The sequence below is a fragment of the Pongo abelii genome, chromosome 2 (assembly GCF_028885655.2).
Source record: "Pongo abelii isolate AG06213 chromosome 2, NHGRI_mPonAbe1-v2.0_pri, whole genome shotgun sequence".
Lineage (NCBI taxonomy): Eukaryota > Metazoa > Chordata > Mammalia > Primates > Hominidae > Pongo > Pongo abelii.
In genome coordinates this window covers 81,773,927-81,918,105 of record NC_085928.1, presented here as the reverse complement: position 1 = coordinate 81,918,105, position 144,179 = coordinate 81,773,927, and the positions used below count along the sequence as shown (strand labels likewise).

At 42.0% G+C, this 144,179-nt stretch overlaps 1 protein-coding gene and 1 long non-coding RNA gene across 2 annotated transcripts; one reads left to right on the top strand and one right to left on the bottom strand.

The window, feature by feature from the left end:
- Window positions 1-38,188: 38,188 nt before the first annotated feature.
- On the bottom strand, window positions 38,189-111,979 carry RYBP (RING1 and YY1 binding protein). Its single transcript, XM_024244843.3, has 5 exons — window positions 111,762-111,979; window positions 110,888-111,013; window positions 42,817-42,993; window positions 42,605-42,703; window positions 38,189-42,203 (listed from the first exon to the last, which is right to left on the bottom strand). The coding sequence occupies exons 1-5, from the start codon at window positions 111,791-111,793 to the stop codon at window positions 41,951-41,953; spliced, it is 687 nt and encodes a 228-aa protein (XP_024100611.1). The 5' UTR covers window positions 111,794-111,979; the 3' UTR covers window positions 38,189-41,950.
- Window positions 68,384-70,779, top strand: LOC134761003 (uncharacterized). The gene is made up of 2 exons (XR_010139183.1): window positions 68,384-70,204; window positions 70,576-70,779. It is a non-coding gene; the product is annotated as an uncharacterized LOC134761003 (long non-coding RNA).
- Window positions 111,980-144,179: the final 32,200 nt, after the last annotated feature.

Here is a 144,179-nt window from a genome sequence, read left to right as displayed (position 1 = left end):
TGTATGTGTGTGGTGTGTGTGTGGTGTGTGGGGGTGTGTATGTGTGTGGTGTATGATATGTGGGGGTATGTGTGGTGTGTGGGTGTGTATGTGTGGTGTGTGTGGGTGTATATGTATGTGGTGTGTGGTATGTGGGGGTGTGTACGTGTGGGGTATGTGGGTGTGTGGTGTGTGTGGGTGTGTATATGTGTATGTGTGGTGTGTGGGTGTGTGTGTGGTGTGTGTGGGTGTGTGTATGTGTGTATATGTGTATGTGTGTGGTGGGTGTGGGTCTGTATGTGTGTGATGTGTGTGGGTGTGTATGTGTGGTGTGCATGGTGTGGGTGTGGTGGGGGTGTTTGTGATTGGTGTGTGATGTGTGTGGGTGTGTATGTGTGTGGTATGTGTGGGTGTGTATGTGTGTGGTGTGTGGTAGGTGGGGGTGTGTATGTGTGGTGTATGTGGGTGTGTGGTGTGTGTGGGTGTGTATATGTGTATGTGTGGTGTGTGGGGGTGTGTGTGTGGGTGTGTGTATGTGTGTATATGTGTATGTGTGTGGTGGGTGTGGGTCTGTATGTGTGTGATGTGTGTGGGTGTGTATTTGTGGTGTGCGTGGTGTATGTGGGTGTGGTGGGGGTGTTTGTGATTGTGTGGTGTTGTGTGTGGGTGTGTATGTGTGTGGTATGTGTGGGTGTGTATGTGTGTGGTGTGTGGTATGTGGGGGTGTGTATGTGTGGTGTATGTAGGTGTGTGGTGTGTGTGGGTGTGTATATGTGTATGTATACGTGTATATGTGTATGTGGGGGTGTATATGTGTGGGTGTGGGTGTGGTGTATGTGGGTGTGTGTATGTGTGTGGTGGGTGTAGGTCTGTATGTGTGTGATGTGTGTGGGTGTGTATGTGTGGTGTGCGTGGTGTGTGTGTGGGTGTGGTGGGGGTGTTTGTGATTGTGTGGTGTTGTGTGTGGGTGTGTATGTGTGTGGTGTGTGTGATGTGTGTGGGTGTGTATGTGTGTGGTGTGTGGTATGTGGCTGTGTGTATGTGTGGTGTATGTGGGTGTGTGGTGTGTGTGGGTGTGTGGTATGTGTGGGTGTGTATATGTGTATTTGTGGTGTGTGGGTGTGTATATGTGTATGTGTGGTGTGTGGGTGTACATGTGTGTGGTGTGTGTGGGTGTATGTGTAGTAGGTGTGGGTCTGTATGTGTGTGATGTGTGTGGTGTGTATGTGTGTATATGTGGTGTGTGGGTGTACATGTGTGTGGTGTGTGGGTATGTGTGTGGTATGTGTGGTGGTGTTTGTGACTGGTGTATGTGTGTGGTGGGAGTGTTTGTGATTGTGTGGTGTGTGTGTGTGGGGGGGAGGGACTGACACTGTGGAACACCAGGACAGGATCTGAGTGTGGGTGGGCTAGGTTCACCTGTGTAGAGCAAGGCGGAGGTGACGAGGAAGTGGAGGAGCAAAAGGAGAGGGAGGAAGAGGAAGGGGGAAGGGAGGGAGGAGAAAGGAGGAGGCCAGCGATTGCAGGAGTATCTCATACTCTCACTCTCCCCTACCTGGGGACAGCAGGGGTGTTGGAAAGTGCACTGGGGGTCCCTGCTCTGAGAAAACCCTTATGGAGCATCCAGGTGGTGGGACTGGAAAACTGGCCCAAGGGTCTTCTGCCCTCTCTCCATGGCCGTCAGCCCCATGGCCTCTCTGGCTGACAAGTGGGTTCCCCTGAACTCATATGTCAACTTAATTGCCTCCCCCTGCCCCTATCCTTCCTGATAAATAGGAGTAGCTGGCTGACTGGGGACTACTTATTCTGGACATTGCTGAAGAGGGTCAAGGCATGCTTTCGGTTTGATCTAGGGTTTCTGTCAGTGATCGCTAGTGATTCATGTGATACTGTAAGAAGTCAGTCAGGGCCTTGGTGTTGACAAGGTTAGATGATTGACTGACTGACTGACTGACTGACTGATGGTCACTGTGGGTTTCACTGTGGCTGGCTGGCTGTGATCTAGACTGACCAGGCCATGGACTGTGGGAGCTTGTGACTAACTATGACTGGGCCAACTGCAACTGGGCTGATGGATTCAGTGGATTGAACCTGACTGGTGAGGTGACAGGTTGACAAGGAGATCAACTCATTGACCACATACATGACTGACTGGCCAGTTGATGACAATGGGTTTGGTGTATGGTTGACTGGTTGGTTGTTTAATTCAAACTGACTGGATAACTAGGCAGCTTACTATGACTGACTATTGTGACTGCCTGCCTGGCTGACTGAGGGAATAACTGAGTCAGTGTGACTGGCAGGCTGATTCAGACTGACTGAATGTCTGGATGACTGACTATGATCTCCTAACTGATAGCTGTCAGTGATGATCTTGACTGACTGACTAGCTGGCTCTGGGATTGGCTGTCTCTTCCAGACTGACTAGGTAACCGTGGGTCTGACTGTGACCCCTGAGTCTTGACTGACCGCCTTGATTGCACGCCTGACATTTTGAGATCAACTGACTGGCTGGTTGCCTGGTGTTTCATTGTGGCTGTGGCTGAACAAGCCACAGCCTATGGTTACCTGTGACTAACCATGAAACTGACTACACCCAACTCACAGGACAGACCGGGTGTACTGACCACCCGCCTTGTCATGGAAAACTGACTCTGGCTGACTCAACTGCCAGAGACTGACTGAGATGAACAGGCCAGCCAAGAAACAGCTGGGTGACTTGTGGTGTGAGTGGCTTTGTCTGACTGGATGGCAGTGACAATGTAACTGAGTCTGGCTGTGAGACAATAACCTATGGATTGACTGACTTGAATGTGTTGACTGGGTGGCTGATTCTGATTGGCTATGTGGGTGACTGATGACTCCTGCCTGACTGGCTAACCCTGCCTTGACTGACTGACTGATGGGCTGACAGATCAAGTTTGACCAGGCAGCAGGAGACCTGCTGACCACGGCTGTGACTCACTGTGTGAGCGGCCATGTCTGACTGTGTAACACAATCTGACCAAGAGACAATGACTAATTGACTGACCAACTGACTGAGATTGGCTGGGTGTCTGACTGACCAGCTGTGACTGCGACTCCTGATGTGAGTGGGTGTTGACTGGGTGGCCCTGACTCGTATAGGCAAGTCTGGCTGTGAGACAACGGCTAACTCCCTGACTGGCGGGGTGTGCCAACTGGCTGACTGCTTGAGGCTGGCCAACAGACCAGCTGACCGTGCCTGGGACTCACGGTGTGCGTGGCCATGCCTCACTGTGTGGCCCTGGCTGTGTCTCGGAGTCTGACTGTGAGACAAGGGAGGACTGACTGACTTTCCTGGCCAACTGCCTCCAGGTAGCCTGTCAACACAGTCCCTACCCTTCCCAAAACCATTAAAGTGCTGTAGTGGGAGCTGGCCCAGCCTGAGGGGACAGAGCAGCTTCTGTGGAGCAGCAGGGACAGGAAAAGGGAAGCAGGAGCCGCCGGAGGGAGAAGAGGAGTAGGCCCTGCCCAGGAATGGGCCACATGGAAAGTTCTCCACCTCACCCTGGCGGGGGCTGTGTCACAGACACACGTTCTTGGAGCTGTGTTTTGGCTCCAGTCTTATAGCTCCTTTGTTTGGGGGTGAGGGGGGAGGGGAGCTGGGGGAACCTATAAACATATTGAGCCAATAACTCACCTACAGGACTCCAATTATAGGGCTGGGGGAGGGAGGATAGCCGGGTGGGGGTGGGGCAGGCCTACCGGCAGCCATTTATGGGGCTTGGATTGGGGCCAAACGCTGCCCTAGAAAATCCAGGTCTTGGAATGCAGGGCTGGAGAAGCCTTAGGAAAGAGCAATGTGTCTGTCAGTCACACCTCTGTTACCACCACCGTTTTATAGCTGGGGAAACAGAGGCCCACAACCCTCGAGGGCCCAGGGCATTTCCCATACCCGGCCCCCCTGGGGCTGTCCCCCAGAGCCCGGGCAGGTGGTGAGCCTCAGCCCTCCCTTACTCTCCCGCAAGATGCTGGGCAGCAGACTTTGGGGGGCAGGGTCGATGACCTTGGGCAAGTTACTCCATCTCTCTGAGCCTCAGTTTCCTCATCAGTTAAACAGCTGTTTCTGATAGAAGCCATTTGGCAGAACTCGGATTGGGTGCCCAGATGCCTCTGCCACCACCTGTGTGGTCTCCAGCAGGGAGCTTTGCATTTCACGCCTTGGTGTCCCCACTCACAAATGGGAACAGGCTCAAGAAAGGCACTTACTTCATAAGCTTGTCATAAGGAGGAAAAACACAATCCACATGAAGACTTCAGCTTGGTGCCTGGCACCTAGTAAACAACCCAGAAATGTGAACCTGCACAATGATTAATCCTCATCTCTTGGGAGGCATTAGGATTAATCAAGATCTTTGACTCGCATGTACTTGGGAAGCCATGACATTCGGCCCCAAAGTGTTGGGAGGCAGCTGCACAGCCTGGTAACGGTGCCACCCATGAGCCCAGCTGGGCCCTCTGCAGCCACCCTGAAATGCCACCTGCTTCCCCAAAGGATCCTACAGACCCTCTGGGGGGCACCAGCTGCTCCTGACACCACAGCCACTGGGGCCTGGTCCCCAGGGAAAGGGAGGTAAAAACAGGAGGAAATTTTCTGGGGTTCCCCCAGGTAAGAGCCAAGGGCCCAGTTGTCACGAATAGGCCTTGGTGGGGACAGGAGCCTCTTCCAGGAACGCCCGGGGTCTCGGGCCCTCCAGGAGCTGAAGAAAAAGCCAGACTCTTCTCTGAAGCTGAGAAGAGTGAGGGCAGCCAGAGAGGCAGAATTTCCCCAGGAGGCTGAGAACCTGGGTGTGGGCCCAGGAAAATCCCTCCCACGCTAACACTGCCGTCCTGTTCTCAAAGGGCTGCTGGGGAGGTGAGCTCATTTGACCTTCACAGCCACTTATAACTGTAAATTACAACGCGCCAGGTAATAAAGCATCCCCAAGGTCATAGCCAAGGAACTTCAGGGCCACCTCCTGATGCATTCCTTCCTCATTCATTCCTTCATTCAGCAAGTTTTTATGAGCATTTCTTCTGTTGAACCAGGCAGAAACAACAGTGATGAGGGCCCGGTCTCTGACTCTAGAGGTGTGTAGTCGGGAGGACAGCACAGCAGAGGCTTAAGACCTCAGATTCAGGAGCAGGCAGACCCATTCTTGAATCCCAGCTCACATGTTTACTAGATCCGCAACCATGGGCCAGTGGCTTTGCCCCTCCGAGCCTCAATTTTCCTATCTGTAAAATGGGAATAGTTGTGGCACCAATCTTACTGGGTCATGGTGAGGATTTAACAAAATGTTCAATAAATGCTTAGAAAACATGTTCCAGGGAGCTGTGAGTGTGTCCCTTCTGCCCCACAATTCCTTCCTCATCTGCAAAACGGGCATAAGGCCCTACCCTACAGGGTCACCGTGAAGAATGAATGAGCACTTAGCACTGTTGCTACCACCTCGCACAGCTCTAGTGGGGGCTGTTCACACCAGGGTTGATCAGTCATGGCCTGTGCAGCTCTTCACAGTGCCCCTGTCTGGCAAACAGTAAGGGCCCCATAAACGGGGAGCTATTTGTCTTACTCTTAGAGGGGAAAGCAAAGTAGAAAACAAGTATTTAAATGCTAAGAGTGTGCAAGGGCTCAGTTACAGTATAAATCCAGAAGCAGGAGCTCCACTTAACTTGGTGGGGTGATGAGGAAGGGAAAGAAGGGGTCAGAGCCATCTGGGGCTTAGCCAAAGGATGGATGGGGCCAGATGGGGGAGCTCCTGGCAGAGGGGAGGGCCTGTGCAGAGGCCTGGAGGCAGGAGAGAGTGGAGCCTCCAGGGGCACCTTGGACCTGCCAGAGGGGCTGGAGCTGGAGTCCCAGGGGTAGCCTGGTTCTCAGGCCATTTCCAAGTCAGCTCTCCCTCCTCAGGCAGAGCTGCCAGGCTTCCTGTCCCCCAACTCTACAGGGTCTCAGTCAGGGACTCTCACGGTCCTGTTTTACAAAAGAAGAAAGGCATTCTTGGACTAGTTTCCTATTGCTGCTGGAACAAGTTGCCACAAACTCAATGGCTAATACAGATTGATTCTCTTAGAGTTCTGGAGGTCTGAAGTCTAGCATCAGCGTGACAGCAGGTCTGCATTCCGAAGGTCTGCCTTCTGAAGGCCTCAGGGGAGAAACCATCCCCTTTGTCTCTTCCAACTTCTGGAGGCTGCCTGCGTTCCCAGGCTCATGGTCCCTTCCTCGGATCCCTCCAACCTCTTGCTTCCCTTGCCACATTACCTTCTGTCCCTCCAGTCTCCTGCCTCCTTAGATGGACCTTCGTGATCACACTCATCCCCCTGGACAATCGTCTCATCTCAAGATCCTGAGCTTAATCACATCTGCAAAGTGCCCTCTGCCTCAGGGCCTTTGTGTGTGCTGTTGCCTCCACCCGAAATGCTTTTCCCCCAGACATCCACATGGCTCATTTCTTCGCCTCCTTCAGGGAGCTGCTCATATGAAACCCCTCGCCCCATGCTTGACTTTTCTCCATCCACTCATCACGAACTGGTGTATTAGAAATTGATGTATTTATTTATTTTCTGTCTCCCCACAGGTATATTATAAACTGCACAAAGACTGGGACTTTATCTATCTCGTTGACTACCGTCTCTTCAGCACCTAAATCAGTATCTAGTATCAAGAACTCAAAATAAATAATGAGTGAACAAATGGGGCTACTGAAACTCAGAGAGGTGAAATGACTTGTCCAAGGTCACAAATTATAAAGTGGCAAAACCAGGGATTTGAACCCAGGTAGGCCTGACTCCAAAGCCTTAATGGTTTGGCTCAATGATGCCTGTCAGCCTCTTAAAATGTACTTATGTGGGTACCAGGCCTTCAGGCCCTTCCCTCTGCCTTCTCCTGGTGGAGGATGTGGGCTCCTCTGTAACTCACACTAAGAAATATCACTGAGAGAAATCGTAATAGTTTCTCTTCAGAGCATTAGATTTTACAAGAGACTGAGGGCACTGCGAGAGCAGAGAGCCCACCTGTTTCACTTGACATTGTCTAATCAGTACTAGACACATAGTTGGCACATAGTTGGTGCTCATGAAATCTTTGTTAATAAATGATGAATGACTCTCACTTGATTGTACAGAGAAGATCTGCTCTATATGTATCTATTCACCTATTCATCGATCATATATCTAGCCATTCATCCATCCATCTTCTATCTCTCTGTCTATCCATTCTTCTGCCCATCCATCCATCCATCCATCCATCCATCCACCCATCCACCCATCCACCCACCCATCTATCTATCTGTCTGTTTCTATTTTGTAGCAGTTTCTAGACTCACAACGTTTACCCGACCGTGGGATATTCAACTGGAAGAACACAGAATTCTGAACAAGGTTCGCCTTCTTCCCAAACTGTACCATAGAGGTCTTTGCTCTGGGAGAGCAGGCTTAGGAGAAAGTGAACTTTAGGAACCCCCATTTTTCTGCTCTAAAGTCCTAGCCGCATTCCCTGCTTCTGTGCCCATCCCTCTTGCCTCTGTCCCTCTTGGTTTTGTGATCGGTCCCACTCAGAAATGCCTTAGGACTAGGCCCCTCCCACCTCCCCTGAAGCACCTGGTATCAGAGGTCAGGGACCATAACAGTGACCCTGAGGACATGGAGGTGAGGAAAAGGCCCCACATTACCCTTCCTGCCTCTCAGCCTGAGCTATGCCCTCTAAATCAGCCAGAACATGTAGACAAATGTGGTCTCTTAGACTCCCCCAAACACCTACCCACATTTTCCCCACCCATGTCTCTCTTCTGTACCTACTTCTTCCTTCCCCAGGTGAGATTTTTGAGAAAAACTGACCCTTATCCTTCTCTATAGTTTCCTTCCTACCAAGCTACTGAAAAGAGAAGTCTTGAAACCCCCCATGTTGGGAGAGGAAAAAAAGCAAGAAGAAGGTATAAACAAATATTAATTAAACCTCATATGCAGCCCAGAGGAACAACCTAGGGCAGCTGCTGCAGCTGGAAAGATATTCCCCAAAGGGGGACAGGATGACAGGAGGGCCACTTGGGCTGGCAGGCAGGAGGTGGCAGACGCTACATTGAAGAATAAAGTTTCAGGACAAATCTTGCCTTTGAGCAAGATTTGAGGACGATATGTTGGCACACCCAAGGAGGAAGCTCTAATTCATGTCACTGTAGGATTCATTCAACTCTGTACACAGACATTCCAACCCACCACTGACATACTACAATGACCAGCAATGGTGAACTATACTCACTCCAAGTCTTTGCTTTATAATTGTGATGATCATCCCAGCTGGATGTAATAATAATTAGTGTAGCCACTAGTGTTGTTATGGCCACTGAGAGTCGACCACCTACCACGTGCCAGGGCTCCGTGCTCAGAACTTTATTTCCATTAACGTTCAGAAATTTCACAACATCTCTATGAGGTAAGATGTGCCTGTTCTACAGATGAGAAAACTGAGGCACAGAGTTAAGTCACTTGCCCTGGACCACAAGACTTTTCTCATTTCCACTTTACAACAGCAGTCAGCAAAGCACAGCCCCCCAGGCCAGGCCAGCCACTGCCTGTTTTTATAAAGTTTTATTGGCACACAGCCATGCCTGGTTGCTCATGTATTACCTCTGGCTGCTTTGGGACTACAACAGCAGAGTAGTTACCGCAGAGACTATATGGCCCCCAAAGCCAAAAATATTTTCTTTCTTTCTTTTTTAATTGAGACAAGGTCTGACTCTATCACTCAGGCTGGAGTGCAGTGGCATGATCTCAGCTCACTGCAACCTTCGCTTCCGAGGTTCCAGCCATCCTCCCACCTCAGTCTCCTGAGTAGCTGGGACTACGGGCACTCACCACCACGTCTGGCTTATTTTTGTATTTTTTGTAGAGACAAAAAATGCAGGTTGCCCAGGCTGGTCTCAAACTCATGAGCTCAAGTGATCCACCCGCCTTGGCCTCCCAAAGTGCGGGTATTACAGGCATGATCCACCGTGCCCAGCCAAAAGCCAAAGATATTTTCCATCTGCACCTTTAGAGAGAAAGGTTTCTGACCACTATAATTTATTCTCTGCCGGTCCCCAAAGGGATCTTTAAAGATGCTGACTCAAGTCATGGCACAACGTGTTTAAAATCTTTTGAATAAAATCCAAATTCCTTCCCACAGCCCATGAGGCCAGTAGGATTCAGTACCTCTCCCACTCTCACTCCCACTGAGTACATTCCAACACTGGACATTTTTCCATTTATGAGCTGGGCTCTTTCTAACCTCAGGGCCTTTGCGCATGCTGCTCCCTCTGTCTGGAATGCTTTTCCTCCAGCTCTAGGTCTCAGCTCAAATACCACTTCCTCTGAGAGGCCTTCCCTGACACTCTCCATCCCCACACCCAGTCTATTTCCTTTCTAGCAGTGATCACAGTTTTTGTCATTGTTTTATCTGTCTAATCTCTCTGGGCTGCAAGCTCCTGGCGCTGTGTTACTGTTGCTCTATCACACAGTAGGTGATCTATGAATATCTGTGGAGTGAATGCAGCACTGGCATCCAGGCTATGGACTCCCAAGTCACATGCCTGACGCAGACCCTACTCTCCCCTCTTTCTTCCCCCCACTGCATTCAGAAAGCAATATTCATCAAAGTCTACAGAGGAACTAGATAACTCCAAAGAGTTGGATAAGCAGGCCTCCGCCCTCAACAAATTCCCTAAGGACCAAATCCTCCCAGCTCAGCCCCTTTCCTCCTTCTTCAGAAATGGATGACCAGAGCAAACAGGCCCCCACAATGGCTGCCTGAGAGCAAGCCGCTTCCCCAGGAAGACTCTTGCTGCTCCACACCCGGGCCCCGTCAAAGATGCCCCCAATCCTCATCCCCCAAGGGGCCTCAGGACATAGCGAGGCTTCCCTGGAGAGGGCAGCACTGCGGAACAGGGAACGGTGCCGTACAGGGACCAGATCCAGTTATAGTGGGTTGAATGGTGGCCACCAAAAAGACATGTCTAAGTCCTAACCCCTGGAGCCTGTGAATGTGACCTGACTATACTTGAAAAAAGGTATTTGCAGATGTAATTAAATTAAGGATCTCAAGATGAGATCATCTTGGATTACCTGTGTGGGTCTTAAGTCCAATGACAAGCATCCTTTTAAGAAAGGGAAGAGGAGAAGATACCGACGCAGAGGAGAAGGCCATGTGGAAACAGAGGCAGATATTGGAGTGATGGGGCCACAGCCATGGAAAGCCTGGAGCCAGAATCTGGAAGAGGCTGGGAAGCATTCTCCCCCAGCGCCTTCGAAGGGAGCGTGGCCCTGCTGACAACTTGGTCAGACTTCCGGCCTCCAGAACTGTAAAAGAATACTTTTCTGTTGTTGTAAGCCACCAGTTTGTAGTTAATTTGTTATGACAGCCACAGGAAACGAATACACAGGGGAAGAGCAAACTCACCTCTTGCTTCAGCCCATGAAGAGCATGCTTCTGGGAACCACAGAATTTTCTGCTGGAAGGAACAGCAGAGCTGAGTCACCCGACATTGCCTAAATCCCGGCATCCCGGCCCCACCTGACTGCTGTTTCTACTTCCACTCACCACCCTGCAGCTCCTCCCTTAGCATTTGCCTTCTAACTGACCTAACTTTTTCTTACTCAAATGTATTTACAGGCTGGGAGCCATGGTTCATGTCTGTAATCCCAGCACTTGAGGAGGCCAAGATGAGCGGATCACTTGAGGCCAGGAGTTCGAGACCAGCCTGGCCAACATGGTGAAACCCAGTCTCTACTAAAATTTTAAAAATTAGCCTGGTGTGGTAGCTATGAATATTTGTTGGGTGTAATCCCAGCTACTCAGGAGGCTGAGGCACGAGAGTCACTTGAACCCAGGAGGCTGAGGTTGCAGTGAGCCAAGGTCACGCCACTACACTCCAGCCTGAGCAACAGAGAGAGACTATATGTCAAAAAAAAAAAAGCCACATAAAATATTTACAAATAGAACTTTATGTCACTTATCAGAGGGAGAAGCAGCACTGCATACATTCATTCACTCCATCCTCTTATTCCGTCAACAAAACATTTATGAAGCACTGACTGTGAAAGGGGCACTATTTAAGGCTCTGGAAACACAGTAGGGATGAAGCAGACAAAAAACCCCGTCCTTGTGGAGCTTGCATTCTCGTGCAGAAGGGGCTGGGAATAGCTGCTGACTTGAGTCTATAGCTGTTAAGGTTAAAAATATTCCTTGGGGCCAGGCGTGATGGCTCATGCCTGTAATCCCAGCGCCTTGGGAGGTCGACGTGGGAGGGTCGCTTGAGCCTAGGAGGTCAAGGCTGCAGTGAGCCATGTTCATGCCACTGCACTCCAGCCTGGCAACAGAGCAAGACCCTGTCTCAAAAAAAATAATTTCCTTGGTTGGTATGTCCCCTGATTGTCTGTGACCCCCGCATGGGGCAGTGCTCCCAGGGAGGGAGTTGAGGGCAGAAGCAGCATGGAGGCAAAGGCCAGGGTTTGAATTCTGGGGGTGCCACTTGCTGCTCTGTGCCCTGGGAACCTGAGATTTCCCTCCAAGAAAGCTGAAGGAGTCTCTAGGGCCTGCAGTTCTGCGAAGGGGAAGAGCTCCTCCGCCAGGGGCAGGGAGGGGCTGGTCTGCAGGGCGAGCACAGCCGCATTCCAAGGTACAGAGCTGCTGGGCCCAGAGGTGGCCTGGAGAGCAGGCGAGAGCTGGCGAGAGGGACGTTCTGGGAGAGAAGGCGCAGCCTGCCAGAGCTCGGAGCCCGTGCCAACCCCGGCCTCCTGCGGGCAACAAGAAGGGGAGGTCGCGTGACTTGTGGGATCTGTGGGCAAACAAACTGTGAGGCTGGACTTTCGCCCAGGGAAGACAGGAAGCCTGCTTCTGAATTCTCGAGTTAGCATACGCATCAGCCATTCACCAGACCCAGACAACCCGTTTTATATGGTTTACCCTCACAACCACCTCAAAGGCAGCATGACTATTCCCATTTGACAGATGCGGAGATCAAGACTCCTCAAGGGCACACAGCTCTAAGTGGCAGGGCCAGGATTTGAACCCAAGTCTGATCTCAACTATCTTACTTACCTTTGCCTCTATTTCTGAATTAGTAAGGTGTTGTTTGGTTGCAAGGGACAAATATCCAATTCAAACTGGCTTATCCCCAACCCCTACCCCAAAAAGAAATTTGTTGTAGTTTAGGGCTTTCAGGCACAGCTAGATCCAGATGCTCAATGTTCTCTCAATGTTGCCTCATCCTTTGGCCCTGTTTGCCTCTGTGTGAGCTTCACTTTATGGTATGAGAGGTACCAAATATGGCTACCAGAGGCTCCCAGCTTACATACTAGAAGCTTCACAGACTCACCAGAAATGTGAACCCCTGTTCTAATAGCCCTAGTGTAAGTCACTGGCCCAGTTTGGGTGAGATGACCAGCCCAGAGACAGTCATTTGGACAAGGATTTGCAGCAGTATTTCCATTGGCCAGGAATGGATCAGGTGTCCACCTCCTGACATTGGCAGGCCAGGGCAGTAACCTCTCACCCTCAAATCACAGGGACCGAGAATGAGGAGAGGTGATTCTCTAAGAGGAGATTGGGAATTACCAGCTGAATGGAGGCTTCACAAGCAGAACTGGTGGACACCCCCTACAGCCTCTCTGTGTTTCTCCCTTTAGTCTTTAGTAAAGTTTTTTCTTTTTTTCTTTTTTTTTGTTTTGTCTTGGGAAAATTTCCAACCTCATTCTCATGGAAAGAAGAGGCAAAACTTTTGCCCACCATGGTAAGGCAAGGTGGTCTTGCTGTAAGCCTGCCATTGTGTGGAGATGGGACTGCAGAGGAAGTGGGTTGTGCATCTGCTTTGAACAGTGATGGAATGCTTGGCTTCCTTTGGCCAATAGAATGTAAGTGAATGTGAGGTGAGCAGAGGTTTTAAATGTGCTTGCTTGGTTTGGCTGGGTCTTCTGTACTTCTGCCATTCCCCATAAGACATCCTCTGTGAAACCTCTGATTCCAGAATGAAGCACATGGAACATTCCTGATCCTAACCCAAAGCCTAGAGCAGATCTACCCCCAGATGACCCACAGACCCAAGAGCAAGACAAAGAAAGAGTGGTGGTTGTGAGCTCCTGAGATTTTGTGGAGGTGCTTGTCATGCAGCATATCACAGTGCAAAATCTGACTAACGCACTTTGAAAGTCTAGGAGTTCTTCCACTGAGGGAGGCCACTACTCTTGGAGGTAAATAGTCTGTCAGGAAGTGGGTCCTCTGAGCCATGGCCACTCTATATTCTTCCCAAGATGCCCTAGGAACACAGAAGGGCTCAACCACCATATTTCAACCCCCACTCAGCAGAGTCTCCAGAAGGAATTTCAGCATCTTTTCTGGAGCAATCTGCCCTACCCTGCATCCTGAGTCTCCTGGGATCTTTACCAGCTGCGTGGCCATAAGCAAGTTAATTGCCCTCTTTCAGCCTTAGTTTCTTCACCTGTAAAAGGGAATAATACTAATCCTTAGCTTTGCGGGGAACTAATGGACAGAATGCCTGTAAAACACATATTTATAGCACCTGGCACATGATAAATAGATCAAAAAATGTTAGGTTTGTAATTATTTATTTTTGAAATTGCTGGAGGAGCGAAAATGCATTTGAATGTTCAGTCTGCTCCTCTAAGCCTTGGGAACACCATGCAATTGGTGTGTCTGTTCTCCAGAGCAGACAAACCCCCAGGTGCCTAAACTCAGAAGAGGCATCTGGGCCACTGAAGAAGCAAATTTTGATTGGTTTTGTTTTGGTTTGTTGGGTTTTTTTCTCCCTCAATTTTTGGTTTCTGTTTTAGTTACTTGAAATCACACAGCCGATTTATTTATTTTGATTGCTCTTCACACAAGTAAAAATAAAACAAAGAAGTGCGAACAGTGACAGCCTTTGCTACAACTTTACTCAGGACAAAGAACCATGGCTAGAAGAAAAGTCATAATTCCATTAAGTGGGAAAACACTGAACTCTCACGCTTCGTTTCCATTGGAAATTTACTGTGAGGTGGGATTTTCATGCCAATTGACAAACCAGCTCCCAGTTCAGACTCCTTCAGGCTCTGCCTTCCTCAGGCTCCTGTCCCCTACTGTGCAGTGTGGAACTTGGAACGAAAATAGTGATCACTCTTAAATTATTATAATAGAAGAACAGCCATGTATTGGGCGCTGACCAGGTACCAAGCACCATGCTCAGTGCTTGATGTGCTAAGTGCTTCATTTAGTTCTCACCACATTGCTGGGAGACTGCTATGCGTTCTCTCTCAGCCGAGGAAACTGCCACTCAGAGAATGTAAATAATGTGTCCACAGCTAGATGTGGGGAAGATCTGGGTCTTGAACCCAGCTCTACTTCCAAAGCTTGTGCCCCAAACCCTATTTTGGGCCACACTGCATGGTCCATGGTCCCGAGGACTCTGAGGTCCTGAGTCCTCAGAGGAGGCTGGGTAAGTGACAATCATCTCCATCATGTGTGGAACCCCAGAAGGCAGCTCAGCTCCAGGGCCTGCCTTCTATTTATGCATGATCTGTCCCAGTCTGTGAATTGGCCCCGTGGCTCCCCTCATGTCCTGGAAGAGGTGGATCACAAAGCTGCAGCTCCTTCAGGCCCCTCTCTGGCCACATCCAGGAAAGAAAGGAAGAACCTTCTGCCCTCACAGCAAACTGCCCAGTTCCAGCCTTGGAGGCTGGCAGCCTTCTCCACTGCCAAGGGCACTGAGTTAGGAGTGGCACAGCCACGTCTGACCTCTTCCCGGACGTGTGGCCTAATCTCCCTGAGCCCCAGTTTCCCCATGTATAAAGCAGTGGCACAAACTTGTCTCAGTGGTTTCCAGACATCGTCGGGCAAGGAAAGCACTGATGAAAGCGCTCGCAGATCTCTGTGTGTGCAAAACCAATGAAAGAGTAGCTGTTCCGGACAAAAGAGGCCTGGGTTTTGGCGCCCCTCAGTCTCCACGGGGAGCCGTCATGATACTCCTGACCTAGCCCATCCTGGAGGCCCCACCCAGCTCTGACTTTCTGTGAATCTTGGATCTCGACACATGTCCCACCAGAAAGGTTTTTCTTCCCAAATGTGCTCATCAAAACTCTTGGGGTGCAAGAGACAAAAACTCAATTCAAACCAAGTTAAGCAAAAAGAGAAAGGTATGGGCAAGGTCCCTAAAATTCCACTTTGTCTTTTCTCAAAATCGAGCAGATCTTTATAACGAGGAAAGCAGACGCTGTCACTCCCCGGCTTAAGGCCTTCTTACATGGCTTTCCTTCTTAAATGGACCTGGGGAAAGGTGTGAATGCCTTACTTTAGCCTGTAAGTACGCGCACATTCTGGTCCCTGATTCTCACACCAACCCCATTTTGAGCCTTTCCTGCCTCTGGGCCTTTGCACATGCTATGCCCCCTACCTGAGATGATCGTCCCCTATCTCTTCCGTATCCAGCTCTTTCTCACCATTCACGCTTCCGCTCAAATGGCAGCGCTTCACAGTAGCCTTTCTTGTCCACCCCAACTTAATTAGCCCACCCTTTTTACCCCCAATCACTCCTTAGCACCTCACCTGGTGTTATTTTCTTATCATACTCTGTAATAGTCTTATCTATTTGCTCACTTATTTACTGTCTGCCTCCTCATTAGAATGTCCATTGCATAAGGCAGTTTGCGTTGCTTCCTGCAGTATTCCTGACATCTAACACCACTCTTGCCCTTGTCCAAGTGCCCTATAAATGATTGTCGAATGAATGAGTAGGTGATTGACAGTGACGCCCCATGCTTTATCAAGTTCGGACTCCTCAGATTCAACATGTACCTATAAACCGGATCCTCTTGCTTCTCTCAGTGAGAAGCCACACCACCCAACCACGTCTGTAAGCCTGTCCATCCCTGGCACCTCCCTCCCATCCGCACGTCCTGCCAATCTACCCCTAATTTCTCAAAGCCATCCACCCCTCTCCATCTTCTCCACTCCCTTTGAGACCAAGCTCCCATCTCTCTCCTGGGTCACCTGCAGCAGCCTCCCTGAGATCTCCGGAATCCCTTCTTGCCCACTTCCAACCTGATTGCCCCAGTGCTACCCTGAGAGCGTCATCCTCTGCTGATAAGTTATCAGTTTGACCATCTGGTACATCCCAAAGAAGCTCAGATGCCTTCCCACGGGCTGCAGGCTCCACATGGCCTGGCCTCCCGCTGCCCCTTGCAGCTCAGAGCACTTATCACAGTTGGTTCATACATTTACACTGTGAACACTGGATCGAGTCTCTCCCTGCCTCACTATACACTCCATCGGGGGAGTGACCTTGTCTGGCTTTGCTGCATTCCTGGCATTTGGTAGATGTTTGCTTGATAAATATGGGTAAATGAATAAATAAATAAATGCTGCTGAATACCTATATATGCCAGATATTAAGCTAACATGGAAATAAATTATTTCATTTTTTTCAACAATCTTATGAGGATGAATGATTGAACAAATGAATGAATGAACTATAAACTAACAAGGGAGGAGTCACCATCCAAAAGCACACAGGAGGCCAGACATGGTGGCTCACACCTGTAATCCCAGCATTTTGGGAGGCCAAGGCGGGCAGATCACTTGAGCCCAGGAGTGTGAGGCAGGCGGATCACTTGAGGCCAGACTGGCCAACATAGGGAAACCCCATGTCTACTAAAAATACAAAAATTAGCCGGGCTTGGTGGTGCACACCTGTAGTTCCAGCTACTTGGGAGGCTGAGGAAGGAGAATTGCTTGAACCCAGGAGGCAGAGGTTGCAGTGAGCAGAAATTGCGCCACTGCACGCCAGCCTGGGCGACAGAGTGAGTGAGACTCCATCCCCCAAAAAAAGATATACAGGAGCCAGGAGGGCATGTAAACAAGTGAGAGGAGAAGCGCCGGTGTACGGTACTCACGAATGGATGGTACCATGGCAAAACATAGTGCCATGGCATCTGTTATGGGCTGAATTACACCCCCCAAAATTCACATGCTGAAGTCCTAACCCCTGGTATCTCAGAATGCAACCTTATTTGAAGACGGGGACTTTACAGGGATAATCAAGTTAACGTGAGGTCATTACAGTGGGCCCCGATCCAGTGTGACTAATGTCCTTATAAAAAAGGGAAATTCAAGCACAGACGTGTACAGAAGGAAGACAGTGTGAAGATGCAGGGAGAAGATGGCCATCTACAAGCCGAGGAGAGAGGCACAGAATAGATCCATCCCCTACAGCCCTCAGAAGAAACCAACTCTGCCCACGCCTTGATCTCAGACTTCCAGCCTCCAGAAGCACGAGACAATTTCAGTTGTTTACTCCACCCAGTTTGTGGTACTTTGTTACGGCAGCCCCAGGGAACAAATACAGCATCCAAAGGCATCCACGTTCAAAAGCGTTTTTCAACCCTGGCTAGGCCAAATAAGATTTGTCTGGAGGCCACGTTCTGCCCGAGAGGGCGCAGGTGGCAACCCCTGCAGCCCGGAGAGTTCTCAGAGCACACCCTGTCCACCAGGGAATTGGCGCTGTGGGAGGCTGAGGTCAAACAGATCAAATGGGAATTCAATTATGGTTTGGAGACGAGTCCGTGAGGTCACAGATTAAATGAGGGCAGGGACTGCAGCCTGGGCCTCGCTGTGGTGTTCATGCTCCGGGCTCCAGAAGCTGCACTGCTGCCTGTCACAGAGCCGGACGAGGCCCAGCCTGCTTGTCACATAGAGGAGAAACCGAAATTTAAAAAATAGATAGGTCAGATCAGTTTATATGTGGCTGTGGACTAATACCCCCAGCATATGGCAAACAATACTCTGCAAGGCACATTGGAACTCCTGTAATCAAGTATCTGTTAATTATTAAAATTGAATCTATTTTTCTACCCTTTATTTAGTTGAGAAATCTCACATTACACAGAAAGGTTAATTACAAACCGACTTCAAGAACCCTTTGTTGGAAGCTTCTGTTTCAGTTTCTCCAAGATGAGTCCTTGAACTCCATATTTGGGAATGCAGACACAGGCTGGCTTAGCAAAATCGTTTCCTCATTCTAGCAGACCCCAGATGTAGCAAACCTCTCAGATGGCTCCATGGAGCTAGGATTAACCAGAAACCACTTCAAAACACCCATAACCATCTAAAATGCGGTTTTGTTGCTTTTTCCATTTAGAACAAAGACCACCATCTTTTCAACATGTCCTGGTTGCAAAAGTAAGAGGGTCTCAAGTTCTGGGACCCCAGTGGGAGACATACAATATTCCAGTGGCTACACCAATTAGGTCTGCTTGCTCCCAGCTTTGGGGAAGGTAAATGGCCTATTACTTGGTGGATAATGCATACCACATGGCATTCCTTAGCCTCAAGGAAGCCTCAGAGGCCTCATATTTCTAGAGATAACTGGAATGGCAGGGTGCAGAGCAGGCCTCCAGTACCAAGGCTGAGCTTCTTCCCCGCCATAAGCTCTACCAAAGAGCCATGGCCCCATCACACCCTTCCCAGATTCAGTTCTCTCCAGCGATGCTTGGAAACTTCCCTGCAGTAGGTGGAGGTAGTACTGGTTTATGTCTACCTGACTACTTTCTGCTTCCTCTGCCCTCTTTAACTCCATGTGTCTCCACGTGGTCTCAACAGGTTGTTATTATGGTGCCCAGACCCTGGGCATCGTGGGTCCGTGCCCCAGACTGTGCCAATCATAGGGCAACTGTGTCCCTCTGTTTGGTTCAGGGATGGGCACATAACCCACATTCCCTGGGATTCAAAGCTAGTGTGTAAAAATAGTCCTTCTCTCTTTTTTTTTCTTACATTTTTGTGCTATAGGGATATATCACGCTTCTAAGAACCAACTGTCTGGCCTGATGGAATATTCCTGGCTGCAGCTGGATCACAAAATAAATAATAATAATGATAATAACAAAGGCTTATTTAGTATTTACTGTGCCTAACACTGTTTTAAGCACATTACACATATTACCTCACTGAATCCTAACAAGCCTCCTCCTCCTCCTCAACACTCTTATCACCACCCATTCTATGTAGATGAATAAACTGAGGCATAGAAAGGCTAAGCAACTTGCCCAAGGTCACATAAGAAGTAAGATTCAAACCTAGGTGTCTGGCTTGAGAGTCTTTACTCTTAACCATTACCAGAGAGTGAGCAAGGGAAAGAGGAAGGGATGACATCAATTAAGCCCCTGGATCCAGCCATGCCTGAAGCTACCCCTGGATTTCTCAGGTAATACAAGCCAATTCATTCCCTCTAAGCTGCTGTGTTTTACTGTATCTTACAACCAAAAGTGTCTTGCTTAATACATACTTCTAACATGTTCTTCCTGGGTGGAAGATAGGCTAAAAGCATCTTAGTGTTTCCTATAGTCCATTTAGCACAGAGCTCCTATAAACACAAAACCCCTTCCTGTGGTTCTATTAGTAATTTCATTCTGCAGACTATGAAACGATGAGGTCCAAAGAAGTTAAGCTACTTGTCCAAAACTACAGAGCAAACAAGTGGCAGATGTGCCAGAATCCATTCAGGTCTACCTGACTCACTGTCCCTAATCCTCCTTCTAAATCTATAGTGTCATTATACTAATTTTAATGCATAGCCCAAATACTTTAAAAATTAGCATAAAGGAGGCCGGGCGCGGTGGCTCACACCTGTAATCCCAGCACTTTGGGAGGCCAAGGCGGGTGGATCATGAGGTCAGGAGATCGAGACCATCCTGGCTAACACGGTGAAACCCCGTCTCTACTAAAAATACAAAAAAAAAAAATTAGCCGTGGGTGGTGGTGGGCACCTGTAGTCCCAGCTACTCAGGAGGCTGAGGCAGGAGAATGGCATGAACCTGGGAGGCAGAGCTTGCAGTGAGTGAGCCGAGATTGTGCCACTGCACTCCGGCCTGGGCAACAGAGCAAGACTCTGTCTCAAAAAAAAAAAAAAAAAAAAACTAACATAAAGGGCTGTAGTAGGAACACAGAAGCCAGGACAATTAAAATTAGGCTTAAAAAATAACATCAGCGCCATAGCAAAAGGGAAAAATTTTTAATTAAGAAAACAGACTAATTTATATATGATTCACATACCATGCAATTCAACCATTTAAAGTGGACAAGTCAATTATTTTTGTATATTCATGGCAGAATATACAACCATCACCAAAATCAATTTCAGAACATTTTCATCACCCTCCCCAAAGAAACTCTGTGCCCGTTAGCAGTAACTCTATGTTTCTATCCAAATCCCTCCCCAACCGTAATCTACCACTAATCTACTTTCTGTCTGTACAGATTTGCCTGTTCTGGACATTTCATGTCAATAGAATCATGCAATATGTGAGCTGTGTGTCTGGATTCTTTTACTTAGAATGTTTTCAAGGTTCATCACGTTGTGGCATGTATCAGTACTTTGTTTCTTTTTATTTCCAACATTGGAATTTATATGATACATTACATTGAATGTATCCATTGATCAGTTAAGGGATATCTGAGTTGTTTTCACTTTTTGGCTATGATGAATAATTCTGCCATGAATATTTGTGCACAAGTTTTCATGTTTTTATTCCTTGGTTATATACCCAGAAATGTCTGGGTTCCACAGTAAGTCTATGTTTAACATTTTGAGGAACTTCCAGACTATTTTCCAAAGTGGCTGCACCATTTTACATTCTCATCAGCAACGTATAATGGTTCCAGTTTCTCTACATCTTCAACAACACTTGTTATTATTATCTGTCTTTTGCATTTCCCTGATAGCTAACGAGGTTGAGCATCTTTTCATGTACTTATTGGCCATTCGTATGTAATTTTTTAGATAATTGTCTATTCAGATCTTTGGTTCAATTTTTAATTGGGTTGTCTTTTTGTTTTTTGTTTTTTTGAGACAGGGTCTCACTATGTTTCCTAGGCTAGAGTGCAGAAGCGATACAGCTTTGAACTCCTGGCCTAAAGTCATCCTCCCACCTCAGCCTCCCAAGTACCTGGGACAACAGGTGCACACCACTAATTAGGATGTCTGGCCCATCCAATTAGATTATCTTTTTATTATTGAATTGTAAGCGTTCTTTATATGTTCTATAAGCAAGTCCCTTATCATATGATTTGCAAATATTTTCTCCCATTTCATGAGTTATCTTTTCAGTTTCTTGATTGTATCCTTTAAAACACAAAAGTTTTACATTTTAATGGAGTCCAATTTATCAATGTTTATTTAGTTGCTTTTGTTTTGGTATAATGTAAAAAAAAAAAAACCATTGCCAATCTAAGGTCATGAAGATTTATCCTTGTTTTCTTCTAAGAGTTTTTTTTTTTTTTTTTCCTTTTTGACAGGGTCTCACTCTGTCACACAGGCTAGAGTTCAATGTGATCACAGCTCACTGCAGCCTCAACCCCCTGGGCTTAACTGATCCTCCCACCTCAGCCTCCCAAGTAGCTGGGACCACTGGTGTGCACCACCACACCTGGCTAATTTATTTATTTTTATTTTTTGTAGAGATGGGGCCTCCCTATGTTGCCCAGGCTGTTCTAAGAGTTTTATAGTTTTAGCTCTTACATTTAGGATCTTGATCCATTTTGAGTTCGTATTTTATACCATGTGAAATAGAGATCTGTCTTTATTCTTTTGCATGTGGATATTCAATTGTCCCAGCACCATTTGTGGAAAATATTATTCTTTCCCTATTGCACTGTTTTGGTAACCTCATGAAAAATCAATTGACCATAAATGTGAGAATTTATTTCTGGACTCTCAATTCTATTCCATTGATCTATATGTCTATGTCAGTACCAAGATTGCCTTGTTTACTGTTGCTTTGTACTAAGTTTTCAAATCAGAAAGTGTGAGCCCCTTAATTGTCTTTTTGTTTTTTTAAGATTGTTTTGGCTATTCTGAGTCCCTTGTATTTCCATACAACTATTGGGATCAGCTTGTCAATTTCTGCAAAGAAGTCAGTGAATAGGGACTGTGTTGAGTCTGTAGAGCAATTCAGAGAAGTCCTGCCATCTTACCAATATTTAATCTTTTGGTTGGTGAACATGGGGTGTCTTTCTATTTATTTAGGTCTTTTAAAAATTTCTTTCAACAATGTTTTATAGTTTTCAAAGCATAGGTTTTGCACTTTTAAATTTTATTTTATTTTTAAAGGGATACTCAACTTGAATTTATTTCATTTATAAAAATAATATGTATTATACATGTATTTATAAAAATGACAATATTTACATATAAGATCTGTATGCTGAAAACTACAAACACTGATGAAAGAAATCAAAGACCTAAAGCAATGGAGAGACATACTATGTTCATGGATCAGAAGATTCTACAGAGTAAAAATGTCAACATTCCCCAAATTGATAAATAGATTTAACACAATTCCAGCAGGATTTCTGTTGTTGCTGATGTAGACAAGTTAATTCTAAAATTTGTATGGAAAGACAAAGACACTAGAATAATCAGAACAATTTTTGCAAAGAAGAGTAAAATTGGAGGAAGATAATCAAAATGATGTGGCATTGGTAAAGGGAATGATTCGTATATCAGATAGAGAGTAAGGAGTCCAAAAACAGACCCACACAAAGGAGGTTTTGCACTTCCTTGTTAAACTTATTCTTAAGTATTCTTTCTGATGCTATTGTGAAATGGAATTATTTTCTTAATTTCATTTTCATATTTTTCACTGTAAGTGTATAGAAATACAAGTGATTTTTGTATATTGGTCTTTTATCTTGCAACCTTGCAGAACTTGTTCATCAGCTATAATAGGTATTTAGCAGACTGCTTAGGATATTTCATATACAAGATTTTGTCATCTGCAAATGGAGATAATTTTACTTCTTTCTTTCCATCTGCATGCCTTTAATGTCATTTTTTTGCCTAATACTTGGATTCCTGGATAGAAGTCCCAGTACAATGTTGCACAGAAGTGGCAAGAGCACTTCTTGTCTTGTCTCATTCCTGATCTCAGGGGAAAGCATTCAATCTTTCATCCCTAAGTGGGATGCCAATTGTAGGTTTTTCATAGGTGCCCTTTATCACGTTAAGAAAGTTTCCTTCTAGTCCTCATTTGTTGAGTGTTTTTTTTAATCATGAAAGTGAATGTTAGTTTTAAAAAGAGAACTTAGGATTTGCGGGCAAAGATGGACCCTTGAACACAGGTCATTTTGTTCCCTCTTGGAACCACTTAAACTAGAGTAAAGGATTTATTTTTTTCTTTACTGAAAAACAAACAAACAAACAAAAACCCCACAGGACTGGGAGAATGGCGAGGAGACAACAAGAAAATATTTTAAGCTGAAAATAGACGGGTAGGCAGGCACTGCCTTGAGAAAGCCAAATCCTAAGCCAAGTTGTAAAAAATGGAATCCTCCAGAGCTCAGGAATTTGTTGCTCTTGTAATTCCAGAAGTGGAGGTGAAGGGTGAGGAGAACTAAATAAGGAGTGGGTTAAAGCTGTTAAAGGAGTAGATGGTTTCCCAGATCTGCTCCTTAGGCCCAGCCCTCACTCCAGGCTGCAGGAAACTGTCCTCCCCAATCCACTCTAGGTGAGGCTTTGCCCTCTGGTGAGGGTGACACAGAGGTCCCCAGGGCAGGATGTGTGACTTCACATAATGAAGACTGAGACTCCAGACTGCTGTCCAGGCAGGAGACTGGAAGGGCTGACTAGGCCAAGGGGGAAGACCTAAAGACATTTATATTTGGGTTTCCCCAAAACACAGCTCACCACATCCCTCTAAGTTTAATGCCCTCTGCTCTTGGATTGTCCTTTATTGTCCTCCTTTATTGTCCTCCACACTTCTTTCTTTTCTTTTTCTTTTTTTGAGACAGTGTCTCGTTCTGTGGCCCAGGCTGGAGTGCAGTGGTGCCATCGTGGCTCACTGCAGCCTCAACCTCCCAGGCTAAAGCAATCCCGTCACCTCAAACTTTCTGAGTAGCTGGGACTACCAGCATGCACCACCACACCCAACTAATTTTTAAATTTTTTGTAGAGACAAGCTCTCACTATGTTGCCCAGACTAGTCTCGAACTCCTGGCCTCAAGGAATCCTCCCACTTTCACCTCCCAAAGTGCTGGGATTACAGGCATGAGCCACTGTACCTGGCCCTCCTCCACTGTTAAATAGGAGATTTAGGAGATTTAGACACACCTGAGAAAATCCTCTAACAGGACAGACATGAAACAAGGAACTTGACAACAGAGACTAGTCTGGGAAAAGAAAGCTTTGAATATTTGCATCATTAATTTTCTCAGAGAAATGAAAGAATATATTGCAGGTATGAAATAAGAAGAGGATGTAACAGGGCCGGGAGCGGTGGCTCACCCCTGTTATCCCAGCACTTTGGGAGGCCAAGGTGGGTGGATCACTTGAGGTCAGGAGATCAAGACCAGCCTGGCCAATATGGTAAAACCCTATCTCTAATTTAAAAAAAAAAAAAAAAAAAAAAAAAAGAGAGAGAAGAAGAGGTGACCAAAAGGATATGTAAAAATGAATGGCTCTTGGAAATTTGAAACATGATGGAAGAAAGGAAGAACTTAATAGGAAGAACTAGAGGCAAAAATGAAGTATATTAGTTTGCTAGGGCTGCCATAACACATATGAAAAGAAAAACTTTAGGCAAATTAAATTTCATGGAGTTTAATTGAGTAAAGAACAAGTTGAGAATTGGGCAGCTCCTTGAACCAGAATACGTTCAGAGAGACTCCGGGGCTGCCACATGATGGGGTAATATTTATGGAGAGAAAAAGGAAAGTGAGGTACCGGAAATGGAAGTGAGGCACAGAAACAGCTGAACTGGCTATAGCTGGGCGTTTGCCTTATTTGAACATGGTTTGAACAGCTGGCAGCCTGTGATTGGCCAAAACTCTGTGATTCGTACAAGAGTAGGTTACAGTCTGTTTCCACAACCAGTTGGGTTACAGTTCACTGTGTACAGAGAAACCTCTAGGTTGAATTTGAAATATGTAAGCAGGCAGCTTTGGGCTAAAGTAGAGGCTAAGCTTAATACAAGGTACCACAAACTGAGTGGTTTAAACAACAGAAATGTATCATCTCACTTTTCTGAAGCCTAGAGGGGGAAATCAGCAGTGTTGGTTCCTCCTGGGGCTGTGAGAGCCATCTGTGCCCTGCTCCTCTCTTAGTTCCTAGTGGGTTGCTGGCACTCTTGAGCATTCCTTGGCTTGTAGATTTATTGTCAGATCTGTGTTTATATGGTGTTCTCCCTGTGTGTGTGTTTGTCTCTGTATCCAGATTTTCCCTTTGTATAAGGATACAGTCATATTGGATTAGGGACCTGCCCTAATAATGATCTCATCTTAAACTGATCATCTGCAAAGACCCTATTTTCAAATAAGGCCACATTCATAGGCAATGGGGGTTAGGACTTCAACATCTTCTGGAAAGACACAATGCAACCATAACATGAAGAAATCTCCTTCCAAGAAGAACAAAAGCAAAAAGAGATACACAAGACAACACAACACAAGACAGAAATTGTAAGAAAATTAGAGGAGATACAATACCTGAATAGCTGGAGGTCTAGGAAGAAGACAGAAAAAAATGAAGAGAAGGAAGTCGTTAGTGAAATATTTCAAGGAAATTTCCCGACACTGAAGGGTTGAAAAAGGGCCCACTGGGTATTTGGCACAGTGGTGAAAACAGACCCACACTAAAGAGCATAGTCATGAAACCTCGGTATACCGAAGACACAGAGAAGATTCCTTAAGTTTCCAGAGAGAAAACAATCTCCATGCACAGAATCAGGAATCAGAGGGCTTTGATTTTCTCATTAGTGTCACCAACTGTGAGGAAGGAACACCACTTCCTCCTGGGAGATTATGCCAGTCAAGCTATCAGTCAAATGTAAAGGAAGAATAAAGACATCATTAGTCTTGAAAGGTCTCAAAGAAAGTACCTGCCACACACATATCCTTTCTCAGGAAGCTACTGCACGATGAGCTCCACCAAAATGAGGGAGTAAGCAAAGAAGGAGAAAGACAGAGCCTGCAGGAAGTAGGAGATACAACACTGAAGAGAAGGAAGGGAGTCCCAGGATGACGGTCAAGGAGATCCTGCTATGAAAGCAGGGCCCCCCAGCCTGGATGGAGCAGGTCAGGAGGCTCTGCTCCGGGAGACATGTCTCCAAAAAGCTGAAACTGCTATAATACCTGAAACCAGTGAATCTGCTGAGAAGAAATGAGACTACTGGATGAAAGTGCTGGGAGTCTCCACTATGGCCCACCTCATCCGTTTTCTGCCTCTCTTTGGCCGGCAGCCTCCAGGAGGCTGTCTCTGCGGATTGAAACTCCTGGCTCCCTTACCTGGGTTCTGATTGAGTTTGGCTAATCGGAGGCACTGGGAAGACATGGGAGCAGAAGAAAAGAGAGAGGCCAAGTGTATTCCATGCCTCTCCCTGACTGCTTTGATGCCACCTGGTAAGGTTTGGATTTATGTCCCCACCCAAATCTCATGTCAAATTGTAATCTCTAATGTTGGAGGAGGGGCCTGATGAGAGGTGACTGGATCATCGGGGTGGACATCCCCCTTGCTGTTCTTGTGATAGTGAGTGAGTTCTTATGAGAACTGGTTGTTTAAAGGTATGTAGCACCTCCTCCTTCATTCTCTTCCTCCTGCTGCACCATGGTAAGATGTGCCTCCTTCCTCTTCATCTTCTGCCGTGATTGTAAGTTTCCTGAGGTCTCCCCTGCAATGCTTCCTGTACAGCATGCAGAACTGAGAGCCAATTAAAACTCTTTTCCTTATACATTACCCGGTCTCAGGTAGGTCCTTACAACAATATGGGAACAAACTAATAAACCACCATTTCAGCAGTGGCTATGTCATCCCTCCCCAAACACAGCTCCTACAGGCATCTCCTCTGCAGCTCAATCTCCTAGGCTCCAGGAACACTATTTCCTTCCCTTGCCCTTCAGGCCTGGCACTGTCAACAGCTTCCTACTGTTGCTGAAGTCCTGGGGTGCCTCTCCATCCTCGTCCACACCTCTCTCAACAGCCCCTTCATTTACAAACCCTTGGATTAAAACCTCTGTGTGAAATGCTATGTCCAACCAGGACTCCAACTCACCCTGCCTGTGTTTGTGGTAGAACTGATGATAAAGAAGCAAACAAAAAAAAAACCATAAACTCTAGGAAAACAAAAATTGTGTAGGAAAGGAAAAACAATCATGGTTTTACCATAAAACACCACTGTGATGATGTGCACTAATAAAGTCAAAACAATAGAAATAGTGAATATTGATTTAGCCAAATACAGTATAATAATATTGAGAGTTGGGCAGGAGGTGAGAGAAAAGTCTGCTTACATAGGATGAGGGTGGGCAGAAGCAATAAGGGCTAAAATCTCATCTTCCATAGTGGAAAGTCAAGAGATAACACTTAAGATGGAAAACACAGCAAGGAGCTCTAGGCGTGATTCTTAAGAGATGTGGAAACAAGTACCAAAGAAATAATGATACAGAACAGAAAATATTCCTCTGAAGAAGGGCAGAAGGGAAGAGGGTAGGGCTGGGAATTGGGGCTGCTATTTTCCTTTTTCTTTCTTTCTTTCATTTTGAGACAGAGTCTCGCTGTTACCCAGGCTGGAGTGCAGTGGCTCAATCTCAGCTCACTGCAGCCTCTACCCCCTGGGCTCAAATGATCCTCCCACCTCAGCCTCCCGAGTAGCTGGGACTACATGTGCACTCCACCATGTGTGACTAATTTTTTAATTTTTTTTGCAGAGATGGGGGTCCCACTATGTTGCTCAGGCTGGGCTCAAGCAATGTTCCTGCCTCAGCCTCCCAAAGTGCTGAGATTACAGGTGTGAGCCACCACACCCGGCCAGTTTTTCTTAATGTATTGCAATGCTTGGGCTGTCATAACAAAACACCAAAGACTAGGCGGCTTAAACAACAGACATTTATTTCTCACTGTTCTGGAGGCTGACCGTCTAAGATCAAGGTGCCAGCAGGGCTGGTCCCTCCTGAGGCCTCTCTCCCTGGCTTTCAGATCATTGTCTTCATGCTGTGTCCTCACACGGCCATTCCTCTGTGTCTCTTCCTCTTCTTACAAGGACACCAGTCCTATTAGGTTAGGGACCTGCCCTTGTAACTTCATTTCACCTTGATCACTTCTTTAAAGGCTCTGTGTCCAAATACAGGTTTAGGGCTTCAACATATGAATTTGGTGGTGGTAGCTGGGGTGGCGAGGACATGATCCAATCAATTACACTTAGCATGCTGTGTAGATCTAGGAAATTCTTCAAACTATGAGTATGTTAAGCAAGGTACATCCAGGGAGCATGAACTATGTCTTAAAAGAATCCTGATATAAAGGCCAGTACTGGGGGCATAAAGAGGCAGGCCCCGAGTTCGGCTAATGGTAGACATTTGTTAAACACACCTGTTTTACTAGTCTTGCCTTTTGCCCATCACAAAGACTCCCAGAGTCCAAGTGCCTCTACCTGGTTTTGATTTTCTTCCGATTTTAACAACGTGGCAAGAATGGGAAACCAGATTTTTTTGTTCAGTATGTCTCCTTGGCTGCAGAGTGTTGAGTACAGTGAAACTGAGGGAGCTGGGTTAGGTTTAATTCCTGCTCGTTTTTGATCAATTTCTGTTTGCATTCTTGTATCCCAATAAAATGGTGTGGTCGATCGATTAATGCTCAGAATGTGTGTTTCCTCTCCCTCTGGCACCCTTCTCATGGGATCCCAGTCTTCTGTGGTCAAAAGTGATCATGTACTTCTTAGGCTAGTAAAATGTGAGCAAAAGTGATGCGTGTCACCTCTAAACAGAGGTTGAAGAGCCAGTGCACGGTTTGCTGTCCCTTCTATCCCAAGGTTGACAATAATATCCCAGAGAGAGGTTGCTCTATCAGCTTGGGTTCCAGAGTAAGGCACAGGGACACTGCTATGGGTGAGAAACAAGCCTTTGTTGTTAGCCTTGGAGATTTGAGGTCATTTGTTACAGTAGGAAAACACAGCCTCAGCTGATTGATTCTGGTGGGCATATCTTCCATTTGAAGCAGCCCAACAGTGCCCCATTAACTTATGTGGCCATCACATTCTCTACATTATACAGATTCTTTTTCAAGGAGGAAGCCATTTAGCGGAAGAGAAGTGAGAGCCATACCAAGATTATCTGGATCCTTTTTAGCTCGCAGTAGCACTTCCACTTAAGACCATGGAAGCATTCTAGACTCTAATAAAAATTACAAACCTGGCCAGGCACAGTGGCTCACATCTGTAATCCCAGCACTGGGATGCAGAGGCGGGCAGATCACTTGAAATCAGGAGTTCGAGACCAGCCTGGCCAACATGGTGAAACCCTGTCTCTACTAAAAATACAAAAATTAGCAAGGCATCGTGGCAGGCACCTGTAATCCCAGCTACTTGGGAGGCTGAGGCAGGAGAATTGCTTGAACCCAGGAGGCAGAGGTCACCCATTGCACTCCAGCCTAGGCAACGAAGAGAGACTCTGTTTAAAAAAAACATTACAAACATTGCCTCCAATAAAAATGCACGTTTGCTATCACACACACACACACACAATTTTTGTGAAAATTTTCAAGAAGGAACTTGTGTCACAGACCTTCTGAAGCCATTCATGAATCCTTCATTTAAGATCTAACTTCATCTCATCTTCAAAACCTCCCAGCAGCAGAGACTAAGTCGGCTAGCTGAAACCTAACATAGCACTTAAGACAATTTCTGCTAGAAGACAGGGACTGTATTATTCAGCTCTGGATCAATATGGCAATTGGTACAAACCAGGCAGTCAAGAAATATATATTGGATTAAACACAGCAGCTCTATGAAAAAAGGTATTAATATGACCTGGTTGTATAGGAAAAATCCTCAAGGTCATCTAGTTATTAAGTGATAGGTGGATTTGGACCCCAAATCCACTGACCTTAAACCCTTGCATTGTCCATAGTTCCAAGCTACTCAAACCCAGGGCTACAGGAGGCTTCAGGAGAAACATGTCCTATTTTTTTCTGGGGGGAGGGGAGCATCAGTTTTACTAGAAATTTTTAAAATCAGTTAATGTTAACTTCATCTGCATATAACAGAAAGAAAACTCAAAAGTAATAGTGGCTTAAATAAAAGAGAAGTTTATTTATGACATCTATGAGAGGTCAAATGCTAGCCAGGGCCGACCTGGAACAGCAACTCCATGGGTTCATCTGGGACCCGGGCTTCTGTCATTCAGCTCTTGCCATACTTAATATGTGGCTTCCATCCTTAATGTTTCCCTTATAGTCTAAGATCACTGGTAGAGTTCCAGGCATCACATTCAAGTTCCAAGCTAGAAAGCTAGAGGATGCTTGTCTCTCCACTTCCACCCCCATCATTCGAGAACACTTCCCGGAAGAGACACATGGCACTTCAGCTTGCTTCACATTGGCTAGAAAATGGTCACATGGCCATGCTTAGCTTTGTAAGGGAGGCTGGGAAATGTTGTCTTTACCCTAGAAGGCAATCTGCCCGGCTAATCACTGGGATTCCATTATGAAAAAGGAAGGGAAGAAAAGACCAGGCGTGATGGCTCATGCCTGTAATCCCAGCACTTTGGGAGGCCGAGGCAGGGCGATCGCCTGAGTTGAGGAGTTCGAGACTGGCCTGGCCAACATGGTGAAACCCCATCTCTACTGAAAATACAAAAATTAGCCGGGTGTGGTGGCAGGCACCTGTAATCCCAGCTACTCAGGAGGCTGAGGCAGGAGAATTGCTTGAACCTGGGAGGCAGAGGTTGCAGTGAGCCAAGATCATGTCATTGCACTCCAGCCTGGGCAACAAGAGCGAGACTTTGTCTCAAAAAAAAAAAAAAAAAGAAAGAAAGAAAGACACAGAAAGGGAAGGAAGGAGATTGAGAAGCAATTTAAATTCTCTACCATGTAGTAATTGAGAGATGTCATTGCTTTTATATTCAAATACAAGCTCTTCTCATCAGACAAATCTGGTTTTCAGCCTGGCTGTGCACTAAGAGAAAAGCAGCTAAGCGGAGGCATACAAAACTCAGGGAATAAAATGTTACACCTTTCAAAGCGACAGTGGAAGGCTGACTGCCATCTTGGCTCCCCTCCTCCCGAAGGGCCTGCTGCTGCTTGGGATACAAACTCCCAGCAGGATGGCTGGCCCTGGAATGGGAGCACCTGTTCCCCAAGAGGACAGTGAGGTAGGACAGGGAGGAGCTGGAGAAGGGGGTGAGGGTATTGACTAGGTCACTATCTTGCAACTATGTCCTTTGATCAAAACAGCAGCAGAGGCTAGGCACAGTGGCTCATGCCTATAATCGCAGCACTTTGGGAGGCCGAGGCGGGTAGATCACCTGAGGTCAGGAGTTCGAGACCAGCCTGGCCAACATGATGAAACCCCGTCTCTACTAAAAATACAAAAAATTAGTGGGGCGTGACGGCTCACACCTGTAATCTCAGCTACTTGGGAGGCTGAGGCAGGAGAATCATTTGAAGCCGGGAGGTAGAGGTTGCAGTAAGCCAAGATTGTGCCATCGCACTCCAGCCTAGGCAACAAGAGCAAAACTCTGTCTCACAAACAAAACAAAACAAAAACGGCAGCAGAGTCAACGCTGGTCTTCCATTGGCTTCTTGGGGTGCTGAGGTGATTGATTCTCACGCTTTTTAGAGGCCTTCAGGAGTGTGTGTGAAAGACAGCCGCTGGCTCGATCTGCCAACTGCCAGAAACTAGCAAATGTACATGGAATCTGAAACAAACGAACAAAAAACTCTGCTCATGGGAGGGCCTGGGAACTCATACTTTGTCAATATATACCTCCCCCTCCTTCCAACCCTCCCCAAACTAGGCACCCTGTGGAGTGCGAGGTAGGAAGGTAGCAGGCTTTTTCAAACTTTCCAGCCAAAGCACCATCAGGGCAGAAGAGTATACTAAGAAAAGGAAATTTCTGAGTTCTTCCCTTTTGTTCTTAGAATACATGTTGAATTTGCATTTCACCAAACTCCATAATTTGGGCAGTGAGATCATCTACTGAGCTCCTGCTGTGTGCCACGTGGTGTGCCACCTTCCCTCTCTTCCCCCTGGGGAGGGCCAGCCTTTTCCAGGAAGGCAAGGGTAGGCACTGATGAGGGAATTACCCTGGCTCAGGCAGAGCAAGTCCAAGGCTGGGCTCGCCAAGTCCTAACACACCTTCTAGCAGCAGAGTCTATTAAGCAAAATCTTCAGATGTCTGGGTCGCGGGGCAGCCGGGGATTTTCGAAAGCACTGAAGTGAATGGTCACGTCAAGAGGCTGCCAGCCTCTCACCTGCTGTCAGGAAGAAAGGCTTCTGGTGTCCAGGGAATCAAGAACGACTCACTTAATCAGGAGTGTGACTAAGATGAGAGCGGATTTAAGAGCGCTACTGACAGCCAGAGTACACTGTTAGATCTCTCCCAGAAAATGATGGACGAGAAACCCACAAGGCGTGGAGTGTGGCTCCCTGCCATGGTGCCGGGCCAGGCCATGCTGTTGGCATGCAGATGCTCCGGGAGCATTTTCCGGTCTGCGGTTAGGATGCCAGAACCTTCCCTCTTCTGCAGTTGGGATTGCATTTGACGGCTCTGAATGGTCCTATCTGTAACCACTAGGCACCTGAACATGAAATGAGCTGTCACTTTGCAAAGCTACAGTGGTTCCCAATGTGGTCCCTATGGTGGGAAATAGCAGGTTGCAGGACATCTGACTTAGTACCCAGGTGGAGCAGGGAACTGTCATTTTCTGGGCATCTACCAGAAGCCAGGACCTCATCAGCTCACTAAATCCTTACAACTGTCTTACGATTCTACAGATTAAAAAACGGAGGTTCAGAGAGGTTTAATGATGCGCTGAAGGTCACAGATGCAATTTGTACCTAGTATGTCTTACCTGCAAGTCCCTGGCTCTGTTCACTTAAGCTTTCACCCAAGCTATATAAGTTGGTGGAAGGTAGGTCAAATTTTTTTAAGTTTTTAAAACCCCATAGTAAAGAAAGTTAAATGGGTCTCTTTCCTGTAGCACTTCTGAGAGCTTTTGATATGCTAATGATCACTGTGGAACTTCAAGAAGGCGTCTATGTTAAACAGTCATTGCCAAACACATTTGGCCAAAGCTAGGCATCTGGCCTACTTAATGTTTCAAGGAACACACTTTGGGGCAAGCTGTGCATTCAGTCTCTTGAAAACTAAAAGCCAGGGCTCTACATTAGACAGCCTTGATTCAAACCTTGACCCCCCACTTACTAGCTGGGTAACCTTCCTGTGCCCAAGCATCCTCATTTCTAAAGCAGGGAGTTAGCATTCCTGCAATCCACAACTATTTATTGAGTTTTTACTAAGTCTCCAGACATGGAGGGCTGTATCAGTGCTTACCTCATAGAACGTGACTAAGATGGGAGTATATTGCAGGGGTTAGCACACTTTTTCTAGAAAGGGCCAGAGTGTAAATATTTTAGGCTCTGGGCCGCACAGTCTCTGTTGCAATGACTCCATTCTGCTATCGTAGTGGGGAAAACAGCCAGCCATAGACAAGAGATAAATGAATAAGTGTGCTGTGTTCCAATAAAACTTTATTGACAGACACTAAAATTTGAATTTCATATAATTTTCACATCACAATTATTCTTCAAAAATCATTTAATAATCATTAAGATTATTTATTTATTTTATTTATTTATTTTTTTGAGATAGAATCTCGTTCTGTTGCCAGGCTGGAGTGCAATGGCATGATCTCGGCTCACTGCAACGTCCGCCTCCTAGGTTCAAGTGATTCGCCTGCCTCAGCCTCCTGAGTAGTTGGGATTACAGGTGCACGCCACCACGCCCAGCTAATTTTCTGTATTTTTAGTAGAGATGGGGTTTCACCACGTTGGCCAGGCTGGTCTTGAACTCTCGACCTCAAGAGATCCACCTGCCTTGGCCTCCCAAAGTGTTGAGATTACAGGTGTGAGCCACTGCACCTGGCCTAAATTATTATTCTTTAAATATTTTTTCAACCATTAAAAAAATGTAAAAGTAATTCTTAGCTAGAGGGCTGTGCAAAGACAGGCATTGGGATGGATTAGGCCCATGGGCTGTAGTTGCTGACCCCTGCTATATTCAATAGAGTCACTGTGAAGATGAAATGTGTTTACATAAGGCATTAAAACAGTACCCATAAAATGTGCCATTCTTTCTACTTCGATAAGTTTTGCTATGATGATACCAATCCATGTTGCATAGAACTAATGAATAACTGGCCAGGCATGGTGGCTCATGCCTGTAATCCCAGCACTTTGGGAGGCTGAGGCGGGAAGATCACTTGAGGTCAGGAGTTTGAGACCAGCCTGCCCAACATGGTGAAACCCTGTCTCTGCTAAATCCAAAAAATTAGCTGGGCGTGGTGGCACATACCTTTAATCCCATCTACTTGGAGGGCTGAGGCAGGAGAATCCCTTGCACCCAGGAGGTGGAGGTTGCCGTGAGCCAAGATTGCCCCATTGCATTCCAGCCTGGGCAACAAGAGCAAAACTCCATCTCAGAAAACAAGAAAAACAAAAAGACAAAAAACAAACCACTAATGAATAACGGTCAGAGGGCTGGGAACATAAACAAAGGTTGCAGAGTGAACTGTTGGTCCCACCACTTCTATTCACACGTGTCTCCATTTCCAGTTCACTCAGTCTCATCTAGGCGTAAGCTCCTACTCGGGATTTATCAATCTCTGCAGAAGAGGGGCGAGCCCAGCCGGGGTGTTGGCATTCCTGCCTCTGCTCAGCAGCCCACCAAAGTGGTCCCCATCTTGCCGGCCAGCACAGGCCACACACCACACCACGACACGATTAATGGCATTAACAGCGCCGGAGGCCGCTGATTGTTCTAAGATGAATGGAAGCCACTTGCAATTCTCCCTCTTATTTCCCTATTTGTTTGCTGCCTTCGTGTGCATTGTCAGGATGATTTTTACAAGCAGGAGTTGCTTGGAACTTCACAGTATAATTTATTAGAGGTTTCTGCCTCTTGGGAATGCCTTGGATTCACACATTTTCTAGATTGCTATAATTCCAACCAATAAGATAACTCTATTGGAGACTTCTCCAAACGGGTACAAATTCCTTTTAATGTGAAGAGGCAATGAATACAATTTATAAATCTGCCTGGCTCCCAGACACTGAGCGCTCCTCATTCTGGGGCTGCTGTGATGGCTGAATTACTCAGGCTGAAAAAATGATTCTCATCTAGAATTCACACCATGAGTGTGTTTGTGGCAGATCTAGGGGTGTGTACCTCAAACTTCTCTGTGCAAGAAGCCTGTGGCATTTATGCACCAACGAAAAGAATCCCATTCTCAATTAAGAAGATATACATGTGTGTACGTATACGTGTATTTATGCACAACCCAGCAACTAATGCTTAGTAAGCTTCTGCAGTGTGATCACAGCAGGTGCCGTGCACATCTCTACTTCTCCCATCAACTTTCAACTTTTACCTTTTCAATAATAACAGGACAGTAAACATCATTTTGAAAAAATCGAATGTTTAATGATGAAAGGCCGTATTCATTACAACACTGTTTGTAGACATAGTAACATCAAGCAGGTGTCAAAAATCCCACGGGACTTTATTTACATGCAGGCTCTAACCAACTTTGCTCTTTGTTTTAGTACAGGAAAATTCATGAATTAAAACTTGAAAACACAATAAAACAATCACAAAACAAATTATCTTCATTTCCAGTGTCATCAGTGAAGCATCAGAATGAAAGTTCAAAAAAAAGTTTTTGCTCCCCCTTGTTAAAAACATGGTTAACACACAACCCACCTCTGGGAGCACTGCGCCATCATTCCTTGGAGCAGAGAACACAGCAGGAGCACATACACCTCTAATCCCTATTTGATAACTGAGGGAAATGGCCCGGTCGGCTGACTTGCCCAAGGACACCCAGGCAGTCAGAGGTAGGAGTCTCGCCTAGTTCTGTGGTTTCCAGGAATCATATCCGTGTGGTGTTCTATTCTGTTATTTGAGAGTCCCCAGTTGACAGAACCATTGGGACAGCTTGGGCAAGTAGGTCCTGGTCTGGCCTGTAGGGTAAGACACTGGCAGGCCTTCAGGTCTGGGGTTCGGGGCTGCATTTAAAGTTACAGTGCTCAGCACTGGCCTAAGAATCCCCTGGTCTGACCCTGTTTTGAACAGGAAGTTGAACTCTTTGAGAGTTGGGTGCTGGATATTCCTGACTCCTCCAAGCCTCTCAGCTGGCCTTCTTGGATTCATGCAGTTCCACAATTGAAGCGTTGATTAAAAACTGCCTTGAAGGGTTTCCCGGTTGTTTGGGGTGGGTTTCGTCCAGGGAAGGAATGGCAAATGGGTTGCACTTCAGGAAGACGTGCTAACAATGAGCTCTAATGAGGCTTCTGAGTCTGGATTCAGATGGAAAGAAGCGCTGTGACTGATTAGTGATGTCTGGCACAAGCTGGAGGTGGTTGGGGTCAGTGTCACTTACTCTAGGTCTAGGTCACGAGCACGTGTAGGAATGGGCCAGTTTCAGCCTGTGCCCTCCCCTTCACAAATTCTTCCGTTATAACCAGCACTGCACTGATGCACAATTGGGACTGTATAAACGCTTAGGGACTGGATGCCTTACAGTGACCCCCCCACCCAGCCTTGTAGTTAATGCCTGGAGAGAGGCACTATCAGGCAGAACATCACACCTGCATGTCTACCTTCACTCCCTGGGCTTCCAGACACATCCTATGATCCTGTCTCAGAACATCAGAGCCCTCCTGCAGTATCTAGTTGTCTATGTCCATTGTATTTTCCTGACAGAAGCCGTAAAGACAGGCTGTGGGCTTCCCTCAGTGGTTAGCAAACAGAACCTTCTCAAGAGTTTTGATCCTAACACAAAGATGGCTCTAACCTTCCTTGCTATGGTTTGAAGGGTTAGGAGTGGCCTTCCAGAACCGCTGGGAGGTCAGGGGTGTGCTAGACCCAGGGCCTCCTGGACGTCCCTTATGTTCTCTTCACTGCCCAAAGTGGAGTCTGGCTGGTTTCCATTTCCATGCCGCATGGCTATGAAATCAGAGAGCACAAGCCTGGGCCCTTGCTGGCTGAAGTTGTCATTCCACCCTTGATCAAGAATAATTGAGCAAGAGCTGCTTCCATGATCCTGTCACACTCTAGCCATGGGATTTCTCAATGGGGGTCTGGACACTTGGTGTTAACACTAGAGTTTGGCTGAGGACTAGAGAAAAGCTTTTTGCCTCCCTTTCCGTCCACACAACTGGAAAGAAACGACTCTTCCTTGTGCCTCGCCTATAAAGGCCAAGTGCTTGCTTTGGTCCACACCTGGTATGGGAGACAATTTCCATCCTCCTCCAAAGGATGGTACCAGTGCCAGCAGCAATGGGGGCCCTCACAGTGAACTCCTCAGGCACAAAAGCAAGCAGAGGGGCATGGGGTTAGCAGATTGCACGTCTGTATCCAAAATGGCCTGTGGGAAACATCAGAGACCCCATCCAATCCCTGTCCTTCAACCCTTCCAGATCCTTTCCAAGACTTCTGAGGGGCCAAACTTGGGTCACGTTCAGTACTAAAAAATGAGGACAAAGAATGGAACTTGCTGTTTTATCAGAACAGACCCATTTTCAACTCAACATCCTGCACTATTTACACTCTCTTCCTTCCAGTGCTAGTTCAGGTGCAGACCCAGGACAAAATAATTGGGGATGGATCTTGACGTGTTTTAAGTGGTTTCTTAATTCTTTGGAAGGTTATATAGACTGGTATGCCTCAGCACCTGCAGAAGCAGGCAGGAGTCTCCCTAGCATGGGGCAATAAGTGAGCTTGTGTGGCTTTTAGGTTAGTAACACACTTTATTCACATCTCTCAGACATAGTTCACCTAAATCCAGTTGGCCAGGAACAGGGGTTGTCTTTTGAGGATTTTCAATCCTCAATTAGCAAATCTTAGCATCATCTCCATTTTCTTTCCTTAAACCCCATTTCCTTCCTTTACATCATTGCAATCTATCTCAAAGGTTACCTTAGGAGACAGTTCATTTTCTTTCAAATTTTGGTGATTCTTTTGCTCAATTATGTCCTTTTGCATCTTTGAGGTATGTACTTAAGATACCCAGCTCTTTCAGCTTCTGATTAACGAGTTCTAAAATACAAAGTGAGCTTCCTATTCACATTGGAAATATTCCACAGATTAAAAATTAACTATTATTCTAAAGGCTAAAATCTATACACACAAAAATAAAGATTTCCAATGTAAATTTTACTATTTTATTTGTGAAAAAACTACAAGCAGAATTCATAAATAGACATTTCTATTTAAAGCAGGAAAATGATAAAGTGGCTTCTAATAACATAGTCGTGCACATGCCAGTAACAGGAATATATTAACATCTTTTATTTGCTAGACAAAGAGCAGTGTCCAATATAAATTTCCCCCAAAACATTTAAGACCTGTGAATTTTTGACCAGTTCACAAAACCACCAACTGACACTTTAGCATGAAGAAAAAAACAAACCTAACAGACTGTCAGCTCTAAAGACATTACAGAGCAGAAACTTCCAAAAGCGTTATACAAGCTGTCTTTCTGGGCAAATGAAAAATATAGCTCGTATAATACATTAACAAAAATTCACAAGATTGTTTTGACATACTTAACAAGCATTCTCTATTTGTCTCCAACAAACAAAGCTAAGGAAATAATGTAACCATCTTTACACAGTAAATTAAGGTTACAAGTCATACACAAGAACAGAACTGCTTGCGCATTAAAAACTGTTCAGCTCCATTGTCATACTCTAAATGTTGGCTCTTAAACCATTTTCGGTTACATACAAGCAAAGGTTATTATATATTCAGCAATTAATAAATTTTCAATAATTTAAGATACGGTAGCTTAAAAAAGTAGACTGAGAATGGTCTTGATAAGGCAGGTGAAACATCTTAGTGGAACTAAACTCACAGAAGCTTCTGCCAATGTTTTTAAATATCCAGATTGAAACTGAAAGGTTTTGATTAGAATATTGTGTGGGTGTCAAGATGTCTTTTTTTTTTTTAACTGCATGACTCAAGTAGAGCAAGTCAGGTAAGCTCTGTGTGCGCGCACACGCACGAGTGTGAAAGATTGCGTGGTATTAAAACAAATGGAAACTTGCAAGCATAACACTGTGCTTTTTGTTTGTTTAACCTGCTTTCTGTGCCACTGAATACCAAGTATTTCTGGTCCTCTTTTAATAAGTATCTTTGTAATCTACACTAGTGTTTTTACGCGCTGCCTACTAATTGTAGGGCATACTGCAGACACAGGAAGTTACAGGAATTCCATTTCCAGAATACATGCCTGAGGGATGTCATCAATTTCCAAAATTAAAAGTCTATAAAGTACCTACTACCTCATTACCCAACAGAATACATCACAGCAGCTAAAGGGCTGGCCCTGTAACATCTGATTGCTTAGGTAACTCTCACTGTTAGCTGCGGTTTCTATGAAGATGGTAATTTCATGCCACTTGTTCTAAAGCAATCTTCTTCCCCTTCCTTCACCCCTCCCCATTCTTTAATTTATCATGGAGGCAAAACTGAAAAACCAAAACATTGGCATGAATGAATTAGCAGCCTATGAGTAGCTGGTTAATCAGCTTTTTCCACTAATCTATGGGGTCCAATCACTTTACATGAAACTAGTTTTTGAAAAAGTACACAGTGTGTCTGAACAAAGTGCATACCAACAGTTATTGGTTCAAAAAGCAGTGCAACCTATGTTGAGTTTGGTGGCATTTTTTTTAAAAAGTTAAAAACAGCAATTTCTTAAACCTCTGGAAAATAAATATGGCTGACTAATTTACCCTCCCTGAGACCCTTAATAAAAGGAATATTAAAACTTTAGAAGGAATGTCTTTGCAATATCCCACTAATATTAAAATGTGGATTTAAAATTCATAGTCAAATCACTATGTATTATATATTCTGATGCTCATAGAAAGCATCTGATTTCCTTTGGTTCATTAATAAATACTTTAAAAATGTATTTAAAAAGATAAGCATAGCTTGCATCCCAGACACAAGCATTATTTTAAAAAGGGGGGAACATTGTCCATGCATTTGAGAATAGGACCACAGCAACAAATGGCACTGCTTTATCATCTATACCTTTGAGAAAAGAATTTAAATTATGATACATTAGCAACTACAGAATAGTTTTAATGTAAATGTGAAAGGAACCTTTCCTGTTGGCTACTCAATTCAAGCTGTTAATTTTTTTATTTGTTGCCTCCACAGACAGAAATTACTTCTATTATTAAGCAAACCAGGTTTTTAACACCAAAATGTGGTGCTTCATTACAATTGGGCTGCCCTCCCGTGAGTCCCTAAAGGTCAAATAAAGAGAGGTAACCTCAAATTCTCATGCTTGAAATGTCTCTGTAGTACTACAAACTCTGTATCTAAATGTAAAAGTCAAATAGAAGAGAGACCCCACATCCAAACAAAAGCAAAACAAAATTTTAAAAAATTATTTTAATAAGGAGAGGTGGAATCTTATTAGTGGTCTTTGATTATTATTATTTTTTTTTTGCAAGACAGTAAAAAGAGTGAAGAGAATGAAATAGAACAGTTTATTCAAGCTATCTTTATGTCCAGGAAGAAAAAAGATTACATGCTGCTCGCGGTAAGTACAAGCTTTCCCTGCAACTCTGGCTGCAGGCGCGCAAGCCGTTCACCACTGGAGTTCCTACCACAGCAGGGGACTGAGAAATGTCTCCAAACACTGAAAAGCTCCATGTCAGGACTGGATGTGTGGTTGATAACCTTTGTTCAGTAAAACAAATCATAGTAGGTTTTGAGAAGGAAAAAAATGCTCACAACTGAATCGGTAGAGTGAAGGTTTATGAGACAAAGGACATGAGGCAAACAAATTTTAATTACAGAAACCACCACTGCAATGTCATGTAGAAAGTAGAAACAAGGGACTAGCTTCCTGTATGGACTGAAAATACAGTTTATAGACTGTTTCAATCCTAAAACTAAGACAATTTCTAGATTTACCTCAGACATGAGTAGAGGTCTGGAAAATGGATGGAATTCGAGTTACAGAATACCATATTTTCATGAGTGCTTATGTAAGAACAGCAAATGATAACATGTAACCGTAATTTACATGAATACTTGGCATTCTGGAGCTACTTTAGTTACTTTTGAATGATCAAAGCCCTCCCCAACTAAACCACTTGTGATTTGTCAGTTATTCCATTGCAAATGCAGGCTATCTGGAGCAGTCTTTAAATTTGAGATCACATTGTTTAAAAAATATATATTTTTATATCGTCCAGTACTCTTTAGACAGATGAGAGAGTCAAGTTCCCACATGGATTGGAACATACTTCATGTAAGACTGATTTTAATTAAATTTCAGCACTTTCATAGAAGGGACTGTCCCAGATCTGTAACTGTTCAATGTTGTATTCACTTCACAGTGTATCAAGCACCAGCGTTGCCATGGATTGGTTTCAAATAACCCTTTATATATAATTTTATATTTATATATATATAGTTATATCAAAACTGATAGTACATAGTATAACTGGAAGAAAGAACTAAACTTAAAAGGATATACTGAAAGGATGGAGTTTGTGAACACAATAAATAAAAGTTCCCTCCCCCTCCCAACCCTCCCCCCGGCAACAAAACGAAAACAAAAAACCAGTTGTAATGTACATGGAAAATTGTGCACAGCAGATTTTTTTTTTTTTTATAAAAAGTAGATTCAGGAGCACATCCAATTATAAATGATTGTTAGGAAAATCATATAAAACAATGGAATACATAAAAGTGTCAAGAGTAATCGTCAGGGTGCGAAATTCCTTGGTGGCCAGATGCCCATGGCAAGCAGAAATTATCCTGGCAGCATCACTAAGAGGTCGATGTCCACAGAAGATTCTCCAGGGATGCAAGCAGCATGGGCAGGTGGAGGATTTGAATTTCATACCCTGATTCATAGTTTTCACAATTCCATGTGCAATTTCAGAAAGATTCATCATTGACTGCTGACATGTCGCCCTTTGGCGTGGAGGAACGGGAGGAGCCCTTGTCTGTGCTCTCTGACCCCGAGCTGCTCTGGTTCTGCTGTTCTGACCCTGCACTGGAGGTCACTGTGGATGAGGATGTCGATGAGGAGCGAGTCTTTTCCTTAAAGTCTGTGATAATGACGGTGACGTTGCCCACAGTTACTGCCAACTGCTGTGCAGTGCTCCTGTCCACGTTTTTCAGCCGGGGCCTAGAAGCAACACCACAGGGGAAGAGCCAATTAATAAGTTATGGATCAAAAACAGCTTCTGGCAGAATATCATCAATACACACAAGACTTCATGACACTGTGGCAATGAATCTGAACTGCCTACCACACATACCAAAGCCGACTACAGAGCATGCTGCTCAGTTTTAGCAATAATCCAACAAGCACAGATAGCAAGGCTTGGGACCAATGTAAAATTACTATTATCTGTTTCCTGTTCTGGCCACAGTATTTAAAAAAGGGAAAAAGTCACCAGCCCCACCCACACTTAGCTCTTCACCTTCTTAGCCTACAAACCCAAGGCACAAAACCACCCTGGATTCATGATTACAATTAAATAAATCAGAGCAGTAATTTAGTATGTCATTCTAGTTTCCAAGTACCTTGAGGTGTGATTTGTTTCGCTGGTCTTTGTTGTGGCATTTGCAGACTGTATGCTGTTTGCTTCACTAGGAGGATCTTTCAGAATGTCAGACTTTGGTCTAAATGAGGGAGATACAAAACAAACGAACAAACAAAAAAAACCAGGCATTTAGAAGATATCTTGAATTCACTTGCAAAGTAATATCCTGTACTTAGTTAACCAGAAACTTACTTGGTTTTCTTGTTGGTATTTTTCTTGGTAACACTAGGACTAATTTCCTTGTCTTTCTCAGGTTTCTCTTTGTCCTGCTTTTCAACTTTCTCTTTCTTCTCCTTTTTAGGGGGTGGTGGGGTGGCATACTGTTGTGCCACTTGTTGTGCCACCAGCTGAGAATTGATCCGAGGTTTTCTGAAATGTTCAAAAAACATATATCACTATTTCCTTTATAAATTTTTTAAACATTTTTATCTGGTCTCACATTCCTTGGGTATTTTATTACTGATAACTGCCAACTCAAAACTAAATTATAAGGTACATGTTCTTTCTGCATTATTTTGTATGGATTATTTAGTATGGATACTAAACCTTTCCTTTTTCAAAGGAAATGATACATTCACATGTGATAACACTAACATACACATCCCTGTGCAGTAAAATAGTTTTTGAGCCAATAAAACATGACAGTGTTTCTAAGAGCGCTGAGAACACTACTTTCAAGCCGTCAAGATTATACTGACTGACAGCTTTCAAGTACTTCTGCTGCAGAGGGTTAATCTCATTTTATTAAATGGACACTGGTAATCCCTTGAAAAGAGAATGAAATTAGAAGTGTGACATTCACTCCTCAATCTAATTATTCCAACTTGTTCTGCTCCCCTGCAGCTCTGTGATTGGCACAGACAACACATATAGAGCAATAAAGGTAACTATGGTTCATACTAGCTCCCAAGGGAGTGAAGACTGAAAGTCACTGTAAAAAAATCTTACACAAGTGACACATTCATTGTGCCATAAACCATTATGTCTGTGCCAATCTCCAACTGACACTGGCTCTTAGCACTATTGTTCACAAATTCTAAGAGATGCCAAACACTTTCATAATGCATGACCATTCACAGCCCTAAACGAGAAAGGGAGAGAGGAATGCCTATGCTTTATTTCTACATAATATTAACTCTCCAAGACATTCCCATCTAGATAAGACATTTACAATATAATAAACTCTCCAAGTTTAAGATGGAAAACAAATATACAAATGGTTCATTAACAAAGTAAAACAACTGGCTGCCACAATGTTATAGTCCCCTTCAGAACCGACAGCTCCCTCTCCAATTCCCCAGGATGGAGAAATGGACTGGAGAAAAATAACTGGACAGACCAAGTCTGACTCATCAATGGGAGAGTCAGTGGTGGAGGATTAGAAAACAAAAATCTAAAAACAAAACCCAAAACAAAGCTGCTGCATTCTTACCTAATGCTGCTATTCTTTTTTGTTTTGAGACAGTCTCACTCTGTTGCCCAGGCTGGAATGCAGTGGCACGATCTTGGCTCACTACAACCTCCACCTTCCAGGTTTGAGCGATTCTCCTGACTCAGCCTCCTGAGTAGCTTGGTTGGACTGCAGGCGCCTGCCACCATGCCTGGCTAATTTTTGTATTTTTAGTAAAGACAGGGTTTCACTATGTTGGCCAGGCTGATCTTGAACTCCCAATCCACCCACCTCGGCCTCCCAAAGTGCTGGGGTAATACGGTGTGAACCACTGCACCTGGCCAATGTTGCTATTCTTTACCAGGAAACAAAATGAGAGTCACTAGGCGCATGACATGCTGGCTCCCTAAGCTAAGTGTGGTTACTGGAGCACCTCTTGGGCAGTGGCTATGATACAGCTGACAGGTGACGCAGGAGAGGTAGCGACAGATGCTTATGCCATGACAGTATCAAAGTTAATCTGAGCATTGAACTGGGTATATTCTGAGTGTTTCAGTACTGGTCACGGCTTTGCAAGAAAACACTGCAAAAAAAGGGGCAAGCTCAGAGCAAGTTTGCCACTGGCCTCTAGCAATGCAAGTTTTGGTCATGGGATGGCATACCATGAAACCTTGTATTACCTGAGCCTGGATCACAAGTGACAAGGGATTGATTCAAACACATGTGAAAGCACCCTGGAGAAGGGGCATGTACTTACTCTAAGCCCCTCTCTTCCAAGAAACACAAAGGACTCCCTAGGTGAAAGGTGACTTTCCCTTTTTCACAGATTCTAACAGCAGCAGTAGCCATTCTAACACATTTTACTCCTTTTAAAGAGGAAGTATGATTGTGTTAATAGTTAAAAAAAAATGACCGTTACAAAACATTGCACATGCACTCACTGGGGCCACAGATTAGATGTCTACAGGGATTACCAAACAGTTTAAATTAGTGCTAAAATAAACTACCATACATTAACCAATATTCAGGTGTTAAAATGAAATAATGTAGCCAGAGTTAATAATGTGAATAAACCACTCAAACTTTATGAGAAACTACACCCTGATGAAGAGTTTCAATTAAGCCAATATGGGTACTTTATGCCAGAGAAATCTGATCCAAGAACAAGAGAGGACAGCTGAACACCAATTTAAGACTATCCTAAACAAAGAGAGAATCAAAGGTAAGCCAGGTGCTTGGCCCCAGAGAAATCTCAGCCTAATCACCAGGCCCATCCAATCTGAGATGGAGGAGCCTACCTTACTCCAGGACAACCTATAAAAGTTGTCACTTATCACATTACACTGTAACTGTCAATCAACTGTGTACTACTCCATAGTAAAGACCACATTTAATCATCTTTTGTCATCGTGGCATTAAGCAGTGCTAGGTACTCAATAAAATTATCTACTGTATGAATAAATGAACACTGCAGAGAAAGACCAAGTAGGATGCAAATTGAGAAGAGGGTCCAAGCTTTGGAAATCGAGGTCGCTGGTGACTTTTAGGAGAGCAGGCTATGTGGGATCAGGGCGGCAAGAATTAAGAGCCTGAAGGTTGTCAGAGGAAGAGCACAGGAGCTCTTCCTTACCTCAGAACTGTGGTGCTGAGTTAAGAGATTGCTCTGCTTATTACCCAAGCAAACTGAGAAGAATTTCTGTAGGAAATAGGGTCTTGGATGATGCTGTACAATCAAAAAGGGAGAACGTATAGAGGGCATGCAAGACAGAGAGGTTAAATCACTGGTCAAAGGGAGAGAAAGAACACAATCAAACAAACGGCCTGGGGAAAGGAATGGGGACACTTTCTGCTGAGACATGAGAGAGATGCTAGGTAAAGATAAAGTGACATTTTTACTAGAAAGATGACAATCTGAGGACGTTCTCTCAGTTGGCCTCTCCCTTTCCAGGGAGGCAGGCAATATGGCAGAGATAGTGTAGGGGTCGTGAGCAGAATTTGGAAATGAGAAATCAGAAAAGAGATTAAATGAACCACGGAGATCGAAAGCAGTGCCTGGTTTGGACAGTACAGAAGAAAAGAGAGCAAGTGATGAACAGAGAGAGAATAGGAAATTTACTTGCATCTCACAAATTACTCTTAATAGCATGAATATGGTATGCCTAAAAGAAGCAGGTCTCCACTACCCAGAGATCATGCTTATCCAAAATGACTTATTTCCTAAAACACGGCCCATCTGCCAGGACTATTTATTGGCACACTGTAGACAACATGTAAGGCGCCCTCTGGATGGTTCTGCCACTGATATCATTCAACAGTTCAGCAAATGCACGCTCAGAATTCCTCAGTGCATGCAACACAATCCAGTATCTACAGGATGAAGTCTGTACGTACAAAAGGTAAATTTCAGCCATAAGTCCTCCTAAAATGCAACATATAAGCACAACTGGGTGAATATCTCAGTTGCTCCTAAGAAAATGTTTGACTAGTATGGTGAAGTGTTCCCCCCTCTGTTGGTCAACAAACCAAAACTTCACAAATGAAAAGGTCGCAAGACTATTTGGGATCTGGTTATTACCAAGAAAAATGGGGCATCTGCTAAACTACCTGTGTTGTTTGAAAACTACTGCTGTGTTCTGAATGTCCTCTATGTGTCCTTAAATGACAACCTAACCCTTAAACCATCACTTGCCCCCTTCCCCACCCAAACCCCTCAACAACAGGTGAGCATTTATCATCTTAATTAGCGTAACTGCTTTTTCAAACTATTTCTCCCAATAAATGCCACAGTACTCCTAGAGTTGGGGGGCAGGGGATGAGGTAGGGAAATTCACCTTTTGGAAGGCAAAGGAAAAGAAAAATACAAGGGCCACCAGGCTGAGCCCTCCCATATAAAGATGCTGCGCCATCAGAGCTGTTCTGGCAGCTCTTGCCATCTGTCCCCTCCCCACTTCTGGGCTAATACTCTCTTCGCTGCATGGCAAGTGGAAGAATGAGAAAGTCCAATTTTCACTGAGAGCTATGCACACTCCCACATTCCACTCCTGGGACGCTGTGCCAGGCTCTCCAGGTTGGTTAAACTTTACAAATGTACCTCACATGGGACAGAGGTAGAATCTTTTCAAAGCTATCACAGGACAGGCACATCAAGAAGTCAGAGTCAGCATAACATCCCCTCAAGGAGGAATTGTCATCTCCATTTTACAACTTAGGAAGACTGAGGAGCAGAAAGAGTAAGAAATTCACCCAAGGTTCAGCTCCATCTGGACTCTTCATGGACTCCTCTTATCTTCAGGTATCCTTAAACACTCTACAGGTATGCCTTTAAAGAGTGCAGCCTGGCGTGTGTGTCAGGGGTGGCAATGTGAGATAAAAAGGGTGATGAGGGTACTACGGATTGAAAAACTCAGGTCCCCAAGTTACAGTTTAGCTAGACTCCTCCCTGAGAACACCACTGCCACCTTTGTTAGCCTCACCGTGCCTTACTCTGGCAAGAAGGGGACTACTTGGTTGTCCTTAAGAAAAGAGAAGGGGGCAGGGGGAACAGGCAAGAATGTTTTCCTTGCTTTCCACTGCCTTCAGAACATTCTCTGTAACGAATGAACTCATATTATGATATTTAACACTGCTGATCGGTGAGAAATAGTGACTTCCCACAAATTCACATTGCTTAATGAAGTCTTCTAAGTGTCATACAACACACCGTAAATAGCACTCATTTAATGGGCAAAACTTTCAACATGTTGTGGCAAGTCATTTCTTCAATACGAAGCTGACAGTCTGAGTCTCCGAGATCATTCAAGTTTCCCCAACTAACATTAAATAAGCAGTTAAACACCTTCACAATACAGTGGTAAATATTAGATCAGAGCCTATGGCCTACAACTTTTGGTGTCTAAGTCTCAAATTAAAACCAATCAATCATCACCACCATCACCACCGCCACCACCAATCTCCAAAAAAAAAAAAAAAAAAAAAAATGACCAGAGATTCAAGATAGTAAATAACAGTTTCCCTCATAAATTTAGCAAACAAGCTTTTTGTATCTTCTTCACGACTATATTTTCTTATGAAAAGGGTGTCTTCTTGAAATATTATTTTATAGGTTTATTGTTGCCATTTTAGTAGCATATAAATGAAAATGTGCTATGAAACTTCAATAAGAGACATCATCAGGAAAGTATTTATTTGCATTTAAGCAGCTAACATTTTAGAAAAGAGTCCATTCTATAAAAAGTGCAGCAGATCTTTATCTGGGGCATTCTTAGTGTCTGGAAAGGAAGAACTTCAGAGAGTTCAAATGTACACGAGCACAAATGAGAACAGAAAACAAGACACCTTTTCTGGATTGCTTTGGTATGTGTACTGATACCACTTTCAGGGAGCACAGGCAAAACAGTTATTTTTTAAAGAGGCGTTTCCCCCGTGTACTACTCTTCTTTTCCTTTTCCTCTTGTGCAACCTGAGATCTTACTGCTCATTTCTCATATACTTCTCTGGATCTCAGCTACCACAACGAGCAACGAGATGACAAAGCCATCTTCTTGTGATTCAGGCAATAAAGTGCAAGAAGAGTCTCTAATAAATTCTATCTTTTCCTTGATTATGTGTCCAGCTTTTCATAAACTATCAATCATGTGTTCATTGTGCTCACTTTTGGAATTCCACCTGGCATTTCACTTTTCAATTAAAATACCCACGGGTTGTGAAACTAAGGCAATAAACCTCCATCTCAAACAAAAGGTACTTTACAATTAAGACAGATTCTTACAACCTACAAAATGTCTTCATCAAATCAGCTTACATCGAGCCCTTGAGTTCTTCATATGCTGCTTTTATGTTCCCCCTAACCCTTCCTTGCCTTGGCAATCTATTAGTCTAAGAATTAGCAACTTCAAAGAATTTAGCAACTCTGGGCAAGTCTCTCCACTGAATGTACTCTTTATCAGGATTCTTTATGACAAGTCACATTATGATACTGTAATTAAAAGGAGCCTTCTCATATGACCTGTTTTCCTGTCCCTACATCCAGAAGGTCATATACATGTACACTGTACAGACATACACATGTGCACTGGGATGGCTAGGACAGATTTTACCCCATCCAATAATGACTGAATTTTTATATTACTGATGTCCCAAAATGCATATATCCCAGGTTGGAACCTACCAAAGTATACAACTCAGCTGTTATTCTTTAACACCTGCCGACTAAAACATTCTAAAAACAAAATAGGAATGGTAGTAAAATCCAACTGCAGGAAACTAGGTGGGCTACATGTGTGAAAATGCTTTATAAACTGAACACAACTTTTTTTTTCTTTGCAAAAGTACCTTGTTAAAGCCATACTGAGGCTAAATCTTTGTCTGGACTTGTTTAAGATAATGTATTCCAAGTTGTAAATAACCAAATTGCAAATATGTTTGTGGAATACAATCCATTTTTAAGTTGGGCAACATATATATTTACTTCTAAGGAAAGCAGTGTTAAAGTGTGAAAGCACCTGAATTGTTTTATCCCAACAGCACTGTCCAGTAAACACTATTGGTCTCTGGCTTTGATGATTAATAAAATTTGTTTTCTGTTCACTTAACCCATACAGTCTGTTCCATTGTATTTTTTATATACCAAAGAACCTATATGACCTCATGACTTGACTGAAGCCAACCATCATTATAATATGGACAATTAAAAACTCAATTGTCACTTTACCAGGGTCATACATTGCAGGACATTATTAATTTCCCTCTGCTTCCCAAACAGTACTGTTTTTTGTAGTTCCTTTTTTTTCTTAAATAGTACTTTCCTCTTTCATGTAAACACTTTTCTTTAATTTCTCAAATCCTTTGACCCATCTACAAGGAGCTACTAGGTGACCTGAAGGGGGTCTTAGTCCCATTCTAGGTTACTCTTTCCCACATACATCCTTGACTCAAGAGAATCACTCTGCTCTGTATTAGAAAAGCAAAACTTCCCTCAAATTTGATCCTATCAAAATTTCAAAACTCAAGTCATCCCCTTTCTCCCTGATCTTTCCTTCCGTCTTCTTCACAGGTAATAGGGAAACAGAGTAGTATAAAGGAAGAGTATAGACTTTGGAGTTAAGACAGCCTTTGGACTTTATCCAGACCTGCTACTGAGCTAAGGTAAATTACCTGAAATGAGAATGAGGCCACACCTATTTTCACAGGGCTGAGGTCAGGATGAAATGAGGACGAAATTAGGTACTATTCACTTAGCTCTTGCAACAGGACATGTAGAGAGATATTCCACAAGACAATTCCCTGTAAAAATAATACACACATTCCAAAGCACTACTTTTCCAGCCGTAGATGTGTCTGCCACCCTTCTTCAGATACTGGAAGGCAAGTGGAAAGATTTACAAGTGAAAGAAGCTGGTAAGTCTGCCCTGGGAAATGGTTCTAGAGACATAAATCCTTTGCATATGTTAGCATCCTAAAGTTAATTATGCTGTCTAACAGCAACAGCAGCATTAAGGAGCCTCACCAACATAGCTGCCAGTTTTTCTGCATATTTCAGAGAGAATTTTGGTTTTGCAGAAATCCCTTTTAAAAGAGGATGCCTTTAGGGAAGGCCACTGAACTTCAATTGTAAAATATCCACACATGGTGTTACACAAACTCTCACCAGATACACCAGATACTGCTTGGTTAGAAATAACTGGCTCCACACGATTAGTAAGTATCTTTACCTTAATAAACAGCAGATTCTGAAATGTTCTCCTTCACCTTAAATTCTCATTTTGGATATTAAAATGTCTCTTATGCCCTGAAAACAGACTTAACTACCTGAGCACCAATAGGGGAAAGCAGGGTAACTTTTCTGCAACTCAGGAACATATATTCAATAAATAAAACGGGCTAAAAGTGGTTCTGATTTTTGGAAACAAAAGATCTATTTTATAAACCAATCTGGCAGCAACAGACAGTTATCTCGGCCCAGTGGGTCTCAAAGTATTGATCCAGAGACTCTTGGGTGTCCCAGAGACTCTTGGGTGTACCCAAGACCCTTTCACGAGGATCTACGAGACAAAACTATTTCCATAATAATTTTAAAACATTACTTGCCTTTTCACTTTCCTTTCTTCAAAAGTTTACAATGGAGCTTTCCAAAGCAATGACGTCTGATGTCATTGGTCTGAGAGCTTGTATATTTCCATGTTTTAAACATTTCTTAGTTTTAATTTCTGATACGGGAAGTATCTATAACTAAGATGAACAAAAGCTCCTTGGTGTCATTAATACTCTTACGAAATGTAAGGGATCTTCTGACCAAAACGCTTGCAAACGGCCACCGCAGCACCATGCCAAATACTGGACTGTGCAAGTCTACTGCATCGCGCGCAAAGAAAGAGAGTCTTGAGAAGGTAACTTCTCAGGCTTAAATTTTTCCTCAAAAAAAAAAAAAAAAAAAACGGTGAAAAGCAGCATTGACTCGAATTGCTGGAAACATTTTGAGAATAAAGAAAAATCTTAAACTTATTTAACACTAGAACAACTTTCTAAAAGTGGGCTTCGAGTACTTAAGCCATAGACTATAAAGCTGGCTTCCTTCCATTTCCTCTCTCTTGTGGTGCCTATAACAAATTTTATTTGTGGTTATTCAAATATTTTAAGTAAATGTCCCATAATAAATAAGGCCTTTAGCTCTCCCTCAGCCCTTCTCCAAAGAACATGCCCACTGACAAAGAATGTGTTAGTTCAATGTATCACGTAAAGAAAAAGATTTCCTAAATTGTTTTGAAAATGGACTTTTGTTTGAAAATGGTTACATTTCTTTTTGATACCTCCATTCCATATTTTCAACATAAACTTTCTTCTATGGTAAAAGACTTTTTTTGCTTGCTGATTATCTGGTTTAGCAGTGCTGTAGGATCACTGTCCCATTTGAGGCAGTGTGAGCACCACGGCAGCTGCTGGTACTGCAACTACAGGAGAGGTAGAGGCAAACCTCTCCTCACCTGCCTCCTTGGAAGGAGCAAAGCCTACGTGGACATCCAGCCCTACTCTCTGCGTCAGAGATGTGACATTTCTTGTGCCATCTCCTCTCCCATCTCAACTCTATCTCTGGCATTTTGGCTTATGCCATCTCCTCTCCATCTCAGTTTCACCTTTAGCATTTTGACTTACGTTTTCAAACTCATGCAACAGACTTCTCCCAGTGCCTACTAAATGTAGAGGCACAGTGCTGTGCATTCTGGATGTGTGTGGATACACGCTCATTTTCCAAGGGTCCAATGGGATAATAACACAAGAGATTGCAACAGCCCAGACCTCTGGCGAGGTCCTTCGTCTTCCATGGGGTCTGCCCTGTCACACAAGCTGGGACACAGGCCTTTAGTGGAAGAGATACCTAGACCTCCCCTTTTCACTTTCATATTATCTTGGAACCCTAAGTCTGTGACTTTGGATGAGTTAGATAATCTCTCCAAATTTCAATTTCTTTGTTGATAAAAAGATTAGAGTAAATGATCTCTAAGGTTCCTTTAGCTCAGACACTTGTATTGAGTATTTAATAAAGACACTTAAATAAAGTATTTGTTCTTGAGGTGCAGGCAAGTTTGCAGTTTATGTTCTTAGTAACTCATTCAAGTCAGAAATAAACATCATCCTTTTACAAACCTTCTAAAACTACATACTGTTGGTTTAGTGACTTAGACATGACTGCTCCTTCCCCCCCAACAAAAAAGATACACAAAAGTACCTTCTAAACCATGTCAATGATTAAGATGAATCCCAGAAACTAAGAATCTCTAAGCAAATGCTATTTTCAGATGCAAATAAATTTGACAAATCAAGTCTTTCTCCAAGAAACATTACACTAAAGCAATCCAATCTGCTCTGCAAATTACTTTAAAGCTGTCAAAGATCCTATTTAAAATGCATTTAACGATTCTGAAATTACAGTTCATGTCACAAACATGGGTACTTCCAAAACACAAAAGAATTAGTAATTCATCAAAGAAAGAAGCTATTAGATAAGCCACAGCCTAACAAACACTAAACTAGCTGCCCTCCTCAGGTGTGAGTTTCCTCACCTATCAAATTAAGATTCCAACTAAACTAAGGTAAACTTTTAAGGTTTCCCTCAAATCTAACCTTTAAAACAAAACAAAAACTTAAGTAATACAAAATAACAGCCCTGATAAATTCATTCATGGTCAAGAGATCTATTATAATTACTGGTTATTAAAACTTTATTGTTTTAATACTTTAAAATGTTATTACTGGTTATTAAAAATTACATTACTGGTTATTAAAAACTTTCTTGAAGCCCATTTTCACTTCAGAAGATTCTCAACACTTCACCAACTGCAGCGTTCACAATGTGAGTATTATTGATTATTTTGGGCCCCTTAATTCTTTGTTGTGGGGGTTGTGCTATGCATCGGCAAATGTTTAGCAGCCCACTAGACACCAGCAGTACCATACTCTCTCAAGTTGTGACACCCAAATTTGCTTCTAGACATTGCCAAATGTTCCCTGGAAGGAAAAAATCACTCTCAGGTGAGAAGCACTGGGCTAATGTCTAACCTTAACTACAGGAATACAATATAAGGGAGTAGAAATTTTTGCAAATATGGGAGGGCAATCTAGAACAAAGAGAACTTCTCTCATCAGTTTTATCAAAAGATGCCTGCCCAAGATATCTGCAATGTGTTCATTGTTTTGACTGGTAGGCCAGGCTATAAAAGGGTAGGACATAGGGAGAGAAATGCCAAGAACACTGAGTATACTGATACTATGTTATCTCTGTATTGAGATGTGTGATCACTCTTCTCCTGCCAGATGGAAAGACAATTTGATGGTCTTTACACAATTACAACTGTGACAATACCATCTATACCTCAAACATTTCTGGTAATCATGATCTTTATTTCCAGTAAGGGAAGGAAATGGCTTTTGAGTAACGGAAGAAAAGTTTTAGGGTATCTTTATTTACTTGGTCAAATGGCTGAAAAATCAGATATTAATAAAGGTGAAGAAGACTCTAAAATTACTGGTATCTATTACTAGAGACACTAGCACCGAGTTTGATAATTCCTTCAACTCCATAAATACGGTTTTGTTTTTCTGGGGGCTGGGAGGGCACAGATTGGCACAGGTAGATGAGAATTCGTATGTCAATTTAAATAGTGATCTCTGAACTTAAAATGTTGGTCATTTTTTACATATGGATGAAATATTTATCAGAATAACCAGAAAACATTTGCATAAGAATAGAAACTTGAATAAAGAAGAGAATCTTTAAGGCTGTCAATAGTCATGTATCACATCCTAACACACCCAAGCATGCACATCTTAGTGCCTAAGAAATTAATCATGCAAGTATCAAAGTCCACTCTAACTAAAGAAAACATTCGTCGGAAAATCTTAATCAATTCTTTCATTCTGTACTCTTTTCATTTTGAAGGACCAGAGTGGTGTTAAGTACTTCTACATAAAAACTTAATTCTGCACAGCTCCCACTCATGAGTACTTTTCTTACCTAAGCAAAATTCTCCAAAGAACTTTCCAAGCAAGTGTGGTGAAATGATGTTTAAAAAAAATGCATCAGAATGTGTATCATCTAATGTCTTCAGCATCAGTTAGTTAAGACGATTATGTTTGGAACACACCGCTGTATGTGAACTCTCCCCCTACCCTCATTCTTCACATGCCAAGGAAACCTCAGAAAGGACTCTCTAATCTCCTATCCCCACCTTTCATTTTCATTGTCTTCCTCCATGCTAGTTCAGGACCTAAATATCTTCCTATGTCCATAAGGTCCTATCTGGTCTTTTCTAGTCCTCCCTCTAGCTATCATACATGATGCTAAAGACCAAAGGGCCTAAAGAGAAAAGGTGAATTCCCTTTCCTCTGCTTAAAACTCTGCCACAGCCTGCTGCTAACAGAATGGAATCCTAACTCCCTAGCATGATATATAGGCTCTTCACAAGTTTCTTCAGACATTTCTCTCAGTTTGCTTTGTCTCCACACTCACTGTCCCAGGCCTCTCATTCACAGGAACTCAAGCCACACTAAACTTTATCTTATCTTTTTCAGAAGATACCTTTTACTACTTGTTTTATTTGCTTATCTATTCCTTAGCTTCTGCAATGCCCTTTTTCTCCATACTTCTTCTGTAAAACCCATACCTGCTTTAAGACCCAGCTCAAATGCCACTTCTTTCCCAACTTCTCCTGGCAAATAAGTTTGTGGTCAGGTTTTCAGTGTTCCCAAACCACCCTGACATACCTCCACCACTTAAGGTTCTACATTATAATTTACCACCCTGCTTGTCTATGTCCCCCTACTAGATGATTAACATCTCTGAGACAGTACCGACCTTTTCAATGTTATGTATACTCCCCAAACTTGCTTCAAAATAATAATTTCCTGCCAGTAGGTCAGCTAATGCCTGCTACAAGAGTGTATGTCCTCTGCATAATGCAGTGCAGACAGCAGATGCTACATCAGCATCCTGCATAACATTGTATTATAATGATGTACTTAACTGTCTCTCTCTGGGCCTCAGAACTGAGCTTTTTAGCGATATTATATATATGAGAGAGAGATCTCAATGTATATGATACATGAGAGAGAGAGACGAGAGAGAGCGATCTCAATGAATATAAAGATCTACCCAGAGATAGAACTGCTCCCCGTTAAAAGAGGGGAAGAAGTAAGAAAATTAACAGGTAATGAATGTTTCCCATGAGGAAGCACTGTGCTGAGCATTCTACATAACATTACTTCTCACTATCCTCATGACTTCTTGAAGTTATTAAATAAACCAAACACCCAACAGTAAAAACGAGACTAGCGCAAGCAGAGTTTAACCCAAGTTTCTGCTCTTTCCACTAAATCGTGAGAAAGAAAGGAGATGAACAGAAGCCAGTAAAAGAGGGGAAAACGAAGAGAATGAGATACCATTTTAAAAGGGAGAGAAGCTTTTCAAGGAAAGAATGGTCAATAATATTAAAAATAATCTTAAAAGCTATAGCAAATAAGGCCTGAGGACAAGCCTCTGAACCTGGCAATCAGGAAGGTATCCTTCCAAAGCGTTTCTTTTCCAATTCCTTCACCAGATTACATACATGCCCCTTAACCCTCCACCTTTCCTCCTACCTCAAATAGTCCAACTACCAAAACATGCCCCACCTATACTGGTATGAAAAAAGCTACTTTGGCAATCTGCTCTACAATGCCTATGATTTTAAAAAATCTTAGAACAAGGAACTAGAACAAACTTCTCAGGAAGTTGAATCTAGTCCTTCAGGAATGCTCTTTGTCTTTTTCTCTTTCTCTATCAAAACAGAAAAGGTCTACAGGTAGTAAAAACTGAGTCCCCAGAGCATGGCATAATATGCCTGCTTATTTAACCTCAGAGAAACTACATTATCACAAGCCCAAGTATTGTGGCATCAAGTGAGATTCTCACACTACTAGCAAGATCTCCAATTACAGACTTACCTAAAATCTTAGCTTTAAAAAACGGGTATTTTGAAAATTGGGATTGTACACTGCATACATGAAAGTATCTGCATGAGTGTAATCATTCCGACACAAAAGCTTTTCAATTTAGTATTCCACTCCAAATTATCTGCCTTTGGCATCAGTGTAATCCAATTTGTATCCCTTGTAAAAAGTTTCCAACAAGGTGAGGATTCTGTATGTTCCATAAATGACTCTGAAATGTCTTTATTTGAGGGGGGTGGGAGGGAAGCCAGGTGTGGTGGCTCACACCTGTAATACTAGCACTTTGAGAGGCCGAGGCAGGCCAATTACTTGACCCCCAAGTTCAAGACCAGCCTGGGCAACATGGGAAGACCCCAACTCTACCAAAATGCAAAAAAATTTGCTGCGTGTGGTGGCACGCGCCTGCAGTCCCAGTTACTCAGGAGGCTGCGGTGGGCAAATTGCTTGAGCCCAGAAGGTCAAGGATGCAGCAAGCTGTGATCATGCACCACTACACTCTAACCTGTGCCACAGAGCAAGACCTTGTTGGGAGGGAGGGAGATACCTCCCCACAGAAGGAAGGGAGGGAGAGAGGGAGGGGACACCTCCCTCCCCACCAAACTAAACTGCTATAAGTATACTTTCTGCAAAGACTTGCTGAAAATGATTCACTAATTTGCAAAGAGAAAACAGATTTTTCGAATGCCTTTTAGAAGTAGAAATTTAAGATGCTTTATTAACTAATTTTGGACTTACAGAAAAGTTGCAAAAATAGTAGGGTTCTCATACACCCCTCACCCAGTTCCCCCTAATGTTACCATCTTATATAAACACAGAATGATCAAAACTGGAACACTAACATCTGTACAATTCCGTTAACTAAACCACAGACCTTTCCTGAATCTCACCTCTGTTTTCCCACTGATGACCTTTTTCTGTTTCAGGATCCTATCTAGGTCTCACATCACATTCTGTTGTTATTTCTCATTTTCTGGGCTCCTCCTGATAGTTTTCTGGCCTTTGTCCTTTATGAACCCGAAACTCTTGAGGACTGGTCAGTTATTTTGCAGAAATGCTCCTTAATTTGGGTCTGTCTGATGTTTTCTCATGATCAGAATGAAGGTCGTGCCTTTTTACAACACCATGACAATGATGTGCCCTCCTCAGTGTATCACACCAAAGGGTTCATGATGTTGCTATGTTTCTCCACCTTAAAGTTACTGTCTTTCAAATAAATACTTATTGAGACTATATAAATAAGCTCTTTCTCCTGAAACTTTAAGCTACTAATTTTAGCGTCCAAACGTGGATTCGGCACAAATCTCTTAACTTTTTGTTGGTAGTGGTGGTATTTTTGTCCTAATGGTGATTTTCTAGTTCCCTCTTTCTTTTATAATTATTAAGTGGAATTTTTCTTTAAGAGCTGTCTCTACTCTCCCATATATTTACTCAATCATTTATATCAATATGAATTCATGGATACTTATTTTATCCTACAGGCTAAAATAGAAAACTGTCATATATTTTTTTGCTCAAATTGTTCCAGCTTTGGCCATCAGGAGCTGCTCCTTCGGGCTGTTTCCTATTTTCTCTCTCTCTTTTTTTTTTTTTTTTTTTAACAAAAAGACAGGGTCTCACTCTATTGAGCAGGCTGAAACGCAATGGAGCGATCTAGCTCACTGCAGCCTCAAATATCCAGGCTGAAGTGAACCTCCCACCTCAGCCTTCTGAGTAGCTGGGATTACATATAGGCACATGACACCACGCCTGGCTTATTAACTAATTAATTGTACGGACGGGGTCTTACTGTGTTGCCCAGGCTGGTTTTGAACTCCTGGGCTCAAGTGATCTGCCCACCTCAGCCTCCCAAAGTGCTGGGATAACAGGTGTGAGCCACTGCACCCAATCCCTATTTCCTTTCGACAAGCCCCCATCCTTTTTCGAACTCTTAAAAATCTAGATGATATTTAGGAACAGATGTTTCTTGGACTTTTTCACATTCCTAAGCACTGTACTCAAAGAAAACCATTACGGGCCACCTAGAGAAGGATTACAATATTCTAACTAGTAAGTGACGCAAAGTGATATATCATTACACCCTATCCCAATTAGCCTTATATTCCAGACAGCATAACCAACACCAAAAGTTAGGTGTGGGAGCTCTGAATATCATTATGACCATATTTTGTCGGAGTTTTAAACTAATTTATATCACTAATCGAATACCTCTGCTACTGAGAAACTGCTGCGTTCTAAAGACAAACTTGAGCATCAAACAATTTGTGGCTAAAAGTAGAACTATCAGGAGAAATAACGACAGATTCATTAGTTAGACAAAGTGTTCTCTAAAACATTAAGTATGTTTTTCTGGGATAGTGGGGAAGGGAGGGGAAAATATTTCAGTCTCTGAAAGAAACTGAAGCTATCCTGCCCAGGAATAAGGATATAAGAGCCAAAGCTTCATCTTCCAAAGAAGACCCAAACAGCCTGTAGTAGAGGAAAGCAGCAAAGAATCCCATTACTTCTGACCCTATCCAGCCCTCCCTACAGCTGGAATAGAACTAAAGACTAGTGGTACCTCCAAAATTACACCCTGCTTGTTTACAGGTGAATGATTACCTGCCATCCAAACAAAAATAAAAATAAAAAACGTGAAGAACAGGTGCTGCAGTTTACTGACACGGCCAATGTTTGCACACGGTAAATTTTAATGAGGTACAATCTATATACAGTAAAGTGTACAGTTTTAAGAAGTTTTGACAAATGTATACAGCTATTAAACATCACCCCTCATCCTCTTCGGTGCCCCTTCTAGACAATCCCCATTCCCAGCTCCAGGAGGCCACTGATGTTTTCTGTAACTATGGATTCCATTTGTCTTTCCTGGAATTCCACGTAAATGGAATTATACACTATATACTCTTCTTTATGTGTAAGGCTACTTTCATTGCAGAGTATTTCTGAGAATCATCCATGTTGTTATGTGTTTTGTTTATCCAGGCTCCTGTTGATGGATATTTGGGCTTTTTCCAGCTTGCCACTATTATAAATAAAGCTGAGATGAACATTCATTAACAAGTCTTTGTGCAGACATATGTTTTCATTTATCTTGGCTAAAATGCCTATGGCAAGTATATGTTTAACTTTATGGCAAGATATATATTCAACTATATAATAAACTGCCAAACTCTTTTTCAAAGGGATTGTACTATTTTACATTCCCTCCAGCAAAGTATGAGCATTCCAATTGCTCCATATCCTCAACAACACTGGGTTCTGTCAGTCTTTTTAATCTGAGCCATTAAAGTGGGTGTATAGTAGCATCCCAATGTGATTTTAATTTGTAATTCCCCAATGACTAATGGTGTTGAGCCAATTTTTTGCCCAGAATGCACTTTTATACAAGTGCACTGTTAAGCTGATGGCTTAACAAAAACAATAAGCCCGTACAGTATTTATGAAGATCAAGAGGCCTGCCAATATACAAACTGTTGACGCTGGGTGATGAACAGGGAGATTATTTCTATTCTTGTGTTTCAGTTATATCCATTTTTGAAAGTTAAAAATAAACTAGAAGCCCGCGGAGTTTCATGGCCAAAGAATGTCTTAATTGAGGTACAAGAACTCAGACGAGAATGAAAGTAAAGACAGCTACTTGTCTAATTTTGGAGCAGAGTAATAGAGTAAAGCATTTTTTACTCTAAGCTAAACAGCTTTATAAGAAGGTACAATCAACCATCTCTTAAAAATGAAGCACTGACCTAGATGAGTAAGAGTGTATGCACTGCATAAAGGTTTGTAGAATCGGTGAATTGGAAGTAAACACAGTAGACAAGCGACGTCTACTGGAAAGGAGAGCTGGATGGATATGCCGCACTTTGGATGAGACAACCAAAATCTGAAGGGGTTCAGCGAACTGGAATAATAGATTCTGAGATCAGACAAGATTTCACAGCATAGTAATATTTATAGAACTCATCTGCTTGTTTTTTTTTTTTTTTAGGCTCTTGCTCTGTCACCCAGACTGAAGTGCAGTGGTGTGATCATAGCTCACTGTAGCCCTGAACTCCTGGGCTCAAGCAATCCTCCCTCAGTCTCCCGAGCAGCTGAGAGTACAGGTGCGTACCACCGTCTCCAGTTTTGTTTTGTTTTTTTATAGTCAGAATCTTGCTTTGTTGCCCAGGCTGGTCTCAAACTCCTGGCTTTAAGCAATCCTCCAGCCTTGGCCTCCCAAGGTGCTGGGACCCCCAGGATGAGCCACGTGATCAGCCCTTGCATTTCTTAATCTGAATGTAACGCTAGTGAAAAAAGTAACAGATGTTAAGAAAATGGAATTTTAGCCCTGGCTCTTTTATCAATTTGCAGATGACTTGTAAGAACGAACCACAGCCTTCAGCCTGTTTTCCCAACTGCTAAAACAAAGAAAATACCTGTCCTACATTCTCATCAGTATGATTGAGAAAAAAAGGTTGGAATCAGTAAAATAAACACTTGGAAGAAAAAGTATACAAGTGCTATTTTTGTTTTTCTTACACACTTGTATATACATATTAATAAAGCAAATTCAAGTTTTAAAAACTTTGGTCTTAGTGAAATCAGAAGAATATATTTTCCCCCAAGTTTCAGACACATATATGCCTCAGAATGTGGATGCTACAGAAAAAATATTCCAAAAGAAAAAAAAAAAGCCTTAATTACCACACTACATTTACTGAGCACCACCACTGAATCTAGTTTTTAAAAACTGTATTCTATAGACCCTGTATCATTTAATATTACACGGAAAAGAATTTTTTCTTCTTTTGATTACTTTAAGTTGCTATTATGGTGAGATTCCCTGGAGAAGTATTCAGAGCTGCCCTACCCAATACAGCTCCTGCCACTGTTTTGATGGTTTACAGCAATGACAGTGTCCCACCTGTTACTCTAGCAGCTGTCCATGGTTCCTACTATTATTGTGTCTTCCACAACAGCACCCAGCCCTCATTATGGGAGACAAACGCATTTAAAGCAACATACTAGAATTGAGAATATAATTGTTTCAGAAGCAGACCACAATTTTGAGTTCCATCCACGACCAACAATAAAGCATCTTCTCCAAGTGTCCTTTAAAGAGACTCACCCTCTTAAATAAGGTATTCCTGCATTAAATTTATCAGTCATAAAAAGCACGTTTAAAACTTCCTCCTATGGCCAGGCACGGTGGCTCACGCCTGTAATCGCAGCACTTTGGGAGACTTAGAAGGGCAAATCACCTGAGGTCAGGGGTTCGAGACCAGCCTGGAGAACATGGTGAAATCCCGTCTCTACTAAAAATACAAAAATTAGCTGGGCATGGTGGTGCGCACCTGTAATCCCAGCTACTCCGGAGGCAAGGCAGGAGAATCACTTGAACCCGGGAGACGGAGGTTGCTGTGAGCCGAGATCGCGCCACTGTACTCCAGCCTGGGCGACAGAGCAAGACTCTGTCTCAAAAGAAAAGAAAAGAAAAGAAAACCAACTTCCTTTTATACTTAACTATTTTTAATAAGCAACCCACAACACCATGTTATTTCCAGTATGTTTCCACATCCCCAAACATAACATTTAGTAAGAAAAACTTCAAGAAGACTCAAACACATCAATAGTCTCTTATGTGAAGTATTATCTCATGGGAACAACAAATACAGTCACCTGGGGCTAAAATCATTCCCTTTCAAACGAGAGCTAGGAAATATATTTGGGATTGGTAGGGATATGGGTCAGGACATATCAAGACTAACCACTGAAACCTTAATCATAAAAGAGGTGTTGCCTATCCAACAAATGACCCATCTTCTCTGAAGGAATTAGCAAATTCAACTAAATATTTCCAAAAGCACAAAACTCAAAATAAGCCTTCGCACAGAAAAAATACTCAATAATTTTCAATTTAACTGATCTGTTTGCATAATAACAATTAACTTTATTCAACCTTCTCAAATATTTAAGATCATAACGAACCCCTGGCTGACAAGGTTTTGGCAGAACTGAACAAACTGTCCCACAGATTAACTATGAACATGTTTAAAACGAAGTGGTTTTGATTGTGGGGGAAGGTACAGCATATGGTGATTTCCCCCTCTGAATTTTTGAGTTCCACACTCAGACCAACAGCTATCCACACTCAGACCAACAGCTGCAACGACTAGACTGGACAGTGGCGCTGCCAACCAAAATCTTCCTTGTGCAGATTGGTTCCAGGACCCCCACGGGTACCAAAATCTGTGGGTGCTCAAGTCCCTTATGTAAAATGGCATATTTGCATTTAACCTATGCACATCCTCCTATATACCTTTTAATCTCTAGATGACTAATAATGCTTAATACAATGTAAATGCTATGGAAATAATTATCAAACTGTATTATTTTTAATTGTGTTGTTATTTTTATTGGTTTTATTCTCCTGAATATATTTTCAACAAGTGGTCGGGTGAATCCAAGGAGTGAAACTTGGGATACAAAGGACTGTATGTTGAAACTTTAACCTACTCAGAAATAAGTACACACACAATGTCTGCATGCAATTTCAGGGGCCTTGTGGATCTTAAATAATGAACGTCTGGTCCAGCAGATTCCCGTTTACAAAAAACAAACAACAAGGATGACTGGCTAAGATTCCATGTGGGACCCGCAGAATCTCAGGTGGTACATTTAATATGTCTGATTTTTAATTTTTCTAAAGTTATCAACTATGGGAACTAAAAAACATAGTATTTACATTGGATTATGCCTTGACGAGTACTCGAAAACATAGCTAAATTGACTGAAAATGACCATACACAAATGTCGTCTACCTCTTTTCTACAGATACTTTCATCTACACAGTGACACAATCATGGAGCAATTTAATATCTACATCCAAGAACTTTCCCTCTCCACCCCGGCCCTGTCATTGCTTTTTATTGCAGAAGAATTAACAGAGTTTATATTTTGTTTTTACTTGCTTATATATTCTTAAATTCAGTTTTTGCATATGTATTTAATTCCCTAATTAAATCTTAAGTACTTCATAAAGTTTTCACTCTTTCTTTTAAAACCCAAGCCTCTGGAAATAATATTTTGAAGAGTAAGGAAGAGTGTCAACACCTGGTATTGCAGGATCAATCACTTCTGTGTTTCTTTCCTCTGATGACACTTGACCAGTAGCCTGATTTTAAAACCCACAGTTTAAGGTCTTCTCAGAATAGAGATGCTTTGGGATATGTTCTAATAGGAGGGAATAAGTCTTTGTATATTAATCAATCTCCTTCATAGATAAATCCATCGGGCCAATTTGGAAACATGAAAATTAAGAGTCCGGAGATATCTCAAGCAAACCTTTGAGTTGATGGAGGTAGACTACAATGGGGTGGCTTGGGTGAGATGCATTCCACAGGCTTGTGCAGCAAAACCATCCATATAAAATTCACATGTGTATGTATGTACATACATATGTGCATTTGTAATGAAATAATCCTAGTTCAGGGCAAAAGCAGACCCCAAAAGTAGAGATATGGCCTCTCCTAGAGGCCTCCAAATGAAATCTTAACCCATCTGATGAGAGTGGGGAGTCTATTCTTTCCCACCAATCAACTTTCCTTCCAGATAACACAGCATCCCACTGTCACCCTACCCCAACCTCATCCCAGACACACCAGCACAGACTCGCCCTTCAGACAGGTACGTGTGCGCACATGCACACGCACACAAACCTGCCCATGCCCCTCAAGCAATCTATCCCCACACAAGTGCGCACACCCCTCAAATGCACGTGCCTTCAAACACATGCATACATACACCAAGATACCAACAAAAAATACACACACCATCCAAATAAACACGCCTAATTTCACCCAAAATATACATGCTCATGTGCCTCCCTTCTGCTGCTTGCCTAGAAAGGTCACCAAGACTTACTATATGTAACCCAACCATACTTCTAAAAAACATACAATCCATTAATACCTTCCAATGCATATATACTACAGCCCACTGCCATTGCCACTGCCACTACTACCAATGAAATAGACTGCAGTGGTTCTAAAATTTGTCCATAAATTTTTTGATACTCCTCCCTTAAAAGAAGAAAATAGGGAGCCTAATTCTCTTCTCCTTGACTGTGGGGCTAGACTTAGAGAATCACAGCTAACAGAATATGAGGTTCTGAGTGACTTCTGAGTTAGAATATAAAAGAAATTCTGGCTTCCACCTTGCTCTCCCTTGGGTCACTGGTAGAGGCTAGCAGTCACATCATGAGGACACTCATAAAGCCTTATGGAGAGGTTCATATGGTCAACAATTAAGACCTGCCTGCCAAAAACCAGCAAGGAACTGAGATCTTCAGCAGTCATGTAAGTGAGTCATCTTGAAAAGCAGATCCTCTAGCCCCAGTCAAGCCTTCAGATGACTGCAGCCCCAGCTAACATTTTGTTATAGCTTCATTAGGAACTCTGGGCCAGAATTATCCAGCTAAGCTACTCCCAAATTCCTGACTCTCAAAAATCTGTGAGATAATATTTAAGTGGCTAATTTCAGGGTAATGTGCTACACAGCAACAGACAATGAATAGATACATATGCACTTTCCACACCCTGAAACATGCCTGGCCTCAGGTGATCCACCCACCTCAGCCTCCCAAAGTGCTGGGATTACAAGCATGAGGAATTGTGCCTGGCCATGTATTGTATTCCTTTAGACCAGGGATCAGCAATTTTTTTCTGTAAAGGGTCTGATAATAACTCTTTCAGGCCAAGAAACAAAATCAACAATATTATGTAGACACATACATAACAACCATTTAAAACTGTAAAAACCATTCTGAGCTCCCAGACCCTAAAAATACAGAGGGTAGGGCAACTAGAGTCTAGATGACAAGAGCTACAAGGAATGGCAAACCTTGCTTTTTCATGAGAGCAAGGTTTGCTATTCTCAAGTTAACAATACTTGGTATCCACTCAACCACACAGCCCTAAAGAGTAAAGATATACAACCCTGTCAAACTGGAAAAATGCACATTTCTTTCAGTTAGGATATTAGGGAAAAGGGACTTACTGTGATCCAAATGTTTGTGTCCTCCCCGCCCCCACAACTCATATGTTGAAATCCTAATCCCCAAGGAGATGATACTAGGTGGTGGGGCCTTTGGAAGGTAGTTAAGTCAGAGCTCTCATGAATGGGATTAGTGCTCTTCTAGAGAGAGACCCCTCTCCCCTCACAGCATGTAAGAACAGCCAAAAAGTTGTGATGAACCACGTACTGAATCAATCTGCCAGCACCTTGATCTTGGACTTCGAAGCCTTCAGAACCGTGAGAAATAAACTCCTGTTGCTTATAAGCTATCCAGTCCATGATATTTTGTTATAGCAGCCTGAACGGATTAAGACAGGGCTGGCGGTGGTAATGTTCCTAGCAAATATCTATCATTAAGCAAGTAAGGGGTTTGAGTAGCAAGGCTGACATACTGGTCAATTTACCTTTTTGACTACTGCCATTATCACATCCTTTGGTTACAGGCTTCATATTAAAAAAAAAAAAAAAAAGCGCACAGCTCTGTAAACTCAATTTATTTGAACCAATAGATGCTTGAGATGAAGTTAATCTGATTAAATTAGCCCTCATAACAATAAGGTGGTGAGGTGACCAGCGTCTAGCCTTCATGCATAGTAAGTAGCTGTGCGATCCTGTCATTTGTTTTCTCTGGCATTCAGACTCTTCATGATGGGGCTATAATTTATTACATCTGAAACCTTTGAATGACAAGAAGAAATTTTGGTCTGGAAAATGCACCACTGCTTAGGTTCTCATGTTAGGAAAATTTTTCTTTCCAAGAACCCAGTGAAATGTTTTCTGAAGTTAATGCCAGTACCCCTGTTTAATTTGTCCTGAAACAGTGTTTTGTCTCTGTCTCTAAAATTATAGACCCATTAATCTTCTCGGTAGAATTCTTTTTTCCCCAATAAAAGCTTCCCATTAAATGTCCTTTTCTCTAGTGAAAATATCACTCAAAGCACTTGAAATCAGTCTAGTGGGCCAATCTATGCTCCTGAATATCCCCACAGGAAAAATAACAGGATCAAGCTACATCTGCCACAAATGGAAAGCTGGGTGCTCACTGTGAAATTACACAGTCTTGAATTCGCTTGGCTATACTTGGTGGCTGAGAGCATTATCCTATATTTGGCATCTGATAACAGGTAAGGATCCAGCTTGAATCTAACTACAATATGCATTGATAAATTGTTTAAAGTCTTCAAAATTTCAGACTTATTTAGTCTAAAGCTGTGCATGTACTTTACATAGGGTCCATACTAAAGTAAAATTCTTTAAAAACTGAAAAATATTAAGTATCTTAGGAAAACTCAATGTTTTAAGAAATCTTAATTTTTAAAATTTAGTTTTTAGTAAATTTAGCACTGTACCATGGCTAATCAACTCCCTTCCAATAAACGTATTCTATATACTACTTTAACGTAGGTTTAAGACAAGGATAGAAAACACCTATATGTTTCAAAGTACAGAGTGGAAATGAAATATTTTAAATGTGCTTATTAGTAGAAAATTGGGACTAGGAAAAAGAACAAATATACAATATACAACATGTTTGCTATGGTTGGATGAACTCCAGGTAGCTCTGATGAAAAAGGACAGAAGAGGGGGATGAATTAAGGATGGGGGCATAGGGAGAAGCCAGCAAAACAAATGAGTTTCTTAGGGTAAGACAAGACAGGGTCCCTGCATATTTGACACTCTCCCAGGTTTAACAGCCTCTGATTAGCTCCATTTGATCCTTCAGGAAAGACAGTCTTGGGGAAAAGGGACTATATTGCCTCTAATCTTCCTTAAATGCGAAAATTTTTTGCCATTTTTGGGAAGAAGCTGGATAGAAAGCAGTAGAGGAAGCATTTTCTAAGGGGTCTAGATATTAGAAACTGGGTATAGAGATAGGTGCTGAAGTATGGCAAAAATTAAGGAACTTAAATCAGGTCAGACCATCCTACCCCATTGTGGGGTAAATAGTAGAGACAGCTGAAGGCAAAGCCATTAGGTATCTGGAGGGCCTACCTCAGCACATGTACCAATACTAAACTGACTCCCCAAAGTTGTACATCACAGGTCATTTAAGGTAACCTTTGCATGGAAAATTTTCCAACCAGGTGCCCACCAGCATCACAGAAAAGCCTTCCAGATACTGCCACGGATATTCTGGCTTTGACAATGCTTTCGGATGAGCTTAGCCACTAAATAGGCTTAGGCTTCCTGCAAGGCTAGTCATTAGCAAAGAACACTGATAAATCCCCATGCATCTTACTCCCAGGACAATTAAAAACAGGAACAATTATCGAAAAAATTAAAAAGCACCAATTATGATTACCATTTTTCTTTGTATTAGGATCTGTTTTATTTTAAGCTATGGGGTAAGTCCATACAATAAATAGTGGGCAACCATGTTCTGTTGCCCCTTCCCATTTAGAATTATTTAGTCAGATTTCTTCTACCAGTAGTCCACCTTATCTGTAGAGGATATGTTCCAAGTCCCCCAGTGAATGCCTGAAACTTCAGACAGTACTGAACCCTACATACTACGCTTTTTCCTACACTTACATACTTATGATAAACTTTAATTTATAAATCAGCCACAATGAGACTAACAATATTAAAACAGAACAATTATAACAATATACTGTATTAAAAATTACGTGAACATGGTATATGTTGCTTTCTCTTCCTACCTCAAAATATCTTTCTGTACTCACCTATTTTCTGATAGAAGTTGACAGTGGGTAACTAACTGGTAAGTGAAATCACAGCTATGGGGGACTACTGTATTTTAAAGATGAAATGCAAATGCTAAGTGATTTGCCAAAAGTTTAGTGTCTGCTAACTTCTGGGTACAGTAGTCTTGCCTTTTTTTTTTTTTTAAATCTTGTAACACTGCCTTCCTTATAAAATTCATATAAATATCTTGGAATTAATGTTCATAAATACATGAAAATATATTTCTAAAATATTAAAAATTTGTCCTAGGATTCATCTGCTATTAATAAACAATCAAAAGAATGAACAAGTAGTCTGCCTGCCAATTTAGAACTTTAAAAAGGTTTGGATTATCCTAATTTTTTTTTTAAAAAAAGATCAACCCAAAGAATTCAAACTACTTAAATTTTGCTACAATAAGCATTAACTATCATTTGATAACAATTCCTCTAAAAAATAACCACCCTTTATAAACACTGGCTATTTATTTCTCCTCCACAAGGTTTCCCACACTGACTTTACCATTCATCTTTAGTCATTTCCAAAAAGCCCAGAGATAACAAATACCCAAGCATAAACAAATGCTCTCCGTCCTAAACCCATAGGAAACACAGTAGAAAATGGGGCCCCAGATTCCTCAAAACTACACTCCAGGAAGCCAAGATAAAACCCATATCCTACTCATTTCTCACACACAGTATTTCCAGTTCCTTCCTTACCGTTCCCACTTTAGCCTCTACCCTAAAGTTAAATTCATCTTTTACCAATACTGCTTTAATCCCTCCTCTAAGACCCTCAATGTCTTTCAACTAAAACCTAAACCCCTCAATTTGATACCAATTTAATGTTTGCCTTTCCCAAGCAACATCCCTATACCCTAAACAAATAGGTCTGGTTACTTTACCTATTTTCCCACTATTTCTCACCCCCAAACCTGACAACGATTACCCTCTTCCCTATTTCTACCTCCAATTTACAGCTTTCCCTGACTATTCCTATCCATTCCAATTTCTCCAGCCCCAGAAGTTTTTACATTATTGCACTGCTCTCCTATTCTGTTCTACAGACACATACAACTAATTGAATTTCTGTCTAGTTACCTTGCACTTTTCATTTATTCATTCATTCAACATCTGCTGTATCTCAGGCACTGAGGAGATGCTAGAAATAAAGGTGGATAAGAATAGGCAGATCCAAAAAGCTTGGTCTAATAAGGGAGCCAAACAAGCAAATAATCACACACATGGATAGAAAATTGAAAACGAGGGAAGTGTTCCAAAGGACAGGCACATCAAGGACTTTTTCAAAAAATGTGGCCACGTCTGGGCCAGGGGTGGGTAGGCGGCGGCCAAGAATGGGTGGTCTCAGTCAGGAAAAACATGGAAAACGACCCTGTGGTAGGAAGAAAAATCATACGTTAGTTAACGCTAAAAGACTAGGGTGGCTAAGCTGAAGAGACTGGGCTGACAAGACAAGGCAGGAACTGAAGGCAAGGAGCCAGATCAGCACTGTTACTTAGGGATCATGTATGTACTCAGCTACTATGAACCCCTATACCGTACTACTGTACTATCTAACTGGAAACTTAAAATTCACTTGAAGATTAAACAAAATACACACACACTATTAAAAAATAAGCAACTTGGAAGACAAAGCCACCAGATTACATCATTGATTCTCAACCATGCTTGTCCTGGAGATCAGTGGCTCAAAAATCTGACTGCACATTAGATCAGCTGAGGAGCCTTTAAAGAACAATGATGCTCTGGTCCAGCCTAAACTATGTCACAAATGGAGACCTGTCACCCTGACACAAGTGTCATATGGAGCCTTTGAATGAATTAATTAAAAGAAAATCAAAGTCTCCTTAGTAAATGCCTTCAGCCTCTAAAACTCCTAAGTTCAAACAGCTCAAATGCTGTTTACTTAACAGAGACACCGACTTAATGGGTAGGAGATGGGCCCACCTAAGCAAAGGTATTTTAAATAGCTCCCCCGAGGAGATTTTAGAAAGGTGAAATCCTCGTAGAGAACTACTTGCCTTAGGGATAACTCTCTTAACAAGCTTCTCAGAAAATAGCATTTTGTTTCTCACAGCCCTTCCTCAAAACACTAGACATTCCCCCACCTCATTCCTCCTAGATTTAACCCAACTCCTGCTGTCTCCTCCTACACCCTATCTGAGTAGCTAAATCTCAGGAACCACATCATTCTTTTCACACCCTTTCAAATGAGCAAGTTTGTATCAAAAATGCAGTAGGGAGTGCAGTATTGGGCTGGAATAATAAAGCTACCCTGAAAGTAAGCAATTTGGTCTTGAATACTCTAATCAAAACTCTATTCTGTAGGAGATGGCGTAAAATCCATAAAGTGGCAGAAAAAAATGAGATGAGTGATTTTTGTCCAACAAAGAAGCTTCTCCCCACTCTCAAGAAAGGAAAAAAGGAAAGGGAAACTACTGAACCCAGGTTTACTTGTGTGCGTCCCAGGTAAAGTTTTTGAGAATCTGACAGACAAGGACAGACGCAGTGTCCCAAGAGGCTTGAAGAGAGGAGCTGCATTCAAAACTACTCTTAAAGTTACTGGCATATTACAGTTAAGAATTCAAATGCAAGTCACATATAGGTCAACTCTTTAGCTATTAAAATTGCCTAAATACAAGTAGAGACGCCTTGGGTAAAAAGCCTGTGCTTTGTTACATAAGAAAATTGATAACCAGTGTTAGTTATCTGTACCAATAGGACTCTGCCCCCAATACTGGTTATATACACAGGTTAGTGTATATAATAATTCAAAACTAAACTCACCTTATGAATAGTTTTAGATTGCACTGGTTACTTGGGCTTATCTGTGCATCTGTTTTTACTATCAGGCTGTTGCACATCTTCGATAACAAACGTTTACATTAAAGCATAAGGAGACTTTAACCATTAAGCAGGCAGTTTTACGCATGAAAAAAATCAAGACTTGTTTACCAAAATTTATCTCAAAAGTAAAAAATGCAATGTAATGTTCACTTCACTATTTTAAAAACAGATTCATTCCGAGGGCCAATTACAATTGCCACAATGAGAAAAATTAGTTCGCTCAAAGAACTAAGGTGAATCTGGGCCAAATGTAAATTACACCATCCTGACACTATTGTTTGAAGTCACTTTCCACCGAAACAGTCTCCCATCAATGCCAGAAGTGTCTTTCAATACCTATCCCACTTACTGTCCATAAACTTTCCACAGCTACACTTGTACAGTCTTCACTGACCACAGTATACAGAGACAGATGTGAGAACAGGTTATTGGGCTTCTTAACGCTTATACCACCTGTTAGCTAACGGTTGCACACCTGGCCTCATGACTGAACTCTGTAACACATGTGAATTTGTCAGCCTGACACAGATGCCATACAGAGCCTTAAATGAATGAAAAGAAAAACAATGCTTAGCAAATGCCTTCAGTCTCCAAAACTTCTAAGTTCAAATATACATGAAATGTTTCTTTAAATCTGTGAAGAACATTACATCCCACCTTTTGATGACATAATTTAAAATATATTTTATTCATATTTTTATTTCCTTCCCAAACACAGTTACACTTTGAAAAAAAAGGATGACTTACGTATGTCTTCCAACAGAAATCTTTGTTTTAACAGTAGTAAATTCTTAGAAATGTGTTCTGCTCCATCACTATTAAAGCAATGGTATGACTTTATATTAAAGTATTAACTTATGAATCAATCTCTGCGCTGAAATAATGCTAAATTGCTTTATCGTACATCAGGCATCTTTTTCAAATACATTCCTTTTCATGCAGTACATGTAAGTTATTTCTATAAACTCAGCAATTTAATACTTCTAAACCATTTCCTCCACTTTATTTCATCCAATTGATACAGCTTAAAATACTAAACTACCACTTCTTCCTAAAACTTTTTTTAAAAGTAATAAGCCTGTTTATACTGGTTTGAGTTCAACTGCAAGTTAGAAGTTATTACAATTTCCCTTTTGGAGATTATGAGCTAAACCTATGAACACCACAAAATATTCAGAGCATACAAAGCAAAAATATTTGATGCATGTGCCTATAGTCTGGATGTGGTCTGTCTCCACCAAACTCATGTTGATACCTGATTTCCAATGTGGCGGTGTTAGAGGGTGGGGCCTAGTCAGAGGTGTTTAGGTCATGGGAGGGATAGCTAATAAACAGACTATGCCATCTTGTGGGAGTGAGTTCTTGCTCTCCCAGGATTGGATTCACTACTCAAAGAGTGGGTTGTTCCTCCTCCTGCACATGCTGGCTTCCTTCCATTTTCTGCCATGAACTGAAGGAGCACAAGACCCGCAACCAAAGGGGCTGCACAATGTTGGACTCTCCAACCTCAGAATCATGAGCCAAATAAAATTCTTTTCTTTATAAATTATCCAGTCTCAGGTATTGTTACAGCAACACAAAATGTACTAAGATGCACACTAGAGAGTACAGTCAGTGGATTCGCAGTGGATGAATTGGCAAAGCAGTTATAGCAGTATGTTGCAATAAATCATGACTTTCTATAGAAGAAGCTGAACACTTCTTGATATCGTAAGAATCTACCTGATTTAAATCTCTGGGGCTGAGGGGAGGAAGCTGACAAGATGCTGTAAGGCATTTCAGAAATAAATGTAATTATGAAGAAGGTTTGCAGGTAGGAATTAAAAACTTAAGTGACTCGCTCTATCTGTTCTACAGAAGGTAAAGAAGTGTGAGAGAAAAAAATGTTGTCCATTCAATAAATGTAGCTTTGAAATGTAAAACAACAGATATAATGCGTACAGCCAAATATTCGAATAAAAGTTTTATTTTCATTACTTCTTTGGGTGGTTAATATGGTTAAATTACTCACTGACGTGGGAAGTTAAATTACTACACACAGTTCTTAGTTTTACTTTCAAGAAAATTCAACTGTTATTTTCCTCCGCAAATTCAGAGCTTTCACAATACACTGCCACTACTCATTCATCAGTTGATCTTTTAAAAATAGGTAATAAGCATTATCAATTGTGACCCTTCCTCACAGTATGACCAATGTTCAATGTAACAAAACAAACTTAAAAGTCTGACTAAATCCTTCAGTAAATAATTAAAACAAAAACAAGTAACTGTTTCCAAAAGAAGGAAAACCAGCTTCACCTTTGTTCCCCACCAAATCTGTAAAGGCAAAGTCTGAGAGATCCAGTGTGAAGGGCAACCCTTGCAACAACACAACTACCATCCCTCCTGCTTTCCTCTTCCCCCCTCTCTTCCATGTAACTACTTCCTCTGCAACATAAGTTACTGTATCATACTACCTTCTATGTATTTTCTGGAAGGCTTATTTCTATCTCATCTTTTAAATGGGGGTAAAAATAGGTGTCTTCAGCTGCTGTCAACATAAAAATCATCTATAAGGTGCTTTGTACTTGGTCTGACATACAATGGTCATTCAATAAATGGTAAGTATCCCACCTCCTGCATCAGATCAAAGTACGGAAGTATCAGCTTGGGTTCCCACAATGCACTATAGGCCAGATCTAAGGTTTTAATTAACTTCACAATCCATTCCCATGTAGTACTGGTACTTCCAGACATTCTCCAGTCATCTTTTGCCTAGACTACTCTTTCTGGGCCCCAATTCAACCTACAGTGTCATTCTTGTTAATTCTATCTTGGAATTTCACTTCTTTCATTGGATCAACAAACATTTACTGAATAGCCACTATATGGCAGAACTTTATATATTAGTCTCTTTGACTGACAAGAGAAGTGATAGAAACCTCTCAACAATCCAAACTTAGAATTTGTTAAGTTTCACTACAGTTCACTCACACATCTATTTTGTTGCCTTCTCACTTTCAACACACTTGCTCATATATTCAAGAAATTCTCCCAAAACAACAATTTCACAAATGAGAAAATGATATGAGAAGCCCAGAGATGGTGGTGACCTTTCAAGATATTAGGTAGTGACAATGCAGGCAATCTCATCTAGGTCTTCTGGGTACGTACCTCCTTTGAAGCCCTATCTATCTATCTATCTACCTATCTATCTATCTATCTATCTATCTATCTATCTATCTAATCTATCAAATACGATGCTGCCTCATTCTCTGCAATTAATTACATACCTGTATTTGAAGTATTATGGTTTTACATCGCTCAGAATGTGCTTCAGTGTTCTTATGCCCCAGTCAGGCTATGGTTACGGGTTCAGCAGGGTTGAGCATGGTATTTTAATGAAGCCATGATGGTATTTCTATCTCCACAAAGGCCAATGTGTTCCACTGTTTGGTGCCCTTTGAATGTTTTGTTCTGGGTTTTTGTTTTTTTTTTTGTTTTTTGAGACGGACTCTCGCCCTGTCACCTAGGCTGGAGTGCAGTGGAATGATCTTGGCTCACTGCAACCTCCACCTCCCGGGTTTAAGCGATTCTCCTGCCTCAGCCTCCTGAGTTGCTGGGACTACAGGAACCCGCCACCACAACCGGCTAATTTTTTTGTATTTTCAGTAGAGACGGGGTTTCACCAACATGTAGGCCAGGCTGGTCTTGAACTCCGGAACTCAGGTGATCCGCCTGCCTCGGCCTTCCAAAGTGCTGGGATTACAGACATGAGCCGTCATGCCCGGCCACTGCCATTATTAATACTGCAAAACTTTAATGTAAAATGCCTACCTTATATAGCAAACGTGTATCAACAACTCATTCAACATTTAACCAACATACATTGGGTGTTGACAAACCTAACAGTCCCTGCCCTCCAGAGATGGATAGAGATAGGAATGGTGAGGCAATTCTGTAAAATATTATTTTTAAATGTGATAGATAATGATTTTAAGTGCAGGTACTGTGGCACAAAAGAGGGAATACCAACCTTGTGCTGGCAGATGACTAACGGCTTCACAAAGGAAGTGACTCTTCAAGTTCAGTGAACTAGGTGAACAAAGGGAACATCCCTAACAGAGAAGAAAACCTATGTAAGGTGAGAGACAAAAAGTACAGGAATTCCAAATAATTCGAGCAGCCAAAGCACATTACTGCCTGTGAAAGAAAGGACTACAGGTGGTTCACTAACTATTTGGGTTATTGAAAAGCCAAAAGCATATGCCACGTTATGTCTCAAAGTACTAAGAACAACTCTGCAGGCAGTTTTGTTTTACATTTGTAAATCTGAATGAGAAATAATATCACAGTGTACTCTCTAGGTCCATGGCCTTTCTCAGTCTGAACCACAGTACACCCAAAAAATGATGTGAGTGATTATTTTCTCAATTCTTCCAAGTATCTATTACAACTAGTACCATTTTGAATGCATAGGGGAAAAGGTAACTGTCTACAATGGAAGTCTTGGAGCAGGAGGGCTTAATTCTCTCAGAGCTGGTTAAGAAAGGCTGATGGGTATAAGAACTCTTTGCAGTTACCCAAATACTGAACACACAGAACTCTACCTGAGGTTTGTGCTCTTATCTGAAAGCGTAAACAGTAAGGAACTTTCACTGTGGTTACAAAAGCAGTAAGGTATGCTATTTTCCACAATCTATAAAAATGTGCAAATAATTTAACTGTTAAGTCTTATCAAATAATTACTTATCTTTTACTCTAAGCTATTTAGAAATTTTAAAGTATATTATAAACCACATAGACATCTCAGAACACAAACCTAAGGACATTTTACATACATATAAGGAGAAAGAGAAATCAACTTTAGCCCAGAGAACAAATTCTAAACAAACAAATAGCAAAGATTAAGGATGGGTCAGCCAATTCATAAATTTGTTACAAGAAGCCAGCTCAATGTTTATCTATGGAAACCAATGTTTAAAAAAAGAAAAAAAAGGATCCCCCATATCCCATGAAGCCATTTCATCGGTGACAAGAACTACAGATGCACCTTAGATGTGCTAACAGCCACGATCTGCAGAGAGGTGAACAGTGAAGTTGGTTTATTCTTATCAGTCTCGAAAGATTCAGAAGGGTTCCAATCAATCCTCTTTCGCAGCTATACTAATGATGAGAATAAGAGACAAGAGATACTACCTTTATATTGCACCAAATGAGATTCCATTATGTGTTAGCAGGTTTACCTTTTTATACACATTTTATGCCCACATGAAGTAGAGCAGCCTAGAGCTGAGGTAGTAGCACAAGTATCCCAGTCATATCAGCATTCCTTCTCCAAATGCCCTCCCTCCCCACTCCCAAAGACACTAATAAACAAAAGTGTCAGAGAATACTCTTCAAAAACAGAAAAGCAAAAAGCATTATTAGTGCTGAATCTTGTAAGGAAAACCTAATTAAACTTTACAGTGAAAAGGCAGCTAATGAGAGCAAAACTTGTCATGCTTGGGAAAGAATTAAAGAAGGACATCAAGTCCAGTCACCTGTTATCCACATTTCTTCAACAGCCTGCAAAACATGCTTCCTGGTTTGTAACTGAGGGAAAACATCCAAATCAGCTTGGGAAATCCATTCAGTTTATTAGGCTATGCTTGATAAGAGAACAAAATCAGACTACCTACATAGCTACATGTAGCTCTTTGCTTACTAACTGTAGCCTAACCAAAAGACTGTGGTTAACTCAACAGTACCTATCATCACCAGAAAAGACTTGAAAACACTCAAAATCCATTTCAGGCAAGCTCCAAGATAATGTATGTTTAAAAGATTATAACATGCTTATTAAAACACCGTCCTTATTTTCCATATTAGCACTTCTGTGCATCAACTATGCTGGAAAAATATTGTTAAGTTAATGTCTGCATGAAGCAGGTGCTTCATCTGTTACATCAATCTCTACATAACTGTGTAAAATACAAAATAGATATCTTCCAAAAAGGAACAGCTAATTCTCTGATGGGAATAATCTTGCACCAGAGCTTATATGTTAATCCACCAAAACTCCAAGTCACTCACTTTCTCCCTCACAGAGTTTTCATTTAAGAAGCTTCGCAGTAAAGCACCAATGAAATCCCTATTAACTTCTTCCCCATCTTACCACCAGTTTAGGGAAGTCAATTTTACTTTTTGAGCAAGAAAAATTTTTATCTTTTGCAGGCAAAAAATACATATGAATTGGAAAACGTATACTCCTACTATCTGAATGTTTGTGTCCCCTCCATAATTCATGTTGAAAATCCCAACGCAACAGCATTTGAGGTGACAGCATTAAGCGGCAGGGCCTCTAAGACGTGATTAGGCCATTCTGGCTGTGCCCTATGGGTAGGATCAGTGCCTTCTAAAAGGGGGACCAGGCGCACTGTAATCCCAGCACTTCGGAAAGTGCCGAGGTGGGAGGATCACTTGAGGCCATGAATTCAAGAGCAGCCTGGGCAACACAGGGAGATGCTATCTCTATAAAAAATAAAATAAAATAAAAAGAGGGGCTGGAGGGAACTAGCAAGGCCTTTCTGCCCTTCCACCTTCTGCCATGTGAGGACACATCAACAAAGCTGGAAGTAGAGAGCAGCCCTCACCAGACACAATATGCTGGCATCTCGATCTTGGACTTCCCAGCCTCCAGAACTGTGAGAAATAAGTTTCTACTATTTTTTGTAAATTAATTAGTCGGTGGCTTGATTACTTGTTCTTCAAGAAAACGACCTGAGCAAGCCTAGGCTGAGAGTATCTATTGCTTTTCACTACAAAGTAATACAATGAAAACTTCTCACAGATATGTAATACAGTAATCTCCTTTTATCTGAGACTTTGCTTTCTGAAGTTAACCATGGTCCAAAAATATTAAATGGAAAATTCCAGAAATAAACAATTCTTAAGTTGTGAATTGCAAGCTGCTCTGAACAGCGTGATAAAATCCCTCACTGTTCCACTCTGTCCCACAAGGGATATGAATCACCCCTTTGTTCAAGATATTCATGTTGTAGACACCATCCTGCCTGTCAATAGCCATTTCAGTTTGACTGTGGTAGTATCAGTCTTGTGTTTAAGTCACCCTTATTTGACTTACTCATGACCCAAAAGACAAGAGTAGTGAGGTTATTTTTGTTAATCTCTTAACTGTACTTAACGTATAATTAAACTTTTATCACAGCAATGTATGCATAGGAAAAAAACCAGTTTATCTAGGGTTCAGTTCTATCCATAGTTTCAGGCATCCACTGGGAGGTTTTAAAATGTATCTCCCACTAATGGGGCGGGGGGTCGGGGGAGAAGACTAGTATACATCCAGAAGGTTCAGAACAGAAATACAGATATGGTAAATGGTTTTTTTCGTTTTGGGATAAGAAAGCTAAAAACCAAGAATCAAGGCAGTATCTCAACATGGTTTTAGAAACCAACTAAAAAAGGCTCATGAAGTATACCTCATTGTTTCACTGCTAAAATTACCTTCTTGAAAAATACATTTCTGTAGAAGTAAATTATAAACTGAACTCTTAGTCTATTCAGGGGGCTTAACAAAATGCCTGATATGGGGTAATTTATAAATAACAGAAATTTACTCCTCACATTTTGGAGCCTTCGAAGTCCCAAATCAAGGCACCAGCGTACCTGGTATCTGGTAAAGCCCATTCCTCAACTGTTTACAACTCAATAAATAAGACAGACAACCCAATGTTTAAAATGGTAAAATATATGAATAGACGACACTTGACCAAAGAAGATCTACAAATGGCTAATGACAAGAAATGGTGCTAAATATCGTTAGTCATTTGAGAGATGCAAATTTAAAAAATCACAATGAGGTTTCACAATACACCAACTCAAAAGGCTATAATTAAAAAAATACCAAGTGTTGGTGAAAATACAGATAAACTGGAACCCTCATATGTTGGTGGTAATATAAAATTACCACTTGGAAAACAGTGTGGCAGTTTCTTTAAAAGTTAAAACATCTTGTTACTATACAACTCAGCAATCTATTCCTACATATCCACTCCAAAATATATATATATATGTGCACACAAAGACTGCTACAGAGGTGCTTACAGCAGCTTTATTCACAACAGCAACAAACTGCAAGCACTCTTAATGTCCACCAACTAGCCAATATAGAGTTCATTAGTTACGTTTCCAGCTACATGTGGTTTATCCATGCAATGGAATACTACATAGCAATAAAAAGGAATTAAGCACTGATGATGCAACAAACAAGGTAGACAAATCTCAATTCATTATACTAAGTGAAAGAAGCCAGACATAAACAAAAGACTACATATTGTATAATTCCACTGACAGAAAATTTCTATGAAGACAAAAAGCAGATCAATGGTTGCCTAAGGGAGTGGACAGACTGCAAACAGGCATGAGGTAACTTTTTGGGAATGATATAAATGTTCTAAAACTGAACTGTAGTAATGGTTGCACAACTATAAATAAACTGAAAGTCACTGAACTGTTTGAAGGGCAACGTGTATGGTATGTAAATTACATGGCAATAAAACTTAGAATCCAATATTCTAACCTTTTCAATATAGAGGCTAATACAATTTTCAAAATATTCTCACATTTTATTATTTGCCAACAGACAATAGGTTATGTTTTCAAACATAAATTGCAAGTAAGATAAAAAGAAGAGAGCAGCAGTTTCCCATTTAAGACATGATGTTTAGAATCTAATTTCTAACATAGTACACATACTGTAGTGTCAACATTCTTATAATCTCAAACAATGCTGAGTGAAAAAAACAAGATCCAAAAGGATATGTACAGTGTATCACTTAAGTAACTATATGAAACAAAAAAGGTATAGAATGATGATGGACTGATACAAACAAGAACTAAAAATAGGAGAATATGCATAAGAATGCTGTATACCTACTTCAGTGACAGTGGTTAGAAAAGGCACTAAGGGAAATGAAGAGAAGAGGCATTTGTTCTTTTAAAGCAATGCTAAATGTTCATTGTTTTAAAAATTCAATTAAAACTAAAGCAAATATTAGGTGGTGAGCATATATGGGTATCTTATATCACTGTGTATGCTTTTCTATTCGTTTGAAGCATTATGGTTTTTTTCTTAAGTTTTAAAAGGGGTAGCATATAAAACCAAAAAAAAAAGAAGATAAATATTCTCTGTATTGGAAACAAAAGGGAAAACATGAGTAGTCTTACAGAAATTAAAAGGATAATAAAAGAGGAATACAAACAATTCTATAAATATTAAGGTTGACAGCTTAAATGCAATTCGATCTCTAATTTTTCCAAACTGCCAAAGTTCACTTAAGAATAAATAGATAATTGAGAGGTTGCAGCAGGATTGCCTGAACCCAGGAGTCCGACACCAGCCTGAACAATACAGTGAGATCTTGTCTACACTTAAAAAAACAAAATAAAATAAAAATTAGGCTGGGCATGGTGGCTCACGCCTGTAATCCCAGCACTCTGGGAGGCCAAAGCAGATGGACTGCTTGAGCCCAGTTCAAGACCAGCCTGGGAAACGTGTCAAAACCCTGTCTCTACAAAAAATACAAAAATTAACTGGATATGACAGCGTGTGCCTTTCTTTGGTCCCAACTACTCGGGAGGCCAAGATAGAAGGATCGCTTGAGCTTGGGAGTTTGAGGTCGCACTTGACGAGGTATGATTGCACCACTGCACTCTAGCCTGGGCAACAGAGCAAGACCCGTTCTCAAAAAGGAATAACCGGATAACATAAAGGAACAAACAGATAAATCTATATCTATTAAACTAGGCTGGGCACAGTGGCTCACACCTGTAATCCCAGCTCTTTGGAAGGTCAAGGAGGGAGGATCATTTGAGCCCAGGAGTTTGAGACCAGCCTAGACAACACAGGGAGACTCTGCCTCTACAAGAAATTTTTCTTAAAACTGTGCCAGGCACGGTAGCACATACCTATGGTCCCAGCTACTTGTAAAGCTGAGGTGAGAGAATCACCTGAGCCTGTGAGGTCGAGGCTTCAGTGAGCCATGATCACACTCAGCCTAGGAGACAGAGTGAGACCCTGTCTCAAATAACTAGAGTGTGCTTTAAAACGTTCAACAATTAAACCAAACACCCCTCCCTCTTCCCACCAAGGTAACTTTTTTTTTTTTTTTTTTTAAGATCGAGTTTCATTCTTCTTGCCCAGGCTGGAGTGCGATGGCGCAACCTTGGCTCACCGCAACCTCTGCCTCCCGGGTTCACGTGATTCTCCTGCCTCAGCTTCCCGAGTAGCTGGGATTACAGGCATGTGCCAACACGCCCAGCTAATTTACACAACGTGTGTGTCTTTGGGGTTGAGGGGGTGGACAAGACACATTTCTCACCTCAATGTTACAAGCATTACCAGAACATCAGAACTAGACAAAGACAATATAAAGTAACCACAGATCACACAGATCAATCGCCCTCAAGAACATGGATCCAATTTATTAGTAAATTGAACCCAGCAATATATAAAAAAAAATGATGACCAAGTGGGTCGGGCAAAGATGGTTCGATATTTGAAAAATCAGTAATTCACCATGTCAACAGATTAAAGAAAAACTATATGATCATCTCAATAGATGCAGTAAAAGCATTAATAAAATTCAACATCCATTCATAATAATTTTTAAAACTCAGCAAACTAAGACTTTTTGGTCAAAACTAGCTGGTGATCCGCACCTATGCACTAAAAGAATAAGATAAATACATACAACCCATACAGACTGAAAAGAAAAAATAAAACTGTCTTTACTGACAGTTTACATGATTTGTCTATGCAGAAAATCCCAAAGAACATACAAAAAATTACTAGAATAAAATAAGTGAAGCTAAGCAAGGCAAAGGATACAAAGTCAATATACAAAAATCATTTTTATTTCTGCGTATTAGCAATGAACAATTAAAAGATTAAAGAAAAAATATCACTTAAAATAACATCCAAAAATCATTAAATACTCCAGGATAAATTTAACAAAATATGTACTATAAGATCTGTTACGTATGCTGCAATCTCAAATTTTTGGACTCAATAGGGAGATATACCACATTTGTGGGTTTTAAAACTCAATACTGACTTTAAGAAGTCAAAATAATATATAATTGTGCCCAAAATAATCTATGTTATGTTGTCCAATACAATAGCCACTAGTGACATGTGAATATATTTGAATTTAAATAAATTAAAATGAAACAAACTTTAAAATTCATTTCTCCAATTACACAAGCAACATTTTATGTAGTCAATAGCCATATATGGCTAGTGACTACCACACACTGGACAGTGTAAATACACAACATTTCCATCATTACAGATAATCCTATTGAAGAGTACTGATCTACACATTCAATGCAATCCTATCAAAATTCTAGCAAGTTTCATAGAAATTGACAAGCTGACTCTAAAATTTACATGGAAAAAGAACACCTAGAAGTCAAAACAATTTTGGAAAAAAAGTACCAAATTGAAGAGCTGATGCTACCTGATGTCATGATTTACCTATTTACAATTTTTAAGACAGCGCGGTATTGGCAAAAGGTCAGACACTTAAGAGTCAATGGAACAGAGTCCAGAAATAAACTCACACATATATATTAATAGTAATCAGAATTTTTACAAATATGCCAATCTAACTCAATGGAGAAGAGAGTCTTTCAACAAATGGTGCAGAAAAAAATGGGGCATCCATTCATCAAAACTAAGAACCTCGATCCATATCTTTCTCCATATAGAAGAACTAAAAAAGCATAAGCCTTTAAGGAGAAAAACTGATATATTGGATTTCATAAAAATTAAACATTTCTGCTCTTCAAAAGACACCATTAAGAAAATGGAAAGTCAAAATCAAAAGAAAATGAAATGGAAAGTCACAGACTCAGCAAAAATAGTTGCAAAACAAATACCTAATTAAAAACTATTATTCAGAATATACAGAAAACTCTAGAAACTCAGTAATAAGAAAGCAACACAATCTAGAAATTGTGGCAAAAAATCTGAACTCACTTCATCAAAGAAATATATAGATGACTCACATATGCGCAGGAAAGATGCTTATTATTAGTCATCAAGGAAATGAAAATTAAAACTACATTATTTTTTCTTGATTGTCATCATAGGACTTAAAATTCATCAAAATTCACAGAACCTATACAGCAAAAAGGGTTACTCTTACTATATTATCATACCTCAATAAACTTTTTAAAAAAGATTTCTCAAAATTACAACATTTTGGTTTTCCATTAGAAAATTCCTCCTGAACGCCAGAAGATACTTCAGGAAGATACACGTACTTCCTGAACTCTGCAAGATAAGGTGACTGGATGTTCCATAATACTAGACAATCTGTTTCTAATGCATGGGAATGTACAACCAATCAGATAAGCTTCAAAAAGGATAAAGACATGTAAAACATTCCACTTCAGCCAAAATGCTCCAGGTACTCCACAATTATCTACAAAGAATGTCGAATAACCAATATGAGAGGATTCTAAAAACGAAGGAAATCTTACAAAGTGAAAGGAAGCGCTATGGATGTGATACAGATGGTAACTTAAAATCACCAACCCACACTCATACATACTTCCCATTAGGGGGAAATAAGGTGGGCAGAAGAACAGAAACGTATGTTAAGAGAAAGCAAGTTCACACCCCAAAGCCCATCGTACCAAATAAAAAAGTTGGTCAAGCTAACTGCTGTTTGAGAATAGCAAGCCAACCCAAATAGACTTCCTAAAGTAACATAACTGGAAGTCTGAGATAGTTATCATTGTTTGTGGACTATAACAAAAAAGTTTCACAGAAGTGTTTGTATGGAGAAATGAAAGAGCTGGAAATTGAATAGCTTTTATTTCATTATGAAATACACATGAGTCTACCATAGTTCCGAAAGACAGGGAAGGATGGATAAGGGGAGAAAGGAAGGGGAATGAGGCACACCATTTCTTTCTCTATCTTAGAGGTAAAGGAATCTAAAATATAGAGTACAGCAGCAGTCACACTCACAGGGTCCAGAGGAGTAACCCTGGTCATCTTCCTAGTACTTGGTTTGTCAGAGAGGTGGTGTAATTCGATGGGAAGACCCAAGGGTAGACCAAGAGTCCAGTGCAGGCTCTATTACTATTAATGTGCTCGTTACATAACCTTGTGCCAATTACTGGATTTTAGTTAAAGGTTGGGCAATATCTCTAAAACCTGTCTTAAAGAAATTTTTCCACAGAAGATACAGTGGCAACCAAGGGCAATCTAAAGGATTCTAGCTCTTCTTGGCCAGACAGCCTATGGCATATTTCTTAATATGAATGAGGATTTAACATTCTCATTTTATAAAATTCTATATATTTCCCAATAGGATATAAGCTTTAAATAAGAAGGCAAAATGCTGTTCAGCAAACCCCAAGCCCAACAACCATGAAGAAAACTATACCAAGGCCCTTTATAATCAAAATGCTAAAAAAACCAGTGATTAAGTGAAATCTTAAAAGCAGTCAGAGAAACCAAGACTTATTTTAAAGAACAAAAATAAAAATGATAGAATGATAATCAAATATTGGCCGGGCACAGAGGCTCACGCCTGTAATCCCAGCACTTTGGGAGATGGGCAGATCACTTGAGGTCGGGTTCAAGACCAGCCTGGCCAATGTGGTGAAACTCCATCTCTACTAAAAATACAAAAATCAGCTGGGCGTGGTGGTGCATGCCTGTAGTCCCAGCTACTCACTGAGTCACGAGAATCGCTTGAACCCAGGAGAGGGAGGTTGCAGTGAGCAGAGATCACGCCACTGCACTCCAGCCTGGGTGACAGAGTGAGACTGTATATTATGTAACCCAGGAGACAATGGAGTAACATCTTTTAAGACAACTAAAAGAAACAAACTGAACCTGGAAATTTTATACACATTGAAAATATGTCTTGAGACAAGGGCAAGAAATGGGAAACCACTGTTAGTGGGAATGTAAATAAAATGCTACAGCCACTTTGGAAAACAGTGGGGCAGTTCCTCAAAAGGTTAAAGGCAGTTCTTATTTGACTCAGCAATTGCACTGCTAGGTATATATCCAAAAGGACATATATCCACACAAATACGTATACAAATGTTCACAATAACATTATTAATAATAATCAAAAGGTAGAAAGCAAATGTCCATCGACTGATGAATGGATAAGAAAATGTGGCATGTCTACACAATGGAATATCATTCAGCCATAAACAAGAATGAAGTACTGATACACACGCTACAACATAAACGAACCTGGAAACTATGCTACTGAAGGAAGACAGTCACAAAAGACCACACATTGTATGATTCCATTTATACAAAATTCTAAGATAAAGCAAATCTTTAGAGACAGGTACTATTTTAAACACTCCCTAGGGCTGGGAGTTGGGGAAGGCTGGAGGGTGACCGCTAAAAGGTACAGGATTCCTTGTTGGGGAGAGGGGGTAACAAAATATGGCAAAGGTTCATATTTTGTGAATGTACGAACCACCAATAAATTCCACACTTTAAATGGATGAACTGTATAATATGTGAATTATACCTTAATAAAGCTGTTACCAGAAAAATGGCAAAACAAAAAATTTGCAACTTTTTTTAAAAGTAATCACCAGCAGACCTGTACTATAAGAAATATTAAACAAAGTCCCTTAGGTAGAAAAAAATATTACTGGATGAAAATGTGGATCTATTCAAAGGAATGAAGAGCACAAGAAATGGTAAAAATGTGGGAAATTTTCTTTTTTTTTTTTTAATATTTAATAACAGACTACTTGAAGTAAAAATTATTACAACACTGTGGGGAGGGTTACAACATATGCAGAAGTAAATGTATTACAATAGCAGCACAAAGGCCACAAGGAAAAAAGGAGCTTTGATAAAGTTGTTAGACTGTATGTGAAGATGTGTAATACCACTTAAAGGCAAACTGATTTGAGTTAAAGATGTATACTAACGCAACTAAAATAACTGGCCAGGAGCAGTGGCACATCCCTATAATCCCAGCACTTTGGGAGGCCGAGGCAGGTGGATCGTCTGAGCTCAGGAGTTAAAGACTAGCCTGAGCAACATGGCAAAATCTTGTCTCTACAAAAAAAAAAAACAAAAAAAAAAAACACAAAACATTAGCCAGGTGTGGTGGCATGTGCCTGTAGTCCCTGCTACTCAGGAAGCTGAGGTGGGCAGACTGCTTGAGCCCAGGAGGTCCAGGCTGCAGTGAACCCAGATTGTCCTACTTCACACCCGCCTGGGAAACACAGCAAGAGTTTGTCTCAAAATAACTAAATAAATAAAATAACTACAGTTATAGCTAGTAAGTTAATAAAAGACATAAATTATATTTTAAAAATAACTAAAGCCAAAAATAAAGTGGAAACAAAGTGCAAGATGGTAGATTTAAAACTGATCATGTCAATAATCACATTAAATACAAATGGTCTACAAACCACAATTAAAAGGCAGAGATTATGGTATCTGATTAGAAAAACAAAAACCAACTACATACTGCCTATAAGGAACTCATTTCAAATACAAAGACACAAATACAGTAAAGGGACGCCATGCTAACACTATTCGAAACAAAGCTGGAGTGGTTACACTAATATTGGCCAAAGTACATTTCAGAGCAAATACTATTACCAGGGATAAAGTAGGTTAACTTCAGAATGAAAAAGAGGTCAATTCATCAAGACATAATTTTAAATGTCTATGCACCAAAGTAACAAAGCTGAACATCACTTAATTAGAAAGCAAAAACGGAAGGGTATCTGGAAAATCCTCACATATCTAGTAACTAAATGACAGTTCTAAATAACCCATAAGATTAAAAAAAAAAAAAGAAAAATTAGAAAGCATCTGAAACTGAATGAAAATGAAAACACAAAAATATCAAAATTTGTGGGTTACAACTAAAGCAGAACTTGAGGGAAAAAATTTTAGCACCAAACACCCATACTGAAAAAAAAGAAAAGTTTCAAACCAAGGAGCAAAGTATACACCTTAAGAAACTAAAAACAGAAGAGCAAATGAAACTCAACATAAACAAAAGAAAGAAAATAATAAAGATCACATGAGAAATCAATGAAATACAAAACAAAAACAAAAAGACAGTGAAATCATAAGCTTGTTGAGATCAATAAAATCTTGATACTCCAGACTCATCGAAAGACAAAGACACAAATTACCAATGAAAACAAGAAGTGACATCTCTACAGACTCTACAGGTGTAGATAAGGAAATCTTATGAACACTATTTCAATAAAACAAACAAATTCCTAAGTGCCTTGGAAGGTACAAACTGCCAAAGCTCACTCAAGAATAAATCAATAATCTGAATACCCTTATGTATTTTAAATAAATTGAATCTGTAGTAAAACCTCCCCAGAAAGAAAATCCTAGACCAGATGGCTTCACTAGTAAATTCTACCAAGCATTTAAGAAAATAATAATTTCAGGCCGGGCACAGTGGCTCACACCTGTAATCCCAGTACTTTGGGAGGCCAAGGCGGGTGGATCATGAGGTCAAGAGATCGAGACCATCCTGGCCAGCATGGTGAAACCCCGTCTCTATTAAAAATACAAAAAATAAGCCAGGCGTGGTGGCGGGTGCCTGTAGCTCCACCTACTTGGGAGGCTGAGGCAGGAGAATCACTTGAACCTAGGAGGCGGAGGTTGCAGCGAGCCGAGATTGCACCACTGCACTCCAGCCTGGCGATGGAGTGAGACTCCGTCTCAAAAAAAAAAAAAAAAAAAAAAATTTCAATTCTTCACACACTCTTCCAGAAAAGTGAAGAGGGCAGTACATTTTCCAACTCATTCTATGAGACCCACATTACCGTGAATCCAAAACCAGACAAACAGCCTAGAAGGTAAAAAATAAGTACAGACCAATGTCCTTCATGACCACAGATGCCAAGTTTTCTTAACAAAATAATCCAGCATGGATTATTCAACATGAAAATACATCATGACAAAGTGAGATTTAATCTGGGAATGCCAAGTTGGTCTAGGATTCCTACAATCAAAAATCAACCAATGTAATCCAGCATTATATGGAAAACTGTATCTTACTAAATACAGGAGAAAAAGATATTTGACAAAATCCAACTTCTATTCCTTAATAAAAACGCTCAGTGGGCTGGGCATGATGGCTCCCACCTGTTAATGCCAGCACATTGAGAGACCAAAGCCAGATGGCATGATGGCTTTAGGTCAGTTCCAGACCAGCGTAGTCAATACAGTGAGATCCCATCTCCAACCCCCTGGCCCCCCAAACAATTAGCCAGGCATAGTGGTGCATTAGTCCCAGCCACTCAAGAGGCTGAGGCAGGAGGACAGGTTGAGCCCAGGAGTTTGAGGCCACAGTGACCTGTGACTGCACCACTGCACTCCAGCCTGGGCCACAGAGCAAGACCCAGACTAAGAAAAAAAAACCCTCAGCAAATTAATACAGAAAAAAATTCCCTAAACCTATTTAAATGTTTACTACAGCTAACATCACACTTACTGATACAAGAACGTCCACTCTCAAAACTTTCATTCAACACTGTATTGGAAGTTTTAGCCAGCACAACAGGCAAGGGAAAGAAATAAAAGGCATCCACATTGGAAGGAAAGTAAAAATTGTCTCAATTCAAAGACAAAATTGTCTACAGAGAAAATCCTACAGAATCTACAAAAAAAGTTCCTAGAACCTATTAAGTTTAGCCAAATTACAGGAAACAAGATACACAAAAATAATCTGTACATAAACTACCTGCAAACAACCAGAAACTGGCATTTTAATAGTAACATTTATACAGCATCGAAAATATGAAATAGTGATAAATCTAACAAATGAGACTGAAAACTACAAAACACTGCTGAAGGAAAACCTAAGTAAATGCAGAGATACCTACGTTCATGGATTGGAATACTGAGTCCAATGTTTTGGATTTTCAGTTTTTCCCAAATGTATCTATATCTGCAATGCATCCTAATAGAAATGCCAGCAGCATCCCTTTTGTGTCAAAATTGACAAGCTAATTATAACATTTTAAAGGAGATGCAAAGGATGTAGAATATCCAAAATAACTCTAAAAAGAACTGAAGGTCTTACACTTCTCCTAATTTTCAAGACTTATAAAGCTACATTATTTAAGTAATAGTACTGGTGTAAAGAAAGATCAATGAAACAAAATGAAGAGACACACACATATACAGCCCATTGATTTTCAAAGATACAAAGGCAATTCAATAAGAAAAGGGTAATTTTTTTCAATAAATGGTGCCAGGACAATTAGATAGCCGTACGTTTAAAAAAAAAAATGAACTTACCTCACCCTTAGAAACATGTATTCAAATATTACCTCAAAATGGATCCAAGTACTTAATATAAGAGCTAAAATTATAAACCTTCTAAAGGTAAAGCTATGAGAAAATCTTAGTATTCTTGGGTTTGGTAATGATTTTTTAACTATGACACAAAAAGCAAAAATTAAGTGTGCTCTTCAAAAGACACTCTCAAAATATATACACGAATCTAGGATAAAGGACAATTCAGTAATGCCAAACAACCAAATTGAAAATGAGTAAACAATATGAAGACACTTAAAAAATGTACAGGGGGCCACCAGGTGCGGTGGCTCATACCTGCGGTCCCAGCACTTTGGGAGGCCAAGGCAGACGGATCCCTTGAGGCCAGGAGTTTGAGACCAGCCTGGCCAACATGGCGAAACCCCATCTCTACTAAAAATACAAAAATTAGCCAGACATGGTCACGCATGCCTGTAATCCCAGCTACTCGGGAGGCTGACATGGGAGAATCGCTTGAACCCAGGAGGCAGGGGTTGCAGTAAGCCAAGATTGTGCCACGGCACTCCAACCTGGGCGACGGAGTGAGACTCCGTCTCAAAATAAGTAAATAAATAAATAAAAATATAGGTGGCAAATAAGCACGTGAGAACAGGCTCAACATCACTAATTATTAGGGAAACAGAAGATAAAACCACAATGAACTACTCTACCACTAGACACCTGCCACCAGCCTAAAATTAAACAGACTGACCATATCAAGGCCGGCAAGGATATGAAGAAACTGGAGTTCATACAGTGCTGGTAGGATTTCAAGTGATACAACCACTTTCAGAAACAGCTTGTTTCTTAAAAAGTTAAAAATACCCAGCAATTCCACTCCTAGGTATTTACTCAAGAGAAGTGAAAGCATATGTCCACACAAAAGACTTGTTTAGGGATGCATACAACAGCTCTATCTGTAAGAGCTAGAAACTGCAAAAAACTCAAATGTCCCTCAACAGGTGAAGGGACAGTTAAATTGCAGATTGTTCACCCAATGGAATATTATTCAGCAATAACAAAATAAACACTGATTAATCTCAACCATGATGACTGAAAGGAGGCAAACCAAAAAAAAAGCATACACTATTACATTTATATAAAATTCAAGAAAATGCAAACTAATCTATAGTGACAGAAAACAGATTAGTGGCTGCCTGTGACAAAGGAACAGGAAGGAGGAATTACCAAAAGGCAGGAGAAATCTTTTAGGGGTGACAGATGTGATCATTATCTTCACAGTGGTAGTTTCCCAGGTAATATTTTAAAAGTGAAGTTACTTACATGCCAATTACACTTTAATAAAGCTGAAAATTTTTAAATGAGGATGGCAAATGCTGTGTTTTTATGCTGGTTGCAGTATAATACTTGTTGGATTTTCTTAAACACAGAGACTAAATAATTCAAAATTACACATTAGTCTACAGCATTTACTTTAGACAAGCTTTATCAGGAGATAAAATCCAATTGTTTAATATTATTTGATGATGTAGTATAGAAATGCAACAAATAAATTCTATTTTTGTACAACAAAGTATTTTACCACTAACTTGTATTTTCAAAATGCTCTATCTTCATTCCTGGGTAATTTTAACTGGCAATAGATTGTAACATTGTAGCAGTAAATTCAGTATGAATACCATCATTACCTTTACACACACAAATACAAAAAATACACCTCATAAATTATAACATGCATCTCTCTTCAGAAACAACCCATGTTGCCAGTTTCACTAAGGCATGAAGTGCTTTTCATGATGACTGGAAGAGATAATCAACCTAGCATATTTACACTGGAACACAGCTTCATATATTTTGAATATATTTCCCATATTCCCAACAATAAAGTAATCCTACTCTTCTTATCTTCACACCAGTATCTGGTCCAAAGTCTTTCTTATCTACCACAAGATAGAGAAGAAACAAAGCCTGAGTTTACTCAAAAGTCAACTATCTAGTTAGTTCTTTCTTGCTTCATGTCATTTGAAAGTTTCTGTGGGCAGGATATAGGGAAAAGTATGACTTGTTTCACTACTTTTGAGTCTCTGAATCTTGAAAGGCCAGAGGTAAGGAAAGAAAAGCAAATCAACTTTATTTGCCAGAAGTCTTTTTTTGGTTTAATTTTAGGGCTTGGGTGGGTTTTTGTTTTTGATGGGGGGGGGCATCTTTGAGGGAGAAAATAATGAAAAGGTTAATGATTAAAATAAATTAGTGTTTAGATGAGGAACTTTCCAATCATAAGACAACTGAAAACTGGCAGCTACACTAATTGTTCTGCATTCATCACTCTCACATTTCTTTTGCAGTAAAGCAGCAGAGACTAACAAGCCTTGCTTCCTCTGATTCTAAACAGCCTGTGACAAGAATCAGAAATGTGTTCATTCATATACACAGAAGAAATATTGCACATCTCAATGCAAATATTCGCTAACCTGAAGGTCAAATTATGTCCTCCACCACAGAACTATAGAAGAATTTTGGTTTATCTATACACTAAAGATATTATGACTCTAAAGAACAAGCCATCAGTCAAAAAGCCCACTTTCTTAGAGGAAAAAATATATAAACACAAGAACACCACAAGTATCACTCTCTTATAGATGAAATTTACAGCCAGGCGTGGTAGCTCATGCCTGCAGTCCCATCTCTTTGGGAGACTGAGGCAGGTGGATCACCTGAGGTCAGGAGTTTGAGATCGGCCTGACCAAAATGCAGAAACCCCAACTCTACTAAAAATACAAAATTAGCCAGGCATGGTGGCGCACGTTTGTAATCCCAGCTACTCGGGAGGCTGAGGCAGGAGAATCGCTTGAACCAGGAGGCGGAGGTTGCGGTGAGCTGAGATCCTGCCATTGCACTCCACCCTGGGCAACAAAAGTGAAACTTCGTCTCAAAAAAAAAAAAAAAAAAAAAAAGAAATGAAATCTACAATCCAGATAGGTTTACTCAGTTATATGGAGGAAGTCAGAAGGTCAGCTCTTATCTCTTCCCTCTAAAGTCTGATTCATTAGCAGATTAGAAAAGTTAAAATGACAAGAGAACTACACAAAAATATCCAAGATGTATTTGTCATTATGTTAGTTTGCAGGGTTTTTCCACTTCACCACACTGCCTATTAACTGAGAAGTTAGAGAATAAAAACTACTCTAAGTATGAATTTTGCTTTATAGATAAGATAGCTGAACAGGAATTAAAAATAAATCTCTCATTCCTAAAGCATTATTTAATATAAAACTCTATTGCCTGGATAAATGATAGCGGAATAGGAATAGATAATTAGGTGGTATTTACTTGACAAGATCATTAAACTGAGAACAAAAACTTCCAGGGATACCTAAGCTAAAAAGTACACTTTAAAAGATTATATTGGCCACCAAGAAAAACAACGCATTATCTTTACACCAAAGTTCCCTGAGCATGTTATGAGGGTAATAAAATTAATTCTGAAAATACATCTTTCAAACCACAAAAGGATCAAAATTATTCATGGCATTACCAGTTGATTTAACTATTAGGATTAAATCTAATATTAAATTAGCAAAAATCCCCCAATCTAGGGATCAATCTGGTCACTGTGTACTAAATTTATTCACTTCTATATAGATCATTTCCTAATTCTAATTTTTTGTAAACTAGGTACTGAGATTACAGAAGTTTCTACATAACATCTATTGAGAAACTAACTTTGTAGTTGAGCATTAGTCTCCGCACATACTGTGCCCCAAAAATTAAGTGCTTACTAATGTCTAATAAATTAACTTACAACATAAAAAAAAATTTTAATCAAAACATTCCAATTCATCAGGAAGAATGTCTTATCTCATAAAACTTACTAGATAAAAGAGCTCTGAAAATGCTAATGAACAATTCAGAGGCTTCATTTATAAAACAGTACTAGCTGAAGAGGAATATTATCTAGGAGGTGGCTCCTGAAAAAGAAGAGAGAAAATTCCGGTATCTAAATTATTTATCAGTTCAAACAATTATCTAGCCCAAGAGAACTACAACTATTCTGAATTCTATTCAGCTGCAAAATCTCATGAAGAATACAGACTTCACGATTTTCTCAATTTTCATCCCCTTTGCTTCCTTACACTGTATTCTGACTCTAGACCACTCTAGTCGCTCTGTTTCTAAAACTTTCAGCCAGAGAGCACAGAGCAGAAGAGAACTTCAGAAGGCATTCTATGGGAGCCCTACTAAGAGGGATCACCGTTTTAAAACAGACACTGCTTCAGAAGAATCCTATTTAGCAATCAACTGTTGTATCAGCTACGAACAGAAAAGCAGGCATGAACTTCAAAGAGAGACAGATGATCAAGGGAATCATCTTTACAGTAACAAAAGAGATGATGCACAGAGTAAAACTAGAAACTGAAGTGAAAAAGGAAAGTAGTGTAGCAGTATTTCCAAGGCATTTCCCAAAGGTTTTAAATGAATAAACCTATTTGGCAGACGGGGTTAACCAATACATCACACAATTATTTTAAAAAGAAAACATTTTAAATAAGAAATCAGAAGAACAGACTGCCCTCTAAATACATTTGAAGAACACAAAAGCAGCACAGTAAGACCTTGCCTCTAAAGATTCAACAACAGGTTATAGTCTCTATCCCTGAGAGCCTCACACAGGGGTGGATATGGAGCAGCAAATGTAAACACGAAATTCCAGTAGAAAATGATTGTGTGGTACGATAAGTATATCACAAAGTGCTTCAATGATCACAAAAGACAAAAATCAAGGCCCAGCAATGGCTCACGCCTGTAATCTCAGCACTCTGGGAGGCCAAAATGGGAGGATCATTTGAGGCCAGGAGTTCAAGACCAGCCTCGACAAAATGGGGGAGACCCCATCTCTCAAAAAAAGAGAAAAAAATTAGCTGGGTATGGTGGCACATGCTTGTAGAGTCCAAACTACTTGGGAGGCTGAGGTGGGAGGATTGCGTAAGCCCAGGAGTTCTGAGGCTACAGTGGGCTTTGATCACGCCACTGCACTCCAGCCTGGGCAAAGGAGCAAGATCTTGTCACAAAAAAAAAAAAAAAAAAAAAAATCAAGGAAGGTTTCCCCAAAGAGTTAACATGAGCTGGGTCTTGAAGCAGAAGCTAGCATTTACCACGGTAGCAAAGAGGTAAGTCTTCAAGCAGTTCTAGAAGTACATGTGGCAGGCAGCACCGTGGCATAAAAAAAGAGCATGTTCAGGGAACACTGAACAGTTTGACCAGAAAGTGCATGCTAAGAAGGGCAAGACCTCTTTGGGGATTGAGGCAGTATCCAGGGTTTTTTAAGCACACTACATGATCTATGTGCTTTCTAGAGATATCTCTAGGCAGCACAACAGACTAGACTTGCCAGAACACTTTCAAGGCTACTGCAACGGTACAGGTCTGGGCAATACAGCCTTGTAATTAAGAATTGAAATAAAAAATGAAATATAATGTGAACCTAAATTAAGGTAGTCGCAACAGGGATACTGGACAAATAAAGTCAGCAGAATTTGGTATCAGACTGAATGCTAGGGATGGGTATCAATAAATGTTAAGCAGGAAAAACACCCAATGTACACCTGTTCTATTAGAACCAAGCTTTGCTGTGGAGCATGATTCAGTATTAACCATTTCAGTAATAAAAACACTTTTCAAAAAAAAAGATGTATCAGTGTCATTCTTTTAATTAATATAACCAAGCTCTAATTAACAACAGCCTTAGGGCTGCAGTACACCTGTTTATACTTGAAAACACTAGCCTTCCACACCAGGTGTTCTGTCCTGAAGCCCTCATCTCAGAGATCCTGCAAAGGAGATTGACTGAATCTCATCTTTGGTCAGTCTGCATTGAGTTTAATTTCTTAGAATGGGGCAAAGATTTCTTAACCCCTGAATGAAGATTTCAAAATTAAAACCTTAATTATAACTTAAATAAGAAAATCATTCAGCTACACATAAATAACACTACCAAAAAATTTTAAAATAAAGCTTTCCTCTTCAGAAGTCACGAAATGTGGCCAGGCACGGTGGCTCATGCCTGTAATCCCAGCACTTTGGGAGGCCGAGGTAGGTGGATCACCTGAGGCCAGGAGTTTGAGACCAGCCTGGCCAACATGGCAAAACCTCGTCTCTATTAAAAATACAAAAATCAGCTGGGCATGGTGGCAGGCGCCTGTAGTCCCAGCTACTCAGGAGGATGAAGGAAGAGAATCGCTTAAACCCAGGAGGTGGAGGTTGCAGTGAGCCGAGATTGCACCACTGCACTCCAGCTTGGGCAACAGAGCAAGACTCCATCAAAAAAAAAAAAAAGAAAGAAAGAAAAAGAAGTCGTCCCAAAATGCATGAATATCTATACAACACATTGGGGGAGAGTAAATGACAAATTATCTTCTCTATATATTTGTAGACAAGTAATTTGGCATTGTAAAATTTTAAGAGTCATCTTACTGTATGATAAATTGCCCAAACTGACATAGCACAGTATTTTAGAACTGGAAAAGACATAGACATTATCTAGTTCTGGCCAGGCTCAGTGGCTCATGCCTGTAATCCCAACACTTTGGGAGGTCAAGACAGAAGGATCACATGAGGCCAGGAGTTCAAAACCAGCCTGTGCAACATATCAACACTTCATCTTCACAAAAAAAAAAAAAAAAAAATTAACCAAATTAAATTGTGCCTGGTGGCACAAGCCTATAGTCCTAGCTACCTGGGACGCTGAAATGGGAAGATTGCTTAAGCCCAGAAGTTCAAGGCTGCAGCGGCCTATGAGCATGCTCCTGCACTCTAGCCTGGGCAACAGAGCGAGACCCTGTCTTTAAAAAAACATAAAGAAGGAAAGGAAAGACATCGTCTAGTTCCATGAATTTCAGGGAATCTTTTACTTTAATTGCAACCCACGGTTTTAAATCTCAACCTAGTATACACATCTTTACACATATAAAGTTGTATCTTATAATTAAAGCATTTATTTATAACGTAATTGCAGTAGCAGAAACTGTGTACAGTGAAATTTTTCAGAAATCCTAGGCATTGAGATCCCTCTTCCAAGATAGAAATCTTTGAAACTATCATCACTCCCATCCTGAGCACCAAAATGTAACTCCCTTCCTACAAATATGCTTCAGTGGTCCACACCAAAAGTACTTGCCAAGATGAGCTGATAGTTTACTGTCATATATTTTGTCCCATAGTACCCAAGAACAAACTGGATGTCCTGTGACTTCCTCCATATTTTAACTAGAGAAGAAACTGGAAATAAAGCCAGCAATGCATACAGTGAAAACAAAATCTACACATTATAACACAGCCTGAACGCCTGATGAAATATGCTCCATCTAACTCTGCCCAGGTAACAAGTGCATTCCACTGCACCACTGCCCTGGGAAAGTCAATCATTCACAAACTCACTGCCTTTCACTAGTGATTTTAATGGTGGCACGCAGTTCCTTAAAAGAATTGTGTAATTTCCTGAATAAGTGAAACGACAAACTACACTTCAAAGAATCCGATTTTAAAGCAGTCAGCACAGAATGCACATTCTTGGCCCGTTTTTATAGGTATATGTATCCAAAAGACAGGATGAAGAATACTCAACTTTATAAAGAGAAACACTGCAAAAAGCAAAATAAATCATCCAATCTATACAGGCTTATATTGACTTTTTACATTATAGATTATCTGAATAGGCTAATAACCTCAGGATAATTCGGAGCAAGGTAACTCCTCAAATGACATCTTATTGTCCTCTAATTTAAATGGTCCTGGAAAAGATGGCAAAGTTGGAAGGCAAAGAATCAAAGGAGTGTAGCTGAAACACTTTAAACATCATATTAAATTTGTCCATTTAATTAAATCACCTGTCTTCTATTCTACTAACTGGGTATGACACCAAGTAAGTTACTTTTCTGAAACTCAGCTTCTTCAATTGTGAAAGTTAGAGTAACAACTCTCTCTCAGGATTGCTTTGAGTATTACATTGAAAAAAAAAAAAAAAGACACAAAAGTGGCATGCAAAATGTCAAGTACTTATGTAAATATACAATATCTGAGAATATCATCTTAAGACCTACCCTCTAAATGTTCAAGTGGCTGGTACAATATTTTGCACGAGTACTCAAATATTTGTCTATTCAATCAGTCATAATTTAAAAGGACCCAAAACTTTAATTGTAAAAAGTAAGGATTATTTCATGTACTGCTTATATATTTACTCACTACTACTACTAAGAAATCAGTCACACTTTTAGAATGGTTACTCATTCAATTCAGTACACAATATATGGGAATTTAAAAAATTACCACTGTGTAACATATACTATTTACAGTACATATTTTGTGCCCAGTCCTGTGCCAAGCATGCTACCTACATTGACTCATTTAATCCTTATAATACCACTATGGAGAAGTTATTATCCCTATCTTATAAATGAAAAACAAAAGCACAGGTTCATGTAACATACCCAAGGTCACAAGCTGAGCAAATGGCAGAGCTGCTGTTACTCAAACTTGGGTCTGACATCAAAGCCCTCACTCCCAACTACTCATCCTCTTCTTCAATGTGGTACCCACTAGCCACAGGTGGCTACTGAGCACTTGAAATGTGGTTAGTCTGAACTAAACTTTGCTGTAACCCTAAAATGTATACTAGATTTTGAAGACTTTCTTTGAAAAAAAGAATGTAAACTATCTCACTGTAATACTGGTTACATGTTAAAAAAACAGTCTGGATATAATTGGTTCAATAAAACATATTCTTAAAATTAATTTCACCTGCTTAATTTACTTTCTTCCTGTGACTACTAGAAAGTTAAAATTACATGTGACTTACAATATATTTCTTTTGGATAGCACTGATTTAGAACATCACACAAAATGTCTTATATATGAAGAGTACGAAATAATTTTAAATTTACAAATACAATGTTTTAAAGAATACATTCAGATACTTTCCAATCTTAACAGCTGTTTTAATACTAAGTTAGTAGTGTGCCCGATAAAAATTTTAATCCCTTAATGTAAAAACATTGTCACTTAAATATTCCAAACCAGATTAATTCTAAAAATTTCCTATTAGGAAAATTGCTTTCTTCCTAATTGCTACAATATCACTATAAAAGTGATACTGACTCATCCATGCATACACTACAGAAATACAAAAAAGAATCCACCATCTCAGAGTTAAGGTTTTTATCTGTCATTCCTTCTAGGTATATGTATTAGTATGAATGGTATGAAATATTAGTTTCATGTAATTTTATCATTTTGTAACTTGTTTTTCTGATTATGAACCCTTTCCTTTATCATCACATGTTCTCGACATTTTTAACTATTTTGAAAATAATTATAAATTCACAGGAAGTTGCAAAAATGGTACACAGAGGTCCCACGTAATCTCCACCCAGTTTCCCAACATGTGCATCTTCTTGATAACACAATGTCAAAACCAGGAAACTGACACTGGTAGGTATGCATATAGTTCTATGCCACTTTATCACGTTTAGATTCATGTAACTACCACTACAATCAAGATGCAGACCTATCTCATCACCACAAAGATCTTCCTCTTGCTACCCTTTTACAGTTATATCCATCTCCCTCCCTCCTGCCACTAGTCCTAACTCCTGGCAACCACTAATGTGTTCTCTTATCTCTGTAATTTTGTTATTTCAAGAATGTTAATGGTATCCTATAGTACAAGACCTTTTAAGATTGGCTTTTTTCACTCAGCATAAAGCCCCAGGAGTCCACCCAAGTTATTCTATGTATCCATAGTTTGTTCCTTTTTGTTGCTGAACAGTATTCCATAGTTTGAATGTACCATTCACCTACTGAAGAACGTGTGAGATTTTTCTAGTTTGCGGCTATTACAAATAAAGCTGTGGGCAGGTTTTTTGTGAACATTAGCTTTCATTTCTCTGGGATAAATGCTCAGGAGGCAACTGCTAGGTCATATGGTAAGTATATTTTTCATTATGTAAGAAACTGCCAAACTATTTTCCAAAGTGGAATGTACCATTTTATATTCTCACCAGCAATGTGTGGCAGATCTGAAAACTTAAAAAAAAAACAAAAAAAACAAAAAAAACGACAGGTATAGGCTGGGTGCGGTGGCTCATGCCTGTAATCCCAACACTTCGGGAGGCCGAGGCAGGCGGATCATGAGGTCAGGAGATCGAGACCATCCTGGCTAACACAGTGAAACTCCGTCTCTACTAAAAATACCAAAAAAGTAGCCGGGCTACTTGGGAGGCTGAGGCAGGAGAACGGCGTGAACCCGGGAGGTGGAGCTTGCCGTGAGCCAAGATCGCACCACGGCACTCCAGCCTAGGCAACAGAGTGAGACTTCCTCTCAAAAAAAAAAAAAAAAGACAGGTATGAAAACCTACAAAACATTTTTAACAGCTGCAAAATATTCCATCATGGCGGTTCCATAACTTTGGCAATTCCCTAACGATCCCTATTTCAGTCATTTTCAATTTTTTGTTGTAATAATGATGTAATTCGTAACAGAAATTTTTACACGCAGGTCAAGCAAATTCCTAGAAGTTATGTTGCTGGATCACAGGGTACAAATATTTCAAAGGCATTTGATACCAACTGCCGTACCAGCATTCAGAAAATGTAAATCAACTCCTATACTCGCAAAGAGTCTATGAGAATGCCTATCTCTCAGTCTCAGTAAAGTTTTTTTTTTAATCTTTAAAACTTGATTTGCAAAAAAAAAAAAGTTATCTTATTTTGTATTCCTTTGAGTAATGGGAAGGCTATACATTTCTCATATTTACAGACTTAATTTGTAGTTCTTTTATTACCTATTTGCATTATTTGCAGGCTTTTTACTGGAATATTGGTTTACTGATTATAAGACCTGGTTCCATCTCTCTACTGCGCAATGCAAGAAAAAAAAAATAGGATTTTTTTTTTCTTGAGACCAGGTCTTGCTCTGTCGTCCAGGCTGGAGTATAGGAGCGCAGTCATAGATGACTGTAGCCTCGAACTCCTGAGATCAAGGGATCCTCTTGACTCAGCCTCTCAAGTAGCTGGGATTACAGGTATGCACCACCATGCCCAGCTAATTTTATTTTTGTAAAGACGGGTTCTCACTTTGTTGCCCAGGCTGGTCTCAAACTCCTAACTGTAAGCAAGCAAGCCTCCTGCTTCAGGTTCCCAAAGTGCTGGAATAACAGGCATGAGCCACCACATCAGAGCCAGAAATGAGATTTTTTTTTAAACGTATCTGAAATCCAATCCTAAGTGTTAATAATGCAAGATAGATGATTTTAGAATGCAAAAAGATAGAGTTTAATTGATATGGTTCCCTAACTTATAAACACTCCTATACTTTGCACAATGTTTTCATCAATTAAGGAATCACCTCAAATGCCAAAAACATGGTTCCTATAAATGTAGACCACTTACTTCTCTTAAGCTCACTTTGAAAATGTCAACATCTAATTTTCTGAACCTCTGGGAATGGGACTCAGCAATGTGTTGAAGAAGTCTTCCAAGTGATTCTGATAACATGCTGAAGTTTGAGAACCAGCACTCTAAACAAATTTACAACAAAAATATTAAGTGTGGGTTCTCTTGTATATATAATTTTTCTTTAATGGAAGATTTGGGCAAAGTTAATTATGCTATAGATATTAAGAATCCAATGTTTCAGTTCTTCCCAAAATGAAAATAATCCTGAAAGAAATCTGGATTTTATCTTTATTTTCTACAAATAGAACTCTAAAACCATTAAGTGTTCATAAAACTTCTCCCCTAGAAGAAAAAATCAAAATGAACTCTATCAACCAACAGGCCAGAATACATGCCTTTAAAAATCAAATTCAATTTGTTTCATATAACACATAGCATAATTCCCACTCCCATATGGAACCATCATTTTGAAAATTCAATGAAATATCATTATTAAAGCAAAGCACCTGGAAAACTGTAGTTACTCAAATATGTGAAGTCAATGAACAAACTGCTCAATAAATAATTCTGAATGGCAGGATGATGGGTGACCTTTGTTTTTCTGTTTTAATCTAGGGACTAGTCAAGTGACAGGAGTTCTGATTCTTGCAGTTCTTCCTGTTTCCCTGAGTTTAAACATCAACCTTCTCTCATTGGCTATGTGGGCCAGTAAATTTTTGGCTTTTTTGACTTAAGGTAGTTTGAGCTAGATTCCTAATTATTGCAATCCTGACTATTTCTGTAGCACTTATGATATTAAACCTGTTTAGTTTTGTAAAAGAAGGACAAGAACAGTTAAACCACATAGCTACACAAGAAATCTGATTTGTTCTTAGAAAGCAGCCACCAGGTTTGTTTTCTCCCTATGACTGACTACCATGTATTGTATGTATTATGAGATCCAATACACCGATGATACTGGCATCATATATCACCCTTAATTTCATTTCTTGTCCCTCTCAAAGGCTGTTAAAGTTTCATCCTAGGTTGTATTTGCTAATGCTCTTAAATTGTAGAGAAAAATATTTTGAATACATCTTAAGAAAGACGCTTTTTTAACATATTCCTTCCACGAGTTTCTTTTCCCCACCACAGGACAATTTAAGTAGATTTCCTAAATTGACAGAGGGAGGAAAGGAGGGGAGAAAGTCATATCTAATCCTATTTAAAAACAAAATTTTCACCGTTTACCTTGTGATTTCAACTATTCATGATTTCTGAGTAACACAGTAATTTATGTGCATTGCCCTTACTGAGAATTCCTTTTTGGCACCACAGTCTGTGTCACTCACTGCATGGAACTGAAAATACAGCTAAATAAATGAGTGTAGTGAATGAATCAAGACCAATCTAACCAAAGTAATTAATCCAAATTACTCAACAGAATAGTGGCATACACAATGTACAAAGTATGACTATCAAGGGTACAAGACGCAACTACCAACTTATAGGTATATTAACATGGCAGAACAACAGATAACATTTCCAACAATACTCAAAATGGTTTTGCCACCATTTTTAAACCGCCACAGATGCCAGTTTACAAACAGGAATGTAGTTGCTTATCACATCTTAACACATCCAACATTCCCCACAACTGGTTTGGTACCACATGACTGATCCCCTGCTTTATTATCAGACTTTCCAATATGACTACTGGCCAATGAAATCACCGATGGGCAAGAGCAAATAGAAAGAATTGTCACAGTTATTTAGGGAAGTGTGTCAATGCTCTGAAGCTCAAAACCACTCCAGAAGTACTTTAAATGCACTGCCTACAGCCTCCAAGGCTACAGTTCTGTGTTTAACTTCTAGTACTTGTTTTTTTTTAGGGGTGGTGTGGGGCGGGGAGTAGGGAACTGTAACAGAAAGACCGAATACTAGTTTTAAGGGCACACTTCATAAAGACATCTTTCCCCTAATCCAGTAACATTCAACACACAGATGAAAGCCCCAAGATTTTGAAAAAACAGTTATTTATTAGAACTCTTAACTGGAACTCCTCCTCCCAGTCTTCATTTATTCTGTATACACTTACTCCACCCCTACCAAATGCCTGGCACTGTAACAGACACAGCAAACTAAAGCTATGAAAAAAAAAGGTCTTGCCCTCAAAAAAGATGACAACCTAAAAGAGACAGATTGGAAATCAAATTAAAAATACAGTCTATGTGTTATGACAGAGGTATGAATGACTGGAGGGGAACGGAAAGGCTTCCTGAGACACGTCTCAGACAAACAGGAGTCGGCCTGGACAAAAGGAAGAAGCATTTCAGAAGAAGACACAAAGGAAAAGCATATGAAGGTAAGGTAAGGAAGTGAGATATCATGGTCCACGGTTGGAAAACACCAAGCAGTTTGGCATAACACACACAAACTGTGTATGGAGGCATAACACACACAAACTCTGTGTATCAGATGAAGCGATGATAGGCTGCTTCCAGAAATTCCAAAGAATGACACAGAAAAGGACCAAATCACAAGCCCCTTGTGATACTCAGGATTGGATTTTATCCAAAAGGCAATGAGAATCAGGAGATCATTTTAAGCAGGAATGGGACATAATCTATTTGGGATTTTAGAAAACACTCTGATAGATGAATTCAGCTTTTCACCCTGTGGGATCTGAATTGCCTTTAAGTTGTTCAAGTAGAGATGCCAGGAAGCAGCTGGATTTGTTTGTCCTGTGTTTGTGTGCATGGGAGCGGTGATGCAGGTTAACAAATAGTATATGGGAATCACCAGCTCCTGAGGAGATGTGGAAAGGTGCGGACATCATCACCTAAAGATAGTGAATAGGGAGGGGGGCAAACAACTATTAATAAGTAACTTGTATCAACCTATACAACAAACCCTACATCCAAGAATCACAAGGCCCAGTTTAGATTCCAGATTCAGTGAGGATTTTCCTGAGGAAGCCCCAGAGAATGACTCTCTCTAACTTCTAAAAAGCACTTGTGGTCTCTATTATGCACTTGCTCATACCATGGCGTTCACATCACTGGGTACTTGACTGACTTTCTTCTTATGGTCTTATCTGTCAACAAGTCTGCTAAGTTCCTTGAAAGCAGGAATTTTCCCATTTATTCAACCAATGCCTCAAAAGAGAAATGACTGATAAACAATACTATTGATGAGAGGCAAGAGCTGACTCCTTTTACGTCCTCTAAAAAAGCTGCACACACCGGGTTTCATTCCTTTTGCACAATGATGCCTGGAGGAGACAGCTGTTCAAGTATGAGGGTAATACACACAGGGTGAAGACAGGTCCTCTCTCTAGAACGTGTAAGGAAGGGTCTGCATGCAGAGTTGAATGCCAAAGATATTCTTAGGATAAAACAGACTGGTAAAATAAGCAAGAACTGCACACAACAACATGGATGATCCTGCACACCTAACCATGAGTGAAACAAGCCAGATTCAGAAGTATATGTATGTACCATGGTGCATACACTGTGGCTACTAAGCAAAGTGGTACATACAGTATGTACGCTTCTGAGTCTGGCTTGTTTCACTCACTGTGGAGTATACTGTATATACGCAGTGGTACATATGGTATTTACTGTGTACTGTATACATAGCATACTCCACTCACATAAAGTTCAAAAACAAGCACAACTGATCTCTAGTATTAAAAGACAGGAATGGGGTGGGAGAAGTGGCCCACAGGGCACAGTGCACAAAGGGGCTTCCGGTAATGTTCTAGTAATGTTCTCTTTAAGAATCTAGGTGCAAGCCAGCACAGTGGCTCATGCCTATAATACCAACTCTTTGGGAGGCTGAGGCGGGAGGATCGCTTGAGCCCAGAAATTAGAGACTAGCCTAGGCAACATAGGGAGACCCTGTCTCACAAAAAAAAAAAAAAAAAAAAGCTCTTAAAAATGTGCCAGGCATGGTGGCACATGTCTATGGTCCCAACTACTCAGGAGGCTGAGGTGAGAGGATCACTTGGGCCTCAAAGTAGGGGCTACAGTGAGCTGTGATTACACCACCACACTCTAGCCTGGGCAACAGAGCCAGATACCTGTCTCCAAAAAAAAAAAAAAAATCAATCTGGGTGCCAGTTGCAAAGGTATGCTCATTCTGCAAAACTTTATCAAATCCTTATACTTACGATTTGTGCCCTTCTATGTATGTGACAGTTGAAAAAGTTTATATCTATAGGTAAAAAGGGAAGTGGGAGTACTAGTTATGAAAAGTAACACAGAAGATGCCACAAAGAGAAAAAGCATGGGTGATGAGGCAAAAGAGAAAACAAGTGCAAGAAAGACTGCAGAATGTATTAGCTCAAGTCATTTAGGACACGAGAGACCTACTATTTACTGAAAGTCCTAATGAACCGAATTAGTTCTGATAGCTATTTTGGTAAACTACAGCTACTTGAGAAAGTTTCTTAATCTTGGAATTTTCTTCAGCACCTACTGAAATACACAACTAATAGATGCCACATGAATAAATCATATGTAAGTGAATCCATTCATAATCTCCCATCCTAATGACTAACAATACTAGTAAATTAGCTGGCCCAGGTTTAGTCTACAACATGTAACTAAGTTTATAAGTTTAGCAGCCTATGCACAAGGGCTCCAAATCTAAAAGCTGTCTGTCCCCCAACCAAATGAGCTAAATGGCACAGGTAAACCTACATAAGAATTATCCCTGGCTCCAAAAGGAAGCAGCATTACTTTTTCCTAAAAAATTAAATGCATTATCTCAACATTGTCTATAAAGCAGTCACTCCACCCAGTTCTCATCACTCTGTAGTTCCTTATCCTGCTCTAAATTCTTCGTAGCACTTGTCGCCAGCTGAAATTGTTATTTTTCTGTTCATTTGTTTATTTTCTCTTCCCGTCCATAGTATTTTAAGCTCCGTAAGAACAGGGACCTGGTCTGTTTTTAATACCACCGTACATTGAGAGCGCAAATGGCTGTGTGCTCAATAAAAACTTGTCAAATGACCACAACTACCCAGGTAATTTACTTTAAGGTCACCAAGTACACATAAGATCAAGTCACTACCAATAAATCAGTAAGTCCAATGCAACAGTAAACAGAAAATAAATTATTACTCTGTTCCTGGGTAAGAATGATCTTAAATTGTACCAGCTTTCAGCTTGGAAGGTTTGATAAAAGTTTGATTTGGAAGACAGGTAATTTTTATGTATTTTTATGGAGAATTTTTATGAAAGACAAACACTAAAACAAAAACAATGTGATGAAAGGAGCAAAACCACTGCTGTGGATTACCAGGAAACATGAGTAAGAGGCTTGGGCTTTGCCCAGCGTAGGTACCTTATCTTACTTCTGGGAGTTTTTCTACCTAAAAAGCATCACAGGATGATGCCTTTTTGAAGCTTTCAGCAAAGATCATAACTATGTCGTGTTTTCCATAAAACTTCTACTAAAGTACTTCATTACAATTCAAGAGATTTTGGGTTGTCAGGGTATCTAAATTTAAGGGCGGGATGGATAGTTCAAAGCTACAACTGCAAAAAACTGGTAAGTTAAACAAGAGAAACATGTTACACACAAAACAGCTGCTTCTTCAACACTTCCAATTCAATATCCTGAATACCAAATTTTTTCAAAGATAATTATTTCTACACAATTTTATTCTACACCTAAAGTAATTTCCTCACATACTTGTCTATAAAAGCTCCAAAAACAGTCAACTTTTCAGAGGCGCAGTATTCAAATAAACAGGGATGAAATAAAACATGATCTCAACACAGTGATACATTTCTGGAGTTGAAGACCAGAAAGTTCTAAACCTATGGTAATTAGCCAAAGTAAAAATTTTCCAATTTTGCAAATGAATGTGATTAAGCAGTAGCTGAAAGTAAAAATGCAGGACTACTATCAAGGGAACACTAATCAGCAACTATATTCAGCAATGTCTTGGTAATTTTTATTTTACAATTAAGGTAACATTGAATGCAGAGAAATAACAAGACCACAAAAGTAAAATTAAATCACCAAGTCTAGGAAGCTACTCTGCCCAATCTTGAGAAATGCAACTTAACAAAACAACAGTTAGGGGCTGGGCAAATCCCAGCACTTTGGGAGGCCAAGGGAGGAGGATCCCTTGAGGCCAGGAATTCAAGACCAACCTGAGCAACATAGCAAGACCCTGTCTCTTCATTAAAAAAAAAAAAAACTACCACCACAACAAAAAAAATCAGCTGGAAGTGTAGGAAGGTGGAAAATACAAAGAAAAAACACACACACACACACACAGTTGAGTACATTCATGCATTTGTAGTTTTTTTCTTCTACTTTTAAAAGCTGGTATCCTCTTTCTTGAGACTGGCAAAGCAGGATGGGAAATACTACTTTACCACTTAAGAAAGGGACAGTGTTTCTCCCCCAGCCACTTGCCACCTTACACACACATTCTAACATGTACTCTTTTATTTTCTACCTTGAAAGGCTCAGGGTACATCAGCATGGTAGGGAAGCAACCTGTTGCCCATGACTTCTCCATTCTGTTGTGTTAGACTTACAGAATGGATATAAGGAAACCATTTGACATGATGGAAATGTTCTAAAACTGGGTTGCAGTGATGGCTGCACAACTCTTTAAAATGACTAGAAATCACTCATTTGCACACTTACAATGGGTGTTATAAGTAAATTATCACTCACTCCTGCAAGGCAGGACGATCACTTGAGGCCAGGAGTTCAAGACCAGCCTGGGCAACAGGGTGAAACATTGTCTCTACAAAAATAACAAAACTTTGCCGGATGTGGTGGTGCACACCCATAGTCCCAGCTGCTCAGGAGGTTCAGGTGGAAGAATCGCTTGAGCCACAGAGGTTGAGGCTGTAGTGAGCCATGATCATGCCACTGCACTCTAGCTTGCGTGACAGAGAAAGACCCTGTCTCCAAACAAAAAGATATATATATAACCAGAAAAGGCATAAAGAGTGGACAGTCTAGTTAGAAAAACAAGTTTATCAAAGAATCAAAGACACCCAACACATATTGATAATACGTCTAAAATATAGATCTCTCCTGCTGCCCCTGAACCTCCACACAGCCTAGGCCACCTTCTTCCCTTAACAGATTCCTTAAGACCATCTCACCTTTCATTCTGCTCTATTGCTGCTCCAAAAAGAAAAAAAAGACCTCATTCTCAATCACCTTAACAATTCCACCTGCAGAACTAAAAATATCTGACGTACATGGTAATAGTGAAAAGGTGACAGGTGAGTTTGTAATTCTCTTTGTCCAAAAGAAATGGAGAAGGAATCCTTCTAACTGATTCCCTAAGCCAGACCCCTGCTTCCATACAGCCTTTATAATTGGAATTATGGTCATTCCCATACATGGCTTATCAACATTTTAACACTCCCCTCTCCTCTCTCCAATCCCTTCAGCAGCATCTTTCATATCCTACGAATTTAATAAGTGTTCTTTAGACGAATGGCAGTATTTTCCCAATCACATCAGCAGTATCAACTCTACCCTCAAAGGGCAAATATAGTTCTCCATCATACCGGCCCACCACTAAGTCATAGGTGGTTTCCTTGGTTGACTGGTAGATGATGGTGACAGTGACGAGAATGATCAAAAACTGCAAAATAACCACCGGCTAGCCAACTAGCTAGAATTGTTAAAATACATAACCCCAGCTCAGAGCAATAAAACACAATTTCTGTGCCACGAAACAAATTATTCTAAAAATCACAAATATTTGCCTATTACCCAGCATCCAAAACACAAGTTTTCTACTGCCATCAATCAATACCAAGTCTGATTAAAACTACACAAGATAGAAAATGTCAAGTTCATATTCAAACCTTTGAGGTACAAAAAAAATACGAGGGCCAAGAAAAAAACATGGCAGTAACCAGTATCACAAAGGGATTAATCAACAGTTAACACACAAGACAGGATAGGATGAAAACCTGTCAAACTCACTTCTCCACATAAAACCTGTTCATAACGTAGGAAAACCAAAACGTTATTTGCATTCCAACCAATGATGACTTTTGAAAAGATCTAAAACACCAAAATATTGACAATAACCAAAATGAAACCAACTGTGGCCAGCTAAGAGTGTCATGAATGGACACAGTTTTCAGTCCTCACACCTGTTACAGCTGTATTCAAATTCTATTAAATGACATCAGAAAATTACTCGAAGATCCTTAAAGTAGATGCCTTTCCCTGTTCCTGAATCGACTCTAAAATATTTTCATTGTGAATAATTCAGTATTTTTAACTAAGTGTCAACAGTCATCTGTGGCTCTGAAAAAACTTTAAACATATATACATACCTTTTTTAAAAGTCAACACCTTCCATGTGCTTCCAAAAAACTGATGAGTAAGGTTTTTTAAAATACATGTTAAAAACTGAAATGCACTTCATTATGAGATAATCATTCCCAGCAATAAATCAGACATAAACTTTTGAATTTGGTTTACGTTTCTCTTCACCAGTAATGTTCTCAAGTTCTTAGGAGTTTCCTAATCATTTACTTGAACACCATCTACGGTAACACTCAAAGCAAAACCACAATAAAGAGGTTTGGCCTCTGAGGGATTCTACATGTAAAAAACATTACTCATAAATAATATACAATCACTACTGCTTTAAATAACAAATACATTTCTAAAAACTTTCATGCCATTTGATGGAATTCCCTATTTCAGACAGCAAAACAAAATCTATGAAACTACTGATGCGTGTTTTTTACTTCAGATACATTCCATGATAATACAAAACACCGACAAAAATTTACTTAAAACAACGTATGGAGTAATATTTTTAGTTTTTGATTATTTTTATTCAAAGGTCTCATCATTCAAAGAGGGCAATTCACAGAAACAATAATTAGGCCAATTAATCTCAGAGTTAGATTATTTTAGGTTGCCCAATAATCCTATTTAATCCCAAGTATAAATAAACCAATGAAACCTTAACATGACATACTCATCTAATCAAAGAACAATATCCAGTTGGAACTGTGAAGTACTACTACACAGTCATACTGGAATGTCACCAATTCAAAAATAAGTACCTGATAAAATGAGACTTTTGGCAATCAACTGTAATGTTCTAAAGGATCCATCAAAAACTCATTCTGTCTCTCACACACACCCAATGCCTCTTCATTAAATGACACCAAGAACAGTTTAACTTTAAACTCTAACGCCAATGAAACAAATTCCAGACATAAATTAAAAGATGACCGAAAGACTACAACATCAGTCTTGACATTTTATCCAAGTATTTATGAATGTTAAATCTAAAGTAGTTCAACTCGTTTTAATATCACATGCAGTTTACGACCTTCATCAAAATGAAAAGGAATTCTTTCAACATTCTTTTCATCATAATAGAGCTTTAAACACAAACTTCCACAGTCACTGCTCATTTCACCATTTTACAAAATCGTCCCCCATCACCACCCCACATAAGCTAGTCAAAGAAAAAAAAAACTGACAGCTCAGCCTCCCACAAAATGCACTTACTTTATCAAATACCGACATTTATTTTCAAGTGCAAGAAAGTAACAGACATTTGCAGCTCAAGACAGGAAAAGCACAGCCAGCCTTACTACCCCACTAAATTTCTCAGACAAGAGAAAAGTAACTCGGGACAGGCAAATTAAAACCATTCTACACGTGGCAAAAATATAAAAGGTCTATGTCCTACAATCCATAGCGATAGTACTGCTTCCTCTCTTCCCCAGCCAATACCAATAAGCCAATAGACACAAGTGTCAAATAAATCCAGTGTCTGTTTGAAATAAGATGAAAACCTAGAAAAATTCCCTCCCACAAATCATTTAGTGAACACAAGGCTTTTCACCCAACACTTAATACACTCAACCCAAAAACACACACAACCCACCCGCAAATGCAAAAAAAGCCGTAATCAACAAGTTGGAAAAAGGGCAGAAAGTAAGGCTCACTACCCTCTCTCTCACTTAAAAAAAAAAAAAAAAAAAAGTCCTTTAACAAAAGGTAACACAGATCTTCAAGTACCTGGTGGAGGTGCCTTTCCTCACATCGCAGATGCTGCATTTAAAGGCTTCAGCACTGTTTCTGAAGGTGCAGACGCTACAATCCCAAAACCCTTCGTCTGCGGCAGGTTTCGCTTGTCTTTTTGGCCTTCGGAGGAGTGGAGAGTGGGGGAAAAGGGAGGGAAGAGGCAGGGAGCAGGAAAACGGGGGAGAGACAGCAAAACACAGGCGCGGGTGAGCCGTCGTAATTTCGCAGGAATCCAGTGCTGGAAACTTCGCTCGGGCGACCACCCACCCACCCCTTCCGGGGACTGAAGAGAGAGCAAGGAAGGGAACCGGGCGCCCCCACTGGCACCCTGCAAGCCCCGGGCCCGGGCCGGATAGCCTCGCACACCAGGCGGTGGCGGCGGCGCCCCGGGAAGGGCCGCGGCAGGCGCAGGAAGCGGGCGGACTTGTGGACTTGAGCGTGGGGCTGGGGGGGCCGGGAGGGGAGCCGCGGGCCGGATCTGGAGGGGGCGCGCAGAGGCAGCCCGAGGCCGGCGACTGGGAGTGGGCCGGCTCCTTCCCTCTCCACTCCCAAGCTCGCGCCCTCCCTCCCTCCCCACCTGGTTAAATCTCCCTTTGTCTGGGAGGAGTGGCGGCGGCGGCGGCGGCGGCGGAGGGCGGCTGACGAGGAGCCGCCATGGCTGCGGCGCGCACGGCCGCCGGCCCCGAGCGAGAGCGACACCGCCTCCCGCCGCCGCCGCCGCCACCGCCCGCCGCCTCCCCCCGCCCCCGGATCTCCATCTTAGCAGCGCCTCCCCCCGCCCCGGGTGGCTCCGGGGCCTAGTCGTCGCCGGCCCCCGCCCGCCCCCAGCCCTCCCTCCCCTTCTGCCCCCTCCGCTCGGAGCAGGTACCTGGTCGGGCTCTTCTTGTCGCCCATGGTCATGGATGGGCTGTACCCCCGCCCCCCCCAAGCCGAAACCGGCGCCGCTCGGAGGAGAAACGCCGTCCGGGGAGTCGTCGCGGACCGGCCCCCCTCCCTCCCCCGCGCCCGCCCGCCCTCAGCCGCTGGGGCTCGAGCTCCGGCCGCCGCCGCCGCCGCCGCCGCCGCTGCCAGTCTCCGGACGAGACTAGTCCCCGCCAGCGCCGCCTCCGCCGAGTGACTGACGAGGGGCGGGGTCTGGCGCCGCGCGTCACACGCCGTGTGGCCAATGGGAGGGCGGCGGCCGGCGCCGCGAGGGCGGAGGCGGGGCGCGGGGGAAGGCGGGGCGTGGCGGACGTGGGCCGGGCCGTCGGTGTGCGTGCCCGGGAGTGTGTGCGCGCTTGGGGCGCGCGTGCCTGTCGGTGGCCCCGCGACCCGGCGCGGCGGAGCGTGCAAGCCCGGCGGGGCGCACGTGGCCGCGCCCGGGAGCTGGCAACTGGCTTCGGGCCCCGCACGGCTCCCCGTGAGGCTGTTGCCGGGACCCCGGCCCCGAAGCCGCCCCGGGGAAGTAGTTCCACGCAGTTTGCGCGCGCCGCGGGAGCTTGCAACAGCCTCACCGCTCGCAGCGCCTCGAGGCTTGCAGTGCCCTGGGGGCCGACAAGGTCCTCCTTTGGACCGCGTTCCCCCGCGCCCTTCTGTTCCTCTGCCATGCGGAGCTTTGTATTTGCCTCTTCTGAAGTCCCTGCCTCCGGCGGAGACCCCCTCCCTGTCAGGCCCCTGACGCGGGAGGGAACAGTGCAGAAAGGGTGTGGCATAACTAAATGCCCCCAGGCCAGACTCTGAGCTTCTGCTGGCGGACTCCTCCTGGGATCCTCCTCTCCCCTAGAGTCTAAATAGGGCGTTTCCTCAGGGAAGTTGCTATTCAAATTCTGGCGACCACATGCGCGCATTAAAACCTCGTGCCTCAGCTCCTTCATCTCCAAAATGGGGCCAATCCTCCCAGGGTTGTTTTGAAAATTCAGAGAAATCGTGCATGGAAGGTTCGCTGATGGATGCCTGGTATTCCCGAAGGACCAAAACAAGATATTGGGTATTAGGAGCTATTATAACTGGGCCTGAATTGTGCACTATTTCCCCCGCGTTCGATTTTTGAAGTCGAGGAACAGGGGTAGTGCCCTTCATTTTCTGCCCTGCTCCAAAAACGCTTGCCAAATTGACTTGAACGTGACTCAGGACCCTCTGTCCTCAGGCCGGGAGATCTGGTAGGAGGAGGACCCCAGATGATAAAAGACACAGACACGGCTGTGCTGAAGCCCCAGGTTAGGGGAGGGACGGAGTCTTAGAATGCTGCTAGGAGTTGGGGCCCGGGGGTGGGGGGATTGGAGATAAGACAGACCCTCAGCCAGGTTTATATGCAAATATAAAATAGGTTGTTATCAGGACTGCCCCATGGAAGGGAAGCATATTAGGGCTTGCGACCAGGGAAGCTCACTGAGACTGAGCACCCAGGGAGCAGAAATTCCTAGAGATCAGTCCAGGGATCAGAAGGGAGAGAATGAAACGGAAAATGAATGTGTCAACAATAAGTTTGATCAGCACGCAGTGTCCTCTCCAGGCAGGCGCACCCAGGAGGGCCAGGAGAAGCAACACTGTTTAGCAAGGGTCAGCAACCTCTCAAGGCCTCAATGCCACAGCTGTCTCCTTAGGGGAGGGATGAAAGAAGGAAGAGGAAGAGAGAGGGATAGGGTTCTAGGGGTAAAAGGGCCGTAGAAAGCCTAAGGGTATGTACACAAGCCATGGCCCCGTGCAGCTGCGCCATGGAGCAGCCTTGGCCTCTGGTGTCTCCCTGGCATGCTCCCAGGACTCTGCCCCTGGCATGAAGGTGGTGAAAGAAACGGGGCACTAAGAAATCCTCACTGGAAGAGTGGCCTCCGGGGAGGTAGCTGGGAGCCATAGTAGTGGAAAAGAGACTTTGTTATTATTCTATACATAGAATAAAATACACAAATTTTCACAGTGCAGCTTAGCGCATACATCTACACCCCTCTTTCCACCATTAGAACAATAAAACATTTTATCCTCCCAATGAGTCATCCCTCACTTAAGTAACCACAATTCCGACTTCTGTCACCAAAGATTAGTTTTGCCTGTTCTTTAAGGTCATATACGGGGGGTCATATGGTCTGTACTCTTGTGTCTGGCTGGCACCTTTCGCTCAGCATATCTGTGATATCCATCCACGTTGTTGCCTACATCAATAGTTCATTTTTGTTTGTTTGCTTAAGTGTGTAGAATTCCATTGCAAATACACTGTAATTTATCCATAGGAGACTGACTGTTTTAGTATGTCTTTTTGTATCTTTGTCTTGTGTTATCTTTTCAAAAAAGAAAAAGTTTTTACAAATGTGTTTAAGAAGGGCCAGGCACGGTGGCTCACACCTTTAATCCCAGCACTTTGGGAGGCCAAGGTGGGTGGATCACCTGAGGTCAGGAGTTCGAGACCAGCCTGGCCAACATGGTGAAACCCTGTCTCTACTAAAAATAAAAAAAATTAGCTGGGCGTGGTGGTGGGTGCCTGTAATCCCAGCTACTCGGTAGGCTGAGGCAGGAGAATTGCTGGAACCAGGGAGACGGAGGTTGCAGTGAGCCAAGATCTTGCCATTACACTCCAGCCTGGGCGACAGAGCAGGACTCCGTCTCAAAAAAAAAAAAACCAAAAAACCAAAAAAAGTGTTTAAAAAAACAATTTCAGAGTAGAGGACTAATCTCTAGGAACTTATCAGACCCAAGGATCACCATGTGGTTGTAACTTTAGAGGCTCTAATTTCATTCAGATGTTGGAGGCAAATATCTATTGAAAGTCTCCTTGTAGTTGTATGAGCCAAATAGGACTATTTCTGGTACAGTGTGCTCCAGAGTGCTGTGGCTCTAGGCAGAGCGTACTGTGATTCTGGAGTGGGGTTTGGAGGCTGAGCTGGGTGGGGAACTAATCTTCCTCTAAGATGTCATCTTGGACCAGTGTGGGGTGAGAGTAACAGTGAGAGTTGCCAGCCAGTCCCTGCTCCTCTGTTTCCTCCCTTGAACCTCCGTTTCATATTTCATTTGACAAAAGGGTTCTACTGCTTTAAAAATTATTTGATTGGGAGGCCGAGGCAAATGTTTCACTTGAGGCCAAGAGTTTGAGACCAACCTGGCCAACATGGTGAAGCCCTGTCTCTACTAAAAATACAAAATTTAGCCAGGCATGGTGGTGCACTCCTGTAGTCCCAGCTACTTGGGAGGCTGAGGTGGGAAGATCACTTGAGCACAGGAGGCGGAGGTTGTAGTGAGATGAGATCACACCACTGCACTCCCGCCTGGGCAACAGAGTGAGACTCTGCTTCAAAGAGAAAAAAAAAATTGTTTGAAACCCATGGTTTTAGTGTAGATGCTTGTTAGAAGCACTGGCCAAGAAATGTCCAGTATAAATGTTTCCACAGATACATAAGACACATTCGAAGTCTACATTTTGACTTCCTTCCCCTCATTCGCTTCACTCACACCGGCTTCCTGGCTGTTCCTAAAACAGTTTCCTACCTTCAGGGCCTCAGAGCCTTCGCACTTACTGCTTCCTTGGCTTGGAATGCTCTTTGCGCAGATACCCACATTCATTGTCAGCTGCCTCAATTCCTTCAGGTCTTTACGCAAAAGTCACTTCCTCACTGAGATCTTCCCTGGTCACGCAATCTACATCTACATGTGTTTTGTTTCTTTTCCTTTTCTTTTCTTTTCTTTTTTTTTTTTTTTGGAGACAGAGTCTTGCTCTGTTACCCAGGCTGGAGAGTGCAGTGGCATGATCACGGCATGGCTCACTATAGCCTCAACCTCCTGAACTCAGACAATCCTTCCACCTCAGCCTCCTGGGTAGCTGAGACTACAGGCACGTAATACCACACCCAGCTAATTTTTCTTTTTTTTTTTTTTTAAAGTAGAGAGGGTTTCACTATGTTGCCTGGGCTGGTCTGGAGCTCCTGGGCTCAAGCGATCCTCCAGCCTCAGCTTCCCAAGTTGCTGGGATTATTGGCATGAGGCACTGCACCCGGCCCAATCTAAAAATTTCATACACCAACCCACAACCTGATGTCCCATGTCCCTCTGTCCTGCTCTACTTTTCTCTCCTTAGCATACCCTACATTTGGCTGCTATAATGAGGAGACTTTTTCTCTAACGTACCCCACAGTTCAGTTATCTTGTTTAAGCAGATCTTTGCCCCAGTAGAATATATACTTCATGATGGCAGGGATTTTATTTTTCTGTTGTGTTCCCCCCACCATCCCACCCAGTATATATCAAGTGCCTAGAACACTGACTAGTGTACATTCGTTGAAAAAAATCTCTTTCATTTAACAATATATTGAGTAGCAACTAGCTATCATGGTCATGCCAGGGACTGGAAGATCAGATAAACAAAATAGACTTCATTCCTAATCTTTTGGAGTTTACCTCCTAGTTGAGGAGCCAGACATTACACAAGTAATTACAATTGTGACAATTGCTACAAAGACAAAATACGAGATGAGAGGTGAGAGGGTGCTAAGAGAGGGAGGGTGTTGATGTAGCCGGTGGAGCCGGGAACTCCCCTGAAAAAGTTAGGTTGCCCACAAGAAAAAAAGGCAAAAGCAGTCAGGTGTCTGGCGCTTTGGAGGAGCTAAAGGCAAGCAGCTGTGGCCGGAGTCCCGCCAGAGAGGAGAAATGAGGCTGGAGAGGCAGGTGCTGGATAGATCCATATGGCAGGGTAGGGAGTGAGTTAGGAGTGAGGTCTTTATCCTGAATGCGATGGAAGCCACTGATGAGTTTACAAGAATATGTCTACCTAGGACTGTCAGTGTCTGCCTTAAAGAATTAGATGCTGGGAGAAGCAGACTCCTTGGAGGAGGGGAGGTAGTGGAAGGACCTCTAAAATGGTCCAGATTCAGACCATGAAGGGCAGCTTGGATGGGCTTCCCTCCTTTCTTCAGCTCAAGAAAGAAGTGAAAGCCACTGAGGCTTGCCAATGGGAAGGGGTGGAAAGTTATCAACTCAGGCTTCCTCCTGCCGTTAAATTTGCAAGTGCTACTCCCCAGAGGGAAACCTGAATACTCACTAAGCCTAGGACTTTGAACCTTAGGAATCCCCAATGAAGGTATTATAAACAAGTGAGAGAAAAAAGGTTTGCTCCAAACACCTCAGTGCTTACCCCTGCCCCACCCATGATACACCTTCTTATGGTCTGAGTCCCACACCCTGATCTGGGGTGACATTTTCAACAATCTGCAGTGAAATGAGAAAAATAAGGGGTAAATGTATGAGTACTTTCCTATGACCAGGTAAATTACCAGTGGTTGATTCTTGGGAAAGACTATTTTTTATTCTGAGATGATGTTCTTTCACTTTTTTCTTTTTTCAGAGGTTTGGGTAATTTAAGCGTCCCTTTTTTAATGGAATGATGGCAATAGTATGTGGCAGTTGCCTTTCCTAAAATGTCCTCGATTGACCAGATCACCAGTTGGCAATTCGGTGTTGATTTCTCAATTCTCTCCCCTCGCTGATTTTACCCTTGAAGTTTTGAGGGCACCAAGACCTAAATGATCTTAATGAAGCTTTCTGAGTTATGTGTGATTGAGGGGAAGAGGAAGGAGAAAACAGTATCACGAGGTGACTGAAAAAGCCACCCAAGAAGGAGTGAAGCCAGAAAGGTTAAAACATCAATCCTAATCGCTAGGAATTAATGCCCTACTTTGCACATAATGTTCCTTTAGTGGCTTAAAAGAGAAAACTGTTGCTTGGAGCAACTACCTCCCTGGAGCTGGAGGGTCTTAGGAACTGGGGAGAACCCAGCTCATTTCACGTAAAGCCTGAGGCTTGTGCTGGTATCACTGGGTACATCTGGAGACTAATGCTGAAGATAAGATTAACTTCTAAAGAAGCTCCCCTGGAGTCAGAGCGAGATGGAACTTCCCTGACCATCTGCATTGAACCTTCACCAGATTTTGCAACCTGGTGACATTTTACAGTGTCATCTGTGCACGTGCTTATCAGCGATGTGAAGTTTCATTGATCTGCCTCTTCCACAGTAGGAAATATCACAAGTCAAAATTGTCCTGGCTTATACGTCACACCCTTGACAAAAATTAACTCAAACTGTATCATAGACCAACATGTGAAACCTAAACCTATAAAACTTCCAGAAGAAAATATAGGAGAAAATCTTTGTGGCCTTGGGTAGGCAAAGTTTTCCTAGATATTAAATGAAAAGCATGATCCATAAAAGAAAAAGTTGATAGCTTCTACACAATCAAAGTTAAAAACTTCTCTCTGAAAGACACTGTTAAGAATATGAAAGGACAAATCAAAGACAGAAAATATTTGCAAAGCACATATCTGATAAAAGACTTATATCCAGAATATATGAAGAACTTTTACTGTGCAATAAGAAGACAAGCCACCTAATGAAAACATGAATAAGAGATGTGAGTGGACATTCCACCAAAAGATACACAAATGCACAATAGGTACATGAAAAGATGCTCAACATCATTATTCATTAGGGAAAAGCAAATTAAAACCACAAAGAGACACCACTGCACATCAGAATGGCAAAAAAAAAAAAAAAGAAGAAGAAAAAAAAACACCTGACAATCCCAAGTACTGGAGAGGATGTTGAGTGACCCTCACACATTGCCAGTGGGAGTGCAATATGGTACAGTTCCTCTGGAAAAACAGTTTGGCAGTTTCTTATAAAGTTAAACATACACTTACCATATGAGCCAGCAGTCCCACTCCTAGGGATTTACCAAAAGAAATGAAGACATATGTTCACATAAAAACCTGTGCTCAGATATTTATAGCAGCTTTATTCATAACCACCAAAACTTGGAAACAACCCAAATGCCCTTTAACTGGCGATATGATAAACAAATTGTGGCACATCCATACCATGGAATACTACTCATCAATTAAAAGGAACACACTACTGATCTATGCAATGTGGATGAATCTCAAATACATTATCCTAAGTGAAAGAACACAGTCTCAAAAGGTCACATACTGTGTGGTTCCATTTATGTAACTTTCTGGAAAAGGCAAAATTAGAGGGATAGAGAACAGAGCAGTGGTTGCCAAGGATTAGGGCTGGAGGGAGCATTTGACTACAAAGGAGTGGCAGCAAAAAAGAATGTGGGGGGTGGAAGTTATCTACATCTTGACAATGGAGGTACTTACAAGATAGAATGCATTTGCCAAAACTCAGACATGTACATCAAAAAGAGTAAATTTTGCTACTCAGGAGGCTGAGGCAGGAAGATTGCTTGAGCCTAGAAATTTGAGGCTGCAGTGAGCTATGATCATGCCACTGCACTCCAACCTGAGAGACAGAACAAGAACCTGTCTCTGAAAAAATGTAAGTAAATTTTACTGTATATAAGTTACATCTCAATAACTCCGGATTGAAAAGTTCCCTAAGCATCTACATTCCATATTCCTTCCCCTCTTAAAGTAATAACCATAAGACCTAGCATCGTGTAGCTTTGCTGTCTGCCTGGCACTGAATAATCCTGTTCTTTCCAGAGTATTCTTCTTTTCAGTAATTTATCCAGTTACTCAAGCCATAATCCTTGGTGTTATCCTTGACTTCTTTTTCTTATACCCTACATCAGTCCAGCCTTTGCACTTGACCTTCAGTATATATCCTGAATCTGACCACTTCCCATTATCTCTATTGCTGTCACTCCAGTCCAACAAAGAATTACTTCTCAGCCTCCTAACTGAAAAAAGGAGGACTTCTAGCCTTCTCTTCTTGCACTCTGTACTGTCAGGATATGCTTGGTTATGCTATGGCAACCCTCGCAAAACTTCGTGATTTATCCCAACAAAGTGATTAAAGGGATTTCTTGCTAAAGCCACTTGTCTGCAGGTCAACACCTCCACCCTGTCTCTCCTCACTCTTTGGACCTAGACTCTGATGGCCTGAATGTGTCCCCCACAATTCATGTGTTGGAAATTTAATTCCCAATGCAACAGTGTTGGGAAGTAGGGCCTTTGCAGAGGTGTTTAGGTCATGAGGGCTCTATTCTCATGAATGGATTAACGCTGCTATAAAAGGGCATGGCAGAGGGAGTTCATCCTCTTTGCCCTACTGCATTCTGCCATGTGAGGACACAGCGTTCCTCCCCTCTGGAGGATACAGTGTTCAAGGTGCCATCTTGGAAGCAGAGAGCAGCCCTCAATATATGCTAGCACCTTGATCTTGGACTTCCCTGCCTCCAGAACTGTGAGACAATAAATTTCTGTTCTTTATAAATTACCCAGCAGTCTTGGGTATTTTGTGATAGCAGCACAAACAAAGACCCAGGCTTTCTGAGCTGTATCCAGCTTGAACATCATTGGTGGCTGTAAAGGAGCTCTGGAGGCACGCATTCTGGCAGCCAGCTGCCTGGCCTGGAAGTGACACAGTGACCTGTGCTCACAACTCATTGGTCAGAGTCTCATGGCCACGCTGCACAACAGGAAGCATAAACAGGAAGCCAGCATGTGCCCAGGAGGTAGAGAGCAAGAAATATTTGGCCATCAGCCTTGTGATTACCATGATTCTTTAAAGTCTTCTCTCAAAACCACGTCAAGAGATCCTTTTAAGATGCTGATGAGTCACCTGCACAAAATCCTCAAATGACTTTCATGACATTTAGATGAAAATCCAGAATCTTGACCCTGGCCTTCAAGACCTGCTAACTTCATGCACCCCTGGCTTCTTCACCCCCAGCTCAGCTCTAGGAACTTGGGCCCCTTGCTGTTTCCTGCCACGCCCGGCCCCTCCTCAGGGTCTTTCTGCCTGTTCTCCCCTGGATATTCCCACAGCTACATTGCTCTCATAGTCCAGGTGGATGCTAAATGCCTCTTCTTCAGAGAGGACTTCCCTGACTAGGATATCTTACATAGCATAATCCCTAGTCACTGCCACCCTCACCCTGCTTTATCTTTCTTTACACCCTTAGCATGACCTAGCATTGTATGATGGGGGGGGTGTGTGTGTGTGCGTATGTATGTATGTATGTATGTATGTATGTTTTGGCCTGGTTCATCCAGTAGAATGTAATATTTGTTGGGACAGGGACTTTCCTTTGTTCAATCCTAGTTTGTGGGCCTGTCTCCCTGTGAGCTTTTGCCATAGCAGTCCAGCCACACATGCCAGAGCCCAGGAAATGGATGATGAACTTTAGTACTGCTCCAGTTTGGGCCTTGTGAATATTCAGGTGAGTGGTTCCCTATGATGGTATGATTTCCTTCATTTTTTCCATAATTTTTTTTTTCTTTTTTCGAGATGGAGTTTTGCTCTTTGTTGCCCAGGCTAGAGTGCAATGGCGTGATCTCGGCTCACTGCAACCTCTGCCTCCCAGGTTCAAGCAATTCTTCTGCCTCAGCTTCCCCAGTAGCTGGGATTACAGGTGTGCACCACCACGTCTGGCTAATTTTGTATTTTCATAGAGACGGGTTTTCTCCATGTTTGTCAGGCTAGTCTTGAACTCCTGACCTCAGATGATCCGCCCGCTTCGGCCTCCCAAAGTGCTGGGATTACAGGCATGAGCCACTGTGCCCGGCCGTGTTTTTTGTTGTTATTGTGATTATTGTTGTTTGTTTTTTGAGACAGGGTCTCACTCTGTTCCCAGGGCTCGAGTGCAGGGGTGTGATGTCATCTCACTGCAGCCTTGACTCCCTGGGCACAAGTGATCCTCCCACCTCAGCCTTCCAAGTAGCTGGGACTACAGGCATATACCACCATGCTCAGCTACTTTTTGTATTTCTTGTAGAGGCGGGATTTCACCCTGTTGCCCAAGCTGGTCTCGAACTCCTGGGTTCAAGCAATTCATCTGTCTCAGTCTCCCAAAGAGCTGGGACTACAGGCGTAAGTCACTGCGCCTAGCCAGTTCTTCAATGTTTATTAAAGCCCTGGGCCCAGAAATTGCTTCCCCAGCAGCTTGTTCTTTTATTATTATTATTTTATATTTGAGACAGGGGTCTATTTTTCTCAGGCTGGTCTCGAACTCCTGAGCTCAAGAGATCCTCCTGTCTTGGCCTCCCTAGTATCTGGGACTACAGGCACACACCACTGTGCTCGGCTACTGGCGGCTTGTCCTTGATACTTGAATTTCCACCCTTAGAGTCAGAGTCATAGAATGTTGAAGATGGAATGAAGAGTTAAGACCATCCATCTAGTACTGTCTTAGTTCAGAGGCAAAAACCCAGGGCAGAGAGATCGCAGAGGGCCTTCACATACATTGTTGCCTCTCACAGCTGCCTCTGTGTGAATTACCGTTGACACTGGCAGGGTATGTAGTTCATCCAAGTTCATTCCTGCAACTCTCCAGGTTTTGTACCTGGACTTCAAAACCTGCTTTTCTGATTGCACATTCTATTATGCCACAAATGGAATCCCTAGAACTCAAATATCCTGACATTCATTAAGAGTAAGGTTAAGAAAGAGACTTACCCACAGGAACATCTAATAATGTTAGGATCTATGTACACATTGTTATGAGCTGAACTGTGTCCCCACCCCCACTCCCAAATCAATATGTTGAAGCCCTAGTCCTGGCTACCTCAGAGTGTGACTGTATGAAAAATAGAGTCTTTAAAGAGGTGATTAAGTTAAAATAATGCCATTTGGGTGAGCCCAGTCTGACTGGTATCCCTATAAGAAGAGGAAATTTAGACACTCTACATAGAAAAAGGAAGACAAATGCACACACAGAGGAAAGACCACGTAAAGACACAGCAAGAAGGTGGCCTTCTGCAACCCAAGGAGAGAGGCCTTAGGAGAAACCAAACCTGCTGACACCTTGATCTTGGACTTCTAGGTCCTGAACTGTAAGGAAATAAATCTCTGTTGTTTAAGTTGCACAGTTTGAGTTACTTTGTTACAGCAGACCCAGCAAACTTATCCACACATCATGAGTTTGTGGGTAGCTAAAGAGAGGCTGCCCTGGCCGAGTGCAGAGGTTCACACCTGTAATCCCAGCACTTTGGAATGCCGAGGTGAGCGGATGGCTTGAGCTCAGGAGTTCAAGACCAGCCTGGCCAACATGACAAAACCCTGTCTCTACAGAAGATACAAGAATTAGCCAGGCATGGTGGTGTATGCTTGTAATCAGCTACTCAGGAGGCTGAGGTGGGAGGATCGCTTGAGCCAGGGAGGTCAAGGATGCAGTGAGCTGAGATCATGCTACTGCACTCCAACCTGGGCAACAGAGTGAGACCCTGTCAAAAAACAAAAACAAGAGAGAGGCTGCCTATGAGATAATAATAACCAACATATATGGAGTGCTTACTCAGACAAGGTGCTAAGCACTTTAGGTGTTAACTAATGAACTAATAACTCAATGAATATTAACAATAAGCATATGAGGTAGATTATATTACAGTGCCCCTTTTATAAATTAGGAAGTTAGGAAGCAGTAAAGTTAAGTCACTTACCCTGAGTCGCACATCTGGAAAGTGACTGGGCTGAGACTTGAACCGAGGCAGCTTGGGCTCCAGAGTCCAGGCTCTGAAGGAACTAGTTAGTCAGTTATGATCATTTCTATCTTCCAGATGCGGAAACTAAGACTTAGACACTGGTCCAACCCCACAGCCAGGGTGTGGCAGAACCAGAATTTCCAGTTCTTTGTACTTCATCACAAACCGAATCCCTGGAACTCAAGAATCCTGAAAGTTGTTAACTGAAGGAAAGAAAGGGGCCCACCTGGAGGAGGAAGGGCAAAAATCTATTTATACACAAAATAGCTTTGCAAGGGGGAGAGGCACCTGATATAAAAGTTTTGGGTCACTTGAAGCATGACAGGAAGGTGGTAAAATGGAGCCAGAATCTGAGAAGGCTGGGAAGAGGGGGAAGTACCAACTGCAGAGCTTTGAAGGGCGCCGTATCACTCACCTCTTCAGAGCCTCTCCTCCCTGTTGCTACCGCCAAGAGAAGAGAGGTAGGGTATCTTGCCCAAGGTCACACAACTAGGAAGACAGTTGGCGGGATGCATTCAGGTCTCCTGACTCCAAGTCCATTCTCTTCTTACTTTTGTTTTTAGTCTTGACAGATATTTATGAAGTACCTACTATGAGCCAGATACCACGTGCTGACAATACAAGGATCACCGACACTGCAGGCCTCACAGTCTGGAAGAAGGAGGCACATGAGCAGGAGATGGGAACAGGGAGGTGGCCAGGTGATTGGTCACTTGTCACCCTATGTTCTTTTGTTTGTCAGTATTTCCCCTTTCTCAAGCAGACTGTTGATGCTCCCTGTCTTAGGAAATGTGGCAGAGGAGAAGCAAAAAAGGCCTGTCGATCTCTGCCTGTCATGTCCCTGATCCGTAATTCTAAACTCCCGAAGTCCCTAGTAGGAGAACTGAGAGGAGGTGGGGGATAGACAAATGTCTGGAAGGAGGAAGGTCAGGGGAGTGCTTCCTCCAGGCACCAGGGAAGGAGAGAAGATGAAGAGTTCGTAAGGTAGAGGGGGCTGTGGGCCAGAGAGGAGGGGGAGCCTGCCTACAAATGGGGCTGTGGGAAGGTGGCCGGACCCCGGAGCAGGAGTGGCAGTGGTTGTCTATGTAGAGGCCACTGTGCAGAGCTTCCAGGATCTCTAGCCTGGGTTGGGCATTGCCAAGACAACTCCTGGACTTGAAGGGGCCATGAAGGGGAAACTAGGGATATCTCTATGGCAACCTGTGATTAACACATGCCCTGAGACCAGATAGACACCCCCCTTAGCACTGAAATTGAATCAGGATATGGGTTCAAAATAAAAATCAAGGAGAGAGAGAGAGAGAGAACAATAAGGAAAAACATTTCTGGCATGCCTGAAATTCCTACCTGCTATGTTATGAGAGACACAAATCAAAGTGCATGGGAGCATACTGGCCAACCAGTATGGTTCAGGGAAACAAGTCAGGAAGGGTATCCAAGGTCAGGGAACAGCACATGTGGTGACACTAAGGAGAAGAGCCTTGTGGACTGCAAGGCAACCAGTGTGCTGGAACTTGGAGTGCACGTGGATTGGTGGATGTGAGCATCCAGAGAGGTAAGCTCTGCCTTGAAGCATCTTACGAACCATGCTGATTGGTTGGATTTTATCTTGAAGACAATGGTGGGCTATTCACTGATGATGGTTAGATTTTATCTTGAAGAAAATGATGGCCTATTCACAGACTATAATTGGGAAATTTATAGAATTTACATTGAATTTTTTAAACGTCTTTAGGAACAATACAGATAGTAGTAGCTTGGGTCAGAGTGAGAAACAGAAGACCAGGAAAAATAACAAATAACTGAAAAAGACACGGAGAGGGTTTCTGGAAAAAAATGAAGAGATTTCCAACAGTAAAAGCTGCTGGACTTAATTCATGATTGAACACTCTGGATAAGGCAGAGGGAGGAGTCAAGGATAATACCCAGGTTTCTGACTTGGGTAACTGAGTGGATCGTGGTGCTATTCACAGAGATAGAGTCACAGGAGGAGAGGCTGTTTAGAGGAGGAAATATTGACCTAAGTTATAGATATGATGAATTCAGTGTGTTATTTGGGACGCTTGTGGCTGCAAGTAGCAACCACCACAGCAACAGCAAACCCATACAAACCGTGAGGAAAGGTATTATTAATATTCAACATAGTCGAAAGCTCCAGTCCCAGATGAGGTACAATCAACTTGTTCGTAAGCACACAGATTCCATCCTTTTCTTACTAGCTTCGACTTGACATTGGTTCTCCTCATGGCTGCAGACAGTTGTCACCACTCCAGTATTACAAGGTGCAGCATTGAAAGGAAGAAGAGGGACCATTTTTTCATGTGTCTTCTTAGGAGGGAGAAAAACTTTTCCCAGACGTCCCCAGCAATCTTCCCCTTCATGTCTTACTGGCAGAATTGGGTCATGAGCCCACTCCTAAAATAATCACTGGCTTTAGCCAACCATCAGGAATGAAATGGCAGTTGGGGAGTACACCACCCCACCTCTACAAGGAGGCTGTGTCACATGCAAATGGAGATAGCATGAAAACAGTTGGAAACCAGCATCAGAAGACAGATTTTGGCTGAAGATATCATAGAGGAGTTAACTACAGGAAAGGCTGAGAAGAAGCCCCAGCTGAGACAGGGGCAGAGAGGAGAAAAAGGAGCCAAACACAGAACTCTGGAGAACACCTCTATTTAAGGGACGGGCTACTTGAGAAGGCGACGTTAGAGTTTAATAGCTGAGAACTTGACTCTGGATTCAAACAGACCTAGGTTGGGATTCCCATTCCTGCTACTTATTAGCTATGCCACCTTGGGTGAGGATCCCTTAATCACTCAGAGCCTTAGTTTTCTTATCTTTTTTTTAAAATTTAATTTAATTTATTTTTTTCTGAGATGGAGTCTCGCTCTGTCACCCAGGCTGGAGTGTAGTGACATGATATCGGCTCACTGCAACCTCTGCCTCCCTGGTTCAAATGATTCTTGGGCCTCAGCCTCCCAAGTAGCTGTGATTACAGGTGTGTGCCACCATGCTCAGCTAATTTTTGTGTTTTTAGTAGAGATGGGGTGTCACCACGTTGGCCAGGCTGGTCTGGAACTCCTGACCTCAAGTGATCCGCCCGCCTCGGCCTCCCAAAGTGCTGGGATTACAGGCATGAGCCATCACTGATGTTTTCTTATCTTTAAAATGGAACCAATAAGCCCAGAAATGCTATGAATTGTTGATACGAAGATGCATACAAAGCCTAAGCACAAAGCCTTCAGTCCATAATTGCTACCCCATAGCTGTTGAGGAAAAAGAGAGCAGCCTAGGAGAGGGTCTTAGAAGGAGTGATAGAGAAAGCTAGAGGATAGCCAGGATGGGACGGTGTCATTGAAGCCACAGGGTAAGAGAACTTCAAGGAGGAAAGAGTTGGCAATTATGTCATCTGGCTGAAGAGAGGTCAGGTCAGAAGAGGGCTGAAAAATGCCCTTTGGATTTAGCAATTAGAAGGTCACTGGTACCCTTGACAAGAACACTTTGAGTGGAGTGCTGGGGCTGGAAGCCAGGAAGCAGAGGTCAGGGTCAAGCCCAGAGTCCAAGCCTCCCGGCTGCCAACGTCAGTGTTCTCTTCGCTATGCCAGGAGCTGCTTCCTTTTGAGAATTCCCATTGAAGTCATGCCTCAAAAATACTCATTTGGAGAGCAGTAAACAGTAGGATTCCATAATCTGTGAATGAAAATGGCCCCTCTTCATCTTTTTAAATTTTTTTTGTGGATGAAGCGAAGGTGGTTGTTTCCTTTCATTAGAAATATGTTATATCCTTTTGGAGGGTTTGTATTTACCATTTTATTGATATATGCTTCTTTCTTATATAACATATTTTGTAAAAATAAAAACAAACAAACAAAACAAAACCCAAACAACATATGTGCTTTGCATGAAACTCAGAAAGTTCAAACCCCTCGCTCTGTGTACTTGTTTGAGGCAAAGTGTGGGACTAGGAAAACTCTAGGAGAACCGTGCCACTTGGCAAATCCTCCTTTAATAAATGATAGCAGTTGCATTTAAGATTGATTTGGTCATACGGATCATGTTTGTCAGGGCTGTCATTAAAAGCCTAATATTTTCCCCATTGCAGACTGTCTCCGAGTAATCCAAACGTGGGCAGCAGCTAAGCATGGTCAATTTCATGACCTCCTTCCTGCTACCCACCTCCCCCTCCCGGCTATCTCAATTCCCAAGTGGATGATCCCTCATCCCTAGCAACAACTGCAGCTGCTACTGTTTCTTGACTCTGGCAAAGAAAGTGGGCTTGGGGCCAGGCCTACTGTCCAGGGCTCCCTGTGGAAGATGCTAGAAGAGAGCAGCGCACACTCTCTCACCGTCAGTGACCCGAGTTCATCACCTTGACCAAACATCTGGATTACAACACACAGAGTTCAAAGGTCCAGAGTGTGTGTCTGCACCTGGCCAGGCTATTTAAACGGAGCTGACCTTAAACCAAACACCAGACCTCGGTGCTGTTATTTATGTGGAAGATTGGATGCCAAATATAAGTAATAACTACAGCATCTTCTCTCCACAGGCTTTGTGATTAAAGGATGCATATAAAGGATGCATATTCACCATCTACTGTGCATGAAGAGCTACCCAGCTCTACTCTGAGTACCAGACTCTTCTCCCTAGCAGGCAGATTTCCTTTCTACCAACCGTTTTTTAATGTTTGTTTGCCTGAATAGTATCGCGACTCCCTTCTGCTGTGGAGCCCTCACTGGCCTCTTCATTTCAGGTCATCGGGTGGAGAGCACGCTGCAGAGAGGACTGTTCCCATGCCCAGGAGAGGCTTGCGAGTGAGCTCCGTGTAATCACCCACTGGCAGAATGCAGTGCAGGGGGCTGGGGTTACAGTCAGCGAGGAGCGAGGCACAATGATGCTTTGGAGTGGAAGTGAGCTTTCAAATCTCAGCAGCCCTGAGTGATTCCTCCACTTAGGGCGAGTGTGTGTGTGATGGGTGTGGTTGAGAGCTGCCAGGGGCACAGCAGGCGTGGCAGTAGAGGGACAAGTTAGACCATGAGGTTGCTGGGCACAGCACTGGACTTGGTTTTTCTGTTTTTAGAAAGAGCCCTCAAAATAGAGCATCATTTTTCCCACAAACATGATTTCACCTATTGTCTTGATTGTCATTGTTATCCAGTGTACTAAGTACTAGGGAACAGGGCCATGTGTGATAATATTATGAGGGAAGAGAAGACAAGGCTCAAAACCCCAACTAGGATACTTCGGTTAGAGAGAAAGAAGTGATTGAATGGGAGCATTCAATCATTCCTTCATTCAACACATACTTACTGAGCACCTATTATGTGCCAACACCACGCTGGTTACTAAAGCTATAATGATGAAGATGACAGATGAAGTTGCTCCCATCACAGAGCCCACTCTTCCATGAAGCTAGACTGCATGCCTACTGGGTGCCATGCCCTGGGAGATGCCCTCCTAGATAACAGCCTTTGGAAGCAGATGAGATAATCAGACGTCACTTCAAAAATGTGTCACGAGCTGGGCATGGTGGCTCACGCATGTAATCCCAGCTCTTTGGGAGGCCAAGGTGGACAGATCGCTTGGGGTCAGGAGTTTAATACCAGCCTAGCCAATATGGTGAAACCCCACCTCTACTAAAAATACAAAATTTAGCGAGGCATGGTGGTGGGTGCCCATAATCCCAGCTACTCAGGAGGCTAAGGCAGGAGAATTGCTTGAACCTGGGAGGCAGATGTTGCAGTGAGCCAAGGTCACACCACTGCACTCCAGCCTGGTGACAGAGTGAGACTCTGTCTCAAAAAATGAAATAAAAATGTGCCGTAAGTGTGGTGATCAAGGAAGACCAGGAAGCTATGGATGATAAGAAGGAGACCTGGTCTAGTTTCATAGTTCTCTACTGGGGGCAGTTACTTTCCACAGGTGACATTTACAGTGTCTGAAGACATTTTTGATTGTCACATGGGTTGGCGGGGTTGCTATTGGCATCTAGTAAGCAGAAGCCAGAGATGCTGCTAGACATCCACAAGGCACAGGTCAGCCCCCCAACAAAAAGAATTATCCAACTCTAAAGGCCAGTAGTGCTGAGGTTGAGAAACTCAGGTGTGGTCCTTGGGTCAAGTAATGCTTTTGGGAAGAAGTGCAGTTTGACTTGAGAACTGAATGATGCCAGGAGTTCAGAGTGCTGAGAATTGATGTCCACCATCTAATCAGAGGAAATAGTGGAAGGAAAGAGGAATTCACAGGAGCTTGAGCTCAGGATACAGAGACAGTGAGGGGAGGTCGTAGGAGACAAAATGCAAAAATCAGTGTGTACTCAGAGAGACTAGAGGGCCTTCTATGCCATGCTATGAAATGTGGACTTTATTTGGAGGGCATGATGGCTAATACAGTCTCCACATCATACCCCCCTCACATACACACATACCCTCTTGGACATTTTTAAAGCCAGTGAGATGATTCAATTTGCTTTTAGAAAACCCACTGTACCAGCAATGCAGATGATTGGAGAGGGGAGAGATTGGAGGCAGGTGAAACCTTATGCACGATAGAAATGATAAATGGAGGCTGTTGCAGTGAACATGGGGAAGCTGCAATAGACTCCTGAGAATAGATAAATTTTTATACTTGGTGATTAATTGGATATTAGAAGAGAAGGAATTGCTTAGGATGACTCTGGGGTTTCTAGCTGTGGGCTAGTATGAGTGGTGAAGTGTGTTATAGAGAAGTAATTTGTAAAGGGACACAGTTCAGTTTAGGAAATGCAATGTTGACGGTCCTATGAGGACATCCAGTTGGGCATGTTCTGCTCACATCTGGTGCTGCAAAAAGATCTGCCTGTGAGATATGAATGGGACCATTGCTAGCACCCACAGATGGTAACCGAAGTCTTAGAAGTGAAAGCAGCATGCCAGGAAAGTGCTGAGTGAGAGAAGAGAAGGCAAGGGCAGAATGTCAGGGTTCATAGGTAGGTAAGGAGGCAGAAAGAAGGGACCACAGAGGAGGGGCCAGAGAAGTAGAAAGAAAGAGCAGTGAGGCCCACTGAGGGAAGGATTCACTTTAGGAATGAGAACATGGTCAAGCTGTTTAATGGAACAGAGGTTCAGCAGAATGCAAAATCAGATGGAGCTATTGGACATGTCAATCAAGAGGTCATTGATGACCTTTTCAACAACAGTTTCACTTTAATAGTGAGGGTGGAATTTATTTAAAGACACTTGACTACTCAAATGTAGAGGAAGAAAATAAGAACAGAATGTCTTTATATCTCAGCAGAATTTGAATAGCAGTCATTTTCCAGGCTTGGCAAACAGAAAAGGAGTATATTGATTAATTAGAAGAAAACCAGATTAACAGTAGCCCAAATCATAAGAACAGTTATTGTATACTAAGAAAGAAGTCTGGAGAGCAGCAGCCTCCAAGTTGATTTGGCAGCTTAGCAATGTCATTAAGAATCTGGACTCTTCCTATTTTTCTGCTCTGCCATCTTAACAGTGTTGGCTTTTGTCCTCATGCTTGTATCTCCTTCATGGTCCCAAAATAGCAGCGCAGCCCCAAGCATCCCATGACAGTAACTAAAGCAGGGAGGAAGAGGGCAGGGACCAAGATGAGGCTCACCTCATGCTCCTCTCTCCTTTTATTATGACACTTTCCCTTATGTCTCATTGGCCAGAATGCATTCACATGCCCTCACCTAGACCAACTAAGGTAAAGCCAAATGAGACTGCCATAAATGGCTTGCATTAATCAGGCTTTTTACTCTGGGGCTAGGCACGTGGCTGCCTAAGCAAAATTTGTGATCTGTTCACAAGGGAGAAGGGGGACTCGCAGTGGGGGTGGCCACCAATGGTGTCTGCTGCAGGAAATCATCCTTTCACAGGGTGAGGGCAAGCTATAGAGGGCAAACCAGAGGCCTTACAGAATGAGGCAAGCCCTTGGAGAGCTTCAAAAAGAATAATTCGCTTCTGTAGTTGATATTCGCAGCAGAAACATTTTAATATCCACCATTAATAGCATACCAATGTTGGGCAGAAGGCCGATTGCTTCGCAGAGCTTATATCCTACACCCAGTAATACCAAGAGCTAGGTAGTAATTACGAAGATGGTGCTGATGATAAAGTGTTCTTATTGATTGCTTACTATGTGCCAGGCACTTTATATTCATTATCTCAATTAATCCTCAAAACACAAGTGAGATGGATGCTATTAATATTTCCATTTTGCAGAGGAGAAAACTGAGGTGTATGGAGGTCCAATAATTTGCCCAGTCTCTCAGCTAGCAGCATCCAACCCACAGCTCTCTCAGCCCAACCTCAGCCCAACTGACTACATTCTACTATCTCCTTACATAAAAAGAAGTCGCTGGAAGGTTTTGTTATACCCTAGAGGTGGAAGCAATTGCATGTGAGAATGGAAAATCTGCTGCCATGAGCATTCTCTAGGAGTGTCCCGAGTTTTCAGCAATTCCATTTTCCCACACAACTTTGTAACTAAAGCAAATACATCGGACAGCCCATTCTTACCGGCTTTGCACCCTTGTTAACAAGCTCACTAGTCTTACATTGTACTCCAGGGACCTGGAGAACGAGATCATTAAGCATCCTCACCGGATAAATGCATGCCATGGCAACCAGAGGTTCTCCTTGGTTGGAGCAGCCACACAGATGAGATTTGGGGGACAGTGAACAAATTCTGAGGGGATTCACACTGAGGAAACAGGGGGCCCCCAACAAAAGAGTACAAAAACTGTCTCAGATGTTCAACATGTTTCCAACCAGAATTGAGGTTTGCATCTCGATTCCTGAGAAGAAGAGCTGGCATTTCTGGGTGTTACGTTCTTGGCTCTATGCTAAGCATTCTATTATACATGCATCAGCTCACTGAACCTCACAATGAAGTTATGAAGAAGAAGCTTTTACCATCTTTGTTGAGGAAAATGAGGCTTAGAGTGTTTAATGAATTTGTTTAAGGAGATACAGCTAGTGAGCAGCAGAGATGAGATTTGAACCCACCCAGATCTGTCCCTCCAGACTGACCATTTTTACCTCCTACACTTTACTGCCTAGGTACTCCCTAGGTACTGCCATGCATAAATATCTCTAGGTATCAAATGAACACCTGGGGCAGAAGGAAGGAGATCTTAAAATTCAGTCTTTCTGTCTCCTTAAAATCCGAATTCCATTCCACATATATTCTAAAATGTATATACTTCAGGATGAACACACATACACAATTAAAATCATGGCAGCATGTTGGAAAGGCATTTTAATAGTACCTAGAAACAAAATACTGTGTAACACTTTAGCTGTGCCCATAGTGTCTTGTGGGTTGGACAGAAGATTTTCACCTTCCTTAGAAAGAAATCAAAGACAGCCAGGTGCGGTGGCTCACGCCTGTAATCCCAGCACTTTGGGAGGCTGAGGTGAGCAGATCAGCCAAGGTCAGGAGTTTGAGAACAGCCTGGCCAACATAGTGACACCCTGTCTCTACGAAAAATACGCAAATTAGCCAGCCATGGTGATATACGCCTATAGTCCCAGCTACTTGGGAGGTTGAGGCAGGAAAATTGCTTGAACCCAGGAGGTGGAGGTTGCAGTGAGCCAAGATTGTGCCACTACACTCCAGCCTGGGCTACAGAGCAAGGCTCTGTCTCAAGAAAACAAAAACAAAAACAAAAACAAAAAAAAACTACAACAAAAAACCTCTAAGACAAGCCAGGCTTTCTCAGGAATAACATTGGATTTCCTTAGTTTGTATCTTCACTCAGTTGTTTTACTAAACCAAGTTCCAGTTTCTTTCCCCACCATTCCCAAAGCTGCTCAGATTGCCCTCTGTGGATGGGACTAGGGGTGTGTGGGAGACAAGCCAGAAGGTGACAAGAAGAAAACCCTCCCATGAACATGCGGAAACCCAGTTCTAGGTACCAATATCAGCCCCTCTTTCCCTTGAGAATGACTTCTAGAATTTGGATTCCTCTCTCCAAAATAGAGATTAGAGATACTATCCAGAAATACAATGATCACAAGTCATAATCAAAATCTAAAGCAGGGGATATCTGAAACAATGTTATATCCATCCAAGGCTGCCCCTAGCCCACAAGCCACCCACAGCGTGGTTTAGGATGTGAATTAGAACACAGCATCTCTTCCCCTGGGCAGTACAGCCTTGTGCCAGAGTACATGACTTGGTGAGGCCAGGCTGAATTTGGCCCTCACTGTGCAAGGTACGATAAAAAATGGCAGGTTTGACCCAGGTCTTGACTCAGATTTCCAGATTGTTTTTCAGTGGTTAAAAGCAGAAAGCTGGGGGACACATTCTCACTCAGCTAAAAGGAAAAGGAGGGAAATTCTGAGAACTTTTTGGTTGTTGAATTACTTAAATCCTGCAGCTCAGCCTGGAAAGACTCAATTAAAAGGCATTGTAGGAAATCCTCAGAACCATGAAAGGCCCAAGGCCATGTTCAAAACGCTTTCAAAAACTGTTAGAATGGAACAATTTTGTTTAGTTCCACAAAATTGGCATTGACCCAGCCAACACCTCTCCTCTTAGCCTCATCTCTCAGCCTCATTCACAATTCCTCATAGCACTGGAGGAAAGACAATACAGTTCTTAAGAGGACTGGGCTATGATTTAGGTTTACAATTGGCCATAGTACTTTGGAACTGTGTGTAGTTAGGCAAGTTGAGCTCACTTCAGTGAGCTCCGGTTTCCTTAAAGGATTATTATAGTGGATAAATGGGATAATAATGTATAAAGCACTTTATGCAATGCTTGCCCCATGGAAAATGAACAGTAAATAATAGCCATTATTAACCTAAGCAGTGCTGGAAGAAAGAACTCAGGAGTGATCAGAATATATGACCCCCTTTCTTTTCTTTTTCTTTTTTTTTTCTTTCTTTTTTTTTTTTTTTTTTTTTGCCTCAATACCAAGTTGGATTATGATTAGCACTATTAGAAGCATGTATGATTGGGCTGGGTGTGGTGGCTCACACCTGTAATCCCATCACTTTGGGAGGCCGAGGTGGGCAGATCACTGTAGTCCAAGAGTTTGAGACCAGCCTAGACAACATGGCGAAACCCTGTCTCTAAAAAATTTACAAAAAAAAAAAAAAAAATTAGCCAGGTGTGATGGCATGCACCTGTAGTCCCAGCTACTAGGGAGGCTGAAGCAGGAGGATCACTTGAGCCCTGGAGATTGAGGCTGTAGTGAGCCGAGATTGCACCACTGCACTCCAGCCTGGGTGACAGAGTGAAACCCTGACTCCAAAAAAAAAAAAGAAATAAAAAAGAAAAGAAATAAAAAAGAAAAAAAAGTATGTATGATTGGAAAAAACATGACCACCTTTATATCTTTTTAAAAATTTATTAAGCATCTTCTCTGGCTGAGGCACTTAGCTAAGTATGGTAGTGAAGACAAAAATGAAAAAAATGTCCTTTCCCTTTAACAGGTTTGCAGATGGGTGAAAAAAAGAAGTAGCAAAGAGGCATCTGTTATTATCAGTTCAGAAAATATTCTGGAGGTGTTCTGTCATCTCTTCCCTGCCTCATCTGTCACTTGGAAGAGCCAGCTCCCACCATGTCATATGTCCCCTGACTCATCCTGGGTACAGCTGATTGGACCACAGCTAGACACCAGATCACACTAAGCCAATCAGATTCTCTCCTGGGAATTTAAAATTGGGTGAATTTGAATTCAGACTCAGGCCAGGCACGGTGGAGCTACTTTGGAGGCTGAGGCAGGAGAATCACTTGAACTGGGGAGGCAGAAGTTGCAGTGAGCCAAAATCGCACCACTGCACTCCAGCCTGGGCAGCAGAGCAAGACTCCATCTCAAAAATAAATAAATAAATGAATTCAGATTCAGAATCAGTTCCACAGAGTTGAAAGTGATATAAAATCAAAGCTGATGGAATTTTCAGCCCTGGGCATTAAGAAGCAGAGAATTCCAGGGGAAAGCAATGATGAGAGGCTAAGTAGCTACGAAGAGAGAGGGAAGGAGATGGAAGGAACAGCCTTCCTTGGTTCCTAATGGTTTTTCAGCTCCTATGAGTCTCGGCTACCCTTTCTTTAATGGGGCTCCATGCATCTTCTCTTCTGATAAACCCTTTTTGACTTGAGCTGTCCATGACCCACTGGTTCCACACAAGGGCTGAGTGTGTGGACCTCTCTGATTAGATATAAGAAATTGCCAAAGGCCATTCATATATGGTCCCTTTAATCAAAATAACTGCCTCTTGAAAGCCTAATTAAATTAATCATTTGGTTTTAGTCCAAACAGCTGTTTGGCAATTGATCCCATTTGAAGTATCAACACCTTTTACTGGGAATACCACAGGTCTTGAGCCTACAGGCATGTGCTTGTTTTCAAGGCTGGCTTAACGGACCCTTGATGCCAACATCACCCAGTTATGCTGAAGACAGGGACATCTAGTCAGCATTCCATACACAGTAGCCATCCAAAAGATCTTTTAAAAAATCATAAACACTGTTACTTTAATCCAAGCACTCTTTCTAAATATCCTGAGCTTGCTGGTACACTAGCAACATTATTTTGCTATTGCCAGAACCTCTAAAACTTAATTCAGGAAAGTCTATGAAAGGGGTATTGTGTTCATGGAATATGTATATTGCCCGTACATCAATTGGCATCTTGGGACTGCTCTGGGGCACAAAGGTCAAAGTTTAGTGATGCATGGAGTTGTCATCCTAATGGTAAATATTGATTAGTAGCCTCAGAAACAACCAGCAGACATTCAGTCTTTCTCCAGCCAGACGCCAGCCTCCCAAAGAAGGAGTGTCTTTCCAAGAGAGCCTTAAAAACAATGCATGGAACACTCAACCCTGCAATACACAGAGACACTAAGAGAGTGAATGACTGCTTCAGCAGAATAAGTGGAAAATGATAAACAGCATTGTGCAACATCTGCATAGCAATGATACTTGGTAGGAAAGTACTGAAAACCAATAAATATCACATATATAGATATGTTTTCTATTGCTGCCATAACAAATTACCCCAAACTTAGTGAACTGAAAATAATACAAATTTATTTATCTTAGACCTCTGTAGGTCTGAAGTCCCAGTTGGCGCTACCGATTTTTCTTCCCTGGCTTTCACAGGGCCAAAATCAAGGTGTTAGCAGGGCTGCATTCCTTTCTGGAGACTCCAGCACTGAATTGCTTTCAAGCTTTTTCAGATTGTTCACTTCCTGACAGTTGCAGAGCCCAGATCCCTGTCTTCTTGCTCGCTATCAGCTGGGGTGGAGTCTTAGCTCCTAGAGGCTGCCCATCTTCATTTTCATGCTTTACATGTTGCCTTTTCCGGCAACCGTGAGGTCCTCTCACACTTTGAATCTTTCCAACTTCCACTTCTGGCAAATCTCTCCTGCCTCCAGCCAAAGTTCTGTTTTTGAGGGCTCAGGTAATTAGATTGGACCCACTCAGCTCATCTAAGATAATGTATTTTAAAGTTTGTAACTTTAATTACATCTGCAAAGTCCCTTTTGTCTTGTAGTGTAACACACTCACAATATGTTCCAGGAAATTAGGAATGTGGACATTTTGGGAGGCTCATTATTTGGTCTACCACAATATATATACTTTTATATCCTGAAAAACAGGGTTGCAGCTGGAGCTCTAGTAGGGTCTGCCTTGCAATCTGACTGAGCAAAATGCATTTGATGGTGTATTAGTTACCTATTGCTGCATAACAAATTACTCCAAAACTTAGTGGCTTAAAACAATACATCTTCATTATTCTACACATTCCCTGTGTTGAGAATCTTCCACAGCTCAGCTGAGTACCTGTACTCCAAGACAGGGGTTCCCAACCCCCAGGCCATAGACTGGTACTGGTCTATGGTCTGTTAGGATCAGGCCGCACAGCAGGAGGTGAGCGGTGGATGAGTGAGCATTACTGCCTGAGCTTCGCCTCCTGCCAGATCAGCAGCAGCATTAGATTCTCATAGGAGCGTGAAGAGGGATCTAGGTTGTGTGTTCTTTATGAGACTCTAATGGCTAATGACCTGAGGTGGAAGAGTTTCATCCCAAAACCATCCCCACCCCCCAACCCCGGTCTGTGGGAAAATTGCCTTCCACGAAACTGGTCCCAGGTGCCAAAAAGGTTGGGGACTGCTGCTCTGAGGTATCTCATAAGGTTGCAACAAGCTGTTCACCAGGGCTGTGGTTTCATTTGAAGGCTCAACATAGGGGTCAAAGATCCACTTCCCAGCCTATTCACATGTTGGCAGGCCTGGGAAGATACATGTCCAAGTTCACTCATCTGATTGTTGGCAGACTCTTCACCATGGGAGTTCCTCCACAGGCTGCCTGAGTGTCCTCCCAACATGGCAGCTGGTGATCTGAAAGAGAGAGCCAGTGAACAACAGAGCAAGCACAGCAAGACAGAGTGAGGGAGCTCGAAATGGAAGCCACAGTCTTTTTTTTAAAAAAAACTATTTTTTTTTTTTTTTGAGACGGAGTCTCGCTCTGTCACCCAGGCCAGGAGTACAGTGGCAAGCTCTCAGCTCACTGCAACCTCCACTTCCCGGGTTCAAGAGATTCTCCTGCCTCAGCCTCCGAAGTAGCTGGGATTACAGGCATGTGCCGCCACGCCCAGCTACTTTTTGTAGTTTTAGTAGAGATGGGGTTTCACCCTGTTGGCCAAGCTGAACTCAAACTCCTGACCTCAGGTGATCCACCCACCTTGGCCTCCCACAGTGCTGGGATTAATCCAGGCATGGTGGCAGGCACCTATAATCCCAGCTATTCCGGAGGCTGAGGCAGGAGAATTGCTTGAACTGGCAGGCAGAGGCTACAGTGAGCTGGAATCACACCACTGCACTCCAGCCTGGGTGACAGAGCGAGACTCCATCTCAAAAATAAAGAAAGAAAACTATCTTTACCATTTTTAAGTGTGCACTTTCATAGTGTTAAATATATTCACATTGTTGTACAATGGACCTCCAGAATTTTCATCTTGAAAAACTGAAACTGTACTCATTAAACAACAACCCTCATTTCTGTTTTCCCCCAGCTTCTGGAAACCACCATTCTACTTTCTGTATCTATGAATTTGACTATACTAGGTACCTCATATACATAAAAGCATACAGTCTTTGCCTTTTTGTGTTTGGCTTTTTCATTTAGCATAATGTCCTCAAGGTTCATCCATGTTGTAGCTTGTGTCCAAATTTCCTTCCTCTTTAAGACTGAATAATAGCTCATTGTATGTTGCTGTGGTTTGGATGTTTGTCCCCTCCAACACTCATGTTGAAATGTAGTTACCATTGGAACCATATGAAGAAGTAGGACCCTGAAAAGGTCATTAAGGCATGAGGGCTTCACCCTTATGAGTGGGTTTAGTGCCTTTTAAAAAGGGCTTTGGGGAGTGGGTTCTCTGTCTGTGTCCTTCTGCTTTTCTGCCATGTGAGGAACACAGTGTCCCTCCCTTCCAGAGGAGGCAGCATTCAAGGTGCCATCTTGGAAGTGGAGATAGGGCTCTTACCAGACACCAAGGCTGCCGGCACCTTGCTCTTAAACTCCCCAGTTTCCACAACTGTGAGAAATAAATGTCTTTATACATTACCCAGTCTATGGCATTCTGTTATAGCAGCACAAAATGGGCTAAGACATGTGTATATATCACATTTTAAAAATCCATTCATCCATCAGTAGGCACTGATGGGACTGAAGGGTCCATGCAGAAAGATGGCTCAGGCCTTCAGTGTGCCAAACTTCCCTTTTGGTAAGGTTTCCTAAACTTCTCTTTTGATTCACTTGATGAGGGGTGGATATTAAAAAACAGATTCTTGTATTCCTCCACTGGAAGTGGTAAATCAGTGGGATTCAGTGGGCCCTGGGAATTTGTTTTTCTAAACAATTGCCCAGGGCATTCCTTTTTTTTTTTTTTTTTTTTTTGCCTTTTTAAAAAATTAAGGTATAATTCACATACCATATAATTCACCTTTTTATACAATTCAGTGGTTTTTATTATATTCACAAAGTTGTGCAACTACCACCACCATCTGAGAATATTTCATCACCCCATAAAGAAAAACACACCCATTAGCCGTCACCCCCCATTCCTCTCTCCCTCCAAGCCCCTGACAACCGCTGATCTACTTTCTGTCTCTATCGATTTGCCTACTCAGGATATTTCATATAAATGGAACCACGTGATATGTGGCCTCTTGTGTCTGGCTTATTTTACTTAGCATAATGTTTTCAAGGTTCATCTACCATTGTCCTGTATATCAATACTTCATTCCTTTTTATGACTGAATAATATTCCATTGTATGGATATACCATGTTTTATTTATTAGTTTATTTGTCGATGGGTCCATGAGATTCTTACCATAAAGGAAACTTGGGAAAGGCTACATGCTAAATTGTACAGGGAGATCAAAAGCAGATAGGATACCTAGGATGCTTGTAAAAATGCAGGTCTCTGGACCAAACTCCAAATCTCTTGAATTAGAATCAAGGGGAAGCCCAGCAATCTGTTTTTTTTTTTTTTTTAAAGACAGGGTCTGGCTGTGTCTCACAGGCTGGATGCAGTGGTGTGATCTAGGCTCACTGCAACCTCCACCTCACAGGCTCAAGCAATCCTCCCACCTTAGCCTCTTGAGTAACTGAGACCACAGGCACATGCCACCATGTCCAGCTAATTTTTTGTATTTTTAATAGACATGGGGTTTTGCCATGTTGCCCATGCTGGTCTCGAACTCCTGAGCTCAAGTGATCTGCCTGCCTTGGCCTCTCAAATTGCTGGGATCACCAGCATGAGCCACCATGCCAGGAAGCAATCTGTATTTTGAACAATCTTCCCAGGGAGATTCTTTTGCCTGCTGAAACTTAGTCTTGGAGCAGAAGTGAGGTGAAATGGGTAGCAGGAAAAGTGATTATTCCCTCCGAGAACATTATTTCCAACAGTTTTTAAAGGTAATGTGATGAAATGACAGTTCAACATTTAGCAATATGACTATGATGAAAAGATATGAACAGAAACCACATGAACACAAAACCTTGAGACATACAGAGGAGGGAGGCAAAGATGAGGCCTTTTACTGTTTTTTCTGTTTTCTGTTCTCTCTCTCTGTAGGCCCTGTCTGCTGGGCAGGCCTGCTCCCAGATCAGCTTTTTCTTATATAAGAATTTAACTAAGTGGATCTAATGCCATAGACTCTTAGAGCAGAAAAGGACTTGGAAGCTTATCTTGTCCAGTGGCTCCCAAACACAGCTGATCTTCCAAGGATTCTTTTGAAAATCCGGATTTCCAACATTCCCCCTTCCCCTTCAAAGTCTGGGACCTTGAAATCTGCGGCTTTGAAAAGCTCTCCAGGTGAATGTGATGGTCAGCCAGATTTGAGCTCCACTGGGCCAACACTGTCATTTTTCAGAGCAGGAAATTGAACCAACATCAGCCAACTCAGGGAAAGAGCACTACCTAGAACTTAGGGCTTTTAGGTCCTCATGAATATTCTTTCAAGCCTGTGCTGTCAAACAGTTCTAATCATTAGAATAAATACTATATGGAACCTAAGAATTCAGTCGTTGACACCAGGGTGCAAGCCTGTACACAAATGCACTGTTAGATGTAGGTCAGTCTTTGATACCATGGATAGTAGCAGGGCAATGTCAAATTTTGAAAGAGTGAATGATTAACAAAATTGTCATTGCCATATCAATACTATTTAGAATCAGCAACCATTAGTATTTCAATTCAGGTGATATCTCCCAATGGTCTGATTATTGTTAAAATTTAGAAACTAGAAAATTTGGACATCAGATATATCATAAATATGGATAAAATTCTCACCCACATATATTTACTGTAAACCTGGAAAATAATGACTTTCCAGCTCAGTGGCTCTCCAATCTCACTCTGTATTAGAATCACCTGGGAGTGTTTAAAAATACACCCTTGACCAATTCTGACCCCCAGGACCTCAAGAAATAAAATCTAGGGCCAGGTCCCAGGCTTACGTATTTTTAAACCAAGCTCCCCCAAGTTATTCTCATGCATAACCAGGGTTGATAACCACTATTCTAGCTCCTTAGATATCTAATAAAATGAGAACAATTAGAAAACTTTAAATTTCACATCATATTCCTGAGAAACATTTTAACCCAGAATGGGCTTATGAAAGATATCATTCTGTGATCATACAGCCTGGAAATTATAAGTAACATTTGTGCACCGCTTTATAATTTACCACACACTTTCATGTACATTTCACCACCCAGGTCTGATTGTTTATTAAGTTTCTATGATACCTTTTCTGCTTAAGTTCAAAGTGCTGGATTCTCCTGCCCATTCTAAAAATGACTCCATTAATGAGGCTTTTCTTTTTAGAATTTTAAATTAAGGAAAATGAAAAAAAAATGTCAGAAGACAGGGCAGAAATGTTTTCTCATGGAAAACTGCACTGTATTTAATGATACCAGGACTCCTTGAACATTATATGTTGAGATTGGGTTAATTTCAGCCTGGGAGATTCATAGACCCTTGGGGTTGAAGTAATGATAAGAAACTAAACAAGAGGGAAAAATTTAAGTTCTAGCCCAGTGGTTTTCAAATTCTGAAGTGCATGTGAATCTACTGGGGATCTTGTATTAAAATGCAGATTTTGTTTCAGTCAGGCTGGGGTTGGATTTTAGCATCAGCATTTTTAACAAGCTCCCAGGTGACATCGATGCTGCTGGTCTAGAGATCACATTTTGAGATGGAACGTTCTGGAATGAGGGACAGGCAGTAGGGAAGAAGTCAGGAGATCTGTGGTTTTCTTTTCCACAGGTTCTGCCTCAAAGTCACCAAGAGACTTTGGATAAGTTACTTCACCCCTCAGAACCTTAGATTTCTCATCCAAAAATAGGGCAGTGGGATTGGTCTAGATCAGAGATGACAAATACCTAATCCTTGTCACTGCTCTCTCAGCTGCTGTGGAAAGACAGAAGATCCTGGAGGCAGGATGGTAGTAATTTCTAGTCCTCCAGCCCAAAAAATGCAGGCTGTATCTTCAGAAAGCATCCCAGTTAATTGTAAATTGTCACATACCGCAAACTGTGACCCTGGATCTGATTGTCAAAGCAATTAGGTTTTAAGAGAGTGGACATTCTCAAAGTGCTAGTGGATGCATTTTGATGGGGAAAGAAGTTGCCACAATAAGAGAGCCTGAAGCACCAAGAGCCACTTTGATAAGAAAGATGCCAAAAGGGAAGGAAGGAGTCTAGCAGGAGATTGGCAGGGGAGCCACAGGGGACAGACTCAACCCATTTGATAATGTCCAAGTCCTTGGGTCATCATCTGAAACCTTGGTTTTCCTGTAATGTCAGCTTCAGACCCCAAAACCTGGATTCCTACTAGAGAAGGACCACCTGCCACCACCCAAGCAGGAGAACAAAGGAGACCCTGCTATGGGCAGAGCCCGGAGCTGCCTCCTACCCACATTCTCCCTTCAGGGCCCAGGTATCCTTTCCAGGCCTGACTGATGCTGGGGCTGTGCTCCTGGGACTTCCCAGTGGGCTCCTGTGCCCCACTGCCTGGAGTCATGCTCCACCATCTCCTAATCTCACGGGAGGCCGTTCATGGGCAGAAACCTTGAGAGTCACATGGCTGGCACTGCTTTCAGATTTTCAAGGTTAAGGGAGATATTCCCAGAGAAAAAAATACATATTCTTAGGCACAGTGTGTCAAGGCATCACGCTAACGACTCTCACTTTTATCTCATTCAAGCACCAAAATGTTGCAAATTTAGTGTTATTATTCCTGTTTTACAGATGAGAAAACTGAGGCTCAGAGAGATAAACTTCCCCAGCTCACACAGCTCAAATGTAGATGACCTGGCATTTGACTCCAAATCTGATGCTCCTCACATTTAATATTACCTCACTGCCTCCCGACCCAGCACTTGGAAATAATCCACAGAAGCTGAAATTGAGTGAGATTGATGAAACAGAGTGAATTTCATTTCATCTCTCTAGTTCAGGACAAAACAGATGCCCAACACTTTGGAATAGTCCTTGCAGTTCTTGTAATTTTTTTTTTTTTAAATGTCGACCTAGCTCTTCTGTCTCCAGGTGGTGGCAACCTGACCTTGGGGTTCCTGAGTTACAAATAGCTGACACAGAGAAGGTGCCTGGGACCCTGACTCTGCCCCTTGAGTGGGGTCTATTTCCTTCTGGATACAAATTGTGGATGCCCCTAGCAACTTTCTTGTGGACAATCCCCCAAACCATGCACTCAATTCAATCAAACACATACAAGCTGCCAGACCCTGAGGCAGGTGCTAAGAGGCAGATACAGGTGAACAAGGCAGATAAGGCCCCCTCTCTGGGGCTGATCTTCTGGTTGGGGCATGGCGGGGCAGGGGAGCTGGTCACAAATAAGACATTTCATGTGTAAGGCATATGATGAAAGGGAGCACACAAGGACCCAACCTCAGCAGGCGGCTCAGAAGACCAAATGGATTGAATTAAACTTAATCAACCTTTCCCTGCCTAGAGGAACTTAAACCAAATGAGAGGGCAAGCCATTTCTGCCACCTGGAGCCAGAGCTGCCCCACCTCTCATTTGAAGAAACACTCTCTACTGAGGTTGCAATAAATTCCCCTTCAACTTGGCTAACTACTGATGTGCAGAGCCTCTCTCCATCTGGGCAGAGAAGCACCAGGCGTTTACACATGTGTGCACACCTGCACATGCACACAGATGCACAGCCTACTGCATGCTCAAGGTCATATTTCACATCCTTCCTCCCCACAGGTGAAGCTGAGTGGATGTGGTTTCCTTCAGAGTTTGCCCTGGAGATGCTGTTAATGTAACGTATTTTAAAACCATGTCCTTTGTTCTTAGGAGAACATACTAAGATATTAACAGTG

Bases quoted from the DNA above. Each gene is read 5' to 3' on its own strand.
- RYBP (XM_024244843.3), bottom strand. From the start codon at position 111,793: ATGACCATGGGCGACAAGAAGAGCCCGACCAG. The intron at 111,014-111,761 runs GTACCTGCTCCG...ACTCCTCCGAAG, and splicing joins GACAAGAAGAGCCCGACCAG to GCCAAAAAGACAAGCGAAAC. The intron at 42,704-42,816 runs GTAAGTTTCTGG...TCCCTCATTTAG, and splicing joins AATACCAACAAGAAAACCAA to ACCAAAGTCTGACATTCTGA.